Source organism: Apodemus sylvaticus, chromosome 10 (assembly GCF_947179515.1).
Source record: "Apodemus sylvaticus chromosome 10, mApoSyl1.1, whole genome shotgun sequence".
NCBI classification, from domain to species: domain Eukaryota; kingdom Metazoa; phylum Chordata; class Mammalia; order Rodentia; family Muridae; genus Apodemus; species Apodemus sylvaticus.
The window spans coordinates 2,407,533-2,529,428 of record NC_067481.1 but is presented as its reverse complement, the minus strand read 5'-3'; the positions used below and the strand labels follow the sequence as shown (position 1 = coordinate 2,529,428).

Below are 121,896 nucleotides of genomic sequence, written 5' to 3'. Positions count from 1 at the left end.
TCCCTCCTCTAGCTCCGCCCTTCGCCCCCGCCTCCGAAATCTACCAATAGGAAGGACGGCGCAGGAGCGGGCCTGGCGGTTGCCTAGCAGCGGCTGGGCTGGGCGGGGGCGGACAGCCGGGGGCGGTGATCCGGGCGCGGCGGAGGCGGGGCCCGGGGGCGGGGTTTTTTGTGGGGTGGGGCCTTCAGCGGCTATAAAAGTAGCGGCCGCCGGGCGCCGCGTTTTGTGGTCCTGGTCTGCGCGCCTTTTCCTGTTGCTGCGGTTGTCGCCTTCCTCGCCGCCGCCCGTGCCCCTGCTCTGGTCTGTGGTGTAGCCGGGACCCAGGACCATGTCGCTTTCACGCACGGAGGAGATGCACCGGCTCACGGAAAATGTCTACAAGGTGAGTTTCCAGCGCGGCTCCGAGTCGCCCCTAGGTCTTCAGGCCTGAGCCGGGCACCGGCTCCCGGACTGCGGGCGTGGCGGGCCGATCTTCGCTTGGTCACAGGTGGCCGCGCCCGCCCAGGGTCCTTACGCCCGCCGCGGCCCGCGCCGTCCCCGAGCACGAGTGGACGCCCCCACTCCGACGGCGCCACTCAGCCCCCGCGCGCTCCCTTCAGTACGCCTGTCTGCCCCGGCGTCCGGAGGGACCGACATGTGCGGGGCCTGGGCTGCTCTGCGAGCTGGCCTGGTCCGCTGCATCCCGGAGTGAGGGGAACAAGGAGCGGGGGCGGCGTGGAGGTTGCAGGCTGCCGCGGGCGGTCGCCCTGCGCTTGCTTGGCGCGGTGGCACCGTGGGGCTCTTCTAGGCGCTGTTATGCCAGCCTCTGGGCACTTTCTCCTCAACAGGCTTTCCCTTCCCACAACTCCTTTACGAGTGTTAATGGACGTGGCCCAAAGTGAGAGGTCGAGCGCGGACAGGTTGGATGGGTGGACAGATAATCCATCATCTTATGTAACCGCAGAGGGAGAAGACTAATTGTGTAGGAGGCTGACGCGCCTGCTTTTGCTTCTGATATGTGTTAAGAGTCGCATTCACATACTAATCTGTGAAATGACAGTTTCTCGTGGGAGAACTGCAGAGCCTCCTGCAAGCCCCCTATTGTCATGTTATGTCCATGCCTTGAGTACAGATGGACGGGCCATTTCCTAGTCCCCATGGCTTCTCACAGCCCTGGCCCCTCACCCCCAACAACACAGCCTGGGGCTCCCTGATGGCACCAGGTCCACTGCAGTTCACAGTGACATTTTTTTTCTCAAGAGAGAAATCCCTGTCCTGACCTGTGCATGGCACTCCTCTTTACAAAGCTATGCTTTATTTCAAAACTGTGTCTGAAGGGTGGGTGAAAGGCTTTCCACTAGAGTCACTGGGTTTTCGTATGGAGTTGCTGGTTCATGGCTGAGTGGGGTTGTGCTCTGCTGGAGAGCAACAGTTTCTGATTGTATGAACCAGCCATGCTTGCGCCTCTCTAGGCAGCGGCCTGTGAAACCCTCTTAGCTGTGCTTGCTCTGTCGCCGGCAGCAGATGGAAGCCTCCAGGGTGGCCCCTTAGGTTTCAGCTGGAGTCCCGGGGACAGATTAGACTTTAATTCATCATTTAATAAAAGCTTTAAAGTTGTAGTTACATGGGTCTGGAGGAATCCCGAAGGAGGGGCCGAAAGAGTCCAAAATCGTGTTCCAGCTGCCGGCAAACAGGATTGAGAACAGCCTTTGGGTTTTACTGTTAGTATCCGTAGGCTCCATGGTATGCATTTCCCTCTTGTTGGTGTGCGGAAGCACATGCTGTCAGGAGAGGGAGGCTTATTAAATTATTAGTCATTAGTTCCATTACAGTTTGCTCTGTACTGCAGGGGATGGGAAAGAAATACTGGTCACAGTCTGTTTTTCTTGCTTCTTTACTGAAATCATTAAAGAGGAACTTCCATGGTAAGAATCATGCAGGGTATGAGGAGTAGCTTTGCTCTGGAGAATCCCATGGTTCTCTTTAATAAAACTCAGGCCGGGCAGTCAGCCCGCATTTAACGGCTTCTGCCTTCACTCACATGCTGCTGTAATTCATCTGGATGTCCAAAGTCAGAGCTGTTGCAGTGGCAGAGAATCTGGATCCAGCAGATCAGGATCATAGCACCTGGGGATGCCCAGCACTGGTCACGGGCTAGCAGGCTGGGAGCTTAGAGTGGAATCACTGCGGGTTGTTTGCTGATGGGTGGAGCAGGGATTGGTGTCTTCCATGTGACCATGAGGTGATGAGATAGATCTTCATCAGCTTTTGAGGTGTTGGACACAGGTTGGGTATAGATGTCTGAAGGGCTTTCTTGCAGTGTAGGCAGGTGGGTCTTGTACCCTCTGAGGCCTAGCCACTGAGTCTTTGACGTCTGTGCTTAGTTCTCATGTTGTATTTTGTCACTGGAGGAGTTCATGGTGTGTGGTGGTGCCAGTACAGGTTGGGCAGCTTTGGCATGTGGGCTAGGGAGATATCCAGCCCACACAGAGGCATAATCAGGGAAGAGCCAGAGCCACTAGTGTGTAGTTCCAGGCCGGTCCAGCCAGTCTGCCATGCTGTCTTCTCTGGGACATGTAGTAACTGACTCCCTACTAGGGGCTGTTCCTATGCTGGTTGGAGCTTGCAGACATGCTGGCAGTACCTCCTGTGAAGGCCAGGACGTGGCTCTGCTCAGTGTCACCGGCCATGCAGGCTCCGCTGTTTGCTTTGGCCCTTGCATCACTTGAGCTGCAGTTCTGAGTGGTGTTTGCCTTGGCAAGGAAGGATGCTTGTCCTTGGCCCTCCTGATTAAGAATTCAGGAATACAATGTACAGTTTTGATTTTTCTCCTGGAAGAATGCAGACTTTGACCTCTTTCCTGGTGGCTCAGTTCCCTTGGGAGCTGTGTCCTCGGGGAATTTCATGGAAGATGAAGGGAAGAAAAACAGGGCAGCTTCATGACAGTCACCAGGAGCTTATGCATAGGTCTCTGGGCCCTTCAGGGAAGGGGAGCTTCAGGCAAGGAAGGCCCTTTCCTCCAGGCACAGACAACAGAGAGTAGAGTCCAGCTAGCGTTTACCCTAGGTAGCCCCTGGACTGGGCATTGGCTACTGGAGGCAAGGTCTACTGCCCCAGGTGAAAGAGTGAGGCCTTCAGAATGAAGTCAGCCCAAAGCCGCAGAGGCTTTCGGGTCCCTCTGAGTATACACAGTGGATTTAGTAGCTTGATGAGACCCCGGTGGGATGAGAACAGAAGGCCAAGTTAGCTAATTTGTTGCTGTTTTGAAGATAGGATCTCACTACTTATCTCTGACAGTCCTGGAACTCATGATATAGACCAGGCTGGCCTCCAACTCACAGAGCTCTGCCTGCCTCTGCCTCCCTAGTACTGGGATTAAATGATTGGCCTTTTTTTTTTTTTTTTAAAAATTTGTGTGCTTCTGTGTGTATGAATGCATGTGCGTTTGTATGTGCCACAGCTCTCATTAGAGTGGTAAGAGGACGACTATGAGTGTGTGTGTGCGCCTCTGCACGGATTCTAGGCTAAACTCTGGCTGTCAGCTTAGTGGCAAGCACCCTTACCTGGTAATCCAGCTCACCAGCCCAAGTAAGATTTTTGTTGTTAGTTTTCTGAGACATGGTTTCAGGTAGGCTAGACTTGCCTCAACCTCACTATGTAGCTGAAGATGACCTTGAATTGATTCTCCTGCCTCTGCCTTCCAAATGCTAGAATGAATAGGCATGTATCTCTTTGCCTGACTGAACTTAGTGGCTTCTCAAGGATTATAGTTCACAAGAAGCCCTGACTTCTGGGTAACCCTATAACCCATTGAGGGTGGCAATCACTTCTTGAGGAATAGTTCTCTCTCTCTCTCTCTCTCTCTCTCTCTCTCTCTCACACACACACACACACACACAGACACACACACACACACACACACACACACACACACACACACACACGGCCTGGGGACAGCGTGGTTGGGATTGTTACCAGCAGCTATATGGTCATGTTCCTCACCCTGTGGCTGTTGGCAGAAAGCTGTGGCTATCCAACGAAGGTTGCAAGTACCAAAAGGTTCTTGGAGCAGTTGTGCTAAACACTTGTATATTATGATTAGTCAAGTCTGGAGGGAAGAGTCCACCACCATTCCTCTTATATCCCTCTCACTTCCTTAGAAGGATGTTTTGGGGGAACTTTGGAAGCATGGAACTATAACCTCTCTGCTCAGACCAAAGTGGTACTTGTCTCTTATTTTAAGAAGGGTATCTTCAGTGAAGTGGGGTTTCTCACAGGCACTGATTGGCTGTGCATGCCTGCTGAGAGAGAGGCTACAGTGTTGTGTACGTGAGTGCCCTCCTTCTGTATTATAGGTGCTTCCAGGGCAGGCCTGTCAGTAGAGAGGCTGCGTCTGCTCTCACTGAGTGGACTGCCTGTGCCTGTCTTTTGAGCACACACCTCATAGCTTACCTGCCCTTGTCTACCACCAGCATCTTAGGGATGGCAGTTTAGATCTTGTCTTCTTTGTAGAGCAGTCAGGGCAACAAAAGACAGCTTGTTTGTCATGCTGACCTCTGAGTTGACCAGCTCTACAGTCCATGTCCCCAGCCCATGTCCGTAGGTCATCAAGTCTGTTGGCTTATGAAGTGCCTGGTGCCCAGTGCTAGAGGAGATGGTGTTCCAGGGGCACCTGGGGCACTAGGGCATGGCATCTTTGTGTCCAGGCTGGTTTGAAAGAGTGCTTGCCTTTACCTGTTGTGTGGTGGGTCTTTCCTGGAGGGTAAATCTTTATTGGAGAGATTGGCTTACTACACACACTGACTAGCCAGCCCTGAGGTCACAGTGAAGGCTGGTGCTACTCCCAGTTTTTGTCAGCAGGAGGTGGTGGATAGATGCTGCTGTTGTGTTCTTGGATTGCAGCTTCTGAAGGGCCAGGCCCTGAGGTCTGCACTTTGCCCTTTGACTTAGGCAACCGGATCTTGCAAGGGACAGCTTAGCTTCTTAACAGGAGCTGGGCAAGCCACTGGGAGGCTAAGGTGTGGCTCATCTTCTCCCTGATGAGTGACTATGAGGCCTACTCAAGACAGCTAGGTGTCACTGCAGGAGCAGAGGAAGCGTCTTTGCTTAGCCCCTCATAGTCCCCTCTATGCTAAATATCCTGGACTAGTGTTGCCTGTGGCTGCCATTGTGCAGACACCCGGCCAGTTGATTGCTGCTGACTAGGGCAGGTGCCTTGTGCTCTATCTCAGTTCCTGGTGCTCCTAGCCAGGACCTCCCGTGTTCCCTTCCTGTTCTGGCCTAGAGCTCTCCTGAGGCCTCAAGGTAGAGAAGCCGCACTCTCTGAAAGGCCTGTGCTCAGGGCAGCCGTCAGCTTACCTAGTCCAGCAGTTACACTGTGCCTGGTTGTGATCCCTGCCTGTACCCGGAATAATTACTGACAGGCATGGACCACATTCCCACCTTCCTCCACCCCCTGCCACCCCCTTCTCTGAGTCATCCCCAGCCTAATTGTGCAAGTACAGCTGCATGGTGACTTGAAGAGCCTCAGCCTGGGGCGTTAGGGAGGTCGAGGGGCACAGCTGCACCTCTGAACTGTATCCTAGGAAATGTCAGACTACAGGTCCAGGGGAAGACTGCCCTAGACAGTATGAACTGCTTACCAGAATCCTTCCCACATGCACCATGCACTCCCAAGGCCCAGGCTGGATAACTTGGAACCATTTGACTCTGTTACCAGGATGACTTATCTCCCTGATATATTCTCAGGGCCTGGAACAGTGGCTAGACTCTGATAGGAACCCAGCGGCAGTTGGAACTGGGTGAGTTTCATTTCTTGGTTCTGAAGAGGTGACATTGGAATTGCCATCTGCCCATGCTCAGGGGCTGCTGTTTAGCCCTCGGCCTTAGGAGCCTTGGCCCAGTGTGTTCTGTTTCCCTGGAGGTGGTGACCCAGTTGTGTGACTGGCAATCAGGTCAAAATGTTAGCAGCAAGAGCTCTGTCCTGCTGGGTCCTGGAGTCTCTGAGCTTGATCTCTTGCCAGAGAGATTAGAAAGCAGGGAGTGAGAAGGGAGAAGAGCGGCTAGGGTGGCCTGGGGAGGGTGGAAGGTGGGACCTTAACTGTTGGTGTCCAAGGAGTCACCTTGAGAAACTTGGGCAGGCCCAGGCTTCGTGTCTGTGTGGGCCTCTTGCAGCTGAGCTGCTGCCAACATTGACAGGAACTCCTTTCTGCCTGCTGTAGTGGGGTGGGGGGTGCTGACACCCAGCTCCCTCAACTGCTCCCTACTTTACAGCCCTCACCAGGGCCTTTTCTGCCTACTCCAGAGTGGGCTGCCATAAAGAAATGTCTGGTCCTTGGACTTGGGCAGCAGTTGAAAGCCATGCTGGCCCTTTCCCCACTTACCCTGAGCTGTGAAACCTGGGCTGTGGCATGGACACTGGGATACTCCTGGGTCTGGGGAAGGCAGTTTTGATGTGCTAGCTCAAGATCCTGTTCCATCTGGTGGAAGAGAGCGTGAGAAGTTCTACACAGAATACCTCAGGCCCAGATGCAAGAGACCAAGGGACCCCAGATGGAAGTGAAAAAGTTTCCTTCTGGCTTGGGATTGTGATTTTATACTTGCTGCAGATGTGTGTCTGCTTTGAGACAGGGTCTCACTATAGTCTGGTTGGCCTGGAACTCTCTGTGTAGACAATACTTACTGGGAAGTCATAGAGACCCCCTTCTTCTGCCTCCCCAAGCATAGGCCACCACTGCAGCTGTTTTGTTTTGTTTGTTTTTTGGTTTTGGTTTTGGTTTTTGGTTTTTGGTTTTTTGAGACAGGGTTTCTCTGTATAGCCCAGGCTGTACTGGAACTCACTCTGTAGGGCAGGCTGGCCTTAAACTCAGAAATCTGCCTGCCTCTGCCTCCCAAGTGCTTTGATCCCCAAGGGATCAAAGGTGTGCGCCACCACCGCCCGTACACTGCAGCTGTTCCTATAGGGAGGGGCTGAGTGTAGAGCTCAGTGATATAGCATTTTCCCAGCAATTTCAAGACTCCAGTGTTCTATGTAGTGCTGGGGGATGGGGTAGGAGAGCTGGACACAGTGGTTCATGCCTATAACCCAGCTTGTGGGGACTGAGGCAGGGGAATCCCTTTGAGTTTAAGGCCCGTCCAGGATACACAGTCGAGTCCCAAGTCAGGCAAGATACAGAGTTGAGATCCTGTCTCAAAAAGCCAGATGGGGTATAAATATTAGCTTTCTTTTTAAATGTTAGGATTTCCACAGACATTGCCTGCATTTGAAAATCACATCCTCTTAACTGCATTTTAGCTCGGGGATGTCAGCCTCTGAGGGTCCCCAACACTTGCCCCTGAACATTAGGGATATTGATAAAACACTTCGAGGGTATCTCTGGGATTGTCTTTCAAGCTTCCAAGGTTCCTGTGCCATCATTTTTGTTGCTGCCACTTTCTGGTTTTTAGCCTGCAAGCCAGGCCTCCTCACCCTCTTCATGAGGTTTGTAGACTTAAGTATACAGTCATGGCGGCGGGGGGTGGGGGTGGGGGGTTGGAGGGAGTCACAAAAGAGGATTGTGTCTGATGATCCACACTTTCCCGAACTGCTGCTGCTGCTGGTACAAAGAAGTGTGGACACTGGAAAGCACGGCCCCAAGTGTGCAGTGGAAGAAGCGTGTCCTTGACATGGGATGACATGGGATGGGAGCAAGGTGCCCCATCCACAGGAGCCTTGCAGGTCAGGGGAGAGCCTGCTCCTAACAGCCGTGCACTGCTGCTTATCTACTGGGTTTACACTGCAGGGAGAGGGAGCTGGAGGCAGAGGTGCCTGAAATGGACCAAACCTGCGTCCCTCTGCACACTGCACCCCTTCGTCTTTTATAGAGGCTTATGGAGCCTGCCTCTACCCTGAGAGTGACCGTCTCAGGTAGGTGAGGCCTGCTGTCCATCTTCACCCATGGTAGACCTGTCCTGCCCTGGGACTGGGAATCTTAGGCTTTGATGACGAGGGAGGTAGGGTTGAGAGGTGTTAGGAGCCTTGGGCTGTGGTCAGACCAGTAGCCCGAGTGTCCCAGCCGTGCTTCAGGAGAGGCCCAGGTGCCTAGGGCTGGACTACCGTGTCACCACTCAGTCCTGTGTTGTGAGAGGCAGGTGTCGGCCATGAGAGCCTCAGCATTGCTGTCTGTGGACTTGGATGGCTTCTTGCTGCCTACTAGGCACGGCCGAGGGTTCCAAGTGCTTACCTGCTTTATGACGGAGCACCGGAGGGGTGAAGTGCCACACCAATGGGCATTTGCCGATAGGAAACTGACCTGGGCTTCAGACTAGACCTGTGCTCTGGTGTCTCAGGCCTCGGGTGCCCTCAGTGCCTATGCCACCACTTTCTTATCACTGGTAGACAGGGCCATTATTCCACGGACAGAAGGTTTTTCAGAGGACTGTTGGTGCTCCAGGCAGGGGTATCTAGTCAACACCTGGGCACCAATGGTCCTACATTCCTGTCTGTGGCACGATCTATTGGGCTAGCACATGCTAACTGCCTGACCTGAGGTCCTTGGAAAGAGGGATTGTTCCAGAGCATTCCAAGCTTACATAGGTGTATCTTCCACCAGTGGGCCTGACCCTGGTCCTCAGGCAGCGTACTCATAGGAGAGATGGCCCAGTGAGTGGCCTTGCGTGTTCTCAGGTAAGAAGTTATCATATCTCTTCTGTAAACTGTGGTAATAGGAAGACCGAGTATTAGCCCTGCCATGTTAGATGCGTGAGTAAGCCAGCACTGGTCAGCTCAGTACTGTATATATAACATTACAAACTGATGACCTAAAGCAAGACGTGGATCTTCAAACAGCCCTAGGAGATGAGGGTAGGGCAAGCATTTCTCCTAAGAGAAATATTTTCTGTGTAGTGTCATGGTCTCTTTCTATAAAGACACTAGCCAGACTGACTAGCGCCCTCCTTCACTAGTGACCTTGTTTAACCTCATTGACCTCTGTAAAGACTGTTCGAATTTAGACAGTGGTGACTAGAGGACATGCTCAGCTCATGCGGCCATGACATCATCTGCCCCACAGTTAGAGGGAGTGACATCCTGGGGGCTGTCTGTCTCTATCATGGTGACCTGTCTTTCTAGGCTAATTGTATTTCTTGTTCTTTCTAATTTAAGCAAATTACAGCCCTCAGCTTATGTCAATGGGTCCTCATGGTATCATGCTGTGATATCATACAGCACCAATCAAGAATTTGGATCCAGGAATGAGGCTTGGTGGTGCACACCTTTAGTCCTAAGATTTGGGAGACAGTGGCAAGAAGATCTCTGTGAGTTCAAAGCTAGCCTGATCTATATGGTAAGGTCAAGGACAACCAGGGCTACATAAAGAGACCCTGCCTTAAAGAAAAACAATGGAATTTGGCGAGTAACAGTTTGAATGTGCCGCTCCCTGCACTAGCCACCCAGGTACCCAAGGAAAAGATCTGTGACTCAAACCAGGGTGACCAGCTGTGTAGCCTGTCTGTTGGAAAGCTGTGCTTTTGTGGAGTTTGGAATGAACAGGACATTCCTTTTTTTTTTTTTTTTTTTTTTTGGAATTGGTTTTTCTGAGATAGGGTTTCTCTGTATAGCCCTGGCCATCCTGGAACTCACTCTGTAGACCAGGCTGGCCTTAAACTCAGAAATCTGCCTGCCTCTGCCTCCCAGAGTGCTGGGATTACAGGTGTGCACCACCACCGCCCAGCTGGGACATTTCTGTGACAGGCAGGAAAGACATAGTTAAACTGTTTGGTTTCATGTCCAGGCTTCTGGGATAATGGGTGTTGACCAGTTCCTGTGGGGGTGGCTGCCACACCCGACAGATGGTTCAGACCTGGCTTCTGGATTTCCAGGGGACCATTTGACTAGCCCCTACAGCACATGCTGACCAAGGATTTGCTTGTGTAGGGACTTGGCTAGGTGTAAGACCCTGGTGTGGCTTTTGCCTTTGGGGACTTTGTGCAGGAGAGGTCAGCTTTCGAGTGCCTGGAAACCGTTAGAGACTTCTGAAACAAGCTGGGAAGAGGGGTTTAGATGTCAGGTAACTTGGGGGCAGCTGTGCTCACCTCTGTACCACCAGAGTAACTGGAACCTCTGTACCCTGTGAGCTTAGCCTCTGTGAAGAGTCACCAGTCATTCACAGGGGTGTAAGGCCAGCAAAAGCAGGCTCAGGGTTGGCTTTTTGTGCCTGTCGCTGTCAGCGGCATTTGCTGCAGTCTCAGATGGTCATTTCTGGTGCTTCTAATGCTGACTGGCTGGGGAGGGCAGCTGGGGGTGATAGGAAGGAGGCCTTTTCTTCTGGCTCTTCCTGATGGGAGGCCACCATGACTATCACATCCAGGCACCCTGCCAAAGACACAGAGTCTCTTTCTTAATTTTGGCAGCTTCTTCAGGGGAGCTATCAGAACTGAGAAACTAGAACTGCCACGTTGGGGGTTGGGGTGAGGCCAGGGCTCAGATTCTGCTGGAGCCCATTGTGTGGCATCTGGGTTCTCTTTCCAGCTCCTAGAAGGTCCTAGAGTCTGTCCATCTCTTCTATTGCCTGCCTACCTCCCTATCGGACTGAAGCTGGCCTTGAGTCTGGTAGAACCTACCACTCCCTCGGAAGCTAGGAGTCTAGTCCTCTGTTCTGGAACAGTCCTGGTTTTTCTTCCTGCTTCACCGAGAGACACAGGTTTTCTGATGCTGCACATGCTCCCGAGCCTTCCATGGGCTGCTAAGGAGGCTCTGGGCTAAGGCCTGTGTGCCAGGAGTATTCTCACTCAGCCTCTGTTTCTTTCTCTTCTGCCCAGAATGGAGAGGGTTTGGCTGCAGCCTTGGGCAGGGCACACTGTAGAAGCTATCCTGGTTCTGATCTGAGACCCCTGTCCCCTTCACTCTTCCCTTTTTACCCCAAAGCCTGTTTCCTTCCAGAAACCCATGCCTCTTTTTATCTAAAAGAATGCACACACATTCCTGCCTTGTTGACTCTAACCAAGTGTACTGGATAGTTTTGTGTGTCAACTTGACACAGGCTGGAGTTATTACAGAGAAAGGAGCTTCAGTTGGGGAAGTGCCTCCATGAGATCCAGTTGTGGGGCATTTTCTCAATTAGTGATCAAGTGGGGAGAGCCCCTTGTGGGTGGTACCACCTTTGGGATGGTGCTCTTGGGTTTTATAAGAGAGCGGGCCGAGCAAGCCAGGGGAAGCAAGCCAGTAAGAAACATCCCTCCATGGCCTCTGCATCAGCTCCTGCTTCCTGACCTGCTTGAGTTCCAGTCCTGGCTTCCTTTAGTGATGAACTGCAATGTGGAAGTGTAAGCTCAATAAACCCTTTCCTCCCCAACTTGCTTCTTGGTCATGATGCTTGTGCAGGAATAGAAACCTTGACTAAGACACCAAGCAAGGCGCAGCTGGGGTCCACCTTCTTCAGGCAGGCTTCTACGCTCACGTAATACCTGGAATTGATCTTATTCCCTCACACATGACACCCTAGGCAGGTTTTGCTTGATATTCTGCAAAGCAGCCTATACTGAAGCTACAAGATGCTTTGGGGACTCCCTCTTACCTAGGTAATGCTTGGGCTACAAAACTGCGGCCTGCTTTTCTAGTGAGTCCTGTCTGCAGGGTTGCAGCCACATAATTGGGCCTGAGCTCAGTGTTCCACTACAAGAGCACTAAGAGGCAGAGGCAGGTGGAACTCTGTGAGTTCTAGGACAACCTGGTCTGTATAGACAGTTCCAGGCCAGCTAGGACTACATAGTGAGGTCTTGTCTTTAAAAAAGGGCAGGGGCGAGCTGCAGGACACCCTGCTTGTGACAGACCTGGCAGAAATGCCCCAGTGAATTTGGCTTGAACTCTGCTGAACTCTCAGTGAGCTTCTTGAAGCCACAGCCCTTTTGGGCATGGTCCATAGGATGGTCTCCTGTGAGTTTGCAGGCCTTATTCCCTTATGTGGCATGTGGGAGGTATCGTTAATAAATACTGAATGAGCAGGTGAACAAGTAAATGAATTCTGGTTCTAAATATAGTTCCTGGTCCAGAAAAGCCACCCAAGAGCCACCCCACAGTCACAGTGCGTTTGGGGCAGGCAGGTCACAGGCCTGGATTTTGAGGGAAGTTTGAGGTTCGCCCATTGGGTAAGATTCTGTCCAAGCAGGAGAGATGGCCTCAGTTGCCCCAGGTTTGAGAGTGTCATCCAAGGACACTCTGTGGGGTAGCTGACTTTAGGGTTCCGGTGTGGGACGGCTCCTCTGGTTCCTCCTCGGAACCTTCAGTTTGCTTTTTCTTTCTTTTCTTTTCTTTATCTTCTTTTAAAAGTTTTCTGAAACGGGTTTCTCTGTGTAGCCTTGGGTGTCCTGAAACTCTGGCCTTGAACTTCTAGACTGCTCTTCTCTGCTTCCCGAGTGCTGAGATAAAAGGCACCCAGCTTGTTTATTTTTGCAAGGTCAAAACTGCAGCTTCTGCTTTTCTCCTTTGTGCCCCTCAGTGTTGATAAGGAAGACGCCCCCTTCCCTAGTAAGCAGAGCTTCCAGTTGGGTGCTTCTGTTTACCTTCCTCTCGCTGGTCCAGGCAAGAGTTGTTCTCTTATGAGGAGCCAGTCTAGAGCAGGTGGGCAGGGAGTGTACTCACCCAGGAGGGGCTGGGTGATGTTGGGCAGGAAGAGCCACCAGGGGCAAACATGGCTTACATGTCAGAATGACTTCTACACGAACCCTAGAATGAGATGGACTGAGCTAGCTCAGAGACCCCCACATAAGCAAATGTGGACACACACCTGTATGCGCACACCCCACATGGATTCCCCGCTTTGTGAGCCACTGGATTTCTTTATAAGGTAGCTGGAAGTCAAGTGACCCAACAAAAGGTCATGGCATTGGCCAGGAGCCTGGAAATAAGCCTCCTTCAGAGCAGGCCCACTTTTCCAGCCAGGGCAGGTGTCGCTGTGCAGACCTGGAAAGAAACTGGCCCTCTGTGGCCAGAAGAGGCTTCCCTCAGTGTCAGCCCAATGGCATTCACGTTCCTGCCACTGCCTCCAGGCCAAGACAGCAGTACCAGTACGTCCCCAGCTGACTGGCTGCTCTTTGCAGGAGGAGGCTGTGGAGGCCTCAGCGTCCTGGCTGGTATTTCACCCACATTGCCCAGCTAACTCCCTCTTACATTCCTCCTGTGTGAGCTCAACTGCACTGAGGAAGTGAAACCTCCCCACTGCCCTCTGCGTCACAGGAGGCACGGCAGGTGCCTCAGCAGGCTGTCTCACTTGGCCTTGAGTGATTTCTGGTATATTCTCCTGTCATTCAGGATGTTACTGAAGCTCCGAGGACTGATCTAAGCTAAGGCTCCTTTTCCTCCCAGGATCTTCGGGGTATTCCTAGAGCCAAACTCCTGGGTCTGCTCCTAGACTCGGTTTCTTCAGCATTCTGCCATGTAACGTGCCTGTCTGGTTCCTGGGTACTCTTTGGATTGCACAATTCAGATAGGTTCTTCAACACAGTATACATCCACTTCAATTTCCTGTCCCCTGGGTCTGCCTCTTTTGTCTCTTCAGTCAGGTCCCAACTGTCCTCAGACACTGCCTAGTATATAGACACAGGAATCTGGTCCTAGCGGGAGCCTCCTTCCTTCCCTTCATAGTCAGAGGGTTGAACAGCAGGGAGGCTCCTCTCAGCTTCCTCTTTGACCCTTGACTAGAATCTCCACAGCCCCGGGCCTTTCTAATGAATCCAGCTTGGCTCTGCTCGGACTCTCCCAGCTTCCTATCCTGTCTGAGAGACATTACTCTCCTCACTTCCTCTCCTGTTTGCTCCTGGAGCCCCCTTCAGGGCAGCTTGCTTGGCCGGGGGCATTTACACTGCTCTGGCCTCCCTGCCTCCTTTTTTAGTCATGACAACTGGTCCTTCCTGCCCTCCTGCCTCCGGCTCTGTTGGAACCCTTCTACCTTCCCTTCCTAGTTGCTGGTTACTGAGTGTTGATGACAGGTGTGGTCCCTGGACTAGCATGAAGAGGTAGTCATGAAGACAGTGCCCCCAGCCCTGTAGAAGTGCTGCTGCCTGAGGTTCCTGTGTTCTGGGAGCCCTCGTGGAATGACGGGTCAGCAAGCCAGGCCCACGTGTGAAAGGGATGAGTGGGTGGCAGCTTAGAGCTGGAGTCTTCATTCCCCCAAGATTGAGGGAGGCTCTTCGTGCCTAAGGACGGGCTGATACAGAACATATCCATCGGTGGGTTTTCCAGAGCCAAGCCCCATTGTGGACACTGGCTCTGGTGTCCTTAAGTGTCCTTACCTGTTATGATAGTCCTTCGCTCAGGCTACCAGTTGGACTGAGTTGGTGCAAAGCCTGGTGGCTTCCGTTCCTGTAACCCTGAAAGAGTCAGGCTCCTGGTGTGGTACCGTCCCCCAGGCGGAGGATGTGGTCTGGTCAGGTTTTCTTTCAGAGTTCCTCCTGGGGTCTCCCCTGACTGGCGTAGGCTGTTGACAGTCTGTGGGTATTCTGCTGGTGTGATTCTCATTTGGCTGCTGTTTGTGTATGCCTGTTTTTTTGCCATGTAATTAAAACATTTATTTGGCCTTCACAGTGAAAATCTAATTTCTTGAGTCTAAGAACTGCCGATATTGGCACAGGGACTGCAGTCCGTCGGGTAAACAGATCCGGAGCCTGTTGGATTGTTCATAGCATGGTATTTGTAAATCAGGCTGTGCACTGCTGTAATCAGAGCTGATGTTGGTAATTGGTGTGTTGAGTTAGGGTGGTGGTGTGGGGGGGCGTTGCTGAGCATTTGTGTGTGGCCCGACGGGTGGCCTCCCACGGCTGACTCAGCCCCGCCAGCCTGGCCTCAGAAGCCATGCTGTGAGTGCTGCCTGTGCCCGAGGCCCTGCGAGGACCCCTTGTTGCTCTGCAGACAGCCCTCTACAGCAGACTCCTGTCTGCCTGGGTGCAGTGTTCACAGCAGGCAGAGCTGGGGCTGGGACTCAGGGAGATGGGCAATGTTCCTGATCCCACCCAGGCTGGGCCCTCCCATCTAGGGGTGGATGGTGGTGAGGTGACACTGCTTTCTCTGTTCTTTTCCAGACCATCATGGAGCAGTTCAACCCCAGCCTCCGCAACTTCATCGCTATGGGGAAGAACTATGAGAAAGCACTGGCAGGTATAGCTGGCCCCTGGCTCACAGATGAACTTTCTTCCAGCCTCTTATTGCCTGGGGAGAAACTACTAGGCTTCATCTGGAGGAGAGGAGGAGAGGCTGTTTGCACCCCCATGCTCAGAGTGTGATCCTGCACTTACTGTGACCACAGGCCCTTACCGTACAGGCAGGTCTCAGTGCAGGCTACTCAGAGACAAGGGTGTTGATGTCTATTCTTTGGAATTTCATGTTAAGTAAAGGATTGGGGTTGGTGCTGGTGAGGACAGAGGACTTTACCACAGCACTCCCGAGTGGCCTCCAGTGCCGCAGTCCCCTCAGGTTCCCTAATCTATTCTGTTGATGGCTGCTCTAAGCACACCTGACCCTGTAGTAGGACCATGGTAACAATCTCCTGAATAATCCCAGAGGTCACTGAGGTGAGATGTGGAGGACAGTATCCCGTGGGCTTGGTCTATCGGAACTCACAGCACTGAGCCAAAGCCCAAGAGCTGGCCTGATTGTGTGAGACATGCGGAGGATGTCGGGAGGGCTCCCCTTTGCTCTCCCTGGGCCACTGCCCTACCCTTCTCTGCAGCACTGGACTCAGTAGCAGAGCTCCCAGAGACCTGTGGGATCCCAGAGATCGTGAGGTCAGATTCTGTCCCCTAGGAATTATCTTCTCCCTTGTAGAGGAAGCCAACTTCGGGGGTCTTCACGCCATCTGATCCCCAGGCTGGGAGTTCTCAGGTTGCTTAAAGAAGTGGTCACAGGGGCTGGGGAAGTAGCTCAGTCTCCTGGTGAGTTGCTTACCACAGGAGCATGATTTCCTAGCTTTCAAGCAAGTTTCAGATGCAGCCGCACGTGCCTGTAACTGTAGCAAGGAGGGACATGCCAGCCACCAGCCTGGCTGCAAAAACTAACAAGCTGCGTGGCCAGTGTGAGCCCTCGTCTCAAGGGACTAAGACATCGTTGCAGAACAGGACGCGACATTTTCCTCTCTCTTCCCCATGTACACAGCAATGCACACTCCTTCATACACATAGGGACACACAAACACAAAAGAAGTAGCCATGTGAGGCCAGGGAGCTGGCTCAGTCAGTGCTTGCCACTCAAGCATGAGGACCCAGGTTCTAATCCCCAGCACCCATGTAAAAGCTGAGTGCAGCAGTGAGCAACTGTAGCCCCCCTCATGCTGGAAGGGACTCTGTTGGGGGTGGAGTGGTATCTGTTCCTCTCCTGCTTTATGATTTCTTTTGCTTCTGGAGTGTTTTTGAGGTAGTCTTGCTGTTTAGCTCAGATTGGCCTCCTACTCTGTGCTATCCTCCTGCCTCAGCCTCTCAAGTATCGAGATTACTAACATTTGCAACCACAACCAGCCCTTGGTCCCCTGCTCTGACGCCTGGCTTGCCATCAGCTTCCCTTGTGTGGTAAGAGGAGCTGACTTTTCTGTCTGGTTGTAACCTCCTGGAAGAAGCCTCTGGAGGCAGAAGTGTAGTGTGGAAACCAACAATGAGGCTTCTGTCCTGTCCCTTAAGACACCCTGCTATCCCCAGGCACAGCCCATGATGCTCCACTTCTCCCAGCAAAAGAGCTTTCTGGGTCCTTGAATGAAACCAGCTGTTTCTGGTCTGATTCTCAGGTGGACTGTGTCTGGTGAAGTTGGAAGGCTTGGATGACTATAGCTAGGAGAAGTAGGAAAGAGGCTGGCTGACACATTCCGCACCAGTGATGGTCCCTTCCAAACCCATTCTGTGTGGGTGCTAGTGACCTGACCCTGAGGAGCCTCTACCCTGGTGTGGCTCTCCTCCCTCAGCAGATGTCTGTGTCCTGGTGTCTGCCTCTGGTGCGGCCTCACCTCTGGGTGTAATGGAGGCGAGTAGCAGTCTCCTCCTCTTTGATGTTGTCTGCCAGCTCCTCGATGCTCAGGCACGAATTTCCTTCCAGACCCTTCCGGCTCTCCCTTGTGTTCTCACATGGTTGTCCAGGCTGTGTGTGGACAGTCTGGATGGTTATTTCCTCTTCCTGTTTTCTCTGATTGTCTGCAGGCTACCCGCACCACCTCAGCCCCTCGGCCTCCAAGTGCCCAACTTAGGTTCCTGTGGGTTTTTTTTTTTTTTTGCTTCTGTTTGTTTTAAGAAGCCCACCCTCCTAGGCAGCACAAACTCCTCAGTCCCCCAGGGACATGGTCTTGTACCACAAAACAAATTGTGTGCACTTAATTGAAAACCATGTAAACTTTGATAGAGTGCCCGGTTACAAGCCTCTGACAGAGTTCTATAGAAAACAAATTAGAGCTTGTGGCAGCACCGCTGGTGGCTGCTTCCCATGGCCCAGCTCTCCAGGCCCGCTGCCTCTTCTGTCCTCCATGCTTGGCCTAATCTGAAGGATGGGTAGGTGGGAGCTTCCCTCAGATGGAGGAATGTGCCAGGTACTCCCAGGACCTGGTGGCTGTAAGCGCGCACTGTCAGCAGCAGCCCCTGGGCTGGCGGGAGGACGAGGCAGATACCCAGCCTTCCACGCCCAACTCGCAGGTGCCTCTGCTACCCAGAAGCCTCTCTGGCTACTGCAGTGCGGATCTTGTACCTTTAGCCTGCTTCAGGCAGTGGCACCTGCTCCTGGTTAGAGCCTGTTCTGAGACTGAAGACACTGACTCTTCTGACTTGGAATCTTTGGATAAAGCAGTGGCCTCCTGCCTTTCAGATCTGCCTTGCTCTTGCCCAGGGTCTGTAGGCGCTTTGTTTGGTGTAGTACACTTAAAGCTGCACTCCCTCCCCCTCGTTACACAGCACATGACAGGGCGCCACGCTCTGCAGTTTGACTTGAATAGCTCTGGACCTGAACAGTACACTGTGTTCTCACAAATAAAAGGAACCCTCGTGCTGGCAGTGGAATAGGAGTATCAACAAGAAACAGTGGTGTCCACAGAGGTGAGGAGCAGAGCGCTCCTTGAGCTTGTCCAGGCTGAGGTGGGGGTGGGGGTGGGCAGCAGAGCTTCCCTGGGTTCTGTGCAGAAAGTAACTGCTCTCTCCTCTCCCTCAGGTGTCACCTTCGCTGCCAAAGGCTATTTCGATGCTCTGGTCAAGATGGGGGAGCTGGCCAGCGAGAGCCAGGGCTCTAAGGAACTTGGTAAGACCCTTGGCTGGGAAGAAGACCTAGAGGCCCCCCAGAGTTGTTAGATATTCCCAGCAGGCCTGGAGTGCTAGGTGTTGGAATGAAGACCAGGTTTTATCTGTTAAATAAGAAAAGTGGTTTTAAAATGATTGAGCTGGTGAGGGGCACTCTGCTGAAAGGAGAATGTTCCACACCACCTTGGGATATAGCTTGGAGCTCACCCTGGCGGGCTGCTCCCCCTGAAGAGAATGGCTGGGCACAAACAGACACAGGCAAAGCTACATTTAAGGACACTGGGGCCAACCTTTAAGTGGCAGATATATATAAGGGGCCTGTGCGGAAGTTGGTCTAAAGTGATCACTAACATACTGAGTCATTCCTGGCATGAAAACAAGTATGCCCTGGAGGGCATACCGCCCCCCCCCCCCACTTCATAATACCAGGGACTTAGGAGGTGCTGGAACGTAGATTCCCAAGCAGTCCTTATTCTTATGCCCCCTGTGTTTTACACTGGCTCCTGTGAAGTGAGGTTGCAAGCTGGGCTTTAGCGGAACCCATGTTTTCTTGGTTTTCTTGAGCCAAGATGTGGGTGTGATGTGGCTGAGGTCTCCTCTCCCTCACGGGGATGCTGGGCTGTGAAGTGGGCTGTTGTGGGCAGCCCTCTGTTTATCTGCAGTTCTCCGCTGTCCTTGGACACGGAGCATAGATTGGCCTAGAACCACTTGGTTTCTTCTAGCCATGAGCACAGAGGACAAGCCTTTGCATCTGGCCTTATCCATAGAGGCCTCCTTATGGGGACCATTCCAGGATGCGGACCCTGTCCGACCAGCAAAGATACCAGGTAGATGTGCTCAGAAGGAAGCAGACAGAGATGTTCTAAGAGACCCAGGCCGTGAGGTTTGAAGCCAGTAGCTCCCCTGAAGTAACAAGAAATCTGGATTTCTGTGTAGCCCTGGCTGTCCTGGAACTAGCTCTGTAGACCAGGCTGGCCTTGAACTCACAGAGATTCACTTGCTGGTGCCTCCCCAGTGCTGGGATTAAAGACAAGCATCTCCACCCCTGGTTAGAACTGAATTTCTTTATGCGTATGCTCATTCTAGCTCTGGGACTTGTCTCCTTTGTGCCATGGCTTGCAGGCAGAGACACAAGGTCTTTTCTTTCACTAATAGGCTTGTCGTGTGACTAACAGGGCACGTTTTACCACTGAAAGTGAACAATTCACTGAGCTTGGTGTATTGTGAGTTTACTCCTATTCTGCATCTAGCTCCAGCCTTTCTCCTTAGTGTTCCGATTACAGACAAGTGTCACCAGCCTTTCTCCTTAGTGTTCCGATTACAGACAAGTGTCACCACACCTGGCCTGTTCATCTGCCAGTGGACATTGGAGTGGCTTCTGCTCTGATTGCCGTGAATAGTGTTGCATTGAGCAGGAGTGTGAAGTATTGGTGTGGGCTTACATCTCATTTCTCTTGGGCAAATACCTTGGAGTGGAGTTGTTAGAGCAAACGGTTGGAGTCTGTATTAAAGCAGCTCTGCTTTGCTTTAAAAATAAGTCAGCCCTGTTACCCACCCCTCCCTGCCCACGGCTCCCGCTCAGTCAGCTGTTCCCTTCCATGTGCTGTTTGCTTCCAAGCATCTGACAGGCAGGTCTGTGCTGTCTTTTGTTTTTAACTTCATGCTGAGGAATTCTTAGGATGGAGTCTGCCTTCTGATGCCATCCCCTTACTTTACCCAATACAACGATTAAAGTCTTTGTTAAAATCAATACGCAGTTTTGATAGTTTTGTTTTATGATAGTAATAAATGTCCTCTTCCTAGCTAAGATCCACAGTCCTCTGAGATCGCTTGATTTCGCTGCCTTATTGGGGAATGAAGTATCAGCTGCAGATGTTAGAGCATCATTTGTGGGGCGTGTCCTGTGTGCATGACAGTGACCCTGTCTGCTCCTTCCACAGTCAGGCCTCCCCCTATCCCGGCCCCACCTCCAGGTACCACTCATCAGCGGCCTGTGTAAATGTGGTGCTACACGGGCTCCGTGGGCTTCCTTGCCTGGCCCCTCTCAAATTCTTGGGCCATGTCATACTGTGTGCTGTGTGGCACAGTTCTGTGTTCCCTCACCCGGGAGGGCCACCTGGGCTGCTCCTGTGTGGGGTTATTTCCAGATTTACATTTCCTTAATTAATGATGTTCATCATCTTTTCATGTGCTTCGTTGGCACTTAGGTTTAGGGAAACGTAAACTAAAGAGCCAGGTGTGGTGGTATGCACTTTTAATCCTAGCACTTGGGAGGCAGAAGCAGGCAGATCTCTGAGAGTCTGAGGCCAACCTGATCTACAAAGTGAGTTTCAGTACAGCCAGGGCTACACAGAGTAAATCCTGTCTTGAAGAAAAACAAAAATAAATAAATATTTTTTAAAAAAAGATTATTACTCTTACTTATTTGGGTTGAATAAGTGTGATTGTCGAGTGTCTATTTCTAGGAGGTAATGTCTTCTACCACATGTGTCACCTGGGACGAGCTAACAATTGTCAAGCTTAGTGACATGGGGCTTGCTGAGTTATCTGGCCGGTCTGGCCTTTCATTGATTTTTTTTTTCCCAATGCTACAGATGAACCGCAGTTTCGTGCATCTTATCTTTGTATCTGTCTGTTTTACTCTGTATGGGTGTGCTATGCATGTATGCCTTCTGTGTGTGGAACATGCCCTGGACTGCCTGCACTCTCAAGAGCTGGCATTACAGGGATGCACTAACAAGCTTGGCCTAGTGGTGTTTTTAGGGGGAAGAACAGTTCAATGTTAACTTTGAATTTGATCATTGACTTTAGTTTGGTAGCTTATTGATTTTTATTATAACAACTTTTCTCTGCAATGGCCCTTCTAATTTTTGTTTGATGTTAACTGATTTGTTCCCAAACCACTGACTGCTCTTGGAATTGTTTTTGTTCGTTCTCTGGGTTCATCTGCCCCTTCGTTTCTTCTTCCTCCCTCTTAGAACCCATCCTCCCTCCAGTGTCCTGGTCCCCTGGCTTCCTCCCGGGTGGAGCCCCTGGTCTCTGGGCAGCCTGTCTGCTTTGTTCCTGTGCTACTCTCTTGGGGGAATCTTGTTTCTCCTTTAAGATTTCAAGCAGAGAGATGGGAAGTGGTTTGGATATTTTCCTGTCTCGGGCTGGCTTAGCTGGGGAATTCAGAAAGGATCTTTGTTAGTGTTTAAAAGCCTCATCTGTCACCTTTAATACCGAGTGGTACTGCTGAGGTTAGGACCATATTCGTTTTATTCTGTGTTCTTGGTCTTCACTCCTTGTAAGCTATTAAAATCATTCTGGGTGCTCTGAAGTTACCTGGCTGCATTTAGGATGAGGCTGGGGATGGTGGTCTGTGATCTGCATGGTCAGGCATCCTAGGTGAAGAGGGCATGGGAACTACTTGGCAGGGTGGGGGAGAGGAGCAGGGGATGCATCTCTGCAGAAATGTTCATAATGCGAAGCAGGCCAGTGAGCCTAAGAGAGATGTGGAGCTTTGGGTAACCAGGGCCTTGGAATAACCCTTATGCACAAGTGTCCACTACACTTAGATTCATATGTACAACCTGCTGTTCTTCTGCCCTGGGTCCATCTGTACCGTCGCCAGCAGTGGGTACATTCATTTTCACTGCTGTAGAATATTCCATAAACACATAATTAATCAGCTGTTCTCTGGTCTTTTCTTGGTTATACTTGAGTTATTCCCAATGGGTTTTGCTGTTGTGAGCAAGCTGGCTCATAGGAGAGGTGAGACTGAGCCCCTTTAGAAGACAAATGCTCCGGGACTCCACAGCATTTGACAGCAGCCACTGTGAAACAGGGCTTGCTTCCTAGTACCCAGAGCCTCAGCTCTTCCTGATTGTGTCTCTTACATATTTGTAGACTATGCTATCAAGGGCATACATGTTGTGTCTGGTAAGCCACAATGACCTTCTCTGTACTAACTAGCCTTATTTGCAGTCTATTTTCAATACTATTTGGTTTTCTCCTCCTCCTGTCTGTAACTTCGCTTATTTCTGATCACTTGGTCAGCATGGCCAAGATAAGCTGGTCTAGATTTATAAGGTTCCCACTGAGGAACCTCAGAGCCCTGAGGGAATGCAGCCCCTTCCAAGGTGACAAAAACTCTGGTCTGCCCCTCAGTGGAGACTATCCAGATCAGTCTCTATTGCTTCCTAATCAGTTGTGTTCAGGGATTGCTCTTTCTTTTTTGAGACAAGGTTACATTGTATTGTGTAGTCTGGTCTTGGACTCCTGGTCACGAGAGCTCCATCCTCCCTGTTCAGCCTGTGAAATAGCTAGGACATAGGCATGCAGCGTCAGACCTGTCTTAAATGGTCAAATCTTGACGTCCAGCAGAGTAGGGCCTATAAGCTCACCCTTCTACTGTGGGCCTCTTTCCTGGTCTTTCTAGTTTGGGCCCTGGCTGCACAGACCGGGCATTGGTTGTCAAGCATTCAGTTTAGTAGACCTAACCTGGCTAATTGCTTCCTCCCTTCTTTTTCTGCCCCACCTCTGCCCCTTTCCTTCCCCCCAGTGCTTTTCCACAGAGGGTGATGCCAAGAAAAGCTGCCCATGGCTGCTGCTCTGCTCACAGCGCAGACAGCATTGAGGTTGCTCAGGGCCCTGAGCTTCGTTCTCATCCCCATGAGGGTGACAAGCAGCAGCCACCAGCACCCCATCCCAGTCTCTGCAGAGAAGACCTCCCTGGTGCTGGGCAGAGAATGCCCCGGGAGTCACCTTTGCTTCAAATGATCCCCTAGAGCCATGCCTTTGTTCCTTTTCTTTCTTTTGGAGTATGTGAGTGGCCTGGGCAGTGCCAGCCTTTGATCGTCAGTCTTTCTGTACTGCACACTCTGGCCTCGCAGCTGGGGAAGGGCCTCGAGCCTGCAGGCTCATGCAGGGACCGTCCTCTCATCTCCACTTGGAGTGGTTTTTTTTTCCCCTACCGTGAGAAAGTCTGCAGCCTGCTAGAGCTTTACTTTGATATAGCAGGCTGCTTAGTCAGGGACCGAGGGCAGCTCTGAGCTCTGCGTCTTCACACAGCCTGTCTGATGCCCTAGCCACCCACATGTTTGTCTGTGGTTGCCTCCCACCCCTGGGTCCCCTGCCTCTGTCTCTGTCAAGAGTATTCCCTAGTTCCATAAACAGTTGGCAGCAGCTGTAACTGGGCAGGTGAGCCCTGGGCACTGTGATCTGTGTTTGGGTGCCATTCTGCTTTCTTGGGATATCTGTTACTGGGGCCAACTAGAATGATGTGGGGATCTAGACAGGCATGAGTTCCAGGCCATTCATGAATCTGTGGAGACATGCACTGTCCCCGTGGTCGAGGAGCCCTGGCTGGTGGCCTGATGCTGAGCAGGTGGAGCTTAGAGATGGAAGCTCTGCTGTGTGCATTCATTGAACCCCACAGAGGCTCTTACTCTCTCGACTTTGACTGAAGTCTGGGATTTGCGGAGATGTGAGCGTCTTACGTCGCTGTTCCGTAGCTGCTAGCTGGCAGCTGTGGGGCTGCCGTGGAGGACACAAGGCAGGGAAAAGCCACGGCAAACCTTGTTGCTGGGCCTTAGGGCACCCACCATAGATGTGGCTCTCACACTTGTGAGTGGAAGGCACCTGTCCAGTCTGCCTCAACAGCAGCTGGACTGTCCCTTATGTACTTCCTCAGCAGACTGACCACCAACCTGTTGGACAACCACCTGCAGCTCTTCAGTCTAGGGTGGCTGGGTGCATAGAACTGGGCTAAACCTGAGACAGGGAGGAGGAGACCAGAGTTTGCATGTTTATGGTAGGGCGCACACACCTGAGCAGGTGGGCCGGCACTCAGGTGTTCTATACTCAGCAAGGGTCAGATAGGTGCTCGTGGCCTGTCCCTGGTCATCTTGTGGACTTGGGAAGGCATGAGATCTGAAGTTAAACAGCCACTGCAGTGAGCAAGGTGCACCCTGACTGAGGACTCTTATCCCCTTCATGTGGTCAGGACCCACTGACACAGTTCGTGTCCCAAGGCCTCAGCAGTGTTCGTGTTTGCACAAGGTTGTGGTCAGGTCTGTCCACTGAACCGACTGTTCTTTCAACCTTGCCTGCCTCTGGAGGTTTCTTCAGTACTCTTCCCTTTAAAGGGCGGCTTTGTACCTGTCGGGGCCTGCAGCACACTTGTTTGTGATCACAGGGACTTGTGTGTGCTTGCCGAGAGCCCCAGGCCTCAGCTGGGGCTCTGCCGGCTGCTAAGCCTCACGAGGCTCCAAGGAGAATGAGCAGATGCTGTGTGCTGGTCACAGCTTGCAAGTAGAGATGCGCACAGACAGGCAACTGCAACCCTGCCTCAGAGTCAGCCTGGCTTCAGTCATCGAGTCTCCAAGCAAGGTGTGACAGTCGTGTCCTGCCTGAAGTGAGGAGTTTCTCAAGTGGCCTCAGACTGGCCTGGAGCTACAGCAGCAGTCGCTCTCCAGCAATATCAGGCTCACTCAGCCAGTCACACTGCGTGGCCCCAGGCCTCCAGGTCTCTGGGACAGAGGGGGCTGTAGACTTCTCACCCCGAGAGGCCTTGAAGCTGCCCCCAGTGCAGTACCTATTGGCCTAGGTAGTTTTGGAGGTGCCAGCTAGTTGAGCTCCAGTACTCTGTGAGGCTGTGAGATGGGCTAGTCATGTCCTTCTCCTCTTAGGTCAGGCAGAGCCCATCCACACCTGCTCAGGGAGTCTGTGTGTGTCCACCTTCCATTTCAGAGGAGAGGCTGTGTCTTCAGTTGTCAGACCCTCACAGCTCAGGCTCCATCTTAGAGAGTGCTAAATGCCGATAGACACTGTTTGAGGTCTGACTGAAACCCACTCACAGCTGTGCCCATTGTACATCCCCAGGAGCCTGACTGGGCCAGCTGTTTACCCAGGACAGGGACAATGAAGGAACAGAGGCCCTGGCCTGGCCTGGCCTGGCCTGGCAGTGCCGGCCGTGGATGGGCTCTTCCAGCTAAAGGCACCAAGATCCACAGTAAACCGTGAGGATCTCAGGGGTCCCTTAGACTCCAGCCAGGGTCCCATGCTTTACTCTGACACTGTAGAAGTCGCTGGGGAGTTGCCAGGCTGAGGCTCTAGGACTGGCAGCAGGGTGGGCTCAGGTGGCCAGGTCTCTTGTATGGCAGCCCTGGCCACCTGCTGAGAGCTCTGTGGGGCCTCACTGAGGCTCTGTCTGGAGAGATTAATAGCAGTCTGAATTGGATTTGCTGAAACCTGGGCAGCAGCCGAGTGATAGGCAGAGAAGACGCAGCAGGCGTCCATGTTCTTCAGCTCCAGGTCTGCTCTGTGGAGAGGATATCAATGAGCTTAGCACAGACAGGGCTGGTGGCCGTAGGGTCTCCTTTCAACCCGTGCTTCCCAGCGAGTTCTTGACAGTGAAGGAGCAGCGCTATCACCTGGCTGGAGTACAGGAGGCTTAGAGCTCAACCTGGGGCCTCTGGGACAGTGGGTCACCTCTGATGGCTCTGCTCCTGCCCTGGGGAGCTTGGCTCTACCTGAGTCCCAGGGTTGCAGCAGACAGGGGAGTTCACTGGCTCTTTCAAAACATGCTCCCTTTCAGGGTCCCAAAGGCCCCCAGGGATACCACTGAGCATAAAAACCAAGCCATAAGAACTGGACCTCCCTGGAGCCAGGATAGCTCCAGGAGCCCCCAGGAGCCTCACAGGTCAGTGGTTGGTCATGTGCCCCCCAAGTCAAAATCTATTTACCACACCCTCTGTTCCTGTGTTACAACGCCTGCTGCTCACACTTCAGTCAGCAGCTGGCATGGGGCACTCCAGGCATGCCCAGCAGCTTCTGTGGGCAGGTCTCTTTCCTTCCCTGGGTTTGCCCAACGCAATGGTCGTCAGGAGTATGGGCATACACACCAGGCACCTGCATACAAACCACAGCAGCCGAGAGAATGGGAACCCAAGCTTCCCTGCAGACCTTTGCAATGAGAAGAGATGGGCTACTGGACACGGTCAGAAACATGGGCAGGTACAGAGAGGGCCAAGGATCTTCCAGTATCCCTAGGTGGCAAACAGCACAGGGCTTTTGGCCAGCAGCAAGACTGGTCAAGAAGAGTCCAGTCAGAGAAGAAAGACATCTATGTAGCCTGGTCCCCTAAAGAGCAATCGCCACAGGTTAGATCATGTGCACTTTGGCACGTATACAGGAGGGAAGTGAGGTGGTCTCAAACCAGGAACCCCTGAACTCACTTGTTTTTGAGACTTAAAGTACTCTCAAAAACAAAATCAAAGAAATGAACAAAAAAGCGGTCCCAAAGGGGAAGGAGGAAGTGCAGGTTTGGCTCATCCTGTGATCTCAGCACTGGGGAAGCCCGAATAGTGTGATGGTCTAGCCCAAGGCTAGACCTGAGATTCTGTGTGAAAAAACTAAAAGAGGGCTGGAGAGATGGTTAAGCAGTTAGCCTGGGATCAGCTTCTAGCATCCATATCAGCTCACAACCAGCTATGGGCCTGCATATGGTACACATATACACATGCAGACAAAACACAAAAACAAATTTTAGCTAACAGTAACAGGTCCAAGTCTTTTAATAACTGTGGGCTCGTGTTACATTGTCCTCGGTATAAGGTATGTTTTGGAAGCACTTCATCCCTGACCTGGGGTCTCATGAAAGTAGTACATCACTGGAGAATTGGCTCAGTCATATCCTGGATAGACTACGAGCTGAAGTATGTCACAGACAGTCCCACAGCCACACAGTGTCTAGGAATGCTAGACGCGTCTCTGAAGTGTCGGAGGGCAGTGGATGCTGGAGAGATGAAAGGCAGACTGGAGCCCAGTCATCAGACAGGCACTGGTCCGTGGGCCAACAGCCAGTCCATGGGGCAGCAGCCCTCAGGAAGGTGCTGTTGTTGACCTTTCACCCCCAGTCCATCTGCTGGAACCTCTGTCACATCCCCAGGGTGACTGGACCCTAGGACAGACTTAGGTGGTGTTCAGCTCGAGCTGCTGGTGTCTTCCACCTCTGTAGACGTCTTTCTGCTCAGGACACTAAAGTTATGAGGTCTTTGTGCTGCTGAGCATGTGGAAGTGTGTTGGTGGCCTGGGTGCCTGTCCCCGTTGGCCTTCTACCCTGTGAAGGAACTTCCTCATACCATCCCAGGCCTGGCCAGTGGCCAGTGTATTCCTGGATACCATTGAGTTCATCTTTGTTCCCAGGTGCTGGGGTGCTTTCTCAGGACTCGGAGTTGATGCTGTCCATACAAGACTGACAAGACAACATTGCTAACCAGTCCTTGAGGCCCACTTGCCTCTTTGGATCGGCTGGTTTTAAGGGGTAAATGTACCCAGAAAGAATATAGTGGACTCTGTCTGTCCCCTGTGGGCAGGAACTCTTCTACTCATACAAAGGGTCAGGTTTGCTTTACCAAAGGAGCTTAGTCTCCATGAATGGGAGTGGAGCCCCGAATCTCCTCACAGACAACTTAGAAGAGAAGTCAGACAGGCCAGAGGATCAGCGGCTCTCGCCAAGATATCTCTAGTGGACAAGGGCAGGGAGGAGCCCTGAGAGCCTGTTCCCACTGCTGCTGGAGCTGTGCTAAGATTCTGACTGCTCACCTATGTGAGGAGGACATTAGGTCCTGTCCCAACATCTTCGTCTCTTTGCCACAGTGGGACCTGTGCAGCAGCTGCCTCAGAACATGTAGCTACTCAGTACCATGTGACTACTCAAAGACGTGTGGTCCACAACCAACTAGGGTGCCTGAACATCCTCGGATAGGAGCAGCCCCCTGGATGGCACTGGTCCAGGGACCTGAGCAGGCAAAATGGAAATAGTGGCCAGTGATTCAGGACAATGGTGACACTGGGTGCAAGCCTGAACGTGGCCCTAACTCTCCCCACTTTCCTCAAAGTCCCTAGTATCCATGGTCCGATTGTTGACACAACATGGACATTGAGGTGGTTTTTGGACTTGTTCTGTTTCAGAAAGACATGACTATAAGCTTTGCTGTCTACTGCTATCACCATGGCAACACAGCCATTGATTTTCTCTTGGTCACTCCTTGGCCGCATTCCACTCTGGCTTTCCCATAGGTAGGAGAAGAGCGTCTGAGGAGCCCGTGTATGGAGAATAGCTGAGACAAGGCAGGGTTGGTAACTGTCCGGTGGGGAGGGGGAGAGGGAGGGTTTGACTGTCTCACCTCCTGTCCGCCCCCTTGCCTCCCGGTGGTTTTAACAGCACGGTACCCTGGCAGCCCCTCAGCTGTCTGTCTTCACCTAATGAGAGCTCTATATTCGGGCCTTGTTCAGGCGTATGCTAATTAGCTCTCAGAGGGGCCTCTCCGCTCTAGAAGCCACCGGAATAATTGAGCATTATGGGTATTTGCTTCAGAGGGCTCTGGAAGGTAATGTGTGCTCACAGCCAAGTTTGAGCAGCTGACCCCTTGGCATAGAGCCCCTCTGCTACTGCAGAGAGGATGGCAGTTCTGACTCCTCCCAGAATGACTGGGGTCCTCAGCAGTCAAGCACTGTTGTGCCTCAGTACCCACTGATGACGCTCCAGAGCACGGAGTCCTACTGCGAGACTCCCTACTGTGTTCTGGGGACAGAGTGACCTCTAGAAAGTTATAGCAGCTCAAATCACCTGAAGGATGCAGGTGCCTCCTCTCTAGGCCCTGCAAAACTCCACCTGGGCTGCTGGCTACAAAGAGCCAGTCCCCTGCCCACCACCCTTTAAAACTTTGTATATGGAGCACTTCAGCCTCTCCCAAGGTCTAAGGGGGGCCTGCCCTCTTCCAGCAGAGCACACACTCTTGCCAGCATTACAAACGTGCTTATTAATGTTTCCTTGTGGGATGACCTTCGGATGCTGTTTAAGTCTGGAGCTCACACCGGGCCTGTGGCCACTGGATCCAGTTTCCTGAACCTGCAAGGGTTTGGCTGATTGGCACCTCTGGCAGCGTTTGCTTGCTTGCTTGCTTGCTTGATTTTTCCTTTCTTTAGAGGGTGCAGGAGCAAGAGTCCCTGATGGTATGTAAACCAAACTTAGCTGTCCTGGACCCTTATTTCTGCCAGATGGCTTCCCCATGAGTACCAAATACCCAGGGGACCCACTGAGAGCTGGAACCAGGACTGTGCACTGGTCTTTGGTGCAGGAGCATGACTTGGGGTCCGGCTGAGACCCCTGGAGGTTTGCCATCAGGTCACCTGGTGGGAGACTCTCAGAGAGCAGTACTCTTTCTGTCCCTAGGAGGAGGCCACTGAGGACTGACCACTCAGAGACCCCGGGCTCTTTTCACTTGTTTTTTTTCATGCGTCACTCACCCTTGCTGCTCAGAAGAGGGGCCGTCTGAGGAGCAGCCCTCAGCAGGGTCGCTGTGCTGACAGCAATGGAGGCAAGTGGCATTCAGCCCTGCTTAGTAGGCCTGACCAAACCCTCCCCAGAGCTGGGAGAACTAGTCCTAATAACTCTGGCAAGCAGACATTGCTTGGACGCCTGCTGTCTGTCAGGGCCTATAGCCCTTTCCTGTAGACCCTGTAGTTGAGGTCCATTACTCAGGCCACCTGTTCCTGTGTGGGGACAGTCCAGCAGGTAGGCAGTGGACCAAGGTCCCTACAGTTCGGGGAGGTAGTCAGAAGGGCCCTGGTTGGATCGTACCCTTGTGTAGTGTCAGATGTCTCTCCCACACCTGGCTCACTCTTGCACACTGCCTGTAAGCCCTGGGTGGGAATTGACTCCCGTGTCTTCTCCTGGTCTTGACACCCGTGCTTTGTCCAGTTTCTTGAGCAGAACAAGTTCTGACCTTTGATCACCCGATTGCCTTCTAGATGCAGGTGTCTGACAGGCCTGCCTGGCTGGTGGCCCAGCCCATGGCACACGCGAGTCCCAATCCAACTCTCGTGCTGCACACACAGTGGGACGCATCCACAGATGCCGCGGCCTGCAGTCTAGCAGTTCAGTGATGTGCAGCCACTCAGCATGTTCCTCTCCATTGCTTTACGCTGGAGTCAGCTCGGGCCCAGGATCCCTTCATGGGACTGGGCTGTGCGATAGCAGTTGGCTTTTTACTTTTGTTTACTTGGTATGTGTACATTCACACACATGCTCCACAGCATTGTGTGGAGGTCTGAGGAAAGCTTTCAGGAGGTAATTTTCTTCTTCCACTATATGGGTCCTGGGGATTAAACTTAGGTCGCTATGCTCAGTAGCAAGTGCTTTTACCCATAGAGCCATCTTACTGGCCAGATGTTTCCTTTTTAAGCTCAGACCTATGAAAATGTCATTCCCTCTCTATATAGGATCAAGGGGCCCTTCACCTGGGGCCTGAAAGGGCATTGGGGTGGAGTCTGGTCTTTTCCTGCCTCAACATATCTGCAGGTAGGGGCTGCTCAGTGCACTGAGCCCAGGCCAGGTCTACACTCCGTTTCCTGCCACCTTCACAGTCTCCCAGGTTCTCTCTTCCCTTCAGCATCTTGTCATTTGCACATTATAAGAACACTGTAGTTTCTGGGGGAGGTGGCGAGAAGACTGGATGATTTAATTATTTCATTACATTTTTATTTATATTTGTGCTTATGGTGGTGATGGGGCGCTGTCAGAGGGCAGCTTGCCAGTGTTGTATCTTCTTGTACCATATGGTACAGGATCAAACTCAGTTTGTCAGCCGTGATGGCAGCACCTTTATCTGCTGAGCTGTTTAACTGGCCCAAGACTGAGTATTTCAAGGTGCAGCTGTTATGAAAAATACAACATAGGGGGCCCCTCACTCCTCGCTTACAAAGGGGTGCGGTCCTGATGTGCTGGGATTGAACTGTTCCCCACGGCCCCACATACTGGCTTAGCACAGAGGCAATGTCAGTGGAGCTGGTCTACCAAGCAAGACAAGTGAAGGTGTGCCCAACAAGAGCAGTGCGAGCCTCAGAGAGGCACTGGGCTACAAAGTGGCTCTCTGTGCTCTGTGGGTGTAAAGCGGACTGGTGGCAACCTCACTGAGCATCAAGGTAGAGTTGTCATGATGTGGCAAGAAGTTCCTGCTCCCAGGACACAAACGGAAATGCTGGGCTAGAAGCAACATCATGATGCCTGTCAGCAACTGGCTCAGAGAAAAAGATGTGCACACACTTAACATATTAGAAGAGAGCTGGGGGGCGGGCAGCATTAGAAGAGCGCCCAGAACTGTGGTGAAGGCTAGCAGTGCCACTACACCCATAGGGCATCTCCACTGACGAAATGAGCCAGTGCAAGCCAAATTAAAGTATAGAGGCAGGTTTGCTGAGGGCAGCTCTCTGTTGAGTTCACCAACCACACATGAGGGGGTCAGTGAAGTCATCATAGAGGGGGAGATAGAGGGGAAGGGGAAGAGAAAGCTCAAACAGAGAGAGGTGGGGGCAGGGAGAACGAGAACCAAAATATCTGGATTTTATGGTAAGAGGAAACCCAGGCTTGGTTTGAAAGTTCAGCATAGAGGGTGGGATATGCTAGCCATGCTCTGTAACAGGTAGGGGCTGAGGATGCGGGAGAACTTGGAGACCAGGTCCACTCCGGTATATTAAATATGTATGTAACGCAACTGCTCGTCCAGGTCTGACACCCAACTGCATTTGCAACTCTCCCATAGACTAGAGAGGGTGGGGTGGGGTGGGAAGAGTCTGTGCCCTGTTTTCTCTCAGACATAAAGAAGAAGAAGCAAAGCCATGGCCTCCCACTTTTGATCTCCAGGCAACCTCCCACCACATTGACCCAACAGATTCTGGCAGCCCCTGGGAGTGGCTGTAGAACCAGCCTGCCCAGGATTTACCCACAGCTGTAGCCAATGGCACAGTTGAGTCCCCACTGCCAGCACTCGGTGTCCCAGGAAACTTCCTGGTGCTTGCCAAGTTCAAGAGGAAGGCGAGGTCTGCACCAAGGCTGGGTTTAGGACTGGGAGGAGCAGCAGGGTGGGTCCCACTTCTGCTGCTGCCTGCGGCCTCTGCCATGGAGGCCACAGGTGTCCCAGAACCCATGCCCTGCCCCCCTTCTCCACTTCTGTCCCATCCCCCGTTGTCCTGGTTTCAGCCTCCATGGCTTTTCTGAACATCCACACAGGCCTTCTCATATGTCATTGGGATGGTTGTGGTACCTGAATATAGATGGAGACACCTGAAGTTGGCCTCTGCATGGGCTGCTCCCTCAACTCTCTTCTAGCCCGGCAGTGATGGCGCATGCCTGTAATCCCAGCACTTTGGGAGGCAGAAGCAGGCGGATTTCTGAGTTCAAGGCCAGCCTGGTCTACAGAGTAAGTTCCAGGACAGCCAAGGATACACAGAGAAACCTTGTCTCGAAAAACACCAAAATCCAAAAAACAAAACAAAACAAAACAAAAAAAAACCTCTCTTCTGTCCAGAGGCCAGTTGCAACAGTAACAGTCGTGTGGATTTGCCATGCCGTTGCTGGGGCACTTGCCACATGGGAGCATCTCGGGGGTCACGGACACTGGCTCCTCTCCCATGGGATCGTGTTTGGTTCTCAGCACCCACACATCCCTCACAGCCATCCACAGCTCCAGCTCTAGTGGATTCAACAGCCAGGTCTGGCCTCCACTGCACCAGGCACACATGTGATGTACAGATAGACACATCTAGCCAACACACACACACATACACAACATGTTAAAAAAGAGTGTGCAGCAGGAAGGCTGATCGTGTTCAGGTCGTACTTAATTGAGGCCATCAGGAACCTACAAACAGTTGTGCTGCATAGTTTTATGTGAACTCGACACAAGTTATAGTCATCTGAGAGGAGAGAACTCGATTGAGAAAATACCTCCATAAAATCATGCTGTAGGCCAGCCAGCCTGTGGAGCATTTTAAAAATTGGGGACTGAAGAGAGAGGGCCTAGCCTGTTGTGGGTGGGGTCATCCCTGGCCTGATAGTCCAGGGTTCTATAAGAAATCAGGGTGACCAAGCCATGAAGAGCAAGTCAAAAAGTAACACTCCTTCATGGCCTCTAGGTCACCTCCTGCCTCCAGGTTCCTGCCTGACTGATAATGAGCTCAGGGTTAGGCTTCCTTCGATGAAATAGAAGTGTAAGCCAAATAAACCAGAATTGCTTTTGGGCTTCGTCATAGCAATAGTTACACTAAATGGGACAGAAATTGGTGTCAGGGCTTGGGAGTAACAGAAAGTATAGAATGAAATATATATATGTATATATATGAAAAAGGGGATCTATTAGATCTGTAGAATGACTTACAGGCTGTGGTCCACTTAGTCCAAAAATGGCTATCTACCAATGGAAGGTCCAAGAATCCAATAGTTGATTAATCTACAAAGCTGGATACCTCAGCTGGTTTGCACTATATACCAGAATAACCAAAGCTGTCAGCGAAGGTGTGACTTGCCAGCAAGAGAAAGCAGACAAACAACCTAGGTACACAGTCTCTCCACCTGTGGAGCTTTGTGTGTGGAAAGGGCGTCTGCTGGGTGTGGTGGTGCGCACCTGTGAGCCCTGTTCTCTGGAGGTAGAAGCAGGAGGCTCAGGAGTTCAAGGCTGTCTAAAGCTGTGTCGTGAGCTTGAGCCTGAGGCCAGCCTGAGATACACGAGATCCTATCTCAGAGAAACAACAAAACAAAAACAAAAAAAGGAAGGAAAGGTAAGGAGGGACTCCAGCCTCTGCTGAAGCACGATGGCCCTTGTAAATGTACCCCAGTCCCTGTGCTTCCCCCCAAGAAGGGGGACATTTCTATGTGGACCCTCCAAACCTGAAGCCAGGTTACTAATAGCACCAGAACTCTTTAAAGCCTAGACGCTAGGGTGACACGCAGTGTGACTCACCCTGGCTGGTCTCTCAGCGACCTGACTCACTGTAAGTTGGTGGAAGTTGAGGAGGGCGTGGTCTCCTGCTATGGCTGCCTGTGTTTTTATACTTTTGTCCCAAATGTCACATATTGTGTCTGGGACCCACGTGTACTTTGCGGGGGAGGGTCTCTTCCTTACTTCCCAATATTAGTTCCCAAATATTCTGGGGCCTGGAACTCTCCTGCTCCTGAGCCCCATCCTCACCCTCCTGAGTTAACGCTCTTTCACTCTGATGGCTGACTCACTGCCCTGGTGTGCCTGGGGCTTCAGTCCCTCCCGGGATCTCTCATGACAGCTCCCTGGGATGGGCCACCTCCCGCCAGTCACCCTTGTTGATACTCCACTCCCTGGAGAGGTTCATCAGTGGCAGCTGTCTGTAAAGACTGACCCTCCCTCATCCTCTGTTTGCTCTGGCACACTGGGCCTTCTTTCCCAATCTGATCCGGTTTTTCAAGTTTAGGGCCCACCTGGGCTGTGGCCTGAGAGCTCTAGGTCCCCAGGGGATGGGTGGATTCAGCCCTGGCTGAGGCTGGTTAAAAAGCCTCTTCCTGGGGCTAGAGAGACAGCTCAGTGGTTAAGAGTGCATGCTATTGTTACAATCTGGTTCCTTCCTAGCCCCCATGTCAGCAGCAAACAGCTGCCTGTAACTCTCCTCAGGGGGATCTGATGACTTCTTCTGGCCTCCAAGAGCACCTACACTCATGTGCACAAACACTATAAATAAAAAATAAAAACCTTAAACCAGTGGTGATGGTACACGCCTTTAATCTCAGCACTTGGGAAGCCGAGGCAGGTGGATCTCTGAATTTGAAGGCAGCCTCTACAAAGTGAGCTCCAGGACAGACACGGTTTTTACACAGAGAAACCCTGTCTCAGAAAACCAAAAATAAATAAGTAAGTAAGTAAATAAATAAATAGTATCTTTTAAAAAAATGAAGTAATCCTTTCAGCACAGTACACTGGGAGGCTCGTCAAGAGAAGGGGAAGGTGGAGGGCATGGCATCCACCATGAGGACCCAGTTTCCACTTCTCCGCCTCTGCTGGCCAATGAACAAAACTTCTCAAAGCTCTGGCAGAAGTCAGTGCCCCTGGCACTGCAGAGCTTCCGGCCTCTGCAGTGGGGGTGCTCAGGTGGGTGGGTGTGCCAGTCTTCCCCTGCATGCTGTGGTCATGGCACTGCAGGGGTCTAGTACTGATGGCTGTGCACGCTCCAGCTCCACCGCATGTGTCTTCCTGCAGCTGCCTTAAAAATGCAGTTTAAAAATTCACCATGTGGGCTGATCTTGCACACATGATCTAGCAGCTTGCAGCTTGCCCAGAACTCCACATGCGTGCACTCACTCACAGACACACACACACACACACACACACACACATACACACACACTGTTGCGTGCCTTTGCCTCAGTGTGTCCCCCTCCTTCATGTACCCACTAGGTCTGGGGACAGGCTACACAGCGGAGGCTCTGAGCTGAAGGTCTGAGCTGAACCACACACTGTGCTCTGTGTCTGAGGATTGGCACAGCCCAGATGGAATGGTAACCGCTATCCTGTGGGGTCTGACACCCATCACCAGAGCAAAAGCCTATGAGAAACTTCATACACCCCTGGGCATCACTGCTCGATTATACCAATTTTTACTCTTCTTGAATTGTCCTGTGCTGCTTTTGTGGGTAGGGGGATGTTTTCTGTTCGGTCTTGACATTGATTTGTAATTCTGGGCCTAAAGAATGTGGTCAGAGAGCGCCGGCCTATAGGGAGGCTTCTAACTGGGTGGATAGGTTGTCTGGGCGCTGCTGCCCCATTCCTCCTCTCATAGACCTCACAGCCCTTCTGAGGAGTTGGCTGTATGGGCATTGTCCTCAGGATGGATGAGTGGCTGTCATCCAAAGCTTAGAGGGTAGGTGCCAGTGCTGCCAAGGGCTCAAGTGGGGTCCCTGCCCAGGCCAGACTTTGAGCCCATTGTGGTCACCTGCTTTCCATGTGGGTAAATCATAGTCCATTCCCAGGTGCCTGTGGGGCATTGAGACCCTGGTGGATCCAAGACCCTCTGAGTCGTGGGAGTGAGGCCAAGCAAAGCCCGGAGAGCTTCCTTGGGTACTTCCTTGTCGCAGGGCAATGGGTTTCCATCCTATAGGACTTACAGATGTAGAAAGCCAAGAGAGCTCCTCAAGATTCATCCTTCCTTGTCATAGGGGCTGTGGGTTTCCATCCTACAGAATTTACAGATGCAGAAAAGCACAGAGGACCCTGGGATCTGCCACTCACAGGATTGTCCTTCTGACTTGCATCCTAGTGGCTTCTGGTCTGAGTGTAGAAAACTTTGATCTGTTGCTTTGGGTTTCCTGTGAGCCCTGTTCTGAACAGGAGGCACACTGCCCTGATAGCCTGCTGAAAGTCAGCATGGCTGTGCATGTGTGCCGGTGGTAACCAAGGCCTTTGGGGAACTCATGGGGACTGTGCCTGTGGCCTCGCCTCTTCACACTGGCCTCACCCATTTGTCTCTGCTTCTCAACCCAGGATAAGAGACCAGGCTCCTCCACATTAAATGCTGCCTCAGTCCCTTCAAGCACATCAGAGTCAAGGTTTAGAGGGTGCTAGGAATGGGACTTCCATCCTTTTCAGAGGGACCAGGCAAACCTACGCACAAAGGCTATGTGCTTGCTTGCTCGGTCCCTCTGTGTGGTGTGTAGGTTGTCACTGACTTTGTGGTCACAGCTTCCTATTAGCCATATACAGCTATGGCAGCCCTGTTATATCCAGGATAGGAGTTCAGTTTCTGGGAGGACCATTGTAGCCTTGCATTCAGGGATATGGTGTTAGGTCTGTGGTCATAGACACTTGGGACAGGGTGATAGGCAGATAGCTGTGCTGAGGTTTTTAGTCCTGACTGCCACAGGTACAAGTATACAGGTAAATTAGATGGTATGTACAAAGTTCCAGGCAACTGTTGAGTTTGCCCTTTGACCACAGAGGATGATCTTCAGGGAGGTGGTGGGCACGCAGGGTGGGGCTGGTAGGGTAAGTCTGGCCACTGGCCACCCTGCTGATTGGGAGAGTTCTTTTCTACTGACTGTGGCCAGTTGACTGGCATAGCCTTGCAATCCGTGCTCGCCGCTGTAGGAAATCTATACAGGCCTCAGGGTCCCTTGATCACTGATACTGAAACATCTCGTGGGACTGAGAGGGTTCCCAAAAATCTGACCTCCATGGGTCCCAGATGAACTCCCAGAAGCTGAGGTCCTAGAGGAAAGTGCCCTCTAACTAGGACTTCTGTTTTCAGAGGATTTCTTTTTGTTTCTAGCTGGTGATAGTGGGTGCCCGAAGAAGGACTCCTTTTGGGGAAAGTCCTGCATTGAAAGGATTCAGGGGTGCATCTTAGCAGCACATACTCTAGCTTCCAGGCACAGACATAGGCTCTCCTTTTCTGTTTATGTCCATAGCACTAGCCAGTGTCTGGGACTCCTCAGAAGGAGTTCGCAGATAGTTGCCACTCAGGTAAGTAGAGCGAGACTGCTGGGTTTCCCTACACATGAGAAAATGAGGGAGTTTACTTTACAGATGAGGCGGGCCTGTGGCAGGCTTACTGGTCTTAGGTGCCCTGTGTACCTGACCCATTATGTGCCCACTGTGGTTAACTAAGCATGAAACCCTGAGGTTGGTGCTGGGATCTACGGCCTTAGTCACTGTTGGACTGACAGAAGTGTGCATGGCCCTTGGTCCTCGAGGCTCTTCCGTTTGCCTCTCTTTCCTGTACACATGTCAGAAGCAGGAGATGGGCATGTGGAAAAGTGATGACCTTGCAGACTGCCGGGGGCTCAACTCAGCCCAACACTGAGCAAAACCAGACATTGGTCCAGCCTGGAATGTGTGCCAGAGACAAGTGGGAATGAGTGGGTGCTGCCCAGGCCGAACTGGCATTGACTGCTGAGCCTCTGCTGTCTGAGCTTCTCTCACAGGTAGGCCAGAGAACAGCAGCAGGGTCCCTGAAGTGTTGATGTGCTGAGAACAACGTTTATGGAGCCAGAGGCACGCCCTTGCCCATGACAAGTGCTCTGTGGCCACTGAGGCTGGCCCACAGGGACAGTCCCCGTCCTGCTAGTTGTTCGGGGCCCGCCAGCTCTGCTGATTCCAGAGTCCCTGGAACGCCACTGGTGAAAAGGGCGCACTCTGCCAGAGCCAGGGGTCCTGAGAGCACCTTATCCTCCAGAGGCTGGAGCCAGGCCCAGGGTGCCATTCAGCCTGTTTCTTCTTATGGAATCTGGCAGTGAGGCCTTGGGTGAGAGACAGTAGTTCCCTGTACTGCACCGGGAGGCGTTTCTGCTCTCGTGTAGGGCTCAGGACATTGGTGTCTGAGTGAGTGTGAGGTCTGCGTAGGTGCTAAGAGCCGTGCCAAGGTAAAAGCCCACCTGCACGGGCTCCCCCGTCACATCTCTGTCCTGAGCATGTGTGTCAGTGTGTACATTTGAGTTTCCACAGGATGCCAGACTCTAACTCAGATCAAGTCGCTCATCGTTTTAGACTTTCCTGTTCCTCCTTCCTCTCCCATCTGGCTTTGTCTCCCAAAACCTCCTCCGTTTAGAGTCACACAACATCAGTGGTGTCCAGTGTTTGGTCCTGGTATACCTAGTGACTGGAAGTATCTAAGCGACTTTCTTTCCTCCAGGGGACGTCCTCTTCCAGATGGCCGAAGTTCACAGGCAGATCCAGAACCAGCTGGAAGAGATGGTGAGTTTGGCCTCTGAGCCTCGTCCTTGGGTTCAAGAAGCAGACATAGGTGAGCAGGGCAGTCAGGTGCCCGCTGGTGAAGACTGGCTCTGTGTTTCAGCTGGGTATCCGTTTGGGACTTCCACAGCCATGCCGGTCACAGCAGTCACAGTGGTCTGCCAGGAAGATGACTTAGGGTCTCAGCCCCTGTGTAAAGAAAAGGAACCAGGGTCTAATAATGCTCAGTTGACCACAGGGACCTGTGATGAGTTGGTGAGAGTTGGCTCCGTGGAAGAATCCCCTGTGCCTTGATGAGAGCCCTAGCCAGGTCCCAATTCTGATGTTCGTCTGGATTCAGACCGGCTCCTTTAGCCCTTGCCTGATGGGAGGATGGTGGGAAGTAGGGCGTCAGGACTTTGAAAGGCTTGATTACTTAACACGGCTGTCCAGTCCTCACCGTTAGGAGCCTCCTGGCTCCATGGGGCCTGCATGGCCCTGAAGGGTTCTCCTTACATGGTACCAGTGTCCAGGCGCCTCTGCTCCCGTCTCCTGCACCATGTCCTAGAGCTGCCTAACCTTCTCTTTCCTCCCTGTGTCCAGCTGAAGTCTTTTCACAATGAGCTGCTCACGCAGCTGGAGCAGAAAGTAGAGCTGGACTCCAGGTATCTCAGCGTAAGTACACCCTGCGCCATCCCTGCTGGGCCACCACTGCCAAGCTGCCTCTGCTTCCGCCTCTGCCCGAGCCCGTCTCGTAGGCCTGTAGGAGTACATGCCTCTAGGCGCCCATGCTAGTGGCCTAGAGGAGAGCCAGTGGCGTCTGATGCTCCATGTGCAGCCCTCCGCCCCGCAGCCACTGTCATGTCCCACATGACTTGGCTTTTTCTGTAGAGCCCGCAGGAGTCCCCTGTTCATGCCGTACTAGCCTTGCCTGTTAGCCAAAGCTACTGTAGAATTCGCCACATGAGTCTACGGCTTTGCGCCTACTATTAGGGGCAAGGAATGAGGCCAGGCCTCTTCCCGAGTCTAATTTTGGTCTTGGAGATTAGCGACCTGTCAGAGGAAGACAAGGAGGTCTGCAGCTGTGACCCCCTGCCTCACTCTGGCCAGCTGGAACCTGTTGTGACTGGGGAGCAGGGAGCGGGGAGGAGGGAGCGCCCAGCTACCCACGAGGCTCATGGGCCTCCGTGCTTGTCTTGTGGATCTCCAGGCTGCACTGAAGAAATACCAAACGGAACAGAGGAGCAAAGGGGACGCCCTGGACAAGTGTCAGGCCGAGCTCAAGAAGCTCCGCAAGAAGAGCCAAGGGAGCAAGAACCCTCAGAAGTACTCAGACAAGGAGCTGCAGGTAGGTGCTCCCGCCGCACCTAGAGCCAGCCAGCCGCACGTCCACCGCCACCTCGAGACTGCCCTCTCTCAGCAAGGAAAGCCCCCACACATCTACCTGTGTGCTTACTATATGTCTGTCAAGGGAGGGAGGAGCTTCCAGGTGTGGCAGGGCAGGGCTGGATTTCTGGAGTGGGTCCCCAAGTCCTTGAGTAGAGGGGTGGTGTTTAGCGCACTCAGCAAAGATGCTGCAATGGTGCTTGACTACTGACAAGAGGCTCAGACCAAGTCCTCCCCGTCCCTCTGGAGTCCTGCCCAGAGCCAGACCCCAGACTGCTATTCTAATCAGCCCGTGATTACCTACCCCAGGCTGGCCACTCACAGTCGTCGATGGCAGATGGCTCTGGAGGCTTCCAAGCACTGCAGGTGCTGTGTGCTGACCGATGTAGGATATTGTGGCCAGACTGACAATCAGAGGCATGGGCAGTGTGCTTATGCTGATAGGCCTAGAAACCCCTCACCTACTCTTGCAGCCCTAGGGACACAGATAAAAAGGGATGTCATAGGATGCCCAGTGTTTGTAGAGGAGGCACCAGAAAATTCAGCCCCAGGGCCTGAGAGGACAGAGTGTGTCTCCAGGGTCCGGGTCCCCACTCGTACCTGTAGCACCCACCACCCAGGTGAGTTCTTGCCCAAGACGCGTGATTGTGATGTTCCTCTGAGCCTATGGTGCCCTGGCTTCCCACTTGGACTCGGTAGAGTGGGAAGGGCTGAGGGGGAGAGCCCCACACCACACTCCTCTGTTCTTCACTAAGCCAGTCATAGCTTCCTGGTGGCCCCAGGGAAGTTGTTTCTAAGCATACGCAGCCTGATCGGCGATGCCATAGGCCTGGGGGGGACCCCACCGTGAACCCAGTTCTGTAGGAGAGAACAGGCCTGGACAGCACTCTTGATGTGAAGTTGTTGCAATTGCAGGATCCCCTACCACCCTGGCCACTGCTGTCCTATATGTACAACTCCTGCTGAGGGCAGTAGCCTGTCTTCCCCACCTCGAGCATATTTTCCTGAGTCTGGGGTCTTTGTTTTGAGCATACCTGTGCATGTTTGTGTGTGTGGAGGCACACACGTGTGTATGTAGGTGTCATTCCTCCGCAGGCTTTCTCTTCTTCCTGCGAGGCTGGTGGACTTGGTGCTTTGCCCAGTAGGTTAGGCCGACTGGGCAGTGAGCCTCGGGAAGCCCGCCGGCCTCTCAGGGCTGCGATTGCCGTGTGGACCTCCACAGCCAGGGCTTTGGTGTTTTATTGTTTTGTTTTGTTTTGTTTTTAAAGATTTATTTATTTTATGTATATGAATACACTGTAGCTGTCTTCAGACACACCAGAAGAGGGCATCGTGTCCCGTCACAGAAGGTTGTGAGCCACCATGTGGTTGCTGGGTATTGAACTCAGAGCCTCTGGGTGGGGAGTTGGGTAGATGGGGGTGAACACAGCTGTAGGTGAGGTTCTTCTGAGGTCGGTAAACTGCTGCTTCTTAGGTCGGTGCTCCTAACTGCTGAGCCATCTCTCCAGCCTCTTGTTTTTGTTTTTTAAATGTGGGTTCTGGGGCAGGGACTCTGGTCTTCATACTTGCAAGGCAAACCCTTCAGCAACTAAACTAGCCTCCTTCAATCTTTGTAATAGCCGTCTGATGGCTGCCTGCAAGGACACACAGGCTGAGGCTATCACCAAGGGCCGCTCTGAGCCACTTTGAGTTGTTCTTGAACAGGTTCCTCAGGTGAGCTGCAGGGCTGAGGCACAGATGCACACCGGATGGTGTCAGCTGTTACTGCCTTGTGTCGTTTTGCTCTCAGAAGACCTGGCCAGCAGACATAACCCTGCAGCCCTGGGGGCAGGGGCAGACTCCTCAGTGCAGCATGGGCCATGCAGGAGGAATTTCCATAAGCAAGTACACAACCTAGAGGAAACCTGCTGGCCACCAATTTGGTAACCCAATGGTGGGAGCTAGCTCATCTAGTTTTCCCCTAGTAAGAGCCTTATTGACGCACTACGCTATAGAACACACTTAAACAGAGTGGGCTTCCGTATAGCTGTAGAACTGTACAACCATCACACAATCAGTCTGCAGCAGTTTACTGACCTAAGAAGAACCTCACATACAGCTATGTTCACCCCCATCTACCCGACTCCCCACTCGTCACCTACTCTCCCTTCCCGGGAACACCTACCTGCTTTCTGTCTCTATAGATCTTCATGTTCTAGACATCAGCTGTGTCTGAGTCACACCGTGAGATTTGAGTATGACTTCTTGCACTGAGCATGCTCTCAAGGTCTGTCTGTCTTGAGCGTGAGTTTGCCACTTCGTTCCACGCACATGGACGGTGGCTCCTGTTGCCTGGGCGGATGCTGTAGGCACTAAGCACAGAGCGTTTGGCAGTAGAACTGAAGCTACCGTGACAGGTCATCCTGATGGGATGAAGGTAGCTCACGTAGTAAAGCACGAGTCACCCCAAACTCAGACACCATGACTGGGAGTCACTTAGCTCCAACAGAATGAGAGTGCTTATGCCCCCCCCCAAAACCCCATCCCAAAATGTGTCCTTATAGTCCAGAGCAGATGCTGCTGCACTAGGGAGGATAGTGACACTGGCCAGTGTTGCCTGGGCAACTTCAGCTGATGTGACCTGAGAAAGCATGGCCCTGGACTTCGGCGGTCAGACAGTGGTGGCCTCAGAGTAGGTGCTACATGGAGAGCCCAGTGCAAGCACCTGGAGACAGCACAAGCACGCGTGTGGCTGTGATCATGCCCAGGTGTGCGTGCCTCCTGGCTTTCTCTTTTGAGGATGTATCATGCCAAGCTTCTGTCTAGTTTTGAGGGTCAGTCTGCCTTCTCCAAGGCCCTCTCTGGTCTGTCCCAGAGCATGATTGCATAGCTCTGCTAGACCCTTCTCTGCCCCAGCCCCAACCCCAGGGATCTTACTCAGCTGCCTCTTTGCTCAAGAAACAGCTCTTTGCCCTTCCTATGGCCACAGATGGCACTGAGCTGACCCATCCTCTCTTGTGTACAGCCTCCGGGCCTCTCTGGACCCCGCTTTCCCTGTTGGTGAGCTTGAGCTGTCTGTCCTGGATTTTTCCTCTGAGCACGGACAAGAAGGATCCCACCTCTGGCCAACATGTACCACTCTGTTCTCAGAGCCCTTTCCTGTCTCTCCAGACCTCTTCATTGTCTCTCTGGGAAACAGGATTTGACCCTTAGCAAGCAAAATGTTTCACATCTGTGTTGTGTGTTTCTGTAGGGAAGGCCCCTCTGTCCTTCCTATATTCTTCTGGTCTTGAACACTGTGAGGCTGGTTCCTTAGTGGATAACCTGAACTTACTCAGTTGTGTCAGTTTGGATTTACATAACTGTTGCTGTTGTTGACAAGCTGTGTGTGTGTGGGGGGGGGGGGGTAGAGTATTAGAGATTGACCTATGGTCTTATGTATGCTAAATAAGTGCCCTGCCTCTGAGCATATCTGTTCATACACCTAGACAGACAAGTCTGACAGACAGACAGGCAGGCAGGCAGGCAGGCAGCTATTTTGTTGTTTTTGCTGCTGCTGCTGCTGCTGCTGTTGTTGCTGTTTAAATACGGCTTGCCTAGGTTGCCCAGGCTGACCTTAAATCACTCTGCAACATCCAGGCAAGTCTTGAACTTGGGTTCTTCTTCCATACAGCTGTGGCAGGCTGGTAATCCCACTAGCCCAGACTGTTTTCTGAGAGTAGGGAAAGAGCCCCAGAGACGGTATTCCTGACAGCCGAGCCCACAGACAGTGGTATTCTTGGAGCCTCTCACCTTGCACTGTTGAAGGTTAGAGTGTCTGGTGTGTGGCTGCCCTGGTTCCTCTCAGCTAAGTTAAGGTATGCTGGCCACCATATTGGAGTAGCCTGTCAGCCTTGCTGGGATGCCTCACCAACCAAGAGCTCTTATCCCTGATGTGGGTTGGGTCCTGCAGGCTCCCAATGCCTTTACAAACTTGGCCAGGGATTCCATCTAATTTATGCACTGAGTGTGGCTTCTGGCAACTGAGCAGGGACCTGAGACCTCTCAACATGGCAGCATCGTCCCCTTCAAGGGGAGGAAGTGCTTGGGGATGTGCGCTGAACTGAACCCACTCCTCCCTCCACGAGGCCTAGACCCTCCACAGTGGTGCAATCCCTGAACAGGCCCCTCCACTCCAGGCTGGCCTCAGCGTGGTTTATCGTGGATCTAAAGGCTTTGGCAAGAAAAAGAGCCTTGGCCTTCTATGGGTCCCTATTTCTTTCTTTCTTTTTTTTTTTTTTTTTAAGAATTATTTATTTTATATATGTGAGTACACTGTTGCTGTCTTCAGACACACCAGAAGAGGGCATCAGATCCCATTACAGATGGTTGTGAGCCACCATGTGGTTGCTGGGATTTGAACTCAGGACCTCTAGAAGAGCAGTCAGTGCTCTTAACCGCTGAGCCATCTCTCCAGCCCCTGGGTCCCTATTTCTTAACCCCTCCCAAGCTAGCCTGCAGAGGTGGCTTCGGTAGCCGAGAAGAGAGTAGGGCTCAGGTGGGAACTCCGAGGTCTTTGTTGGCTCTCGGAATGTCTGTCCGCTAGGCCTCTAGACAGCTGGCAGCATTAGCAGAGGTGCCCACGTCGTGTGAGTTGGGTGAGGGCGGGGTGCTACTCTTTTACGGCTCCTGGGACTACTGCCTGAGTTAACCAGGGAAGCAGGGACTGTTAGAAATGGGAACTGACCCCAACCCTGGAGTAGCACGAGTGTATTGGTTTATTTTTGTTTGTTGGTTTGGTTTGATTTGGCTTTTGTTTTTGTTTTGGTTTTGTTTTTTTCAGACAGGGTTTCTGTATGTAGCCATGACTGTCCTGGAACTCACTCTGTAAACTATGCTGGCCTCGAACTCACAGAGAGCCACTTGCCTTTGCCTCCCAAGTGCTGGGATCAAAGGTGTACGGCACCACCGCTGGTCAGCCTGCATGTGTCTTAAGGACACAACATAGAAATCAAGGCCTTAACTAAGTTCATCTGGTCACTCCACCTTGGAGAGTGCTTTCTTGCTTCCTTGAGATTCCCTTTTGTACACCTGAGGTTTCTCCTCTCTGTGCCCCCTCTAGCTTGGCTGGGGTTTCTCCTCTCTGTGCCCCCTCTAGCTTGGCTGGAACCAAGCAGGGTGAGACCATGGTGAACCTAGGGCTGAGAAAGTCAGCTGAGGCTAGTGTAGACGTCTGTGTGGAGGCCCAGCTTGGGATCTGTGAGCCTTACCAAAGCCTGTAGCCAACAGCAGCCACCACTGGAGGAAGAGGCGAATGTCCGTCCCAACAGCCCTCGTTTAGTCAAGTCTGAACATCATTGCCCTTAGGTAGTGCTTGGTGAGATGGCTTCCTTCCTCACCCTGAGAAGTGAACAGTGCGTCCCAGGACCTGGTCCTGATCTACCAGCAGGGTCCCTGTGTGGTTGGTGCCTGACACAGCTAGGACACTTCCTCAGCAGCGTGTGTATGAGTCCTTAACGCTCTTGGGAAGGCATTCACAGAGAGAGCCTGAGGCTGCTGCACGCCAGGGAGCTGGGCCTCTAGAGCTCATGGTGCCAGGACTTCAGGGGTGCTAACCTGGTAGACAGCCTCCACCATGTGCTGACCTCCCCCCATTGTCGTCCTGCTTCTGGGCTCTGCCGAGGCTAGACCACTTAGGATAGTGGCTAGACCTTTGCCCCAAGCTGGACTAAGGATACAGCCTGTTTACCGGAAAGGTGGTCACTGAACACAAAGGTTGTAGGAGATAGAAGTGCTTGGGGCTAGGGAGCTGTGGGGTTGCCAGCCTACCCAGAGGGAGGGAGAAGTCAGACCCCAGAGGCACTGTCCAGGTTTGCAGGTGATGGCTACCTGGGCTCAGGAATGGACTAAGCCAATCACGATTAAGAACTGCTCAGAACTGAGCTTTCATGTTGAGAGTGCCACAGAAAACTAATTTTAATTATAGGTCAGGGAATGGGAGCTTCGAAGCATTTGGGGCACTAACTGGGGCGGGTGGTTTTATGTGAAAAGGGAAGTTCTGAGCCTTCTCACAGCCCATGGGTGCTGCCCTGTCCCCCACAAGGTTGCCAGCCAGGCACTGGGAAGCCCTGCACATGTGAGGTGGAAAGGTGTTCTCCTGGGGAGCAGTGGACATGCTATGCCTGGGGTGTGGCCTCTGTCCCCAGCTCAGAAATTGAGGGATGTGGTCATCCCTTTAGAACCCTCTTGGAAAATGAAAAGTAAAAGCCACACTGAGGCTTCAGGGCAAACCAGACTCTCACTTTCCTCTCAAGGCAGGAGAGGAGAAGCCTGTGACTAAGACACCCTGTGGTAAATGGGGGAGGCCAGCCCCAGACCATGAGAGGTGCCCAGCTGTCTTCTCTCAGCCCCTGTCCTCCTTCCCCTCCCCCAGGAATGAGGTGGGCCTGAGTGGTCATGCTGGCTCTGGTAATGGTGACTGCCAGCCGCCCAGCCAGCTAGTACCCTAGGGATGCTTAGCAGAGGTTGAGTGGATCTGCTGGTGCCTCCTTCCCACCATGTCGCTCCTGAGCAGCCCTTACCCAGCACCCTGCGTGGAGCTGGGTGCGCCATTGTGCTTGGGTCTGAATTTTTTCTGGTTTTGTCCTATTTGACTCTTCCCCCAACCTAGCTCTTATTAGAACAAGACAGGCAGGCACAGGTAGGAGGCTGTCTGCAAATGACAGTCTTCTGAGAGTGTGACACTCTCTTTGCTTTTCCTGCTGTGTGACTTGCCATCTCCTCCTTTAACTGGTCCTCACCCTCCAGAGTAGAGTGTTAGGACACGGGGGATTAGGAGACATAGAAAGGGGGGCCTGCCAATGTAGTGACCTTAGGTGTGTCTGGGCTCGGAGAACAGTTGGCCTTTCCTACCCTTGTGCACAGTCTGGTGCTAAGGGAGAGGCAGCCGAGGCACAGCTTCATGCTGGAGTCCCAAAGAGCAAGAGCCCGGGGAAAATCAGCTGACTGGGTAGGCAGGCCTCAACCCAGTCAGGATCACTCTGAAACCGATGTGACGCTCTGGAAGACCCTGGAAGGCTCTGCCTGACCCACCGTCTGTACTTGGTCCTACTGTTGGCAGAGAACATGCCAGGTCCTCTGTGCAGGACAGCTGTCCTCGGTCCTCTCTGAGATGACATGAAGGGGGAAGCAGGTACAAGCTAGCTGTTTTAAAAGAGGACATGATCACGTCCTAGGCAGGAACCTGCCTTAGAGGGCGGCGGTGCTGTGTGTGCGTGCTCACTGTCCTCATGAGGATTTCTGGATCTGGGTAGCTGGGTGTCTGTTCACCATGACACAGGGGCCTCTCTGATGGCTTGGGCCTCTCTGATGTCTTTGGCCCCTCTGGAGTCTTCATTTGTGTCCCTTTGTGGGATTTGCCTGTTCTAGGGGCCTGAGAGAAGGGAACGATTCATTCTATTTAAAGGGCTGTGTAATTAACAAAACAAACACAAAATAACCATAGCTGAGATCTTCACAGCATAGAATAGCAGAGGCTGGCCTGCCCAGAGCGTGGTGTGGTGCGGGCCGTGTGTCCTCACTCCAGCACACAGGGCGGAAGGTTGTGTTAGCTCTGGGTCTCAGACAACCAGTGAGGTCTCCCACGGTCAGCATCGCATGGTCAGATGAGGAAGACTGCCAGGTCCTGTACTGATACAGCTGCTCATGCTCTCCTGGGGACACCCCAGCCACACCTCGCTTGGGGGCAGGAGGACCTCCCAGAGGCCGGCCTTGCTTGGTTGCCTTGGCAGGTGTTTTTGAAGATTGGGTTTCTGACACATTAACTTACTAACTTTCGGGGACATTTTAGTCTCTAGCAGTGCTCCTAAAGCACAATAGCCAGTCCAGCCCCTGAGCACAGAAGCCCCAACCCTGGCCACCGTGGCTGACCTCTGCTGTCTCCTACATTTCCCTGGGTGGCAGGCCCGTCAGGTCCCCAGTGACTGCAGACAGCATGGCCCGTCAGGTCCTTGCTGTTCCCTCCGTCCCGGCACAGCTTAGGGGTTCTGAGTCGTCTCCCTGGGAGTCATGCTACAGTGCTAACAGGGACAAGCATCAGGAACTCATTCATAAGCTATAGGGGACCTGGGCAGCACAGGCGCTCGACAGTTGAGGGAAAGCCTCAGTGGTCAGTGGGTTAGGGTGAACCACAGCAGCTTTGGAGTTTTCTAGAACATTCTTCCCCACTCTGAGTCACCAGCTGGCTCTGGAGCAGAGGAGACACTTTCCAGTCACTTCTGTCTTCTCAGATTACAGGGCTGTTCTGCTGGGTGACTAAGTGGGAGCGATGTTTCTGTGGGTCTTAAATGCTTTCAGTTGGGCGTTTCTATAGTGCCGTCTCCATAGCACCCAGCTAAGCAAGGAGCCATGAGGCAGTGCGGGGTGGGTGGGGACAGCAGGAACCTGGCCACCAGGGGACAGGCTTCACGCCATTTTTAAGCGGTCCGATGCCAAGCTGTTGGCAGTGCAGGCTCGGGTCGCATCCCACTCTGTGCTTTCCAGAAAGTGTCTGCTGCACCATGCTGGAGCGCCCTGCTCACTGCACGGGTGAGGACCCTGGACACACACAGGGTGTGCACCACCCACCTCGTCCTCTGCTGGCTCCCTTGCATGGCGACACTCGCTTGGTCCAGATTTCCAGGATCTTCCTGGTAAAATTATGGGCTGTCTGTGAGGAGTCGGTGGCCCGGAAAAGGAGGTCAGGGAAGTCGGCTGTTGTTCCTAGACAGAAGTGGCAGCCACATGTCACTGACAGGCTTCGCTGTGCTGCTGCCTGATGCCTTAGGACCAGCACTGAAGCTCGCCTTCTCCTGGGTCAGACTGAGGCTGGTGAGGCCAGCCCAGGCGGGTGTGTGGTCTAGGGCTCCTCCCAGCTGGAGATTTTTAACAGTCCCTGTAAGTGTACGGCTCTGCCGCTCTGTCCCCTCTCCCTCTCATGGACCAACCCTAGGTGCACAGGTAGAACCTGTGAGGTTACATTTATTCCTAGGGGTGCGTCAGTAAATGGAAATCTTAAAAATAAGACAGCATGCCCTCCTAACTCACAGGCTGCCAGACCCTGCTAATGAGGCCGGGCCCCCGCACCGATGTCCTGTACCCTGGGGAGCCGAAAGCCTCTGTAAAGGTAGTGCGCAGCCTACAAACCCAGAAACTGCCGCTGCTGGGCTGGCTTCAGGCCTCAGTTTGGAAGGTGCTGTTCTCAGGGCAAGGAGACCCAGGGGGCCTTGTGGCCTGGTTTATACTGATGTCCTAGGTGACCGTTCCAAGTGGTGAAGTCCCAAGATAACGGACCGACACAGACTCTCATTGGCATCTTCTCCTCTCCCCTGTCACAGTACCTCAGCTCTCCTTGTAAGACTCTGCTGCTAAGCCCCTTTGGCTGCTGTTGTCCTTGAGAAGTGTCTGGAAGAGGGCTGTGGCCCAAGGATCCACCCTAGCCTCCAGAACCACCTTGGCTGTTCCTTAGCTGGCCACCAAGCTGAGGCATGTGTGTGTGTGTGTGTGTGTGTGTGTGTGTGTGTGTGTGTGTGTGTCTGTCTGTCTGTCTGTGTGTGTCCACTCAGGAGGAACAGGAGTCATAGGAGGAACTACTCACAGCCTAGGTCAGCCCTGAGGTGGGGGTGGGGAGTGCCCCAGTACCAGACAGTCAATGGCCTGGGATGGAATGAGTGGGACCGAGAGGCCAGCGCTAAGCCCTCTCGATGCCTGGCGGCTGTGCTCCTCTCCTGGAGAATAGCCCACTCCTTCCTGACCCAGAGCTCGCCTGGTCTCACCCCACCACTCTTCCCTAAAGCTTGGGAAGGAGCCCACACCCAGGCTGAGCCTCCTCCGAGACTCCCTGGAGTCCTCCCAGCACAGCTCGTGGAGGGGGCAACAAGGCTCACCCCCATCCCCTACTTCCCAGAGGACCCTGGAGTGCAGGGGATGTTCAGGGAGCAGGAAGCCCTGGTAGGCGCATGTTGCATAACCAAAGGAAAAGTACTTGGCGCTGTAGAGGAGAGAGAAGAGGTTCGGAGAGGGAGGAGGTAGCAGCATCTCCACCCCACCCCCACCCCACAGCCATCACAGCAGCAGAACCCACTGTCAGGCTGGAAAGACACTCGCGCCTGCTGGTCTAACTTCTCCTTACAATAACTGTCTTGAGTCCCGCCTGGCAGACCTTATGGCTGGGCCCTGCTGCCCCTTAAGAGGACCAAGACCTATTCTCAGACCTTCTCGGGCTGGCCCTGTCAGTGGGGAGGGCAGGAGCTTACTGTAGGGCTGCAGGAGCAGCAATCTGTGTGGGTTTGGTGACAAGGGTGTGAGGGTGGCAGACCTTGACCTTGGAGAGACACGTGCTGGCTGGTAGAGTTGGTACACGCACCAGTAGCCTCGGCGAAGACCAGCCCCCACCCAGCTGGGCTTCCCCTCCTGTCCCTCCAGCTGAGCCTTGTGTGGGGAGATGCTACAGGAACAGCCTGCTCCAACCCCCTCTGTCGCCCACAGCTCAGCCGCCCACCCACGCTGAGTCAGAGCTCCGAGGTGGCTGTGAGTCAGCCGTGAGCACCCTGGCGGCTCAGGCCTGCCCCCTGCTGGAAGACGGTCAGGTTAGGACGTGCCTCTGCAACAGCTGCTCCCGGCTGGCTGGCCGTATAGCTGGCTGCCTGACCACTCTGCTCCAGGCTGGGGGGGGTGGTCAGCCTAAGAGTGGGGGGTGCAGGAGATGCACTAGAAGGGTGTCTCAGGTATTTTGTAGCAGAAAAATCCTGCCTGTACCTGGATGTGAATAGACCCTTTGGGCAGTTTGATTATCACAGTAGGGTTTAGCTATGAGACCGAGTTCCATACACATTCTTATAGCATAGCTCTGTCCACTAGTTTCCTTTGGTGTGGATGGCTTCAGTCTATTTGTTGAGCCTTTCTTTCAAATTGAACTACATATAACTGATACAAGTCACCACCGTAATCATTAAGCGAACAGCTCAGAGGCAGGAGCATTTTTTATAGGTTGGTTGGTTTAAAAATGGCACAGTTTCAAGGACCCCAGGTTAGCCTCATTCCTTGTATTGCTGAGGAGACCTTCAGGAGTACTAGGAATACTGGCGTGTGCAACACTACCCCTTTATGCTGTGCTGGGACGGAACCCAGGGCATCTTTTGTGCTGTGCAGGTGCCTCCCACAGAGCTATACACTTCCGGTCTAGAATGCCTGGCTTCGTGGTGTGTGTCAGCACCTCCATACATCCCCAGAATCTCTTTATCTTTACAGTTTGTGACTCTCCCCACTAAATGTCAACCGCCAGACGTCACCTGCTACCGCCTTCTCCCTGGTCCCTATGAAGTTGACTTCCCTGGATTCTCTGAACTCCCCCACACCTCTGTCTTGGCTCATTCAGAATAGATAGTCACATCTGGAGGTTTGGCCTGGTCTTGGGCTTTTTGACAAGAACCTTCCTTGGTTATGTTTCCCCCAGGAAGCTCAAGAGTAGTTGGGGCAGGACATCTGTTGGTGGCCAGAGACATACCTGTGACCTCAGGGACTTCAAAAGGATCGAGTCTTTAGATGGGGTTTGGGGAAGGCAGGGCTCTCAGAGTTCTATGGACTCATTTGAGCACATATCTCTCTTGAGCCCAGAGTATCTGAGGACTGAGGGCGACTCACAAAGCCACCCAGATTGGATACCCAGGTGCAACCCAGATAACCCAGATGAAAAGGCGAGGGATAGGTCATTTTACAGCTCATGCTGTCTGAGGGCCGTCACCAGGCGCATGCCGTCCCAGGGACAGTATGTCTTTGGTGAAGGCCTCTTTGCCTGCACGTGGTATTCCACGGAACAATCTAAGGCTTGCTTACCTGTTCCACTCTCCACTTCCTCAGTGGTGGGTGCCCATGGTCTCTCTCCAGCAGAGGCTTCCCTGGGTCTCCTCAGACAGACAGTACCTCTTAAAACCATTCTGTATCTGCTGGAGCTGAGACTCCAAGGCAAGAGAAACTCTAGGTGACAGGATCCTAAGGGCTATGTTGTGGTTCATGGAGCCAGGACATGGAAACGCACTGCTGGAGTCCCCTGCCACACCCCCCACTCTGACATCTCTATGCTGCTTGTAGCTGAAGCAGGGAAGGCATGGCCTGCCACTGGAACCTTAACCTTCCCCTTCTCAGGAAGAAGTCCAAGGAATGTTGGGATTGGTGGCATAATCTTGAAATAATCCCAGCATGACAGGCAGAGACAGGAAGACTACCTCATGCTCAGGGCATAACTGAATTTTATAGTTCAAAACTAGCCTGCCTACATGGAGACCCTTTCTCAAATATATTTGTATGGGGACTGGGGGGATGGCTCAGTGGCTAAAGCACTTGCCATAGAAGTGTAAGGACCATAGTTCTGATCCCCAGCACCCACATCAGTGCCGCATAAGCATGGCAGCATGCACCTGTTGTCCCAGCCCTTGGGAGGTGTAGACTGGGCTTCCCAGGGCAAGCGAAGCTGGTAGAATCAGGGAGCTCTAAGTCCCATGAGCTCTGGGTTCTGTGACAGACCCTGCTTCAGTAGAAAGTGACCAAGGAAAACACCAGCGTTAATTTTTGGCTCCATGTGCACGCTTCCGTGTTCACAGTGCATGGTCATAAGCCTGCAGAACCTTCCGTCTAGGTCCTCCACAGGACAAGATCCTGGGCAACAGGGGCAGGCATGCCAAGAGCAGCCTGCATGGCTGACTGGATATGTTGCCTAAACCCAAGCACTGACCTGCTCCCTCTGTTCCCTGCCCCCAGTACATTGACGCCATCAGCAATAAGCAGGGAGAGCTGGAGAACTACGTGTCTGACGGCTACAAGACCGCACTCACCGAGGAGCGCCGGAGGTTCTGCTTCCTGGTGGAAAAGCAGTGCGCCGTGGCCAAGAACTCTGCTGCTTACCATTCCAAGGTGAGCCAGCGCTGTGGGCTGTGGGCCTTCCTGCTCGGTGCGGCCGGCCCCGTTTGCAGGCAGGCAGAACCAGCTGTTCACGGACCCAGACCATGTCTGTGAGGGTCTGAGCTCCCACACTGGGCACTAATACTGGGACAGGAATCCTTGTACAACCCAGACTAAGGAACAGAATTCTAGAGGAAGAATTGCCAAGTCAAAGGGCATGACATTTTAAAGACCCACATTAGAAATTGCTAGATGTTTTAGGAGACTCTCTGCTTAGGAGAGTCCAGGCGTGGGCTTTGGGAATTCTTAAACCACTGTTGGCTTTTCTGCTCCAGCCAAGGACTAGACTGATGGCATTCTAGGGAGGGAGTAACGCAGTCCCCTGGGCTCTGGAAGAGTCGACTTTATGTCTTCCTCAATCCTGACTATGCCCATCTGAACACCTGGTGGCCCCTCGGCTAGTGGGTCTACAAGCCGTGATTGGTGACTGCTAGCCTCTAAGGCCGGACCGTGTCACCAGACGTCTGCACCTTCCTGGTGTAATGTCTACTAGCTGCCATAGTTTGGTTGCCCCTGTGGAACCGGCCCCTTTCATCCCACACCACGCCTCCTAGGCAGCCGTGGGGCCTGCCTAGCTCCTAGGCCCTCCCATCCCTGCTCCAGTGTCTTCTTTTCAACCCAGACCTGGTCGCGTGGTGTCCTCAGAGTCCTTCCTTGCCCGCACTCTTTCTAGTGCCATCAAGCACTCGGCTTTTGATGGCTCATTGAGTCCACCATTCCTGGTTCCCCCCTCCCCGTGACCCGAGAAACCAGCCTCCCCCACTGAGTCTAGTAAGTGTGTCCTACTATTCATCTCCCCCATGCTCCCTCTCTCTGCCCTCTTCCATCATAGGACACACACATTCGTACAAGTACACACACACACACACACACCCTGAGAAGCGCCACATTCCAGGACCTGGCCCATCCTTGCTGAACAAGGAAAGCTCCTGTGAAGAGCTGCGTCTTCCAGATGGCCTACAGTGAGCCCGGCTCGTGGGGCTTGGACTGAGGGTTCAGAGGATAGGGAAGGCTCAGATAATAGACTCTTGCTAGAAACATGTCGGGCTGAGTGGAGCCCTGTCATCCACGCCATCTGTAGGAGCTGAGGTGGGGCCAAGATGGTGTCCCCTGGAATATTCAAGAACATAGATGTCATCAGCCAATGCAGCCAACCATGAAGACCCTGTTCCCACTGTCATGTGTATTCATACACACACACACACACATAACCTAGAGCACCATACACTCTGATGTGCATCCATCCAATTGTCATATGTGCTCGCATACACACACACACACACACACATGGCCTAGAACCTCTGTTCTGGTCCTCAGGGCCTTTGGTATCAAGAAGACAAAAACCCAGAGGCTTCTTTCTTACCTGTTAAGTTCACTTCTTACCTGGTAGTTTCACTGACTGAGCACACTTGCCCGCACAGAGCTTTGAGGCTGGCAGTAGTACCTGTGCCCCCTAGTGGGGACCAGCGTTGTGTCAGGTCTGGAAAGAAGAGCTCTGACCTCCCTGTGTAGGCAGCTGGCCATGCTGCTGCATACAGGCACTGAAGATAGGCCCCGATGCTGGCCCACAAATGAGCCCATCTCAGGACCCTCTGCAGCAGCACAGGCCCACTGTCCAATGGCTAGCAGGGACAGGGCCGCCTTACCTGTGCCCAGATGCCAGGCACAGCTGCACTGCCCATTTGGACCTTTGACTTAATTCAAATAGACACAAGACCCTAAAGTAGAACTCTTGTGTCATGTCCGTGTTCCCTCAACCAGTGGACACCTTTTTTGAAGCGGATGGTGGGAGACAGGGTTTCTCTGTGTAGCCCTGGCTGTCCTGGACCTCAATTTATGCACCAGACTGACCCTGAACTCAGAGATCCGCCTGCCTCTGCTTCCGAGTGCTGGGATTAAAGGTGTGCGCCATCACAGCCCAGCTCCCTGTGTGCACTCTTTGTGCTCCCAGGATTTGGCGGTGCCTGAGATAGGCCTTCGTGAGCCCCAGAGGCAAGCCAAGGTCTTCCCGTAGAGGTGGACCCAAGTGGCAGACATTCTCCGACAGAGGCCACGTTTGCACATCTGCAGCCTTCTGACCTGACCATGCCTCCATGGCTCTGTCCTGTCTCCAGTTTTAACCCCTCTCACCTGCCAGTCAGCTCTTTCCTTGCCGCTGTGTAGTTTTGCCCACAGAGGGGCTGGTACCCTGGGGCTGGCTGTGTGAGCCTGTCCATTTCTTTATTCTGTAGGCCCCTAGGGAAGCACTGCCAGCACACCTCCTTCATCTGATCGCACCTGGTGTTCTCTCAGTGACCTAGCACACAAGTGCGCTCTTTAGCAAGTGTCCCCTTTTGAGATGCAAGGCCGTGGATTGAAGAACCCTTGATGAAGAACACTAGGGCCAGGCAAGGCCACACATGCACACGTACGGCAGTGATGCTCAGGGAGACACCTACGGACTGTGCCCCACAACAGGACCCCGCACTGCTCCTGACACCCTTCTTTTCTTGTGTCTTCCACTCCAGGGCAAGGAGTTGCTAGCCCAGAAACTGCCTCTGTGGCAGCAAGCCTGTGCCGACCCCAACAAGATCCCGGACCGTGCTGTCCAGCTGATGCAGCAGATGACCAACAGCAATGGCTCCATCCTTCCAAGTGCCCTGTCAGCCTCCAAGTCCAACCTGGTCATCTCAGACCCCATTCCCGGGGCCAAACCCTTGCCGGTGCCACCTGAGCTGGCACCATTTGTGGGGGTAAGTCCTAGGGCTTTAGAAGCTTAGGGGGTGCTCCCTTTGCTTGGGGTGGTAGCAGGTTCTCCCGAGGGCGAGCCCAGTGCTCTGAGCCCAGGCCTAAGCTGGCTCCCAGCGACGCCCTGCCCCTGCCTCTTCCTCCAGCGGATGTCTGCTCAGGAGAATGTACCTGTCATGAATGGCGTCGCAGGCCCGGACAGCGAGGACTACAACCCCTGGGCTGACCGAAAGGCTGCCCAGCCCAAATCCCTGTCTCCCCCGCAGTCTCAAAGCAAGCTGAGTGACTCGTACTCCAACACACTCCCCGTGCGCAAGAGCGTGACCCCGAAGAACAGCTATGCCACCAGTAAGGGCCTGAGGGTGCTAGGCTGAGAAGCCAAGGCTTGTGAGTGTGTGTGACTGTGCATGACTGTGCAAGTATGTCTGTAGGTATACATATGAGCACGTGTTTCTGCATGGTATATGTGTACATATGCCTATGTGCATGTCTACAAATACCTGTAAATGGTATGTGCCTGGTATGTAACGCATGTGTGAGCATGTAGTGTGTATCATTTGGAGTGTGGCACGGTGGAATGAGACCAGGACCCTGTCTTCAGCAGACAGACAGGCTAGAGGGGTTTCAGTTGGTCACAGGCAGCTCCCATGTTTGCTCCGGTGACTGTTGTTAATACCTGTGTCCCGGCTCCGTCTCCATGGACAGTCCTCTCACGTGCGCACCCGTTGTCTTGGCAGCTGAGAACAAGACCCTGCCACGCTCGAGCTCAATGGCAGCCGGCCTGGAGCGGAACGGCCGCATGCGGGTCAAGGCCATTTTCTCCCATGCTGCCGGTGACAATAGCACTCTGCTGAGCTTCAAGGAGGGTGACCTCATCACGCTGCTAGTACCTGAGGCCCGTGACGGCTGGCACTATGGGGAGAGTGAGAAGACCAAGATGTGAGCACCCCCCCAAAGAGAAAGTCCGAAGCAGCCTGCACTTCCGCAAACATAAGGGGTGGTGGCACTCAGATGCACTAGCAGAGTCACAGGTCTCCTAGCGGGAACCCTGAGCAGGAGCGAGGGACGGCAGGACAGCACAGCTTCTCCCTACTAGCCCAGTCTATAGCAGCCAAGACAGGGCTGCTACTTCTGTCTCTTGGTGCTTGATCATTCTTTGCTGTTATTTGGTATAGGCACAGTGTTCTAAATGCATATTCACTGTGGCACAGTTGGCTGTTTCCAAGATGAGGTTTCTGCCTGTGGTTTCCCTGGCAGAGCAGAGTTGACTAGCTCACACCAAACTCTCCTATAGGTCTAAGTAGCCTTCAGCAATGTCACCAGGTCTCAGGGCCACCCAGCTCTGCCTAACTTAACACCTATTACAAGATATGGGATGAACAGCCTGTCTTGGTGCCACTTGGAGGCACCCCTTACCCTCCCCCCCCAAAAAAACCCAGTAGTTTTTGTCTAGGAGTGTCTTTGGCACATGTGGCCAAGATGAGGTATAAACTGAGCTGTGCTGTGGCCCTGCGGCAGCCACATACTGAGCAGGGAGCCTCAAAACGGCCCTTAAAGGATAGGAGGCTGTATGTGCCTCTGTCCCAGTGGTCTCCTGGTCTTGGAGCGATGACCAGCATGGTAGTGGGCTGCGTGTCAGGTGCAGTACAGGGTGTCAGACCATGACTCCACCAGGCATGGCAGCTGGACTGTCTCGTTGGGCTCTTGAGAACATGAGCACCTGTCCTTCCACATAGAGATTAGGACAGGCTAGAGAGCTGGGGAGACTTGGGGTCTGGCGGGGTCCTGACATGCATTTGGAGGGCCTATGGAATGGATCCCAGAGTCTCACCCAGGACCTTTCTTCTAGGCGGGGCTGGTTCCCCTTCTCCTACACTCGGGTCCTGGACAGTGACGGAAGTGACAGGTTGCACATGAGGTGAGCATACAGGCCAGGGCTGAGACCCTGGGCACAAAACTGGGCAAGATGTCTAGTTCTTTCTCTGCCCCTCAGTGCCATCTCGTAGGCCCTAGTGCATGCCAGAAACTGTGTGGAAGAGTGTGTGGGGCGGATCCCAAGAGCCCTGGGACAGCCGGGAAGGACGCAGGTGGAATGCGGGACAGCTGGTAGCCAGCCCATCCTGAGTGGGCTGCACCTCCGCTGCCTACCTCCTGGAGCAGGGTTGGAGAGACCCTGTCACAAGGCCTCTGCAGCTAGTGTTTGGCAGGTCCCTCCTGGTGCATCTGTGTGTACGGCTTAGGAACCTGGCAGGGAGGGTAGACCTAGAAGGAATACCTAGAAGGTGGCTGGCTGCTGACAGCGGCCCGATGGAGTGGGTGAGACATGGACAAGGAGACTGAGGATCTCCAGAGGACGCTGGCCTGCCCGTTAGACTATCTGGCCAGCCACTGGACCTTTCAACCCCACAGCCTGCAGCAAGGCAAGAGCAGCAGCACGGGCAACCTTCTGGACAAGGATGACCTGGCCCTCCCTCCTCCCGACTACGGCACATCCTCCCGGGCATTTCCCACTCAGACAGCTGGGACTTTCAAGCAAAGGCCCTACAGTGTGGCAGTTCCTGCCTTCTCTCAGGTGAGCCCCAGGCCTGGGACGGATCCGCATGAAGGGAACATGGGTTTGGCTGACAGGCCTGTGGCAGAGACTCCATGGCTTGAGATTTTTAGCCTCACACCTTAGCAGACTGAAGCTACTCACTATCTTTCTGCTAGGTGGGGTTTGGAGACTTGGGCATGGTGGCCTGTGGGTCACCCTGAATACCCACTACCACCCAGGGCCAAGGAAATCAGAAATCCTGTCCTAAGAGCAACAGGGCACTCGGTCACACCCAGCTGGCAGCTGCCCTGCGGCTGCCCAGAGCTGTTCAGTCAGTGTGAGACCAAGGGTGGCCGGAAGGCCTTAGGCTCTGGGGAGAGTCCCTAGCAAACTCCTGTTAGGTAGCACTCAGTGTGTCTGACTTCAGGTAGGCTTTGCATGTAAGACAGAGCCGTGGGGGTGACAAGTGGCCCTTTAAACCTCAGACTTAGAAGGTTGGTCTGCTCTACCCTTGAGGCAGAAGGGACAGCAGCTCGTCCTTGGCTCTGATCCTAGGACGGGGCCTCTACCTGCACATGGAGAAAGAAAGAGAACTTAGCATCCCCAAATCTTGGGCCATCTGCAGACCAGCATGGTGGCCCAGTACCTGAGGGGCCCGGTTGACTGTATGACCCAAGCATGTGCACGCATGTGGGAGGCAGGAAGGCCCTCCCTTTGGCTATGCCATCCTGACCTAGAGGGATAGCAAGGCTTTGGAAGGGCTGCCTCCAGGGGGTCTGCGCGTCAGGCAGCCTGAGTATGATTTGGGGGCCTTGAGTCTAGGGAGGTCCAGATGATAATGACCCTTGGCTGGAGCCTTCTGGGTCACGGCCACACTGGAGCTGGGCTCAGAGCACATGGTGTCCAGTCTTTCCTGGCTGGAGTTATGGACTATGGGCACATGCCAGCCTCTGGGCAGTGATGGGTTCAGGGAGGCTTTAAAGTGATGTTGTAAAGTGGCATCTCTGTGTGTACAGAGGCGCACGTGATGCAGTCGACCCTGGCCTTGTCAGTGTGAGAGCTTACCACGTCCATGTCACCATCTGGAACAATACTCTCTGGAGAAGTCCCCAACCACTGTGACCAAAGAGAGGATAGAGAGTTGGTGGGGAAGGAGCCACCTTCCTGGGGGGCCCAGCCTAGACCTCAACAGGGGCAGGGCCATCTTTACGAGAACTGTACTAGGGGCATATCATCAGTAAGTGCGTGCCTCTTAGTCTCTGGTGCCCAATTTGATTGCTCTGCTTTTGTTCCCCAGGGTCTGGATGACTACGGGGCACGGTCTGTGAGCAGGTAAGAGGCTTTAGGCTTCGTTGGGTCTGTGGGTGGGGGGCGCCACAGGCTTGGTTAGGGTAACCTCTCCCTTGGGACCTGGCTTTTCTTACTTTGGGAACCTGAAGCTTGACCCTGAGCCTGCCACCAGAGTCGGATCCCCACACTCGGCCGGGCTCCTGCTCTGCTCTCTTCTAAGTAGAGCGAGCCCCTCCTCCACCCTGCTGGGTCTTGGTGTCTTGGCCTGCCCTGTTCCTCCCAGCAGGCAGGGCAGGGGTGGGAGGGTTGTCAGCCTACCTCTAGGCCTTTTCTTCCTAGAACCAGGTAGGTCCTCACCCAGGGCTGCAGCTGCTGCCCGCCGAGCACAGTTGTTCTGTGTGCATCATCCTCCCAGAGAGCAGGTAGCCTGGCCGCTGGCCGGCCAGGGCTCTGCCGGGTGGCGGGCGGGCCTGCTGCCCTGGCCGGAGGTGGGCATGCATCTGGGCAGCTGTCCTGTGCTTTGTTCCACAGTGGCAGTGGCACGCTGGTGTCCACAGTGTGAGGACGCTGACCCCAGGCCGCTGCTCTGAAGAGCTCCCCCCAGTCTCCATCGGTTTCCCTCCTCAGCTCTCGTTGGTTTGTTCTTGGGTTGTTTTCTTTCCCACCCGCTCCTGCCTTTTGGTTGGTGATCCCAGACTCTGAAATCCCCCAGGGTCCATGGTGCTGCTCTCTGCGCCCCTGCGCTCATGCCCCCAGCAGGTGTCCCCAGCCTTGAGCATTAGCTGCCAGGCGGGGGCCCTGCCGGCTGAGTGGCGAAGCACCTGCTGCCCTAGCCCTGTGGTGTTCACATCGCATCCCTTTTCTAAGGCTGGCCACGAGCCAGGGCTAGAGTTTGAAGAAAAAGAAAAAAATCTTTAAAAAAGAAAAAAAAAAACAAAGAAAAAAGAAAAACAGGAAAAAGGACTAATTTTTTTCCTAAAAACAAAAACAGATATGCATGGACTCCGGTGTATGTACTGTTATTCTGCATCTGACCCCCAGAGTGCTGGCGTCTTCTAGAACAGGACAGGACTTAGGGTCCTGGGGGGATCAAGCCCAGGGACCTTGACCTGCCTCAGGCCCCTTCCAAGGGCTGCACCAAGACAAGGGGCATAGATAGGCGCTGGGAGCCTCCTGAGGAAGCCGGCCACTCCTGTGATGGAGGCTGCAGCCCCAGCCAGGCCCTGCCCACCCCACAAGCCAGGCACTAGGCTTCTTCCTCAGCAGACACTGCTGGGCAGGCGTGTAGAACAGAGTGCGGCGTCCCGACACAGGGCGGCGTTACCTCATGCAGTGCCCTGGTGGGAGCTGGCGGCAAGAGCAGGTGCTGCCCGGCCACATGCAAACATTCCAAAGACCTCAAGATCAAGCCCACCCACTCATACACACACACACACACACACTTTTGGGGTATCATTCTATAACCAGCCTTTGAGAGAGTCGCGGCTACCTGTTGCCCCTGGGCTGCAGAGGGTACAGCCAGCCTGTCAGGGCCGGGGGAGAAACAGGCTTTGGCCCAGCCCCTCCTAAGCACTCTCATCTTTTGTGTGTCTTGGTAACTTTAGAAACAGGCACACTGGACTCAGTGGCTACTGGTTTTGTCTCTTCACACACTGAATTCTGGGCAGCGGAGCCCAAGGCCCAGTGGGCTCAGCCCTCCAGCTGGCAGAAGCCCTGGGGAAGCCGCGGACGCGCCTCTGATGTGGTTAGCAAAACCCAGCAAGCCTGCTAAGGACTAGGGCGTGGCTGGTCCAGTCTGACAGCAGCAGCAGCTCAGACAGACAGACAGACCCTGTTTTATATTTAAGGAAAACACAGCCAGAACCTGGACCTGTGTAAAGAACTTTCTGTGTTGTTCTAATTTTGCTAAAAGATTTCAAATCCAGGGGATTCCATGTGCAATGGATGAATGTAGACACAAAACAGCAAACTTGTAAGAAGATGTAAAGTGCTAAAAAAAATATTTTTTCCTTTTTTTCCTTTCCTTTTTTTTAAAAAATCTGAACTGTGCCCTGTACTGCAGTGAACTGTTGGAATAAAGGCTTTATTTATTGCACTGAGTTGGTTTGGCGCCTCCTTCCAGCTCTCTGGCATGTGTTGGGGCTGTGTGAGCCAAGCCACGCCTCAGGGCACCCCAACTTGCGGCCCGTCTTCAGTCCCGGAGCTCACCTACAGATCATTCCAGGTCATTGTCAAGGCCAGACTAGACTTGCAGGCACTGCAGGCTCTAACGATGCCCCCCGGGCGGCCTGCCACCCCGGCTGAGAAAGCAGGGCCGAGAAGGGCTTAGTGCAGACTCCAGAGTGAGCGCTCTGCCCGTGCATGTGTGCCCTTTAGTCGGCCTTGTCTGCCCAGCAGGGAGGTGTGTTCCAGGACTGGAGGTCCCTTCCTAGCGGCCTGCACCGACCCCAGCAGGTGTCCATCCTGTCTGGCCTTGTCTGCCTCCCTCCCAGTGTCCATAGGCGCTCGTCAGCTGCTCTAGCTTTACCAATAAGCCTTGTGTTTCCTTACAGCGCGGATGTCGAAGTGGCCAGATTTTGAGCTGCCCCTGACTAGAGTTAGTAAGTTGCCCTGGTCTTCTGCCCACCTGTCTGTATGCATCTGTAATGGCTATGGCTAGACGCTCCCCGGCCTGAGTCAGGGCAGCCTCCACAGGAGGGGTCTGGGCCTGGGCAGGGCTTGGGGCTCTGCGGAGATGCCTCGCTCTGGGCGCTGGGCCTTCCTTCCACCAGTTCCCTCCTCAGGCTTGTGGTTCACCTACCTTCTTCCGCCTGGAGGCTTGTGGTTCTAACTCTGCCCCATCTGCTGCCTTCCCTGCGGAATGTGGGGCTGGCCTACATCTGTTCTCTCCCACCCTACAGAGTGGCTCGTCACAATCAAAGGGTGACCTGGGGGAACAGCACGAACCTGGGCATTCATGTGGGGTGCCATGGGGGTTGGTCGTGAGTCCAACTGTGAGCACCACGGCTGAACTGAGCTGGGTCGGGTGGGCCTCTGCCGTCAGACCTTGCCTCTTCTGATTTCCCCACCTCCCCACATGGCTGCGAGACACTGGCCAGGCTGCCTTTCCCCTCCATGCTGGAGAATGCGCCGAGGTAGGGCACTTGGGACAGGGAGGAGGGCACTGCTGGGCATTGCCCATCACAGTACAGGGGCTTTTATTCCTTTCCCATACCGCAGACCAGGTGACATGAGAAGCCAGGGCCTGTGGCCCTTAACAAGCGTGTTCATTGCCTCCCTGATAGTCAGAGTGGTGTACCCCAGCCCATGGTTAGCCAGAACTCTCCCTGCTGTCTTCCTGGGTATCTGTAGTGTAGGTTCTGGAGTAAAGTTCTGCTCAGGTTTGCAGAGAGAATGAAATGTCCTTGGCTGACTCTGAGCCAGCCACCTTCTCCTGCCTCTGTCTCCACATCCAAGGTGTTCTCTGGGACACCTACGGCTCCCACCCAAGCCTGGCAGACCCCCTGCCTCACTACCCCCTGGGTCCCACTAAGCCAGTTAGGAGCCATGTCACAAGAAAAGGCTCCGGGATGATGCTGGTATAGCCTCTCTGGGGACCTGGTCTCGTGTGTGTGTGTGTGTGTGTGTGTGTGTGTGTGTGTGTGTGTGTGTGTATGTGTGTGTGTGTGCTGGGACTGAGACGTTGGCATGGCAGACAGAATGGCAGAATGGGTTTGCTAGTGTGGCACAGTGCTGCTGCCCACCCCTGGGTGGTTCCTGGCCACAGACAGCCCAGCCTTCCAGCTCACCTGGTGGGGTGACAGGTGCCCCAGAGCTTCCTGTGTTGCCAAAGGGTGTCCACCCCGAATGTAGGACTGCAGGAGAGTTGCCGCCACCTTTGGCTTGGTTCTGGGGGTACCTCAGCCCTGTGTTAGTAGAAGAAATTGAAACCCACAGTTGTGCACAGGTGCTCTGTGGGGACTGGTTCTTGGCGGCATCCACCCTCTTACTCCTCGGCTGATGAGGGAAACGGTGAATCGTGAGCTGGGGAGGGCAGGCTGGACCGCTGCAGGGAGGCTGGCCTCTCTAGGTTCCTGGCCACAGCATCATTCATCGATGGCTGCAGGGGCGGGCAGGGAACTGACACAGGCTCTGCTACCCAGCCGGTGTCCCACCATACTGCCATATCCACCCTACCCTATGTGAATGCCACTGGTCACTCTTGGATGCCTGGTCCTCCCTTGCCCAGTCGGTGCAGCTTCAGTTGTAGAGTCCTCCCACTTGTGGACATAGGCTGTGCCCGGCACACCAGGTGCTGGCCATGTCCCCTTCAGATTAAGCTCACTAGTCTGGTTGGGTATCTTTAGAAGGACATGTCCCCAGATTCTGCTAACAGGAACATGTACAGAGCAAAACTTTGCAGTGGCTTTGGTATCTGTAGATGGTTCTTTGTGCTCCAAATGGTCCCATGGCTTTGGGAGGAGGGGGAGGGGGAGGAGGAGGAAGAGGAGGAGGAGGAGGAGGAGGAGGAGGAGGAGGAGGAGGAGGAGGAGAGAAGGAAATGTTTCAGAGCTTCTTCGGTAGCACTTTCATTCTGGTCCTAGCCCATCATAGATTCGGTGAGTAACGGGAGAGCCGAGCACAGCAGGACTGAGGCCTGCTCTGTAGCTGTGTCAGCCGTTCTGCCCGTTACCTGGGACAGCCTGCTAGGCCCCTCAACAGGACGGCCTGTCCTCCCTCCAAGTCTCCCCATAGCTGTAGCCCTCACCAGCTTAGGGAGACTTCTGCAGACTCTGGAGTGGGCCAAGGGCAGCCAGGCCATGCCAGAGGCAACAGCTAGCAGCCCCTGTAAGGGACTCTGGCCATCACCAGCAGAAGACAGAGAGCGGTGTGGCCTGGGTAGGGCGGAACTCAAGCCGCAGGCATAGCAGATGGCAGCCCTACACTCTGGCTCTCAGCAGAGGGGAGTGGCCGTAGAGCCACAGACACCGCCTGGAAGGAGACATTTGGCAGGGACTTATGCTACCCCGAGCATCACCTTTAAAACCTCACAGTCCAAGTGTTTCAGATTTTTAGAAAATGTCATCTTTAGGAAATGTAGGATGAGACTCTACCTATGTAGGTCTTCTTGGGGAGCCTGAATGGAGAGCCTGCTAGCCCGCCCTGGGCCTACCACCAGCCCCCCAGGCTTCTGGGAACCCACCAGGGCCAGAGGTGACCCCACTGCAGGTAATGGCTGTAGAGCCAAGCACGCTTCTCTAGAAGTACAGTCCTGTGCCTTGCAAGTCCCCATGTCAACACGCCATCTGTGCTGTCACTGTGGAGCTGCCTGGCTCTCCCCACCTGCTACCCTGTGCTGTTCCCACTGGAGTGGGTCCTCCCAAGCCTGACAGGGACAGCAGACCAGGCTGGTGGGAGGGCCAGGCTGCGGCAGCCCGTCTGTGCCCATCCGTTCCATTTCCACGCCTTGTCTTGAGTCGTGTTTATGTGTGAGCTGTGGCCCGAGGGGCACTTGGGAGGCTCAGCCACCTCTCAGGGAGGAAATGGCCCTGTCGTCTGTCCCCAGCCTGTGGAGTCAGGGCACATGCGCCTCATGTCTGTCATGTCTGCGTGTCTACAGCGTGCCTCTTGCAGCGCCCTGCATGCCTGGGCTGGTTTGTGTGACCTACTGGGCCGTGTGCTCTGCACAGGAGCAGAGCCGCTCCTTGGACTCAGCCTGGGGTTGGGAGCCTCCCACACCACAGCGAGCCTTCCTCACTGTGGGGTCATCCACCCCAGGTTGGGAAGGGAACAGCCAGTCCTAACTATAGTGCCCGCTCTGCAATGGGTAGCTGTGCTAGGGGCTAACAGGTCTTGAGACAACACTCAGCTCCAACCCCGGTGGGCCTTCGCACTCTAGTGGGGGGGGGGGGTCCCGGGAGCAGCCTGGTGGCGAGGCTCAACTGGGGCTCCAGCCCAAACTGACGCTGCTCTTCTTTCCCAGGAATCCCTTCGCCAACGTCCATCTGAAACCAACAGTGACCAATGACAGATCAGCCCCTCTGCTCAGCTGACGGGCTCCTCCCGCATCGCCACCCTGTCCCCACCCACCAGCTGAGGGGAACCATGGCGTGCTCCTGGCCAGAGAAGACCGCCCTGCCCCACTCCACTCGCGGCCCAGCCTGGGCTGGACCCCAGGTGTTGCTGGTGAGGTGGCTGCCCTGAGAGCAGGATCTCCGATCCTAACTGGACCACGGAACCATGAGAGCCTCTGGACACAGAGGAGGACATTCTGCCGGCTCGTAGGGAAGGGAACCTAGTCCCATGCTGATTTTTAAACTTTTTTATCTCACACATGTCTGGTCAATAAACGTGTGCTCACCCGTGTGCAGTGTGTGACCTGTTAGCCTGGTGGTATGACCAGCAGTATGGGGTAGTGTGGGTTTGACTGTACCCTTGTTTTTTTGGCTTTTTTTTTTGCCCTGCTTGCTCCGCCCCAAAGATTTATTTATTCTATAACTACACTGAGCTGTCTTCAGACACTCTAGAAGAGGGCATCACATCTCATTGTGAATGGTTGTGAGCCACCACGTGGTTGCTGGGATTTGAACTCAGGACCTTCAGGAGAGCAGTCAGTGCTCTTAACTGCTGAGCATCTCTCCAGCCCAGTGACTGTACCCTTGTAAGAGTGACGCAAGCTGTGCTATCATGTGTAGGGGAGAGCCCGCTTCAGCTAAAAGGCAGGATCTCTATAAAACCCAATCAGGTCTGTGTCCGGATACAGCGCTGTGAGGAGCTCAGCTGGCAGCAGAAGTAGGCTGCAGGGAAGACCCAGGCCGACTTCCTCCATCAGTTTCCCCAGGAAATCCTCTGCAGGCACCCACCCGTTAAGTAGGCACACAGGCAGCCCCAGGACAGGGCGGAGGAGGGAGCACAGGAGCCCCTGCCAGTCTCCTACCTCCCCCTCCACAGTCACTGCTGTGGGCTCAAGACAGGCTAGAAGCTAGGCAGGTGGCTGCCCCAGGAGGTCCCCTTTCATCTGACCTGAGAGCTAGCTGTCTTGAGGGACAGGAGAGGGTGTGAGGGACCTCACCTGGCATGTGGGGCAAAAGGGCAGAGGCGACAGCTGAGTTCCCCATCTACCATCCCCCAGGGTGTTCGCTACAGACCCCAAAAGAAAGCACTGAGCACACAGGCTGTTCTTTCTTAGCTTGGTTTCTCTTAAAAAACAAGGAACAAGAAAATCATTGCACCAGCGTCCATCCTAAGCCTCAAACTAAAAACAAAAACAAAACATTAAACATTGTCCCCACCCCCAAAGCAACAATATACTTTACATGTCTTTGGCAACAATAACTTAGAATCGCCCCATTTTCATTCACTCCAGCAAGGTACAAAAATATTCCCTGTAGTGCCCACCCCAGCCCTGTTTTCTCCCAGCCCTGCCTGCAGGCAGGAGCCCCACCGTGGCTGTAGGGTACCCACTACTCTCTTCTAGCCACCAGGGTGTGAGGCAGGAACTGCCCTGTGAATGAGAGCTGCCCTCACTACCCTGCAGAGGGCATCTGGGGCAGTCTGGCTGCATCCTGGAAGCCCCCCGCTACTGGGCGGGACCTAGGCCAGAACAATTCAGACAGACCCTGTGGAGAAGGGCTTCCACAGAGGCAGTGAAGGGGAAATAGCCACAGACTCTGAGATAAGGGCTTGGAGCCCAGAGGTCCAACCTTGCTCCCAGCAAACCTGGACCCAGGTAAGAAAGGTGGGGGGGGGGGACCCAAAAGGGACCTGCAGGCTTAAAGCCATCTTGAAACCTGGCCAAGTGTCCTTTGAACGCAAGGCAGGACCTAGCCAACAAGGGCATACAGGTCCTTGGACTGTCTGGTCCTGGCCTGAGGCCACCACCACCAGCCATATAGGAAGAGTGGCTGAAGGGTGGGGGATCCTCCCAGGAGTGAGGGTCACCTAAGAGTCAGGGGCCCTTCTTGAGTGTGTATATATATGCTTACAGACACCCATAGGCCCTCAGGCTACAGGTATCTCCAGGGGCTAGCAGCAGACCCCAGTGTCCACCCCGGACACATTTCTGCCCTCAGGGCAGCACAGAGGAGGTGCACAGCCCAAGACGTCTAGGGCTAGATACAGGCCTCGTCCGCCTGCTTCTCCAGGATGTGGCAGGGTGCCGGTGGTCCCCACTCATTCCCAGTCACGATCCTTGTTGCTGCCTGGGCAGGATAGCAGGGGCTCCAGTGATGCCAGCCTCCGAAGGGTGGGTCTCAAGCCTCTGTATATCCGTCTCCAGCACCTGCTGCTGGGCCTGGTAAAGGGAGTGCTTTGTGAGCATGTGGGGAGATACCAGACAAAGGTTCTCACACACCAATACTCACCCACCCCTGCGACTGCCTGGCCATCAATGTGGTAGGCCTGTGTAGATGAGGGAAAGACCCACTTATTTCCCTGTGTACACATGGAAACTGAGGCCCAAACAAAGAAGACGCGGCCAGAGTCATGCAGTCATCGCCCCATGCCAGGGATGAGGAGGACGAGTTACCACAGCCAGGGCAACTGGGAAAGAGGTATCCAGAGGGAGGACCCGGCAGAAAAGACTGGTCAAAGCTGTGAGAGGGCTATGGGAGGGGAACCTGGCAGAGAGGAGTCTACCCTGGAGTAGGCAGTTGGAGGGGGCATATGGCTTGACCTGGGTAAAGTCCCAACAGAGACTCCTACCAAGAACCTCAGATCAGAGATAAGCCATAGATGGTGACTGGACTAGAAACTGCCATGCTGGGAATGCTCTAGTACGTTGCGGGAGTCTACAGTCAGATTAAGGACAGAACAGGTGCCCAGCATCCAGCCGGCTGTGGAGGGCAGAGCGGGCAGGGCGGGCAGGTCCTGGGCCCAGGAGGCAGTAGACCAGGGACACCAGAACACAGTGTCTGCCCAGGGAAATGTCCAGTAGACCAGAGGCCACCAAATCTCCCCTGCTGACACCCACCATGGATCCCCCTTTGCGGTGCCCCTCTGCTCCACTCCAGCCCCCGCCCACACTCATACCTCCCACGGACTGGGCATCCGAGTCGGATACGTGGGTGATGGAGAAGCGGGAGGCAGGTGTGGGTGACACGGTGAAGCGTGAGAAGGGCGCAGCTGGCGTGGGAGGTGCCGCCAGGACAGGGTCAGCAGGCTCCAACGCAGTCACCAAAGCAGCCTTGCCCGCCACCAGTGGGAAATCACTGTCCCATTCGAACCTACGGCCTGCAAGTCGGACCAAAGAGTCACTTTTGTTATGTGACCCACCTCAGCCCCCACTTAATCCTGTGATGGTGATGTCACATTCTGACCCCCAAAACCTGGCTTACCCGGTTCGGGAGCAGAGCTGTCGGGCGAGCAGTCAGCCCGCAGTGGCAGGCCGGTGGCACTGGGTGAGCCAGGGCTACCCTCCAGGAGCGTGGGGAGTGATTCCTTCATACTGGGGAAGGGCTCCCCAGTCTCGCGGGTGGGACTTTCCTGGAGGGGCGGAGCACAGTGTGACCCAGGCTGCCCAACCTCTCCCAACCTGTGTATACCCAAAGCAGCAGCCTACCTGGTCAAAGAGGTAGACCGTGACATCATCAAAGAAGGACACAGCCTTCTTCTTGCGCTCCAGGTCGTCGCAGAAGGCCTCCGACAGCAGGCTGGGCATCTTCAGCAGGCTGCGTAGATTGCGGGCACTCTGGCTCTCGGCCACTACCACAGGCACCGCTGGTGGCTCCTCCTCACTGTCCTCACTGGGCTCCTGGACGCTATAGCACCGGAGCTCCTCGTCAGACTCCTCGCTGTCCTCGCTGTCCCCGTCATCCTCTGGCCGGCCCTCCAAAGCCCCAGGGTGGCCAGGCAGGGCCAGGCAGAGCGGGGATCTGGGTGTGCTAGGATTCTCCATCTGCCCCTGCTGGGCCGGCCCTGGCAGCTGTCCTGGGGGACCCTGCAGCTCCGAGCCATCGCCTTCCGAGCTCAGTGGAACTGAGGTCAGCAGGAAACATTTGGAATGACTTGGACCGGGCACAGGCTGCACTTCAACTGGGCCTTGAGCCCTGAGAGGCCCTGGCCTGGGGCCTTCTGGCAAGGGCTCCTCTGACTGCTGTGGAGGGGGCAGCACCTCGCTGGACACCTCAGGCCTGGGAAGAGCCTGCACAGACTGATGCCCTGGGCTAGGGGGGCTCCTTGGGTCTTGCTCCTTTTGGGAGTCCTGGATCTCACTGCACTTCTCGGGGCCAAGGGTGGGTTCAGGCTCAGCGTCCAGGTCTGAAAAGTAGGCAGAGTCTCGGTAGGGGTTCTTCTTGCTGAGGCCACCAAGGGAGACAGAGAGCAGAGTATCGGGCCCTGGGCTCTCACCCTCTGAGGCTGGCTCCCCAAAGACCTCAGGCTCACCCGACTCATGGGCCTCCTTGAGCACAAACTCAGGAGACTCATAATTCTCTGTCTCATAACCACTGTCCACGGCACGGGGCTGCCCGCCAGGGGGACCAGCAGCTGATGGGCTCAGGACCTCACAGCCGCCGTCACTGGCTGAGGATGGGGTGTCAAGAGAATCCAGGGGGTCAGGGGTCCCCACCTGCTTCTGCAGGCAGCGCAAGGCTGGTACTATGCCTGACTTCTCTGTGTGCGGGCCGTCGCTGGACAAGTCGGTGAAGACTCCTGATGTCGCCTCTGTTGTGTCTTCATCCTCGCTGCTGGGTGCCTCTTGCCCCAGAGAACAGCTGCTGCTCTCCTGGGTGGGGGCTGGCTTAGGGACGGTCACCCAGCTGCCAGCAGCGGGTGTGGGAGACGCAGGCAAGATGTCAGGAGCGCTTGCCTCTTCCAAAGGAAGCGAGGCTCCTTCGTGGGATGGGGAGGGGACAGAAGGAAGGGGTAGCTGGGGTTCGGCAGAGCCCTCAGCCTCCTGGGCGAGTTTGGGTTCCACAATGGGGTTTTCAGCCCCACCCACAACTGCCTCTGTCCAGGAGGATGTGGCGAAGCCGACAACAGGTGCCAGGCCTTTGGCAGGACACAGAGAGAGCAGGTTGGAGCGACAGCTTGGCTCCTGACCAGGGGTGGCTGCTAATAGCCCAGGTAGAAAATCTCTGGGATCCTCCAGGGACAGGGGATGGCCCAGCTCCGGGGAGGCCCGAGGGGTCTGATCTAAGCTGGAGCAGTCGTCCCTGTAGCTGTCTGTGAAGCTGCTAACATAGCCAGGATCCCAGGATTCTGGGTCTCGGCTACCACTGTTGTTGTTGGCTGACCTGTTAGAGCTCCAGTGTCCAGCCCTCCCCGCCGTTCCCTCCTCCAGCTTCTCCTCACCAGGGGAGGACTGGGCCCCAGGACTCTCAGAGGGAGATGCACCCAGTGGGTCATCAAAGAAGGGCGGGCAGAAGGTAGCCACACCCCAGTCTATGTCTTCAGCTGGCAACATTGGGGTCCCAGGAGAGGGTGAGCGTGAGGGGCAGGGTGGCTCTTGCCTCCTATGGCGGTCACAGGGGCCCCACAGGCCCCCGGTGGGGGGTGGGTGGCCCAGCAGCGGCTCCATTGCAAGGGACACTGTGGCGCTCTCCTCAGAGTTATTGTCCTGGTCGGTCACTGCCTGGGGGCTGGGAGCGCAGCCGGCACAGTCTGGATCGTGGCCGGCCGCAGGCACTGCCCCCTCCAGGCGGATGAAGTACTCGCTCCCCACCGAGGGGCTGTGAGCACTGAGGACTGGCACCACACCCGGCGGTGAGCCGTCAGGGGCACACAACTCCTGCAGCCGCGCTGCGGAGCCTGGGCTGGACGCAGCCCCAGGGGGTAGGTATGCCTCGGCTCCACAGCCAGCCTCCCACTTGTATTCAAAGTTGAGGCCGTGGCTCGTCTCAGTGACCGTCAGCACATCGTCACTGTCCACGTGGAAGCCGTCGCTGGTGAACCGCTCCAGCAGCGGGAAAGATGAGGCAGCGGTGAGCTCAGCAGCTCCTGCTGCTTGGGCCGCGGAACCCGAGCCCAGGCCCGCGCTGCCCCCGGGCCGCAGGGAGCGCCAGCGCCGCTCAAACTCCTCCTCCAGCTCTGTGGTGCCCTTAGCGCACAGGTAGGACAGCAGCAGATGAACCTCTTCAGCTGTGGGCCTCTGCTCTGGCTGCAGCCAGCAGAACTGCATCACCTCGTACCTGCCGGGAGGCTCTCATGGGTGGCCCTGGCCACATCCAGAGGCACACTGCCCAGGAGTCTAACCTGCCCTTCAGGGACGGTCCATTCCCCCACGCTCAGAGTACCCTGGGGACACTGGGGACAGCCAAGGCAGTCTCCCGAGGCGGACGCAGACGCCTGGGAAGGGGTCTGGGTGAGGGTATTTCCCTGGGAGCCCCCCATGCCTGTTCAGGCTGCAGAGACCCAGAAGCCATGTAGCTAGCGGTGGGCCGACCAGACCCAGGCTGTAGAGCAGCCACCTGTGCCCCTCGGCCTGTCCGTCTAGGGTGGGGGTGCTCACCATCGATCAGATAGGGCCAGCTGCAGCTGGGGCTGGGGCAACTTAAGCTGCTGCTCCCGGACGGCGTAAGCCAGCACCTGCCGGTCCGAGTGCTGGGGGTAGGGCTGCGCCCCCAACTCGAAAAGCTCCCAGATGGTCACACCCAGGGACCTGCAGCGGCAACCACAGTGACACACGGCTGAGCAGGACTGCACAGAACCCCTCAACACCTGTCGCCGTGTGGGACTAGTGCTCGCTACGCCACAGCCGCCCCTCTCTAGTGGCACAAATAAAAGCCAAAGCCCTGTATCCCATAAGGCCATGTGGCCTACAACAGCAGCTCAAGACAGATTTTTTTGTTTTGTTTTGGTCTTGGTTTTTTGTTTTGTTTTGTCTTCTTTGGTTTTTTGTTTTGGTTTTTGTTTGTTTGTTTGTTTGTTTGTTTTTTCGAGACAGGGTCCTGGCTGTCCTGGAACTCACTCTGTAGACCAGGCTGTCCTCAAGCTCAGAAATCCGCCTGCCTCTGCCTCCCAAGCGCTGGAATTAAAAGCATGCGCCACCACTGTCCAGTTAAGACTGTTTTAAAATATGGCCCCAGTATTGGTGGGTGTCAGGTGGTCCTGTCCTGAAGGCCCCACACCCTTGACTGTCCAGGCAGTCCCATCCTGTCCAGGCAGTCCAGTCCCATCCTGTCTCCACGGCCCCCTCCAACCCCAAGTATAGGAATCTCAGGATTCAACTAAGCAGCCTGTGAATTGCCTCTTAAGGCCACAAGGTGGCAGACATGAGCACACTTTTCCGGGGGGTGCCAGCCCTCCCTCACCCTAGCCAGAGAAGGAAGTCGAAATGTTGGAGCAGGGGGCAGAGCTGAAAGGCAGCATGCCCACTAGAGTAGCCGATGCCACGGCATCTGGGGAGACGGCACCCCAAGGCCCTCCCAGCAGCCAGCTCACCACACATTGCTGCTCTTGGTCTGGTCCACCACCAGGAGGTTACCGTGCACCTCATCCACCAGCTCCGGAGCGATCCAGCGCAGCGGCACCCACAGCTGGTCGGCGGTCACGAGGTAGTCTTCCTGTAACACACAGGGACAGGATGGGAGTGAGCTCCGGTCAGCAGCCACCACCCCACCCCTGCCACACAGGCTCCGCCTACCTTTACTCACCCTGTATTTGCAATGCGACAGGCCATAGTCGCCAACCTTCACAGTCAGGTCAGCCGTTAGCAGGCAGTTCCTCAGGGCCAGGTCACTGCAGAGTGGTAGGCAATGTTAGCGGAATGTGCCAGCCTGGGCGAGCCACAGCTGGGTGGTTTGGCTCCCAGGCATAGCCAAGCAGACAGGCAGGAAGGGATGTCTGAGGGGCCACCCGCTTGTGCCCGAGCTCCGGCTCCACAACCCTGAACGGGCTGTTTTGGAAGACCCGTGTGGACGGCACCTTGCACTTGGTAACGTGTGTGAAAATCAGGCCAAAGATTCTCAGGGACCCCACGCGAGGTGCTGTGTGACTGCACCAGAGCCCTAACCCTCTCCACCCTCCTCCTGGTCTTCCCAACAGGGGCCCCAAGCCATAGAGCAGAGTGTGTCTGCAGAGCCCCCTCAGGACCCCTCAGGACCCTCACCCTTCCAACCCCACTACCCTTCACCAGCGCCCCACCCCCAGGAGGTAAGAACTGATGAAGAAACGAAGATCTGGGGCGTCTCAGAGGGTCCTGCCAGCAGTCAGAGCCCATGTTCTAGGGCGTAGGCCTGCCCTGCTACACCAGCTGGAGCTGAGGTCTGGAATAGGATGGGCCACAGAGCCCCCTTGTGTGAAGGATAAAAATCACCCCAGGACTCCCTCCAACTCAGTGGGGTGCCATCTGGAGGTCCCCCAGGTGTTTGGGGTACAGTTAGAGTGCTACGGGACACACCCTTATCTGCCACACTGCTGTTATGCTTAGGGCTATCCCAAAGTAAATGGGGCCATCCTGGCCTGCCTCTACCCCAGGAGGACTGTGTCAGGGGACAGCTGCAGGGTGGGGTGGCCTGGGGCCATGCCTATGGGTGGGTCAGCTGGGCTAGGCAGCAGGCGGGGCAGGAGGCTGGCAGCTGCCCTCTTCAACAAAATCACTGATGCTGGAGTCACTGTGCACCCACTCAGCACCAGGATATTGTTGAGGAGGACGGCCTGTGCAGCGCCTGTGCAGCGCCGGCTGGCTGTCCATCGCCTCTTCTTTCAGCGCGCACGCCCGGCTCATGGGAGGCTGGGCATCCTGGCCTGTCTTTTGGCCACCAGAGGCAGGAGAGAGCCACCCCTCCCACTGCAGGGCCAGACCAGCCACTCCTTTTGTGCCTGAGGGAAAGAGGCTAGGACTGATGTGGGGCCCGAGCTGACAGCTCTAGTGGAAAGGGCAGGTTTCTTCATTTAATCGTCTGCAAGGTGAGTTTCAAACGCAAGTTTTCGCAATTTATTTATTTTTGAGACGGTCTCTCTACATAGCCCTGGCTATTCTGGAACTTGTTCAGTAGACCTAACTGGACTTGAACTCACAGAGGAGATCCACCTGCCTCTGCCTCCCAAGTTCTGGGATTAAAGGCGTGAGAGCCACCCTGCCCAGTTAGTTTTCACAATTTTAAGAATTATAAAATTCCTTGCAGAGTGGCTGTTAGATGAACCCAGGTCACGAGGCCCACGAACTGGGATCACCATGACTCTCCTGTACAGAGGGGTGGGGTGGAGAGGGCCAAGGAACTGGGGGACCGGGGCTCTGTGGCCATGGACCTGCTAGTCTTGCTAGCCCTCACCTGTGTACATAGTTGTGCCGATGTAGATGCAAGACGCCACACGCCACCTCACACGCCATACGCTGCAAGGTCAGGGGGTCAGGCGCCATGGACTCTGTCAACCGGAAGCTCCGGAGATAACCTTTGAGGTCCCCCTGACGGACAAGAGAGCACACAGTCACCTGCTAACTGCAACTACCAGCGCCTCACAGGCCTGCCCCCACCCCAAGAGAACCCGGGTCTGGGTGGGTCAGCTGGCAGCCTTCGTGTTCACAGCAGTTTCAGCAAAGCCTGTGTCTCGATTCTGACAGAGTGACGTCCTACCAGAATCCAAAGGGCCCAGAGGTAACACAAAGACCCAGAACTCAGGCTCTGCTCCAGTAGCTGTGAGTGCTGTGACTGTGACTGCCCCAGACCCTCCCGCCGAACTGCCCAAGACCCCACAGTGTTGCCCCTGCTGCTGCTGCTGCTGCTGCTGCTGCTGCTGCTGCTGCTGCTGCTGCTGGCTCACTCCCTCTAAGCAGACCTCCTCTGAGGGAGAGCAGGGACTACCAGAACTCCACTTTAGAAATAACAAAAGTCCCAAGAGGCAGAGCAGGAGAGGAACCAGCTCAGAAGGGCCTCCCACTCCCCTTTGGAACAATGAACTACAGAACAGGACCTGGAGAGACACAGCTGCCTCCCCCAGAGGACCACTTACCAGCGGGCAGAACTCCATAACCAGCAAGTAGGGCGTCACCTCCGCACACTGGGCCAGGCACTGAAGCAGGTTGCTGTGCTGCAGGGCCCTGGAAGAGTCCATGGGTATTTAAGTTGGAAGGCAGGAGAGGGTGCACCAGGCCCCAAGCCCCACAGCCCTCAGTTTCTCCCACTGGTCCCCTGCCCCGCCCCCGCCACACTACCCACCTGTAGGGCTGCGCCTCCTCCAGGAACTGCATCTGCTCCTGCACGCTGGCGCTGGCCTGCAGCTCCTTCACCACCACCTGCGAGCCACTGACGCCCGAGTGCACCTCCCCCAGGAACACCTGACAGATGTGACAGGCGGCACCGGGGCCCTTTCCAGTCTCCGTAGGGAAAGCCATTTAGCGCCCAGTGCCTCGGAGGGTTGGAAAACCTCCCGCCAAGCACTCTAGCCCGGGTCCACCTGCAAGGCTCCCACTTTTCCTACTGTCTGGGGTCCACGATGAGGAAAAAGGAATCGGGTGCATGGTCCAGTCTGGGGGCGGGTGTTAGGGGATCCCCAGGAGTAGCAAGCCCTCACCTTGCTATTCCCGCCACCCTGAGGCATGCTTACCTTCCCAAACCAGCCGTGGCCAATCTCCTTTAAGTACAGGAGGCTGTGCCGGCCCAGGTCTGTGGACTTGAGAAGTTGCACTAGAGTAAAACAGAAACCCAGGAACTGCTCAGCCACCGCTCCCTCTCCATCTTCCCTACCAGGCCCTTCAGGACACAGGGAGCTCCCCCAAGCTCCCCAGCCAGGGAGGCTCCAATAGGGTGGAGAGCAGGCTTGAGGGCTGTCATCAAGGGCCAGTGTCTCGTAGGATGCCCAGAGTCATGGGGGAAAGCCAAGCCCAGACAGCAGCATCTGGAAGTTTGGATGAGGCAAGAAGCTGGTGCTGAGGCCTGAAGACAGCAGAGCGGCCAACCCCCTACCCCTGCCACAGGCTGGCATTCAACACCCATCACACCAAAGCCGCCTTTGTTGGGGGCTGCTTGGCACAGCCCTGTACGGGACACACTGGGTCCATTCTCCCTGTGGGACAGGCTGAGTGGAGTCAGAGGAGAAGGGTCAGTGTGGGAGAGGAAAGGGCCAGGACTCCTTGCACCCACGCATGCCCCCGCGGATTCTCTGAATTCTGCTCCCACGCTGATAGCCCAGAAGGCCGGGGTTAGAGCTGTCGGGAGGTCCCAAGGGAAGGCAGCAGCCCTCAGGGACTAAGAGACTCAGGGAATGTCGGCTTGGTGCCCGATTCATGGAGAGTCTCACCAGGCTGTGTCCCAAGACTTGTGCCCTGAATCCAATCTGTCTGGATGCCTGGTGGAAACCCTGGACATCAGTTGTCCCAGAGCGGGTTCAGGGTCCTGACAGTAGAGTCCAGGGCCAACACCGGGGCAGGAGAATGCTTGTAGGTTAGGAGTCAAAGGTAGCAGAGGAGGCTTAGGTGGGTTGACCTATCTCACGCCAAATGTCTCCCTCCTTGAAAAACGGTGTTCCCCAAAACCAACAGAGCTGAATGGTGCAGAAAGCATCTTTGCCCTCTGCTGGGTCCCTGTCCCACTGTCTGTGTCCATGATAGCCAAGCCTGCCTTCTCCTAGGAGGTGCTAGGGAAAGCCACAGGCCTTTGAGCCAGTGGATAAACGCGTCCATGTCTGGATCCTGCCTGACTTTTGAGCTCTCCCTGTGAGACTTGATGGGCCACAGAACCGTGCATTCAGGGCTGGGCCAGGCTGGTGGCTGGAGGGCCTATCTCAGTCTCTATCGGCTCAAATAGGTACCAAAGCCCCAGCCTTTGCTGCAGGCTGGGCCCTTGATACGAATCATTGTGGTGGGAGGGCTGGCCCGGGGGTGGCGTGGGGAGGGTGGCCAGCCTTTCACCACAGTGAGGAGGCACTGGAGCCAGCCCCTCTCTCTTGGCGCCATCAGATGAGCAGAAACTTCAGGCTGTAAAGGCCTGAGAGCTGACTGCTGTAGATGTAGCCATGGTGACCAGAGCAGCATTTACCTGTCACCTCTGAGAGTCGGGAGGGACTAGCCTAAGGGGAGAGGCTCTGGGAGGAAGGCAAATGGAGGGCAGACAGGGCAAGGAAGCCCGGGAAGAGGGGGAAGAGGCCCTGCCTACACTTGCCCGGAGGTAGGAGGGTGGGGGTGAGCATTGGTGCTTCTCTTGTTCCCTTTGCTCTGTGGGTTGCCTGTTCTGTAGGGACAAGGAGGCCACGTTCCTACAGGGTTAGGTCCAAGCAGGAGTCTGGGGATAACCATCCTGGGACAAGCAGAGCAGAGAAAGGCAGATAATCCAAGAACCAGAGTGCCGGGCCGCCTGCGGCAGCTTCTGCACGGCAGCCCTTGGGTGGAGGAATGACGGACAGGGCTCCTCTCAAGCCTGCTGACAGCTGGCCCCGTCCAGAAAGGCGCTCGTGCACCTTCCAACACAGCCCAGCCTGAGACGCAGCCAAGGAGGCCTCGGCTTCCCACTGCCCGTGCCCCAAGCGTCCCCGTCGCCCACGGCACGCACGTTCGGGGAGACGGGTCCACGTACCCGAGCGACCCGGCTGCTTGGCCATGGGCAAGGAGACCTCCGTGAGAGGCAGGACGTACACATCGGGGCCGGTCTGCGCAGCCGCAGCTGGGGAGCCCTGCTCAGAGAACTCCGCCACATACTCGTCCCCTTCAGCATTCTCAAACTCCTGGAGGTGGGTGAGCAGAACACAGAGGGTCATGGAGGGCAGGCTATGAAAAGCCCCCTTCCCCCAAAACTCAACCTGACTACAACAGGCCTAGAGCATGGGCCCCTGACGGATGGCCTCTCCCCACCCGTTCACCCACTGGCCCGGATTCCTCAGGGCCACCATCTCTGGAGAGGCCGATGGCCTCGGGCCCAGGTGGGACTGGAAATCCAGCCTGAGTCCGGCTTGGAGAAGGGCTAGAGAGAGTTCAAGGGACAGAGGCAGAACAGCCCCTCAGGGACCCTACCAAGGTCTCCCCCTGCCCCACCCACCCCATGACTTGCAATAGATTTACAGGCAGGGGTTCATCGTGAGTCTTGGGGGAAGTAACTGGGTGCCTCATCCCTAGCTGGACAGGGAGGGAGCAAGAAACCCAGGACCTGTTCACCATGTGCACCTCTACAGCCTGCCTGCAGGCCCTGGTGTCCCCTCAGCCCAGTACCAACCACCTCCAGTGCCCCAGGCATCCTAGGAGTCGGCTGCTGGGCATCCCTGGGGGGCTACTCTTGGGACAGGCTGTGACTCTGAAGAGTATCAGCCTAGGAGAGACCACCCCACCCCACCCCGGCATCTAGATCACATTTTAAGCAGAGTTAGTCTGGGGTAGGCCACAGCCATGAACAAGGCCAAGGTTGGTGGAGGAACACTTGCCTAGAACCACAAACAAACACATAAAACCCAAAACGGACAGAGCGGAAGCAAGGCCAGCTTGTCCGCAGCACCGGGTAAGTCTCCCAGCCCCACATCTCCAGGTGAAGACTGAGGCTCTGAGACTTGAGGACCGGCACAAACCAGGGCCTGGCTGCCCGCTCCGGGCCACGTTCCTGCGGACAGACGGCTAAACAGACCCTGGGGACCTTTCTTTTTCTAGGTCATTTGTCTTTCTGTAAGGGGTGGCCCTATGTTCCCCGTAGCTAGCCCAGGTCTGCGTTCTGAGCGCAGAGCCACTGACCTCTGTGGCAACTCTTTCCTCCTCCCCAGAGCCTAAAAGACCACATTAGAATTTCCTCTGGCCCCACACACCGGGCCTGCGAAGCCCACTTCCCCCTTTGTAATATTAATTAGTTCTGGATTCAGCCATTACCTTCCCTCGCCAGGGAGTCAGCCGGGTTCCCCCAGCACAGCGGGCGATCAGGTAGCACAGAGTGAGCATCCAGGCCCTGCCCAGAACAGCCCCAGCAGGGAGCTCGCTCGTGCGCTCTCGCTCTCGCTGTGGAAGCTGGGAGGCAGTGACCCTCCAACCAAAGCACACTGGTGCTGGAATGTTCTGGGCACCATGTTCCCAAGGAGGTGAGAAGGGCGAGGGTGGGAGGGACCGCTGCCAGTCCTTGTGTGGAGCCTTGTTCTCCCAGCCCGAGGAGGGGCTTGCTACACAATGGCTGCCCTAAACAGCACCCTAGGTTCCCACCCCCACAGCTAAGACCTGAGGCTCTGCCCTCAGGGTCCTCCAAGAAAGCAACCCTCCTTTGATTGTCCAGCCTGCTGTGTGCTGACAATCAGGAGGTCAGGAGATTGTCCCCTGGGGTGGGGGCACCAGGGCCGGTGCAGATCTGCAGCCTCAGGGACCACCCCTCTGCTGTTAAGGAACTCAACACCCATGTTTGGCTGGGGCCTGTGCTACCAGGAGCTGGGACTCTGCAAAAGGGTGATAGCATTTGGTGTAGGGTACCCGGCGGGAGGTGACCCCAAGACACAGGCTGGCTCTGTGCTTGGGCACAAGCCCCCCTCCCACCCTGACCTCCTGCCTGGCCTGCAGCCCCACGTGGGTGCAGGAATGTCCAGGACTCTGGCCAGGCCTCAATGTGCTGACAGACAAGGCTGCGGCCCCCGCAGCCCTCAGTGGCGCCTCCTCTTTGTGTGTGTATGTGTGTGTGTGGGGGGGGCATCAGCTGTGATTTCTGCCCCGTATCCTGTTTAGAGTCACAGGGTGACAGTGGTGGCCATGGGGTTGGAAAGATTCAGGGAGTCCCTAGGGCCTCCATCACTAGAGTGAAGGCCTCAGCTGTGGGCTCTAGCCTCCTAGGGAGATTGTAGTGAAGGCCACAGGGCCTTCAGTGGACACTCAAGAGGTAGGATGGCTCCCGTCTCTGGAACCTGATGGATGTCCTCTAAGCAAAAGATGCCCAAGCTAGGGAGCTCCAGAACGATATCGTTGCCGGGGAAGTGTGCCTGTGGGGTTCACTTTCCCTCTGGCTCGGTGACACAGACATAAGGGTCTCTGCCGGGGCAGCCCCTGCACTGAGTCAGAACCTTCTCACAAGCGCCCCCTAGAGGCTCCTTAAGGTCATTTCAGCCGCTCTGGACAGGTCTGACCTGGAATGAGACCGTGTAAGACCGTGTCTACAAAGAACGTCCCACAATGAGGGTCGGGGGATGGGGGTCCCAGGAGCCCCCAGCAGAGGGGCTGTGGGATACCAGACAAGGGGTTCAGCTAGTCCCGGGTGGCTGCAGAGAAACCAACCATCACGGTCGCCCCGGGATGGAGAGGAGCCAGGCGGTGGGCCGACGCGACGGACCCTCGGGATCTGGCGCGAGGTCCTCACCTTGAAGCCGATGCCGCCCTTCTTACAGCACAGGCAGGCCAGCATGAGGATGACGATGGTGAAGATCCCAGAGAAGGACACGGCTACCACCGCGAGGGACGAGGACCAGGACAGCTCACTGAGCGGGGCACCGTCTGCAAGGAAGCGGAGCACAAATGTCTCACCCCAGCCTCAGCACGTGACCCCTCACTCCAGTCCCCACACCTGGACATGGCCTCGAGCCAGCGGACTGAGGAATGGCCTCGTAGCCAGAGCTAGTGGAGCGGCCAGTGTGGGCTCAGCTCCCAGTCCCAAGGTCCATGGACACCCCTCTGTGATATCAAGGTCACTGTTGTATCAGGCTCTCTATAAAGACTGGCTGCTGAGGCTGGAGAAACGTCTCAGCAGTCCAGAGCGCTGGCTGTGCTTCCGGAGGACTTGGGTTCAATTTCCAGCACCCACGCGGCAGCTCCCAACCACCCTAGCCCCTGCCCCACGGGGGATCCAACACATCTGTGGCCTCCACTGACACCAGGCACATATAAGGTACACAGACCATAGACATGCAGCACCAGGCATACATATGGTACACAGACAATAGACGTGATTCAGGCAAGAACATCTGCGCACTCATAAAATTTGTATTTAAGAAAAAGTAAGATCCACATGGTGACCCCATCTCCGCTCACGCGGCTCAGCTCACTTTGGGCCCGGAAGGCCACTGAAGGCCCTGGTTGCTGAGGGACAGCAAGGAGCTGATTTTCCAGGGTGCAGAGACCCTCCTGGCACTGAGGAGCGCCCTGTTTCTCAAAGTGCCCCCTATTCAAACCCTGGCTTGTCCCCCTCACCAAGTCCCTGGAGGCTGCTTCTGACCTGAGGGGAGCAGGAGCCTTCTTTAGCCCCTGATTTAAATGAGCCCCCATATCTCAGATGAGGTGCCCGGGACAGCAGAACACACCCCAACCCCTCATGCAGAGCTTCCAAACTGGGGTTCCTTAGCAGACTATGGGGGGGTGCGGGGGACCAGCTCTGGTGTCTCCAGACGGCTCTCGGGGTCAGCCCAGCATGTTCGCTGCATGCTGAGGAAGGTGCTGGGAAGTGCTCTGCCTCTCAGGCTGCCCTTCCTCAGCACACAGCCTCTGAGTCATCCTCTCCATGGGTCCTCGTTAAACCCCTGGCAATGTAGAACACCCCAGCTCCCTTGGGTGCTGAGTCTGTGCCGCCTTTGTCCCTGAGGCAGCTGTACCACACACTTGGGAGTTCCTAACTCAGCACAGATGGGGCCCCAGGGCTTCTGGCTAACGAACATCCTGAGGGCTGCCCGGAGGAAGGGTTAACCTGGGGGCCAAGAGGACACAGACACAGCTTGAGATTCCTACTCAGGTGTCTGTGAACATTTTCCATCTCACACCTAGAGATGAGAGGGTCCTTGTGAGCCAGAGTAGTGGCAGCCAGCGTTCATGGAGATACCATGGCAGGCTAACTAGCCAGAAGCTAAAAATCCACAGGAGGCAGCCACTCTCAGGGAACCAGTCCTGTCCCAAGCCAATGCCCTTCCAGCAGCCTTGTCGGTGACAGTTTCCAGGCATGCCTGTGTGTTTGCCTTTTTACACGTCTGTCCTGCATGTATGTATGTGAACCACCCCACCACCGTGCAAGTGGTACTGTGTGCTCACACCGGAATGTCCCATGAATGTAAATACTGACTCCACCGAAGGGTGGACATGCGAGTGAGCGTGTTGCACACCCTCCCGCAGCACCTCCAGGAAGCAGCGAGCCCCTGCGGACTCTGCTGCCGTTGCCATGGTGAGCCCTCTCTCCTTTCTCCATCTGGTACCGCTAGGGCATCAGAACTCACCCCTCCCACACCCACTGCTCTCTGAATTGTCGGGTCCACTTGACAGCCCTGAGGCCCGGGGCTGGCATCTGGTGCTTCAGCCCACTCCTTGCTCAGTCCCTGGGCTGCGTGGGCATCTGCCAGGTAAAGGTCACCTTTGGAAGGGCCAAACTCAACTTCCACCCCAGCCCCCGCCCCGGCCGCTCACCAAGGCCGCTGGTCTTTCTGTGGGTCCCTTCTGACCTTTGGCAGGCCCTGGCCACAGAGGGTTGTGGCGGGGTGCTGGCTGGTAAGTGGGCCTGTGTGGGAGACACAGAGGTTCTTGTGCTCACAGACAAGCCGTAAGGGAACCGGGAATGATAGCACATAGGATTATCCCTTCAAAGGAAGGGATGGATAGCCAGCCCCATGCGGGGCTCACCTCTTGGAGAAGGTAGGAAATTTCTTCTTTAAACAAACAGGGGGTAGGAAGTGAGTCCACTCCCCGCAGGAGTCAGGACAGGAAGCGAGAGAGTGAAAAACATGGATTCTTCTCTGTCCTGAGGCAAAAGCATTTTATACAATGTTTGTGAAGATCCAAAGGAACAAAATATTCACAGCAAAAGCTCTGTAACTTTATGCAAGTGGCTAAAATGTAATCCTCCGTTTCCTGAACACAGAACACGATGCTGAACACTGGAAACATATAGGCGCTAATCTAAAAAGAACAGTTATCTTGCAAGCTGGATCCCAGTAACCTATGACTTCTCAGGAGGATCATAAAATAATTAATAAATTCTCTGCCAGACACACGGTGTCAGGTCTTGGCAGGTGGGAACTCAGAGCTCATGAGGAGTCGCCATTCTAAGCAGAGAGACCAGAGAGACAGGTCTTCAGAACCCAGACTCCGCTGTTTATGGGATGGGATAAGAAGGAGTCAGACTCTGGCAGTCATGATGGGGGGCGGGTTGGAGCCCCGGTTTGCACATCCTCACCCACAATGGGGATGTGGAAGGAAGACTGAGACTTGACGGCACCGACTCCATGTATCAGTTAGCACGTGAGGGTAGCGAAGCTCTGAGAATGGGACCCAGCCTGATGTGAGAGACAGAGAACGCTGCAGAAGGGTTCTCAGTGTGAAGAGGGAGTGGTGGGAGGGTGGAGATGTCTGCGGTGAGGCCCTCGAGAACTCAGTCTGGCAAGCAGAACGCAGAAAGAAAAGGTATGAGTAGCTCGGAGACAGAAATAGAAGAGGGTCAGCAGCTCTGCAAGTGAATCCTTCCCTAACACTGAGTTTGCCTGGCTCTGAGGTTTTCACCTAAAATTATTATTTCTGGTATAGCTTGAAAATCCCTTACATCGGACTGTCTGAGAAATGTGTTAAACTGGAGCCCCCAGCGAGCTCTCGCTCCGTGGAACTGTCACACGCTGTCTGGCAGTGTTCACGTTTCTTGTGTGGTTTACAGTATCGGCTGGCGTGGACTTCTGGTGATTATTTCTCAGATATTTCTGAGTTCCCTGTCACCCGGTGGGAGGAGTCACTCTCAACCTCAGAATTAAAAGGGCCCTGGATTTTGAAGATCCCAAACCTTATGTAAACAGCCTTGAGTTTAAATCTTTAGAAGCTGATGGCCATTGTTAATTAAGTAGGTTGTGTTTGTCCTTTAGCATTGCATGCCTTTCTCTGACATAAATGATCAGCCTCTGGCAGTGGCAGGACTTGGAGGAGGCTCGCAGAGACTGTCTTCTACCAGAGACGTATTTTACACAGTATCCCAAGCTTCTAGTGCATGATGTGTGGTTCTCACATCAGCTTGAAATCTGGAACGAGGGCTGTCTGTGACTGAGGCCTTCTCTGTGGCCAGGTGCGCAGAGATGTGTGCTCTCCAGGTGTGCACAGTACCTGTCCTTAACCTGTCAGCAGAAGAGCAGGGTTCTAGGTGTGGCACGGGGCTCTGTGGGCTCAAGGAAACACCACTGCCAAATAGCTCTTTATGCATTTCCTCTCTAGGACTCCCTGTACAACAGAAAGCTGATAACGGTCCTACTTATATGAGCAAACTACTTGAGGAATTTTGCAATTTATGGGATAATAATTATGTTTCCTTGCTGTCACTGGAATCCCTGACAACCCACAGGATGGGGTCAAGCTATTGTCGAATAACACAAATAAAGAGTGGTATATACACCCACCTAAGTCCCCACCTGCTATGCTACACTCAGTAAAGCTACCTTCAAACTTTTTCCCTCCAAAAGATGCTTCTTCTGTTGCCCCAAGGCATTTTGCCCTAAAGAGACACAGCCTAACATGTATATTAATGGAAAGATCTAGAAAGCAATCAGTGGAAAGGGCCTGATGCTCTTCTAACCAGGACAGCATCCCAGAGACTACCAGATAAAGGAAGCATCTGACGACAAAGCCATCAAGAGGAGGAATAAGCCGGACTTAGGGAGGCAGTGAGGACACAACATCAGTGACCTGAAAGTGACGCCATGACATTATCTGAGCCCATGTTCACTCTCAGCTTGTCAGTGCAGAGTCCAAATGCCTTCTGTCATGAGAAATGAGAGGCACAGTCGTGATCGCCGACAGTGTGATGTTTTATGACAGTGTTTTGCCAAGCTGGGGATTGTTTTTAGTCTCTTTTTATTACCAGTCGCAAGGATGACGACTGGGATACAAAGAGAGGTTTCAGATAGGGCCTGTATGATCAGTAAAATTACACCAATCATTAGTAATCAGTAAGTAATATTGCATTAATTACTAATTAGTAATATTAACTAATTATTAATATTAATAAAATATCAGCCAGGCAGTGGTGGCGCACACCTGTAATCCCAGCACTTGAGAGGCAGAGGCAGGCAGATTTCTGAGTTTGAGGCCAGCCTGGTCTACAGAGTGAGTTCCAGGACAGCCAGGACTACACAATCTCCAAAAAAAAGAAAAGAAAAGAAAAAAACCCATGACCACCACCAACAAAAGAACCATATTTCATATTTCTACAAGATAGAGCGACTGTATAATTTTTGTTGTCCGAGCACAGTGGTGGCCGTCAACAACAGCCCAGTGAGTGCAGCGGTGTCAGATTGCTCTCATACTATTCCATACAAAGATAAAGTGTCTCGGTGACCTTTGAATAGGCTCTCCCCTGTCCTTGGTGCTCTGCAGGCGATTCCGATAATGCTATTGTGATTGCCTATATTGGTTCAACCGGCCATTGCAGGCAAAGCATTGGTCTCTGTTACAGCAGCAATTTTCTCTTTAAGAACTGAAAAGGAGGGAGACGTGGGAGGCGTGGAGGTTCTTGCGCTCACAGGGAAGCACTAGGGGAACCAGAAATGTTAAACACACCATATTGTTCCTTCAAAGAAGCGGATACTTGACCTGTTAACCTCCCGGAAAGCGGGGAGCAGATGTGGCTGGTAGCCTGGCGCCCTTTGTACCGTGTGGCTAAGACCACACTGGATCCTTCCCCAGACTCCTATCATGAACTTGTCATTCTATAGAACTTGTCTTTATGGAAGGTGTCATGTGTAGTCAAACTATGGGCCCCATCTTTATGGGAGATGTCATACGTAGTATATAAAGAAGTTTAATGAGCCGGGCAGTGGTGGCGCATGACTGTAATCCCAGCGCTTGGGAGGAAGAGGCAGGCAGATTTCTGAGTTTGAGGCCAGCCTGGTCTACAGAGTGAGTCCCAGGACAGCCAGGACTACACAGAGAAACACTGTCTCGAAAAAAACAAAACAAAAAAAACCCCCAAAAAACAAAAACAAAAAAGAACACACACACACACACACACGAAACAACAACAATAAAAAAAGAATTCAGTGAAGTCAAACCTTTAGCTATATTGTGTACATGGCTTGAGTTATCACCAGAAAAATCTTTCACCAAATTGTGCTGTGCTTAAATCTGCCTATAATCAACTATTTGGCATCAGACTCCAGAGCTTTGAACCAACACCAAATGCTTACTCGTTTTGAGCTAGACTACCTTCTTGCCTCCTGCAGATCATTCCTCTGCTGGCCATAGTGGTCACAGAGACGCAACAGGCCTGTCTGTTGTTCGGTGCCCAAGTCGCTGAGGGTGGATAGACAGGATGAGACAACCAAATGGGCCAGAACCACACAGCCAGGGATGCTCTTAAACTCAAATCTGCATGCATTCCTGGGTTTCTGAAGCCGGCTGCACCAGGGAGCCCCAAGACCCCCCTCCCAGATTGCCTAGAGCCATCCACAACCCACAAACACAGAAGTTACCCAAACTGGCTCCAGCCTGGGTCCCAACTAAGTGCCACCAAGGCCTAGGGACTGTAGAGATCACGCAAAGTGATTGACTAAAACAAGGAAAGGCAGATGGCGCAGGAGAGATGGCTCAGTGGTTAAGAACACTGACTGATCTTCCAGAGGTCCTGAGTTCAATTTCTAGTAACCACAGGGTGGTTCACAGCCATCTGTAATGGGATCCGGTGCCTTTTTCTGGTGTGTCTGAAGACAGCTACAGTGTACCCATACATAAAATAAATAAGTTGAAAGAAAGAAAGAAAGAAAGAAAGAAAGAAAGAAAGAAAGAAAGAAAGAAAGAAAGAAAGAAAGAAAGAAAGAAAGAAAGAAAGAAAGGAAGGAAGGAAGGAAGGAAGGAAGGAAGGAAGGAAGGAAGGAAGGAAGGAAGGAAGGAAAAGAAAGGACAAGCTACCACCTCAGGTATGATTTGGGGTTGGCCTGGCCCCCATCATTCCCTGGGCACTAACACTGAGAGAGCGGGGTCCAGCATCTTAAACTGCCATGGGTAGAGATGGAAAAGTCATGGCCTTCGGCCTGGGACCAAGGCTCTGTAGGAAAGGGCAGAGGTGAAAGGGCAGGGGTGAAAGGGCAGAGGTGAAACGGCAGGAGATGCTGTGCCGTGGCTCAAACAAGTCACACACCGAGGACCAGGAGCCATCCCGGCAGGGCCTTAGTTTGGGTTGGAAGCATCAGTGTGTGAGCGGATCTACAAAGCAAAAGTTTCTGCAGTGGGTGGCCTGCAATGGCGGGGTTCCCACCTCTGTCCACCGGGGCTCGGGAGCACAGACAGGAATCCACACTGAGCTAGGGCACGCTGACAGGACGGACGCCGCCCCCACCCCCACCATCAAGCCACACATTGAGGCTTTGGCTCTGCTGAGGTTATTGGTGTTTCCCACACAGTCCTACGCTAGTTGTTCCCATCTCACAGGCACCCTGACTCCCCCCCCCCCATCCATCTCCCATGCTCCCTCTCAGGACCCAGCCGGGGGATGTTTCTACGTCAGTAATCATTACACAAAGCCACATTCGCATAGGAGTGGGACTTTGCCATGAGGGCGGGTGTCCCAAAACACGTCCACTAAGATTTCTGTCCGTCAGTCTTGATTACTGGCACCCAAATCTGCCAGTTCTCAGGTGCACTTGCACCCAAACCTTCTACCACTCAGCTCCCCAGGGCAGCCATGTTTGTGCCACTCCCAGACCTCTGAGGCCTGCCCGATGGGAGCTGGGCGAGCCCCTCCACTGTGCCGTGTCAGCCGCCCTCCATGAATCCTCTCTATTCTAATTGTTGTTGTTTGGTTGGCTTTGTTCATTTTCCAAGACAGTGTTTGTGTAGCTTTTGCTGTCCCGGAACCCATGCTGTAGACTGGGTTGGCCTCGAACTCACAGAGATCCACCTGCCTCTGCCTCCACCTCCGCCTCTGCCTCTACCTCCTGAGTGCTGGGATCAAAGCTGTGTGCCACCCACCCTGGATCTCTTAGGCTGTCTGTGTCACCTTCCCAGATGCTGAGATCTTCAGGAATTGAACCATGTTGGGGTAATGACTGGCTTTGTGTCTTGGGAGGTCCAGGTTTGGTGGGAGTGTGCCTGCAGTTGGGAGAGTGACCCCAAGATTACCCACCTGCTCCTCCCCCTGGCCTGCAGCTGTGTCACCTGCTTGGCCTGGCCAAGGAGACTTTGCAGATATAGGTAGATCTTCCCGTAGCTCCAGGGGTGGCCCTTTCACCCTTCGCTGTCAGCCAAAGGGATTGACTTTAACCTTTTGACCCCAGTTGTCAGGGAAGCCATTGTAAACAAACACATGGCCCTCTGAGGTGAGCCTGAGGTAGCACATGCCTCAGACCCTCTTTGCCTGCCAGGCGACCCAGGACAGGCCACACAGGGGAGGAGAAGGCACCGGCCAACAGACAGACGGGCCCTGGCAGCAGGGCAGGTCCACAGGGCCCTGATTGGACCGGAGCTCCGGGTGATGCTCACAGTGTGATGGGAAAGGCTGGCCGGCAGCCAGTGCTGACGTGAGCGTGTGCTGACGTGAGCGAGATCTGGCATCCCCCCACCTTCCCTTCTGTTTGAATGCTAGGCAGACACACTGCTGCTGCTGCTGCTGCTGCCTGGAAGCTTCTGGACAGAAGTGTGCCTTTCGGGTCACATGCTTGTTAGCTGGACCAGACACACCCCTCAGGGTCATCCTGCACTCGGCCACTGTCTGGGAACTCGGGGACCAGCTGAGACTCAAGAGGAATGAAGAAGGGCCGAGGCTGGTGGGAAAGGCCAGGCAGGCGCCTGCAGTGCGGTCAGAACCACCCCAAAGTGAACATGGCTTTGCTCTGGTCCTGGCTGTACAGCTCTACCCAACACAGTCCTGACCCAACCTGTGTGTCCAAACCCACATCTCCACGTTTTGACCAGCCCAGAGTCCCTAATATCAGGGGGCCAACAGGCCACCCAGGTCTCTTCAGAACACATACCCAATTTAGGTCACGGCAGATGGCCCACTTCTGCCACCAGATGGCGATCCCTGGGCATTTTACAGTAATGGCTGTGTGGAGTCTGGTGACTCCCAACTCCTTGGCAGGGTGTGGAGGGACCAGGAGGCCTCCTCAGGCTGGGTTCGCACCCAGCATCTAATGCATGGGCAGAGCGGGGAGGTAGCCTGCTGGAGGGCAAAGGCCAAGGACACGAGCTTGGGGTGCAGCCACCTCCCCGCATGCATCCGGGCACAGCACCGCCCAGGCTGCTGGGAGGTGACTCTGCTCTGTGTCTGGGGTTGTGCCAGGCTTTGGACCACCCAGGCTCCATGGAACCTTTCTGTCAGACCTGACGTCTCCAGGACCCCCATTCTATGGCCCTGTCACCAAACTCCCTGGACCTGGTTCCCAGACACTGCCTTCAGAGCCGTAAGGAAAGCCAGACACCCCACAGAGCGGCAGCTGGCTCCCAGAACTCAGTCCCTTCTCTGACAGGCTCCTCTGAGGCCCTGGGGAGGGGCAGTGCTTCCTTCCAGACCTGCCTGAGGCCGGGTTTGCTGGCTGGTGCTAGCTGGGCCAGCCCAGTGATATACCATTCATGGCTCCAGGAGCTGGTGTTAGGGCACACTTTGACTATAGAAAACCTTTCCCCCTCCAAGAAGCTGCCTGTGCCTCAGGGCCCTTGGCACAAAAGGCTGTTTGGCTGCTGGGTTCTCCACACTTTTTCGCAGGTGATAGAAAGGTCTCCTCCTGGTCAGGGGCAGATGAGTACCCGCCTGCCCTCTATAGGATGGGATGAGCCAACCCCTGCAGACGTGATTCTACCCGGGTCCACCAGTCAGGAAACTGCACAGCAGGAAGGGGCAGGTAGGTGGGACCGAGGTTGGTTGCTGGGGCCCAAAATACATAGAGTCGGCTGCTTCCCGCCATGAGGCCTGAAGGCTCAGCCTTCCTGTCCTAAGAGGAGGGTCTCTTGTTACCAGGGCTGTGCACTGCATTCCTCTGAGCAAGCAATGAACACGTGTCTCCTGTCAATGTCTCCTGGGCCTGATCTGTATCTTAGTCCCCTGCTGCCTTGCCTAGGGCCAAGACTTCTGTCGGCCCCCCAGGACCCTGGTCCAGCTCTGCTGAGGGGGCTACCCTCCCCAACCCCTCAGGCAGTGAGGGGAGGGACTTGACTTAGAGCCTAAACCACGAGCCCCCCCAGAAAACAAGGGGCTGTGCATGGTGTGACTTCCTCCAGGGCTCTGTGACCTCTCTCTCCTCAGTACCACATGAACGATTAGCAGACACACATGGGCCAGCTGCTTAGAGCTGGGGACCTGGACACCCCTCCACCGTCTGCACAGCCTGCCTGTGAACTTTGCCTGTTTATACTGAGCTCCTGGCATACGCAGCTTCGCAGATGTTTATAACATGCCGATGACAGGAATACAGAGCTGAAGAACTTGGCCACCCACCCAGACCCAGGCACATCCTCAGGAGCTTTATCCAGGGGTGCCTGGCCTGCTCCGGCTCTGCCTGGCCTGCTCCGGCTCTGCCTGGTTTCTCCCTAGGACCAGGTCCACTGTGGCTGTCTCTTTGCATCAGAGAATGCTCTGTGGAGATCCACGTCCACTCCTTTCCCCAGGACTGTTGCAGGCCACCCACAAGTTAGGACTGTGTCCGTCAGGGACCAGAGATGAGGAGGCTGGTGTGGTAGCCTCTGCGGAAAGGGAAGTCTTTCACTGTTGGGGTATCAGCTTTCTGGCCCTTGAACTTTGGGGTCTGCAGAAGCTTCAGGTCATCGGGCATTCCCCTGTGCTTCAGGTACAGCGTGAGTCCTCAAATCTGGGCACAGTGTGAGCTGCTCTTTCCTATACCAGAGGACGCCTAGCGTGAGTGTCAGTCAGATGCAGGAAGTCAAAGCATGCCTCTTCCAGCCCCCTCTACCCTCACACCAGCCCATCCAGTGTCAAAGGGCTGTCCCTCCAGCGACACAAGACTACCATGCCACCCACGTGAGATGAAGCACCACTTCCCATGACGTAAGACACCCACCCCTTCAGTAACAAAGGTCTGTCTTCTCCAGTGACATAAAAGTCCCCACAGTGATGGCGTTCTCGTCTGTACTGATGCAAGGCTCCCCTGCAGTGACTCCAGACTGTCATCCCATGATGTCAGGCCCTTCTCTAGTAACCAAGACTCCCTTCCAATGAGGCGAGATTCTCCTCAAGTAACAATAGACTCCCCTCCAGTGACACAAGGTTCCCTTTGTATCACTTTGTATCACACAGGCTCACTTCCAGTGACTGGAGTATCTGTCCCTCCAGGGCCACAGTAATGGAGGATTCTCCTCAGTGCTGCAGGGATTACCCTCCTTTTTGCTTCAGTAGCCAGGCCTGCACATAGACTCGGCCTGGACCACACCCTAAAGTATTCCTCTAAGTACCCCCAAAATGGGCATGGCTAAGCAAAGGGATGAATGGGAGCTGGACCTAGGGGGTCCTGTGGTCAGCTGAAAGAGGGTGACCATGCGGTCCCCTCGGGGCTCTTGGGTGACCCTTGAACTCTCTCCGTGAAGCGCTGCTGCAGTCTGTGGGCTGTGGAGACAGGAGGACTGAGGTCAGAGCGTCCCCTAGGAGGACTGCAGAGGAAGTCAGTCACACGTGTCTGTACCCCTTAAAAAGGAAGGAAAGGGCATAAGACGGGGAGCTTGCCTTGTCACGTGACACAGGCTACCCCTTCAAGAGGATCAAATGGGGAACAGCCAGTCAGGCCTGACGCAGAGAGGCTAGCCCTTGGCGCAGCTACAGAAGCCTCCTGTGCCCGGACCACCCAGCGTGCCTAAGTGGATCACAGACAGGAGGGAATGCTGGAGCAGGGTGGGGGTTCAGCAGCAATGGGGGAACCCAGGGCCTCACACAAACTCACCAACCGCTACACGACGGAGCCACGCCTCAGCCCGGCTTCCTCAAGGAAGACGAAATGCTGAACATTCAACTAAAAACCACAGAAGCAAAAATTGGATCTGATTTTAAGAGTGCTTGAACTTTTATATACATAAAAATACACCTGTAATCCTTGCACTGGAAAGGCAGAGGCAGGAGGCTCCCTGAGGCCGGAGGGCCAGGCAGCCTAATCAAATCGGTGAGCACCGGGTTCAGAGGACCTTTTCTAGAAACTAAAGTGAGAGCAATTGTGGAATCCACTCCATGCCAGTCTCTGGCCTCTTCTGTACACGCGTGTGCGTGCAGACACGAGCATACAAACACGTACGCGGTCAAATCACTGAAGCGGCTACAGCGGAAGATGTAAAAGCAGGGTGTGGTGGTGCACATCTGTAATCCTGGCACTTGGGAAGCTGAGGCAGGGGGACAAAGGTTTCAAGGCTAGCTGGTTGCATAGCAAGGCTCTGCTTCAAACAGGGGACTGTGGTGCAGGTTAGTGTAGAGAGCTTACCTACACTAGGGGCAGGCCCTGGCTCAACCCCAGCACAAGAGCGGGAAGGGAGGCAGAGGAGGAGAAGGAAGAGGTAGGATGGGAGGAGGAGGGGGAGGAGGGAGAAGAGGATGGAAGGAGGAGGGGGAGGAGGAGGCCAAAACTCATCCAGCTCTGCTCTGTGAACACACATGTTTATCTGGATCAACTGCACCTCACAACATGAAGCACAGGGCAGGTCGCAGGGCTGTGTAACTTCCGACCACAAGTTCTGGAAACAGGAAGTGAGGAAGCATCCCAGAGGTGGGCAACGGCAGCTTCAGTCCTCGGGTTTCACGCTGGCAGCTGAGTGCGAGCCACTCAGAGTCAGGGGATGTGTGAGTTATTCCAACCCTGCAGACCTAACCCTGCCAGTTAGTCTCCATTGTAAAGAATCCAAGAACACCATTCAACTCCACCTTAGGGTCCGAGCAGCACTCTGCCCGCCCCTGCCACATTCAGTGCCCAGGTGCTGGGGCCTCAGCTGATCTGCCATCGGCCTAGAGCCCTTAGCCTGGAGGGAAGCTGCCTTCCATGCTCCATTTTGGGGCCCACAGACTCCTGCTCTGCCAAGGCCTTTCCTTGGGCCCAGAACCTGAAGAACCTACCCCAGGGACTTCTGCCAGCGAGCGGCAGACCATGAGATACGAAGCCCACATGGGTACTCTAGGACATTAGCAGTGTCCTAGAGGGCAGAGTAGGGCACAGTGGGGGAGAGCGTGCCTGTGCATGTCAGGGTGTAAGAAGACACAGGTGTGCATGCTCTCACACATGCACACATATTCATACACACCTGTACTGTTTGGCTTTGTGTGTCAACTGGAGTTATCACAGAGAAAGGAGCTTCAGTTAGGGAAGTGCCTCCCTGAGATCCAGCTGTAAGGTATTTTCTCAGTTAGTGATAAAGCGGGGAGGGCCCCTTGTGGGTGGAGCCATCCCTGGGCTGGTGGTCCTGGGTTCTATAAGAGAGCAGACTGAGCAAGCCAGGGGAAGCAAGCCAGTAAGCAGCATCCCTCCATGGCCTCTGCATCAGCTCCTGCTTCCTGACCTGCTTGAGTCCCAGTCCTGACTTCCCTTTGTGATGAACAGCAGTGTGAAAGTGTAAGCTGAATAAACCCTTTCCTCCCCAACTTGCTTCTTGGTTATGACGTTTGTGCAGGAATCGAAACCCTGACTAAGACAACACCTATGTATTATACACACACTTGTGAGCCCACACTTGTGCAGGCACACACTGAGAACACTCATGCCATGCACTCACATTCATTCACAGTCATCAGGTCACACTGGGGCACACCCATCACACACTCAGATACCCACTTACAATCATGCCTACTCACAAGGGCATAACATAAATGTACTCGGCACACACAGCTACCCTTAAACACGTGCACACTCCACCTGCGTGTGCCCGTGCATTCACTAGTCCACACATACAAATCACGTATGCCCGAGCACTTGCTCACGCACACACTGATGCTATTTGCACACTCATGGGCACGCTCACGCTCAAAAGCACGAGCCTTCTCTCATACGTTCATGCACACCTGCATTCAAACGCCCATGAAAACTCACAGGAACAAAGGCTAGAAAGGGAAGAAACATATGGGTGAGACCCCATCCCCAGGAGCCTCATGGCCTCAGTTTCCCCTGTCCTACAGAAGATGCAGTCAGTCTGTCTGAAGAGCAGGAGTGAGCCACCTGGCCTGTGAAGACGGTTAAAGCCTACCAAGGAGTTGAGAGATGAGACGGCGCTCAGAGCCCCTGGACGCTCCACCCAATGTGATGCGGACACCAGGAGATCCCGCAGTGTGAAACCCACACACATACGTGGCTTTGCAGTAACCAGGGGCCAGAGTGGCAGCAGAAGCCTTCTGGGACGGGAAGGGTGATCTAGAACCAGGCAGAAGCAGTGGCAAGCTACCTGAATGACGGCTCGCTCAGAGGAGGCAGGGAGGCTCTTCCCAGCCCTCCTCGGTGTGGACACTCTCCGCAGAGAGCAGTTGAACACTTGTGTGTCCACCCAGGCTAGAGGCTCTTACAGCAAGCTCCATCCTACCCTAGTGTCCCCACTGGGTCTATGCTCCTTCCCAGACCTCCTTCCTGCCCTGTTCCAGGAAGCCCCGTCCCCAAGCCTTGTTCTTCGATGTCCACGCACAGAAGCCTCACAAAGAGCCCTGGGACAAAGGCCACACACACTTATACAGATGCAGCTCTGGGTCCCCTCCTGGAGGTGTGACAGTCACCCGATCTGGGATCTCGGGGATTGTATCAGTACCACTGTGGGGTCCAAGGACAGAGCGTCTCTGATATTATATCTCTGCCAATGCAGCTAGACTCTGTCCTGGAGGTGGAACACAGGGGCTCCACGCACCTGAGGACCCCTGACTCTTGTGGTGCAAAGGGGACCCCAAACAGGAAGGAAGCCGCACAGACAAAACAGGCATAGGTGGAGCCGGGAGGCCCGGGCAGCACACAGCTCAGGTGCCAGGGTCAGGGCCAGGCACAGTGTCTGCTCCAGAGCTCCTTCCTGGTTCCTGCTAGCACTATAATGAAGTTCAGGGGTCCTAGACAGAAGAGGCAGGGGCAAGTCTTGCCCCAAGGTGGGACATAGCCCCCCTCAGGTGGAAACACAGAAGCCAGCTTAGCAGCCTGAACCCAGGCCGCTGGCACCACTGTGCTGTCTTACAGAGCTGTTAGGTCCCTGGTTCTCCATCCTCTTCATCTCCTAGGGTTCAGGTCCTGTCCACAGGACACCCCAGGCCCAGAGAAAAGGTTTTCATAGCCTCATGGACTGTTCCTAGGCTCTCCTCCTGCCCTGACCACCAGTTGGGGGGAAACTGAGGCAGGCATAGCAAGGTATATCAGTCCCCCTAAGATGGCATTGTGAGAGGGCACTGTTAGAGAAGACTGTGCCCTCAAAGTCTGAAGACTTAACACTGAGGGCTGGAGAGATGGCTCAGTGGTTAAGAGCACCGACGGCTCTTCCAGAGGTCCTGAGTTCAATTCCCAGCAACCACATGGTGGCTCACAACCATCTGTAATGGGATCCGATGCCTTCTCCTGGTATGTCTGAAAATAGCTACAGTGTACTCATAAATATAAGATAAATAAAGAATTCCTGGAGAGAGAGAGAGAGAGAGAGAGAGAGAGAGAGAGAGAGAGAGAGAGAGAGAGAGAGAGAGAGAGAGAGGGAACACTATCCACCCAGTTCCTTCCCAGCCTCCTCAGCTTCTCAGTCCCAGCATGCAAGGCAGGTACAGGCTGCCGCATGGAATTCTGGGCATTGTTTAGAAATGTCGGCTGGGGAGCTTGAGTTACAGAACCACTTCCCTCAGACAGAACACTGTGCTACAAATAGATACAAAGTAGCTGCAACTAAATGAGTTGTAAATGACCCGAAGGATGCTCAGGCATTGGTCTGCCTGGAGACCACTGTGCGGCAGACAGACCTGCTGCCCCCGGGTTTCCACCACGCCTCCCACTGCCCTGCCTGGTGCAGACAGGCTGAAGGAAGCAGGTCTAGCTTGGCGAGGTCATAGGGACAGCTGGTTGACAGGTGGGTATGCCTGACCTGGTTCGCCATTTCCAGACCCTGGATCTGCTCCAGGAGGGCAGGTCATTGGTGCCCCTTCTGTCATCCAGGTAAACATGGAAATAAAACAACCATCTGCACGCAGAAGCCTAAGAGAGCTGAGGGGTTCTGGGAAAGTCCTAGGAGGGAGTCCTAAGGGGTCCTGGGGGGTCACATCACATCTTTACACTTACACTCAGATGCACACATAGGTGTGTACATCTGCACATAAACATGTATATCCAACAGTAGCTCACAGGAGGGGTCCCAAGGGGTTCTGGGGGTCACACCCTTATACTTGTACTACGATGTACACATACATGTGCACATATGCACATAAACACATGTACCCAACAGCTGCTCACATGCTCATCTCCCCATGACCCTGGGGTCATGTGCTCAAATACATGTACACACATTACACTCACTCAAACACACACAGACACATTGTAGCTGCAGTCCACCTGTACACACTCCTCACAGACACACAGCTATGCACACACACTCGTGTGAGTATGCAATCTTACATGGAGAGCCCCTGTGAGTGTTCACATATGGATTCTCATCCTAAGGCACACTGGGGGCCAGCACCACCCCTCTACTCTTGCAGGGACCCCCACAGGGCCTCCTAGCATTCTTCAGCAAGACTCCAAACCTTGCCTTCCTGGGTCCTTCAGAGGGCACCTTGGAATCAAGCCCACCAAGGGGAATGGGGACAGAAGGAAGTTCCACAGCGTGTGACACTCGCAGGTGGCTCCACCTCCACTGACACATGTCAAAACTACAGCCAAGTCTGACCTCCAAGCCCCTTACCCCTTTCTTTAGCACCTCAGCACCCCGGGCTGATCTGAGGATAGAGTGGTTGTTCAGCATGTCCCTGTGCCTCCCATCTGAGAGCGCCCACACCCAGCCAGCTCAGGTGGCTTATGGGAGTGACAAGGTCATAGCTTGTCCTGGTAGGTCCGTTCCCAAGCTGCTCCCTGCTCCAGGCACACGGTCTGCTCCTCTTAGAAGGACATGCGGCAGCCTCCTGACACACACACCCTGACCTGATCTTTTTTGATCATCTTGGAATCCCCAACTCTCACACGAGATGCCCAGCCTAAGCTGTGGCTGGCCAAGCAGGAAGCCCACAGGTCCTCAGCTAGACTGAGAAGCGCACAGAACACCCTGGCTTTGGCTATGTTTAGACAGGACTTGTAAGGGAAGATAAAACTGCAGTTCTGGCTCCTGGGAAGCTGCCACAGTGCTGCTCTTGGTAACAGGGTCCTCTGGAGAGAGAACGGAGCAGCTCCGTTGCTATAGGCTGGGCAGGACAGGCCTGTGTGGGCAGGACAGGCCTGAGGGCTATAGTGGAGTGTCCCTTTCTGTTACCCTCTCTCACGAGTCAGCCAGGAAGTGCCTCTCAGCTATGACTAGTGAATGCCAAAAGGATTCCAGGCCTCTCCAGGATACACAATGGCCTGTACCCAGCGGTGCCCAGGAAGTGGCTAAGTGAATGGCCAGCATGCCTCACTGGAGGAAAGAGGGTAATCATGTCAGTGCCAGGGGCAAACACTCCCACTCTGGCCTTCATGCTGGGCAGCGGTGTACACCCTACTTTGCACTGCATAGTGGTCACAGACAGAACAAGAACATAGGGGAGTAGGCAGCCCGACAACATTCTCACACATATTCCTCTCTGAGGCGGACAGACCAAACTTACAGATGTGTCCTCAAAGCAACCAAGAAAAGGGTTTTTGCAAAATCCACTCAGTCAGATGGCCTCACAGAGGCCCTTAGAGCCTCGGTGCCCAAGGACAGACATGCTACCACAATCCTGAGCCTACACCTTCTGTAGGGCCAGGGGAAGCCACACTACAGTCTCTGGGACAGCCCCTGGGGTTTATGTTCAGCAGAGACCAACCAAGGAGACCAGGGGACATGACACAGACCTGGGTCATTATGACAGGAATGATCAACGGACAGGGACAGGGTCAGTAGGATGGTGACAGGAGTCTAATTAGTGTGGATGATTTTTTGTTTGGTTGGTTGGTTTTGGTTTTTTTAGAGACAGGGTTTCTCTGTGTGGCCCTGGCTGTCCTAGAACTCACTCTGTAGACCAGGCTGGCCTGGAACTCAGAAAATCTGCCTGCCTCTGCCTCCCAAGTGCTGGGATTAAAGGCATGCACCACCACTGCCTGGTAGTGTGTGTGATTATTAACAAGACAAAATGTTCCAAAAATGGACTATAGTAAAGACCACACAACTCTAAAACTACTAAAAAAAACATGAATTCTATGTTCTCCGAGATGAACGTATACTATGCAAATTACATCTCAGTAAAGGAAAGGGAGGGGCTAGTGGTCGTAGGCAGAGGAAGGAGGAGGAAGGACAGCAGGGGGGAGGGAGAAACGGAGGAAAGTGGGCGGTGCCCTTCCAAAACACTCACAGGAGTATCACCAAGACAGACAGCCAAAGCTGGACAGAGCTCAGTGCCTACCCCCAGAGAGGACGCCTCTGATGTTCTGTTCCTAAGGTGTGGGCGACACACCATAGCCTGCAGAGGCCTGAGGTGGCCACAGGTGGCTCTGTGGGACAGGGGGGCTGCCTGGGCCTGGAGTAAGGTCATGTGGGTATGACCAACTGACATGAAGCCACACAGCCCCAGAAGCACCTAGCAGATGTGCGCCATTTAAAATAGTTGGGGACTCAAGGAGATCCCGCACGTAAGCCCCACAAATAGCCCCGTGTCTCCAGACAACAAATCAGAGAGAGTTGACTACAGCTCTCTCACCTAGGTCAGCCTACCCAGATGACCTTGCAGCCACTCAGAGGAAGGCACAGTAACTGGATGTGGTGTTAAGAGAAGCCACCTGGCATCCTGTTGAGAGTTATTGGAAATTTCAGAGCCAGCTGCTCAGTCCAGTGCCTGACTGGTTCCCTCCTAAGCAGCAGAGAGTGGGGAGAATCTTAGGAAATGGGGTACAGTGGGAAGCCAGCGCTCTAATGGTTTCTATCTCCACCACGTGGCATGCCATGCCTCAAAGCTCAGTCTTCGAGCGCAGGGCGGCCTCCTCCGGAGCCCAGTCTGGGATCCTGGCTCCCCATCCCATCATGTTCGCATGGCGGGTGAGTGGTCCCTACAGGGAGCCCAAGGCCCGCTGGTCAAGGCTATCTGATGCCATGTGTCCGAGTCACTAAGCCAGCGACAAGAAGGGCCTCCCCAGAGACGGTGGGATGTAAGTAGTGCTGGATTCTGTCCCTTAGCAAGAAGGTGGTGGTGACGCATGCAAATCTTGGGGTAATGGTATAGAGAGGGAAGCACATGCTTCATCTCATCTACCAGTGACAGGCGACCCTGGCTGCCAGCTCACCTACTACAGAGGCCCGCCCCGCTCTAGGAACTGCCACAGCTTGGGTCCTTGTTGGATTAGAGATCTGACCCTGGGCTGGCAGGGACAGAGCAGGCAGTGTCATCCCAGAATACCCACATACCGGCTCTGGGCGCTGCTCCTATGAGACTCCAGCCTTGCTCCACCCTCAGCTCCCAGCCCCCTGACCCTAGTCCTGGCCCTGACGGAAGTGGACAGGGGATGCCACGTGACTCTGCCTCCCGTGACAGTCCTCAGGCCACCGTCCACCCAGACTGTCGGCCTGGGAACTGGCTCTGGCTTCAGCCTCTGCCCTTATTTCCTCTGCTGGCTTCCTGAGCTGGGGGTGGGGTAGGCCACAGACACTGCTCCCAAAGCTACTGGTTCCTCTGTGACAGCCAGGCAGGGCCCAGCCGACAGGGGCCTGAAATCAAAGGCCCCACAGGCACTACGACCTAGATTATCACATGACAAGGGTCAGGGATGACACAGGGATCTCTCCACTATAGACATAGCTCTCAGCTGACTCCATCCTACCTGGGAACAAAACAGTAAGAGAGGGTCCCCTGATCATGGTCAACCGCATCTCCAGTTGACCTTAGTCCCCGTCTCAAGAGTCATGGGAGAAAAGCAGGTGGTCGCAGTCCCAGGACGAGGGCCTGACAGAGGACTGGGCACAGCCTGTCCCCAGGAAGTGCTCCAAGAGTGCAGGACAGGGACCAGAGACAGCAAGGACATTACTCATCAGGACCCACCATCTACACCCAGACATGGCGAGCTACAGATTTGCAGCGCCTGCCTCGGTCCCTAGGCCTGAGGGGAATCCGCACTATGCTCCGAGGATCTCTGGGCAGAGATCCCCAAACTGGTGGCTTCTGTGAGAATGGTTCTTTCCTGGCCCAGCAGCAAGCAGGCTCAGTGAGGCCTGGGGAGAGACCTTGTTAGCTCTTCCAGTGTGGGGTCTAGACAGGCTCATGGTTCCCCCACCCCATCTCCACTGCTTTTCCCCTGCACCCCACCCTGTCTCCTCCCATCTCTGTGTCTTCTTAGGAAGACACAGGATTTAGGGCTCACCCTGCCTCAATATGTTCTCACCTTTACAAATCATCTTTGTAGACGCTCTCTCTAAACAAGACCCCTCCCTGAGGTTCTGGGTGGCTATGGAGACAGTGATACCTCTCAAGGGAGCACAAACATGCAACATCCCATCCTTGAGATGGGACAGTGGTGTTTGGCAAAGAGCCCTGTGTCCTAGAAAGCAGGTTTCCCGGGAGAAGGGTGCTCACACCCACAAGAATCCTTACAGAGTTGCCCGTGCACTGTATGTGCCCACAAGGTGTGTGTGTATATGTGTGTGTGTGTGTGAGTGTGTGTGAGAGTGTGTGTGAGTGTGTATGAGTGTGTGTGTGAGTGTATAAGTGTGTGAGTGTGTTGGAGTGTGTGTGAGTGTGTGTATGTGAGTGTGTGTGAGTATGTGTGAGTGTATGAATGTGTATGAGTGTGTGTGAGTGTGTGTGAGTGTGAGTGTGTGTGTGTGTGTGTGTGTGTGTGTGTGTGTGTGTGTGTGTGTGTGTGCAGGAGCACTTGGGCATAGACATGCCAACCTGCCTCATTCGCCATTTGGGAGGTGTGTGCTTGCAGGTTTTTTTATATCCATGTCTGCATGTGCCACGAATGTACAGAGCCCTGCATACCTGTGGGTATATATATGGCTGTGGTGTTGGGGAGGGCAAACCTTCTGGTGCTTTCCCTGGGCTAGTTCTCAGAGAAGCAACCTGTATATAGCCACTGCCAGCCCAGACCCTTGCCAAGTCACCTCTCAGCCTGGTCACCTGTCACCTAGAGGCTTTAGTGATTCATCGAGATGAGGTCATACTGAGGTAGGGTCAGCCTTAAATCCAGGCTCTGGGCTTCCTGTCACTGGGCCCACAGGGAAGGGTGACAAGCCAGGGGCAGCACCTGTACTCTAGGTCCAGTTGCTATGAAGGCCTGGTGAGCTTGTTCCTTCAACCAGGTACACTGAAGATCAGCGTGTCTTGTCACTCAGTGAACACAAGTTTTCACAATTCAAGTATATCTGTGAGCCAGTGACCAGGACTCCCTGTGACTCCCTGGCCCATTTCCAGGGCCCCCTTTGGCCCAAACTCCAAATACATGCACCCATGTGCCACTCAGACCAAACCTCTTCTGCCACAGTCACCACAATCCCAGCAATGCCAGCTCTGTACCCTGCCGCATGTGGACACCGAGAAAGGCACAGTGGGCTCTTCCTTAGGAGCCCAACTTGGGGTGAGGGCTTGAACGAGGACCAGGATGCAAGCTGAGGCCGGAGACACCGAGGTACAGTGCAGGGTAAGTGGGCAATGCTGAATGACTGCCTTCTCTGAGCTTCTGCAAACTGCCAGTGTGGATGCCAGCTCCACAGCCCGCCGGCCTCAGTCCAGACCCTGGCAGAGGCCATCTTGACCAGCCTCGCCTGCTGTTTGCCCGTGCTCAGTGTCCCACACCACCACATGGCTACCTTAGAGATAAGGAAGCTAAGGACCAGAGAGGGCCAGACATTAGGAGGTAAGCAAATGGGGGGTGGGGAGAGGGGCATCTCCCAGAGCTCCAGCATGCAGGGCAGTCCCATGGCAAGTTGGGAGTACAGGTTCCTTCAAGGGACTCCCTCGTAAAGCACCTCCTTGGAGTCCCCTTCACCGCTGCTGCTGGCACTGGGAAGAGTACCAGGCCCCAGCAACCATAGCGTCCTGACTGAGGCCTTCTCAGCACTGGAATACTGATGAGGAGAGTGAGAAATATTATCCCCCTGCATCAGTGCAAGATGACTACATGATCATCGGCTCCTTCTCTATCCAGCCCCTGTTGCCCTCCATGAAGACCCCCATCACCTTCATTTCTTGCCCCCCCATGCTCTGCCTGCCTGCAGAGTGATCCCAAGGAGGCTGGAAGAGTGTCCCAAGACCACACAGCAAAGAGACCACAGAGCCGAGTTTGCCAAGGAACCCTTCAGGATTACTTGCATCCTGGATGCCGGGAGCAAAGAGCCAGATTTTGTTTTTTGTTTTTGTTTTTTCGAGACAGGGTTTCTCTGTGTAGCCCTGGCTGTCTTGGAACTCAGTCTGTAGACCAGGCTGGCCTCGAACTCAGAAATCCGCCTGCCTCTGCCTCCCAAGTGCTGGGATTACAAGCGTGCGCCACCACCGCCAGGCAGGTGGCCCTTGGGTGCTTGTCTGGCCAGCACATGACACCCCACACTTATGTTCCACCTCAGCACACTGTCCTGGCCAGTGTGGTTGTGGTGGGGAGGGATTAACATGCTAACAGCCTCTACTTCAAATGCATACTTCCATCTTGTAATGCTGGAAGACCTGGACACAGACGCAAGGGCTTGTCCTGGGGACCATCGGAGGAGGGGCCCTGGGGAGCCCGCAGACACGCTCAGATAGACCATTTCTCCATATCACCAGCATGAAGAAGCCACTCCCACTCCGTGGGTACAAAGGCCTCAGGCGCCAGTTGGGTCCATACCTCCTCACCCCAACAAGTAGCTCACCAGGCAAATAGGCATCACCATCCCATTTTACAGATGGGGAAACAGAGGCAAAGCAAATAGAGACACAGAAACTCTGGTGGTGGTGGTGGGCGACAGTGGGCTTTGAGCATAGATTTAGTGGGAGGACAGTGGATCCCATATTTCCTCTGCAGCACCCACAAGGCCAGGATTTATTACCCCAGTAAGGTCCCCAAGCCCATCACTACCATCCACACCCAAGGGTGGCCCGTCAGGACAGTAGGGACACAATGTCCACAGGCATACAGCTCTCAAGAGAAGTCCTGTTGCCTATACACTTCCCCCCTTAGATCATTAAACCAGCACACTGTAATTACACTGCTCGACTGCACAAAAAACCATGCAAGAGCTGCAGAGCCCAGCTGCTTCTCTGATGTGGGGGAAGGGAGCTTCTGTCCTGGATACCCCGGAGGAGCAAGGGGTGATAGGCCACCGGGCAGGTCTGTGCCCAGCAAAGGCAGATGGGAGGACACATAGATTCCTCCCTCCTGGGTTAGCCTAGGCCCGCCCCCACCCCAACAGCTCCAAGGCCACCTGTCTGTAGTCAGGAGTAGCCGCCCACTGGAAGGATCAAGGGCTGGGTGAGGCTTGCCATGGGGGACATCCTGAGACAGTGATGCTGCCCTTGGATGTCTGTCCCTAAAGATAGTCTGGGCCTTGGGCCGCTTCTCAAGGCCACCTCCACTCCCACCCTGGGCTTAAGGGGTCGCTGACACAGCTACTAGGTTCTGTGCCTCCCGTTGCATGGTGACATGGTGACCTCCAAGCCCCTTGGCTCACCCGGGACGTCATTTCTGAGCCAAGGACACTAACAGCCCTACGCCAGGTAGACAGCTCCATCAGCTCCCTCCCTGGAAGCAGATGCCTTCAGATGCAGCCCTGCCCAGGGGACTCTGTGCATCACCGCACATCCTGGCCCCGCTCCAGGAGGGAGACCCAGGAGAGTCGTCGTGTGAACAGGCCTTTGTTTGGGCTGTGCAGCCCGAGCCAAAGCTCTGGGGACGAGTGGGTGGGAGTCCAGGCTCCTCCTGGGCACAGGTTCATTTCCCCACCTCCCAGGTCAAGCAAACAGAATCAGGATTAGAAACTGCTGCCCTGGCCCCCTCTGCCCACCACAGCTGCCCACCCCCGGGCAGACAGTTGTGGTAAACACATTACCCCTGTGTCCACTAGTTAGGTGGATCAAGCTACTCTAGCCCAGGTCCTGGGCAGTTGGTCAGCACCACCCCTCTAGAGTGGGACCTCAGGAGGGCTCATGCTAGGGTCCTTATGGGTCCCCACACCCACCACAGGCAGCCGGGGGAGAGGGACACGCTGACTCGATAGGGATTTTTAGAAAACAACACCAGGTTTAGGAAGGGGACTTCCACACCAAAACATCTGGGCTCCTGCCCTGCTTTGCAAAACACCCCTCACCTCCCCAGGGCCCTGAGTCCTGGCAACCTCTCTCCGGGACACCTGGGGCCAACACAGGCCCTCTTGTCCCAGTTACCTGTGCCAGGGAGGCATCCAAAGAGACAGGGGCTGATGCTGCCAGCCAGCGCTGAAGGGGCCGGCTGTGCAGGGTCTGGCCCCAAGGCCTGCCCACCTCCGGAGACCTGTAGTGGGTCCTCGCCGGTCCCTGTTCTTCTGTGGGGACTCAGGGCGGAGAAAGGGTTAATTTCCAGGCAAAATGGGAAACCGTGGCTCCAGCAGCATCATGTCGGCGGTGGGGAGACAGGTGGGGGGGCAGCCGCAGCCGCAAGGCCGCCTCCGGGGGCGCCGCGCGGACTCACCCGGGTCGAAGTGGGAGCTGAAGGCAAAGCTGGGGTTGAAGAAGGACGACGACATGGCCAGGGCCAGCAGCGCGAAGGGCATCCCCGGGGCGGGCGGGCGGGCGCTGCGCTTAAGCTCTGAACGCCGGCGGCCTGGGCCGGCGTTCGGGCATCATGGTCCAGCGGCCTCCGCAGGTGCGGAGCGCACGGCCCCCGCTCCTAGCGCCCCCAGCCACCGCCGCAGCGCGGGCACCAGTGGGGGCGGCGACAGACTAGGCGCCTCCGCCCGCCGCCGCGGCGCCGCGGGGCTCTGGCTGGTGCAGTCCGAAAACACGCGGGAGCGCGCGCGAGGTGGGGGGGGGGACGGAGCGGGAGGGGGATGGAGATGGGGGCTGGGGGTTACTTTCTGGGACAAAGCAAGGGAGGGGCACGCAGTTCGTGGGACAATGAGAGAGGGAGAGGGGTCACGGAGGTTGGGGGCTATGGAATGAGGGGGGTTGAAGACGGAGGGGCGCGGAGGCTGGGCAGCGCGGAGGCTGGGGACACGGAGAGGGGACAGAGGCAGGGAGGAGCATGTAGGTCGTGGGACACTAAGAGATGGGGAGGGGGCACGGAAGCCGGGACTACGGGGAGGGGGGCAGGATGAAGGCGGAGGGCACGGATGTAGGAATGCACAGATGATACGGAGGGGGCTGACGCCTGGGAGGCTTGGAGACTGGGGGACAGGACGGGGACCGAGGCTGAAGGAGGGTACAGGCTGTGGGCATGATGTAGGCTGGGGGGAGGGCACAGAGGCCGATGCTATGGGCGCTGAGGAGCACCGAGTGGAGACACAGCAGAGAAGGGACACGCAGGTCTTGGCATACTAAGGGTGTGGGCCAGGGAAGGGGTGTGCAGGCCTCAGCTGCGGGCTACAGGGATGGACACTGGACGGAGCAGGGAGGAGGGACACTGAGGCTGTGAGGCACGGAGTGTTGGGATGGAGACAGTGGGGGCACCGAGGCTTTGGGGCTCCAAAGGAGTCTGCTCCTAAGTGGGTGGGGGTTTCGGAGGAAGGAGCTGGTGGATGAGGAGGGTGATGAAGGCCAGGGGCACCCAGACAGGTTACGGTGACAGAGGCGAGGAGGAGGCTGAGATGAGGAGGAGGAGGAGCCGTAGATGGGGAGGACTGAGACTGGAAGCTGACTTGAGACTGTGGGCATTTCTAGAGGGAGATCATGGTGGTTGTCACGGAGGCCAAGGGTCACAGGGGAGGTTACAGATGGGAGTGTCCATGGAGGCGCGGAGCGGGGGTCCTGCTGCGCAGCGGATGGGGGAAAAGAGAAGATAGGTGCGGGACCCAGGAGCGAGCTTACTCGCAGGTTTGGGGCTAGTTTGTCAGGAGGCGCTTACACTGTTTGGGGTGCTGATTTTGCTCTAACCGCTTGCAGCTGTGCCACTATGCGACAAATCCCCACAAGCGCAGAACAGTCGGGGCGCTTGAGGCAGGCGGCGGCGCCGGGCACCGACGCTGTGCCACCCGCCCCTCCTCCTCCCGCCACAGCGCCATCTTGCAGCGTTTCGTCGCAGCTGCGGGCCTGAAGAGAGGCTGTCACCTGCGGTGCTGGGGTCCTGGACAACCAGCTATACTGCTAGTCATTCATTCTTGGCCTGGTTACAGAGCCGGCTGGGGTCCAAAGTTGGGAGAGCAAGGGGATTGTGCTAGCCAGAGGGGCCCTGTTGGCAGGAGGGCCTCAAGACTGAGGGGGAGGAGGTGTCTGGGTAGAGGGTCAGCAGCGACTAGGATAGACTGGTCAGGGTCAGCAGGGTCCAAGGTGTTAGGGCTGCCCTGATTTTTCTGACATGGTTCTTGTGAAGTGTGGGGGTAGCCATCTCTGTCCATATTGTCAGCAGAGTGACCCAAAACAGCTCACCTGGAGGGCGAGTGGGCTTTTGGGTTAGTCTTGAGCTTGTGGGCGGCTCGGTCTTAGAGGATTTTGGGTTTCTAATCCTCTTGGAACCCCATGGAAAGGGTGGTCAGGGCAGGCCTGGCCCAAAGAACAGCTTCGTCCCATGCCAGGCAGGGGCAGCAATCGCCCCGAGGTAAGAGGACCCTCCCTCAGGGTGTGGCTCGCCCTGTTCCCCGACCAGGCTTGAGACAGGGTTCCCAGACTCTCAGTTAATATACAGTTATTATACAACATGCAATATTCAGGTACTTGTATGACTGTGGCCTACAGTAGTGTCACAGAGGCATCGGCAGCTGATGTTGAAGGACATTCTGCAGTCCTGCTCCATGCAGGTCAAGGACCCCGAAGGGGTCTTGGCTGGAAGCAGCTGACCTCAAGGGCATGACCTGGCAGGGAGGCCTGTTCATGGAGGAGATGAAGGCCGAGAGGGAGGCCCTGGAGAGGAAGCCTGGGCTGTGTAGAGAAAGAGGCAGATGGACAGCCAAGGAGCCCTCAGGTGTGAGAGGCTGAGGGGCTAGACCTATAGAAAAAAATAAGGTAATGAGGCACCCACACCAAAGAAAATGGGGCGGGGCGCCAACATCTCAGGTCCATCCGTAGGATAGATAGACAAGGCTTGTGTCACACACACAGTGCAGGCACAATTGAAACACGCACACGTGCTACGAGGAACGGGGTTGAGCCACAAATACAGGCTGCTCAGAGCAGAGACCGGGCAGAGGCCACAGAGGCCACAGTTCTGTTTACAGGGATGTCCAGAGCAGCCTGGTCCACAGAGACCAGCGCAGATGGGGACTGCCGGAATCTCTGGGGAGGAGAAGTCCTGGGTGACCAACCACAGGCTTCTTGTGGAGGTGATTAAAAAAAACCAAAACAAACAAACAAACAAAAAAAAAGTTCTGGAATTACATAAAAGCGGCAGCTACAACCCCAGAGAATACAATAAACAGTGCTGACCAACCAGAGGCTGCAACAAAAGCTACTGGATCTCAACTTATAAAAAGTTTACTCATGCTGGGCAGTGGTGGTGGTGCACGCCTGTAATCCCAGCACTTGGGAGGCAGAAGCAGGCAGATTTCTGAGTTCGAGACCAGCCTGGTCTACAGAGTAAGTTCCAGAACAGCCAGGGCTACACAGAGAAACCCTGTCTCGAAAAAAACAAACAAACAAACAAAAAACAAAAAAGTTTCCTCCTTCCATTACTTATCATGTGTAGACACATACACCCATGAGTACCCATGTCATAGCACGTGTGTACCATGTCACCTGCTTCCAGCAAAGACCCCTGTGGCACCCCATGACCTGCATAGATCAGGACTGCAGAATGTCCTTCAACATCAGCTGCCGATGCCTCTGTGACACTACTGTAGGAGTCCCCTCTCTCCATTCAGCATGTGGGCTCCTGCAGTCAGACTTGGGTCGCCACGGTGGGCAACAAGTGCCTTTACCCACTGAACCATCTTGGTTTTGAGACAGGGTTTCTCTGTGTAGCCCTGGCTGGCCTTGAACTCGCTTTGTAGATCAGGCTGGCCTTGAGCTCACGGAGATCGCCTGCCTCTGCCTCCCGAGTGCTGGGGTTAAAGGATTGTGCTGCCACACTGCTTGACTTTGAACATCCGATCCTGGAGCCTCCACTTTTGGATCATGGCGCTCTACCCAGCATGATGGTGGTGAATTGTATGGCTTTTTGGCATCTCAATAAAGCTTGTGGGGCTGGAGAGATGGCTCAGCAGTTAAGAGCACTGACTGCTCTTCTAGAGGTCCTGAGTTCAATTCCCAGCAACCACCTGATGGCTCAAAAACATCTGTAATGGGATCTGATGCCCTCTCTGGTGTGTCTAAAGACAGCAATGGTGTACTCATATATGTAAAATAAAGAAAGAAATCTTAAAAAAACAAAACCACAACAATATTCCATTTTTCAGTGACTGCAAGAACAGAGAGGCAACTGGGCCTCATGAGCCTGAGGCCGCAGCCACCACCCAGGACCCACCCTGCACCCTCATTTTGCCCATTAGCAGATAGCTTGTGCTAGAGACACAGCCGGGGAAGCCCGGTGCTCTTGGTCATCTTTCCAGATCTCCACAGCTCCATCACGATGAAAAAGAAACTGCGTCCTAGGTCAGCATAGGTTCCAAACCTTCCTGCATCCTGCCTTTTTTCTGACCTGGGTAGCTCCAACAGGTTCCCCTGTGGCCACCAAGACCACCCGGACACTTAGGGAGGGGGCATGGTTGAGGAAAGAAGGCACGGAAACGGAGCTTGGAGAAGAGGGAGCCCTGCGGCTGATGGGGCCAAAGGACAAAAATGGCGGCCAGGAACCACAGGACTCACTTTCCCAAGTGTGACGTTGAGATGTCAGCCACACGATCCAAGAGCTTCTGGCCAGGGTCCTTCCTTGTTCTCCTGGGATTCAGGTGTTCCTTCCTTGGCTGGAGGTCCCAGTGTGACTCCAACTCTGCCTCTGTGGTCACCTGGTGCTCTCCGTGCACCCTCTTCAAAAGCCAGCGGTCACTGGATCTAGAGACTGCCTTAGGCTGATCTCTCCCTCTCTTCTTTCTGTGTGTATGTGTATATGAGTGAATGTGTGTGTGTGTGTGTGTGTGTGTGTGTGTGTGTATGGGTACATGTGAGTATGTATGACATGTGTGTGTGTGTGAGTGTGAGAGAGAGAGAGAGAGTGTGTGCATGGGTACATGTAAGTATGTATGAGGTATGTGTGTGTGTGTGAATGGGTATGTGTGAGTATGTATGAGGTGTGTGTGTATGTGTGCATGGGTATGTGTGAGTATGTATGAGGGGTATGTGTGTGTGTGTACATGGGTATGTGTGAGTATGTATGAGGTGTGTGTGTGTGTGTGTGTGTGTGCATGGGTATGTGTGAGTATGTATGAGGTGTGTGTGTGTGTGTGCATGGGTATGTGTGAGTATGTATGAGGTGTGTGTGTGTGTATGTGTGTGTGTGTGCATGGGTATGTGTGAGTATGTATGAGGTGTGTGTGTGTGTGTGTGTGTGTGTGTGTGTAAAGTGCTGAGAATCAAAAGCCAGGGCCTTTTGCCTCCCATGCCTGTGCTTGCCCACTGAGCTGCACTCCAGGCACTTGTAAACATTTAAACCCCAACACATAAGCACTTCGCAAGGTAGCTAGGCTCCCCAGAGTCAGCAGACAAACCTGTATGGTAGATACCACAATGGACACCCCAGGGACACCCCCTACCTGAAAGGTCCACACCCTATCAAGGGCACAGCACCTCCAGGCACACCACCATCTCAATCTCCTGGGAACACAGAGAGAAACTGAGGCAAGGGTAGGTGGAAGGCTAAGGTGGGCACTGTGCTCACATTGTCCCTATCTTGGGAGAGGGGCCTGTCTCTTCCCAGCACAACACTCAGAGACAGCCCTTAGCCCTGAAAAGAGCCCCACCTACCACAGCTGTGCCAGTGAGCGAGCTGGTGGTTCAGCCAAGGGCTGACGTTGGCCAGAGACACCAGACACAGCGACAGCCTGCCAAAGCTGCCGCGCCTCCTCAGGAAGGTAAAAACTCCTGCCCAGAGCTCAGAGCTCCTCAGGAGCCATCCCAGTCTCCCGCAAAGGGCAAACCACGGCCTGAGGCTGGGGCTTGAGGCCTGTCTTTTCATAAAGATGGCTCCCTAGGAAAGAGTTTGTTCTCCTCCCGGCCCCAACAGGAACAGGGCAGGCTGCTGGGGACACTGGGGTGGGGGAGGCGGACTGCACCTGCTGCCACTCCAGGCAAGAGAGTAGGCAGTAGAGCTTCCTAACAGCCTCTCCAAGGGGACAGGGAAATAACAGTGCAGGGTTACCACAGCTACAGTTCCTGTGGCTCTCGCTAGCCAGGGCCAGGGCTGGGACAGAAGCAGCAGCACCAACAGGAGCAGAGAGCCCACGAGGGACTGTCCACTGGGCTGTGTTAGTTCTAGAATCCTTGAAGCATGGCCTGGCTCCTGTCTCTTCCCCCCACCTCCCAGACCTTTCCCTCCCTGGCCCCCTCCGCCAGGCCGGTGCTGAGCTGACAGCACCACTTGGGCGTACTTGTTTCTTTGGCTTTTGTTTTACTGAAAACATCAGCCTGGTGTGTCGTTGGACACCTGTAATCCCAGCACTAAGGAGGCAGAGCCGGAAGGATTGCTTCCAGTTGGGGGTGGGGGGAGCCCGCCTGTTCTACAGAGTGAGTTTCAGATTACTCAGAGCTACACAGTAAAATCCCATCTCTAGTCAACGAGAATAAATTAATAAAATGAGGACCTGGGAGTATAATTTAGTTGTTAGAGTGCTTGCCTCGTGTGCATGAGGACCTGGGTTCCATCCCCAGCACCTTGTAAATCAGGCTCAGTGTTGTATACCGTTCAGCCTAAACTAAACTAATATAAGGGAAATAGAACCCTCCCTCCCCACTGTGCATACTGTGTGGTGAAACCCACAGAACATAAAATTGACCATCTTAAGGCAGAGGAACCAGTAGTATTTACACATCCAGACCACTGTGTGACCATCACTACTGCCCACTACAGAGCAGTCCTCTCGGTCCAGAAGGAAACTGTCCCCAGGAAACACCCATCCCCATCCCCCTCCCTGAGCCCCAAGCAGCTGTGATCCCTGCTCAGTCCCCGTGGATTTGCCTATTCTGGACATTACTTAAAAATAGAGTCCTATAGCATGTCCTGTTTCCTGTCTGGCTTCTGCTCAGTGTGGAATTCCCAAGGCTCTCTCACATGGCAGCGCATTGCAGACTGATTCCTTCCAGCGGCAAAAGAAATTCCACAGTTGGGTGGGGCTGTATTGGTGTGTGCATGTGTGCATGTGTGTGTGTGTGTGCACATGCTTATGTGTGTGTGCGTGTATGTGCATGAAAGTGTCTGTGCACAAAAGTATGTGTGTACACATGAGTGTGTGTGTGAGCATGTGTGCACTTATGTGCACATGCTCACATGTGTGTGTATGCATGCATGAGTATGTATGTGTATGTGCATGAAAGTGTTTGTGCACATGTGTGTGTGTGTGAGCTTCTGGTACATGGGGAGGACTATGACCGAGGCAATCTCGGCGCTTCTGAGACAGAAGGAAGAGTTACACCGTCTATGCACAAGGTGACACAGTAGAGATGGACATTCAGGAAGATGTCTTTAGCCAATTGACATGATAAGGAGGGGTGTTGCCTCAAAACCCGGAAGAGAGCAAGTGACCTGTGCAAAGATCAATGAGGCACCAGAGCCTGGTGGCGCACGCCTTAACCCCAGCTCTCAGGAGGCAGAGGCATCGCATCTCTGAGTTCGAGGTCATCCTGGTCTATAGAGCCAGTTCCAAGACAGCCAGGGCTACACAGAGAGATCCTGCCTGGAAACAAACAAACACATAAATGGAGGCCAGGGAAGTGTCGGGAAGAAAGGTTCCTAGGGTAGGAGAGGGAACACAGTAGAGGGGATGGGTGGGGCGTGATCTTGGTCAGAATACATTATACCCATGTATGGAATTGTCTATTTATTTTATGCATATGAGTACACTGTAGCTGTCTTCAGACACACCAGAAGAGGGAGTCAGATCCCACTACAGATGGTTGTGGTTGCTGGGAATTGAACTCGGGACCTCTGGAACAGCAATCAGTGTTCTTAACCGCTGAGCCATCTCTCCAGTCCATAAGTATTTTAAATAAGAAAACTAAACAGAACAAGACAAAATGGGCAAAGCCCGGAATAGACTGGAGCTGGAAAGACTGAAAAATGCTGGAAGACTGGCACCTAAAGGCACAAGACAGATGCCCAGAACCACCAATCACAAGAGTAAGCATGAGCAGAGACCCACTCCTCCCACCAGGTGGCGTCTAAGAAAATAAAAACAGGAAATAACAGCTACAGAGCTCAGCTTCCGACAACTGGAGCCCTGTAGCTGCTGGCAGGATGTGAGCTGGTGTGGAAGAGAATTCTGCATCTCTCCAGACACTATGTGTTGAATTACTAAACCATCAGCAATTCCACTTCTAGGCATATCTTTCAAACAAGTAAAAAACGGACTCGAGAACATGCCAGCCACCGTGTTCCTGGAGCCAATAGGTGCAGAAAATCTCAATGTCTGTCCATGGTACAGTGCATAATAATAAAATGTGGTTGTCCACGAGGTGGAATCTCATTTGGCTTTAAAAGCAAAACTGAGGGCTGGGGGTTAGATCTATGGTGGACCGACCCCTCAGCTAGCTCAAGACCCTGGGTCAGTCCCCAGCTTATAAAAAAAAAAAAAAAAAAAAAAAAAAACTCACAAAAAAATCAATTACGGGATATTGTTTGGTTCTGGAGGAATAACTCAGTAATCAAGAACTTCCAGAGGGTCCTATGTGGTCTTCTGGCTTCACACACACCTCCCCCCACCAACATAAATGCAAATGAGATCTTTAAAATGATTCTGAGACACACCGGCATGTAAGTTATGAGGATGTTATGACAAATTGAAAAAAAGCCACCCACAAAAGGGTAAATGCCATACATTTGCCCTATGGGGGCACCCTCCCCCCAGAATCACCATGTTCCTGAAGACAGTGAGTAGGAGGGGGGTTTCGGGACCTACAGGAAGGAAGGGGGAGGAATGTAGTATCTAACAGGGACGGACTACTCGGACTACTCGTGTGGAAAGGTGAGCCGGCTTCTGTGGATGTACTGAACACATGGAACTGATGTTTAAAGAGGAAGATGATCTCCTGTTAACTTTTGTCATTGCTGTGTCCAAAAACCTCAGGATAAGCCACACAGGGCAGAGGGGTTCATGTGGCTTTCCTTTGAGGAGATACAGGATACAGTCTATCAAGGAACAGCAGTCATGGCTTAGGCTTGCATTTAAGAAGCAGGTAGACATCTGGGCAGTGATGACACACACCTTTAATCCCAGCACTCTGGGAGGCAGAGGCAGGCGGATTTCTGAATTCGAGGCCAGCCTGGTCTACAGAGTGAGTTCCAGGACAGCCAGGGCTACACAGAGTAACCCTGTCTCGAAAAACAAAAAACAAATAAAAAAAAAAAAAGCAGGGAGATGGTAGCCAGCCTGGCAGGGGTGAAGATATTGATATTCTAAAGAGGGTCACATTTGTGACCCTCCCTTTGGCTATCACAGTGTGAAACCAGGAACCCCAGGGAACTGGAACTTTCCCAGGCGTCTCACTCTGCCAGAGGAACAGGCTGAAGCTGGTGGTGGCTCTTTGCAGCACACTGGAGCCAAGATGGTGATGCCACCACACCTTGAGAAGGACTTGTATATGTTCTGGCCTCATTGAAACCTAAACCTCACGTCCCTGCTATGACAGGAAAGCTCGACTCCTGGTGAAGAGCTGCAGGGGCAACTGGTGTCCCACACAGTCTGGACGGTCTCTGAAGCCTTCCTTGCAGCCCTAGGTGGTTCCCTTCACCACCCAGCCTCAGTCTCCTCCACAGGGACCACCAGTAATGGGGTTTTCTTCTCACCTTGCTGCAGCGTCCTGAACAAGGTGCCACCAGCAACGGCAGGTGTACCTTCACTCTCATCTGCTATGGCCAGATCAAAATGAACGTCTCCCGCATTGTACCACAGCTTGCCTATCACCCATGAGCCAGGGACCTCTGAGGGAAAGCTACACGCTTTCAGGGACACGGTCCGGCCGCCTTCCCTCCACTTCCTGCCAGCTCAGAGTGACCACCGATAGGTGCGAGGCCTGGGTTCCAGGCTCCATGCAGGGCGAAGCCATCTGGCAGAAGGCGATGAGTAACCAGTGTTCACAGACGGCCAGGAGCCTCTTTTCTGGGGGTGGGGCAGGGCGGGATGGACAGGAGTGATTGCGATCTAGGGAGAGGGTGTGGCTGGACATTCCGGACAAACGAACAAATCCCTATGTAATCTGGGATTCTCCCCAGTCATGAAAGCCTGTTGAGCTGAGCCTTCCCTCAGGCCCAGATCTCAACCTGATCATGGGGTCTACATTTCCACAGTCCCTCCCTCCCCTGCGCTGCGCCTGCCAGCAGAGTCCTGTCTGTTCTTCTCTGGTAGTTCCCACTGCACAGCCCCTCCTGCTAGCATCTAGTCTTGCAGCCAGCCCAGGGCTCCAGGTCCGGATCCAATCTGTGGCTTTAGTCAATGCTCCCATTAAGACACCATGGAGGCCAGGTGCTGGCTGCCCATGGCCAGGCTCCCCACACTAGTGTGGACGAGTCAGGTGCCAGGGAGCCCCGTGGAGAAGCCAGCTCCAAATGGAGTGTCCAGAAATAGGTGGGAGATGAGCTGCAGCCTCAGGATACAGACGAGCCTGGCAGACTCGGGCAGAGAACTGCGGGTGCCTGGGCGGCCCAGCAACCCAGTCTGAGTGGAAGACAGGCCTCATGGGGCAAAGAAGGCTGGAGCTGGGGCCTAGGGAAGCCAGGAAGGTCTGGGAAAACAAACAGGGAGGGATGCTGTAACCTTTTCTGCAGGCCGTGCTCCTGAGTCCCAGGGGGCCCCATCCAAAGGCAACTTCATCTGCTTGGTCTCAGTCACAAGCTCACATGTCCACGGAATCTGTGGGTGTGCAGGAGAGTGTCCAGAAGCTGGGACAGCATGGGGGTCTGAGACCTTGTTCACTACCCTCTGGCCCTGGGCACTGAGTGGGCCCAGAGCTAAGACCTGCAGGGCAGTGGGCTCAGGGCCCCCTAATCCCAGCCTCCATCCTATGAGGTTTCCTTGGGCCCTTTCCCGCTCCTGCCTTGAAGGCCTTTCTGTCTCCTTAGCCTGCAACTCAGCATTCTTGGATGATGCTGGAAGCTGGATAAGTCTCTCTGAGGGGTATACAGAGTGCTGTTATTGGGGGTTGGGGGCAGGGAGTGTCTCAGGACTGAGGGCTATTCGGATTGCTGTTACTGGGAGTCTGAGGGGGTCTCAGGACATGACACTGCTAGGGACTTGTGGGGTGACTGGCAGGCTGTGAAACTAGCCATCTCTGATGGAAGGACAATTGATGGGAGAAGGAAGGGAAAGTAGGCCTTTGAGGAAGAGAGGAAGAGCTTCTCAGGTACGGAGAGAGGCATGGGGATCTATGAAGGACCCGAGGGGCTATGGGGGGAACTCTCCCACCAGATTGGACAGCACAGCTGCAGGCGGCGTTGCTGGAGCTATTTTACCTAAACAACATCTCCACCTGTTTTCAGCACCCAGTCAGAAGTCAGATGGGAAGAGGGCAGAGAACAGACGCAGCCCACAGGCACCAGGCACTCAGCAGACACGCGACTTGTCTCATGGCAGACAGGCGTTCCCAGCTGCAGAACAGATCGCTGATGTCCCGCACGTCCTCACTGACTGATCTTGTAACTCTCTTGTTTCAATGTCTTGGTTTGGCTCCTTTGTCTTCCACCCTCTCCGTCCCTGTTCTCTCCACCCTTTAAGGCTGGTTAAGAGAGGGGAAAAAGAGAGGAAAGGAAAAAAAGACCCCCGAGTAAAGTCAAGGGTCAGAAAGGGGGTGACATCATCGTTAGACGATGTCCTGATTAGAGGCGTTGAGTTCCTGATGAAGTTTGATCTTCACCATCAAGATATCTACTTTCTTCTTGTTTCTTCTTTGCCTACAACTACTTAACAAACCAAGACCAACAACAACCGACAGCCCACCACCTCTCGGGGGTCTGAGCAAAATGTACCCTCTGATTCTAGTGCCCAGAATCCCAAATGTCACATAATCACACAAACTGTCTGCAGCTGGCAAAATCACACCCCTGCTAGCGCACAAGGCAAATCATAGTCAGCTGCTGCGGGCAAATCTGAAGCAGCCTCATATCCCACACCTGGGATTAAAAAATGAAAACGCATTCCCATAATATTTCTGTGTTTTTCAAAGAAACCAAAACTCCAAAATTGTCTCTACACTCTAGGAAAGGTTTAACCCCAGGGAGCTGAGACCTGACATGCCTCCCACCCCCCAACTCAATTTCAGGCCCGTCAGTCACCGCTGTCAAACTCCTCAGGCCGAATGGTAGCTGAGGTGTCCATGCCCAGGGTTAGGATGTAGGACTCCATCTTGGGTCATATTAGTAGACCGGATATGACCCTAGCCACCAGCCAGTCCTGCTCAGGACCACAGACTGTATGTACTTCCTGGTACATACATGTTCTAGAAAGCTCCACCTTGTGAACTTTCTGGAGGGCCAAGGAGCCAATGATACTTGCCAGCCTTGCAGCTGGGAGTTCAGAAATATTTGTTCCTGTGGGTACCCCAGAGCCCATCGCCCTTTAGGGGTGCAACTCAAGAACTCTGTGTGTAAACTCCAGATGGATACAGGATGTCTGGGTTGTAACCAGCCTCCACCCCAAGTTTTGCCCAGTCTCTTGCCTGCCCACTGGAAGCTCAGTCAGTCTTGATAGCCCTGGCATGATGTGGTTTCCCTGTAAGGAGGGAAGGAGCAGTGACATCTCTTCTCAGGCAGAAACATGTGCCATCTCAGGGAGAAACTTTCATGAGCAGGTGCCCTAATTTCTCCACGGGAAAATCAAGGGAGATTTCCCAAGCTGAGAGCCCAGGTCCTGTGCCGCTCCCTAGATCAGCTGCCCTTCTTTGGCTTGTGACCCCAATCAATGCCTGCACATTGAGGGTTGTGACCCCAATGCCTGCACATTGAAGGTTGTGACCCCAATGCCTGCACATTGAAGGTTGTGACCCCAATGCCTGCACATTGAGGGTTGTGACCCCAATGCCTGCACATTGAGGGTTGTGAGAGTCCAGGTGGGTGGGGACAGCCACAGCTGGGTGGGGTATACAGTCTTTACCTCTTACCTGTCCTGTCAGAGTCAGGACAGACAAGAATTGCTTACCCAGATGAAGAGAATGGCTTGGCCATGGACATTACTGTCAGACAAGGACACAGAGCTGCTACTCTCAGACATGAGACACCATAGTACTATGCTCCAACTTGATTTTGCCCAGTGGGAAGGGATGTAGGACTGGGACTTCCCTGTCCCTGGATCCAGTGCCACCCATTGGGCTGCCTCTGGGCAGCTGGAGAGTACATCACCTGAAAGACACCCCACACACACCTGACCCCTGGAGAGCACTTCTTAGAATGAATGGAATGAGAGCCGGGCGGTGGTGGCGCACACCTGTGATCCCAGCACTCGGGAGGCAGAGGCAGGCAGATTTCTGAGTTAGAGACCAACCTGGTCTATGGAGTGAGTTCCAGGACAGCGAGGGCTACACAGAGAAACCCTGTCTCAAAAAAACCAAATCCAAAAAACCAAAAATCAAAAACCAAAAAAAAAAAAAAAAAAAAAAAAAAAAAAATTGATCGGGTAACAGTGATGGTCAGGGAAATGGCCAGAACCCAGTGTCTGCCCACACAGCTGCCATGCCTGCCCCTTCTAATGCCTGGCTGACCCTTACTGGCCTGCTGACCTAGTGGGAGGCCAAGCCGAGGAGCCTCAGGGTAAAGTCCTGCCAGGCACAAACCTCGAGTCTCACAGCAGCTAGCAGATGGGAACATGAACCTCAGTGATGTGGAATGAGCTCTTTCCCCAATCCTAGGGGCTTCTGAGCAGAGCAGAGTTGGTATCCCAGGCTCGGGGAGGTCTGCTGGGCGGAGCCAGCATGGGAGCCTCCACAGCTGCCCTGAGGGCTGGCTCATCTTGCAATGCCCTCAGGCTCAGCTTCGGGCCACAAACCTCAGGGCCTGCTAGGGACCTATTTGGGGGCATACGAAGTGACCATGAGCAAAATGTCCCCAGGGTACCACTACCCAACTGCGGCCCATCCCTAATTTCCTGGTCCAGTAAATTCCACAGGCCTAATTAAAGGCAACTGACCAAGGGATCTACTGAAGCTTGCAGCTGTTTTATGCCTCAGTTTCCCTACTGAGAAAGGGGGTGATTACAGGGCACTTTTTCAGAAGGGTCTGCTGTGCATCTTTGAGGGTCTCTGAAGAAACTAGGGGGCTTGCTCAGAAATGTTAAGGGGGCGCTTCAGCCTGTGCCTCCAAGGCTCCCACCACATGTGCCTTCCTCACAAAACCAGGGTATTTCCTACAAATCGGTTTCTGTTTTACAATTTTCTAAGTTGATCAGATGGGCAGTGGTGGCACACACCTTTAATCCCAGCACTTGGCAGGCAGATCTCTGTGGGTTTGAGGCCAGCCTGGACTACATAGTGAGTTCCAATGTAGCCAGGGCTACACAGTGAAACCCTGTCTCAAAAAAACCAAACCAAACCAAAACCAACAAAGCAAAACAGGTTTTTTTTTCTAAATTGATCCAGGGGGGACAATCCCCAATAAGTACTGGCACCACGATGAGCCCCTGCCTTGCAAGGCCCTCAGGGCAGCAGAGAATGAGCCTCTGCCCCGGTGGACAATACCAGGGGCAGGTCCAGTCGGGAACAGAGAGGGCAGATGCCATGAGCCAGGGAAAACAGGAAAACAACTTAGATGAATGCTGTCTTAGGATGCTGGTGCCGGGAGTGCAGACCCGAGCAGAGGGGGAGAGATGGACTTCAGCTGGGCGTGTCCACCTGTCCTTTCTCTGCCCCTTTGTTCTCATGTCACTGTGAGCACTGTGAGAGTCCCATGTCTGGGCTGGGGACACTGGCACTGCATTCCCTCAGCCTGATCTTCAGTGTGTGAAGTTCCTTTCCCTGGTGTCTCCTGGGCTGTCTGGTAGGCATGGTGGCTGTGCTGCACACAGGTGCGGGCTCGGATGCAGCCACGTGGTGTATGAAGCCTGAGGCCTGCAGCCAGGGAGTTGGCTCTGTCAGCTCTCTTAGATTCCTAGGTCTGGCAAGACCCCTGGTATGCAGTTCTTGGGCCTCTGTCCCACCCACGTTCATCGCCAGTGGGCTCCGCCTCACGTGGGAAGCATCATCTGCATGCTGACAGTCCCACCGCAAGAACCTGTCCGTCCTGGTTGTCCAGAAGCACGGGTGAACAAGCTGGGGTGAAGTGGCTTCCTCCAGGGGTCTGCTAGGTTCACCTTGCCCCAGGGCCTCTGCAGGGCTGCGTCTCGGTGCCTCTCGGTTGGGCGGTGAGTCTTACGGGGCCTGTTTTCCCTGCACTTCTCAGCACTCTGAACGTCCACATAGGTTAGATTAAGCATCTAAGACATGAAATTTCGGATCCCAGAAAAGGTAGGCTGTGAGGCAGGTGTGAAGACAGGGCATTTCCCTGCCACACTTTCCAGTTGGTGGCTGGTCAAGGGGTAAGCAGCTGTGAGGAGCGGCCGGCGGTCTCTCAGGTGTTAGGCCCTGCGGTTGCAGCCCTTCAGGGGTAACCTTGACTAGGAGAGATTCTAGCCAGTGCTCTCACATCGAAGCCCACCAGCACACCCACGCCAGACTGAAGACATGGGTCCCACTGAACCTGCTAGGACATGCCATGGGCCACCCCAGCACTTGGGAGGCCCAGGAGAACTCAGGACGGGATTGGAGACAGGGCTGGAGACATGGTGCCTAAGAGAGCACTTGTTGCTCTGTAGAAGATCTGAGTTTGGTTCCCAGCACCTACATGGTGGCTCACAACGTCTGTGATTCCAGTCCCAGGGGATCTGATATCTTCTTTGGGCCTCTGTGGGCACTATGTCCTCACATGGTATATGACACTCATACACACGAAGTGAAAATAAATCTTTAAAATGAAGTTCAGGCTGGACTACATAGAAAGACAGACAGAAAACAGAAAACACAGGTGGACTCACAGGATCAGGAGCCACAAGCTATGGCCAAACTGGGGCTGCGTTACCTGGGGCCGCTTCTGCAGGCCGTGGGAAGGAAGGTTAGAAGTAAAGGGGAAAGGAAAGCGGCTACGGGTGAACTGCCAGGCGAGGGGATCGCAAGGGAGAAAGAGACATAGCTCCTGATAAGAGGTCACCCACAGCGACTCCGTTATTCTAAGTGTGTGTGCCCTTACTAACACAGCCTCGACATGCACAACGCAATGCAAGCATTTTGGAACAAGAATGAGGTGAGCATGGCAGGAGAAGCGAGCCTTCTGTCCTCAGCTGACAGGGCGGGCTGGGAAGAAAGCAGCAGGGCTACAAAGTGACTCCAGATGCAGTGAACAAGCCACACCTTGTCAATACAGGTGACGCTCTAATTCCAAAACTGTAGCACACTCTTTATTTTTATTTTTGCTTGTGTCTGTGTGTGTGGTATGAATCCTTGTATGTATATATATGTTCAGGCATATGTGGCCACATGTGTGTGGAGGTGTGGCTGCACACATGTGCACAGATGTGGAGGAATGACACTGATGGGAATCTTCTGTGGTCACTCCCCACACTGTCCTTTGATGCAGGGTTTCTCCACTGAAATCAGTACGGCTCCTCAATATGGCTAGTCTAGGCTAGCTAACTTGCTGGGGGTCGGGTGGCCCCCAGTCTCCAGATTCTGAACACTAATTACAGGCACCATGCCCAGCCCATAGTTGTTTAATGCCCATTTCCCCCAAATGTCTTCAACAAACAAAAACTATTATATATGCATGCTCTATGTGCATGTGTGCACAGTACACGTGGAGGGCAGAGAAATTCTCTGTGGGGGGGGGGTGGTCAGAGGACATCTCTGTAGGGGTGGTCAGAGGACATCTCTGTGGGGGGGTCAGAGGACATCTCTGTGGGGGGATCAGAGGACATCTCTGTGGGGGGATCAGAGGACATCTCTGTGGAGGGCAGAGGACATCTCTGTGGGGGGTCAGAGGACATCTCTGTGGAGGTCAGAGGACATCTCTGTGGGGGTCAGAGGACATCTCTGTGGGGGTCAGAGACAGCTCTGTGGGGATCAGAGGACATCTCTGTGGGGGGGATCAGGGGACATCTCTGTGGGGGGTCAGACAACATCTCTGTGGGGGGGGTCAGAGGACATCTCTGTGGGGGGGTCAGAGACAGCTCTGTGGAGCTGGTTGTCTTCTTCAACCTTTTACTCGGTGTATTGACTAGTTTATGTC

The 121,896-nt window shown here is 54.4% G+C and overlaps 2 protein-coding genes across 10 annotated transcripts; one reads left to right on the top strand and one right to left on the bottom strand.

Annotated features, from left to right (window-relative positions):
• The first annotated feature begins 231 nt into the window (after positions 1-231).
• On the top strand, positions 232-65,952 carry Baiap2 (BAR/IMD domain containing adaptor protein 2). 6 transcript variants are annotated; one of them, XM_052196095.1, is made up of 15 exons: positions 232-382; positions 15,031-15,106; positions 18,122-18,208; positions 38,683-38,744; positions 39,324-39,395; positions 39,931-40,068; positions 52,857-53,009; positions 55,565-55,789; positions 55,931-56,132; positions 56,522-56,723; positions 57,634-57,702; positions 58,194-58,356; positions 59,615-59,649; positions 62,160-62,207; positions 65,570-65,952. In XM_052196095.1, exons 1-14 carry the CDS (start codon positions 329-331, stop codon positions 62,185-62,187), a joined length of 1,566 nt encoding a protein of 521 aa, XP_052052055.1. In that variant the 5' UTR covers positions 232-328; the 3' UTR covers positions 62,188-62,207; positions 65,570-65,952. The 6 variants fall into 6 exon arrangements, with proteins under 6 accessions (XP_052052055.1, XP_052052056.1, XP_052052057.1 ...); XM_052196096.1 differs by having other exon boundaries at positions 62,160-62,203; positions 65,570-65,644; XM_052196097.1 differs by lacking the exon at positions 62,160-62,207 and having other exon boundaries at positions 56,051-56,132.
• An 812-nt stretch (positions 65,953-66,764) lies between these two features.
• Positions 66,765-105,349, bottom strand: Aatk (apoptosis associated tyrosine kinase). 4 transcript variants are annotated; one of them, XM_052195613.1, is made up of 15 exons: positions 105,055-105,157; positions 104,772-104,917; positions 80,766-80,899; positions 78,036-78,183; positions 76,072-76,151; positions 75,684-75,802; positions 75,478-75,565; positions 74,799-74,932; positions 73,179-73,263; positions 72,967-73,088; positions 72,035-72,184; positions 69,146-71,714; positions 68,922-69,069; positions 68,617-68,817; positions 66,765-67,879 (listed from the first exon to the last, which is right to left on the bottom strand). In XM_052195613.1, exons 3-15 carry the CDS (start codon positions 80,808-80,810, stop codon positions 67,839-67,841), a joined length of 3,930 nt encoding a protein of 1,309 aa, XP_052051573.1. In that variant the 5' UTR covers positions 80,811-80,899; positions 104,772-104,917; positions 105,055-105,157; the 3' UTR covers positions 66,765-67,838. The 4 variants fall into 4 exon arrangements, with proteins under 4 accessions (XP_052051573.1, XP_052051571.1, XP_052051574.1 ...); XM_052195611.1 differs by lacking the exon at positions 104,772-104,917 and having other exon boundaries at positions 105,055-105,349; XM_052195614.1 differs by lacking the exons at positions 104,772-104,917; positions 105,055-105,157 and adding an exon at positions 99,830-99,900.
• Between the last annotated feature and the right edge of the window lie 16,547 nt (positions 105,350-121,896).

What these genes read in the sequence shown, in the direction of transcription:
- Aatk (XM_052195611.1), bottom strand. Translation starts at nt 105,136, where the DNA reads ATGCCCTTCGCGCTGCTGGCCCTGGCCATGTCGTCGTCCTTCTTCAAC. An exon ending in AGGGCGGCATCGGCTTCAAG is followed by an intron (nt 78,184 to 80,765) that starts GTGAGGACCTCG and finishes ACCCACCTCCAG; the next exon opens with GAGTTTGAGAATGCTGAAGG. An exon ending in CAAGCAGCCGGGTCGCTCGG is followed by an intron (nt 76,152 to 78,035) that starts GTACGTGGACCC and finishes GTTTTACTCTAG; the next exon opens with TGCAACTTCTCAAGTCCACA.
- Baiap2 (XM_052196093.1), top strand. Translation starts at nt 329, where the DNA reads ATGTCGCTTTCACGCACGGAGGAGATGCACCGGCTCACGGAAAATGTC. An exon ending in TCACGGAAAATGTCTACAAG is followed by an intron (nt 383 to 15,030) that starts GTGAGTTTCCAG and finishes GTTCTTTTCCAG; the next exon opens with ACCATCATGGAGCAGTTCAA. An exon ending in CCAGGGCTCTAAGGAACTTG is followed by an intron (nt 18,209 to 38,682) that starts GTAAGACCCTTG and finishes TCTTTCCTCCAG; the next exon opens with GGGACGTCCTCTTCCAGATG.